Genomic DNA, 116,763 nt, shown 5'->3' with positions numbered 1-116,763 from the left:
ACTGCCACTATAAAACCTGAAGCAGTAAAGGTAAAAAGTGCAGTTCATGGAGATTTTCTTCAGTATTTTAGCCACTAGATGGCGCTAGCTGCATCTTGAATCATTTCTTGTGGAATTTGAGTGAATTCTACAATGTGTTGTTTTTAGAGAGCTTTCTGATCAGGATATTCAATTTGATTCACATAATGACCCTCTTAAATCCACACCGTAATGTCAGAGCCACTAACTGTGTCCGTGCTCAGCTCTGTTGGACAGGGAGACCAGAGGGAAGCTGAGGGGTCAGCCAGTTTCCTTCCATTCCAGATCTATCTGAAAACAGGAAGCTACTGGGCAGTGGGAAGCTTCCGGCCCTTTGGCCCCGGTCGCCCGTATCCTCTCAGCTTTTATGAGCCAGCTGCTCTGAACATTAATAGGATAAGTCTGCAGACCCGGACTCCTTATACACTGAGGACAGTCCATTAATGTGAACACATTCAAACCCAAACATCTGTCCAGGCTGCTGCTAGAATGCAGTTGTTTCTGGTCTCCCGTGAAAACAAGGATCATTTAAAGATAAGGTGCTCAAAGAATACTTGTGTTGATCAAGATGCAAACGCCAACACACTATACAGTAAATATGGTTGCATCTATCTGTAGTGAGACCCTACCAAACAGAAAATTAAACCTGGTTAAACCAGTATCTTTAATTCGCAGAGACACCTCACCATCTGCATGTCAGGTTCTTATGCAGTCTTGAAAAGTATGGAATTATATTTGATCATTTATTCTCTTAGTTATTGTCCAACTCATTGATCAAATGGATTTACTTAAAGCTACACACTCACAGGGACACATAGGACAATCATACGCACACTCATAAGGGCAATTTAGAGAGACAAATTAACCCAACAGTCGTGTATTGACCTGGTGAGAACCCATACATGCACGGGAGCGCTTGCAAACTCCATGCAGAAAGACCCCAGGACAGGATTTGAACAAATGACCTTCTTGCTGCAAGGCATCAATGCTTACAACCGTTGCACCATGCAGCCCATTTATAACATGCTCAGTATTTTGGGTTATCATGGGTTTTAAAACTGAGCCCAAGGTCCTTCAACTGACTTTGATATAGATGCCAAAGAAAGCATTAAACTTCCTTTTATTGCTAATTTTGTGAAACAAAGACATAACTGATTAAAAGCTGTGATTTAAAGTATCTATATATAATCCAATTGTATAAAAGTATTATTATTTCAACTGATCTAAGTTTCTCCAGATCCCAAAGACAAAGTGCAACAGCCATCTTGAAAACCAGCTGTGTTTTATGATTTGCGAGGGGGAAAAAATACACTAAACTATATTAGATAATAAAAGCCAAGTATGTGGATGTTTTGCACTGAGATGTCAACAATAATAATAAAAACAAAAACAGACAGTAAAAAAAATCTGAGAATTCAATTGGGAAAAGTTTGGAACCTTAAAATGGAAATAATGTAGGAATATAAATGTTAAAGAAAAATCCACCTTTTATGAAAAAATGAAGAGTGTTTGGAACTAAAACGGAGGAAGAGCCAGTAGATATTTGTTTAAATATTAGACATGTCAAATCACAGGTCTGCTGTGACATATTGTCTGGAAGTTTGGACACATCAAGTAGACGTAAGGCTCTAAATGTCCTCTATTTTTCAGTCTTAGCCCAGGGTAATCACCACTCAGTCTTTTGGGGGAAGCCTCAGCCATTTCCTCCTTTTCTTACTCTGCCCAGATAAATCTCACTCCAGATAAGGAAAGTGTTTGTTTTTGGTCATCCTGAACCCTGAGGTGAAGGAAAAATCCTCTCCGAGGTCTTGGTCAAACACTCTGCAGATGCCTGCAGATTGTGGTGCTGTTGCCTCTGTACCAGTGTTTCAGCTGGACCCATGCAGCTGTAGAACAACTCTCTGTTTTAAACTATTGCTCCTCTACTTCAGCCTAATGAGACAGCTGATGAAGGTGTGGCCTCCTACACATCCTCCTGTTTAAAATCACCTCCTTGGTTTAATCAGCGAGTCATAGCTACATTCTCCAGGAAGTCAATGTGTCTGGCAGCAAAGTCATTAGCTTACAGCATTAAAAGGAGACAAAAGAGCATCTCAAGAGGACGTCTTCCAATTTTATAGAGCAGATAAATATATGCAGACAACAGCATTAGTCTCCATACAGTACTGACCACACAATTCTTCATGACAAGTTAGGTTCGTGGCATAACTGTGCCTGATTGGCGGCTTAGATTCCAACTTAAACCCTAGAGCATCTATGGAGTAATGTCACGAGCTGAAGGCTGCTACTAAAGTAACCTGGGCTTTCTGAGCACCTCAGAAGAACCACAAGCTGATCTCCTCCATGTCACGCCGCACTGATGCGGCGTGACATGGAGGATTTAAAGGTAAATCTAAAATGATCCGTACAACACCAATTTAATTACTAAGCAGCTCAGCTGTCCTGAAAATTAAATGTTGCTCTGATCATAAATGAGGAGCCGCACAACAGCTCCACCAGCACGTAATTTGAAAATTGGAAGCAAATGTTTACCCTGTAAACAAGCTCCCGAGCTCGGCGGTCTCCTCGCAGCTATTTCAGGCCCCTGGATCCCAGTCAGACCAGACACACATGATTCAGACAGATCCTCCCTCACAGGGTAATGTCATAAACCCTGCTCCACAGCCACAGCTAATATTTGACCTCTGTTTAAGCAAATATAAGTACAGGGATGCTCATGCAAAGCAGGGGAGGAATCACCACAGAAGTGGACTCATCTTCACTGGAGTGACTGAGCTGCTGAGGAGAAGGCCGGCCAGGGTGGCATCAGAGGCTGAGCTGTTTGAGCCCAAATTAGATGTTTCCTTCAAGAGGCATCAAGCAAGCCCAGTGTGGGTGTTAACTTATGTAATGTGTTTTCCAGGTCCTGTTTGTATGTGTATGTTTGTTTTGGGGTTAAGGGTGTGATGGAGCATTAGAGTAAAACGCCAGTAAAAGCAAAGTGGTACTTTTCCTTCCTCTCTACTGCAGAGTGACTGCTGAAGGAAGAGGACTTCAGAAGTATTTCTGCCTTAAAGATTTATTTTGCATTTCCAGTGGAGGAGGTACAAAGCCTATTTTCAAGAGCAGGAATAAAACATCAGAACTACTAAAGGTAACAGGTCCAAAAAGGAAACCCAAACATTTCTTTCTCCTGCTCCTTCTGCATTCTGTACCTAATCTGTCTGACTCCTGCTTCATCCTGCCATCACTTGTAGCAGCGCCTGCCCCCTGACCCGGAGGGAGGAGCCCACCTTTTTCCAGTCCAGAACCATGGCCTCATACTTAAAGAAGAGCTGACTCCCATCCCTGGCTGCTTGACAATTGACTATGAAATGCTGCGGTTTACACTGGATGTCATGGCCTAAAGATGCTGATATGTTTAAAAAGCAAAGATGGCACTTTAAAGTTCCCAAACCAGACCCCCTTCTTCTCCTCATGTTCATGAACACCAAAAACAGATCAGGGACATGGGCAAGTCCTGGATAAATAAAACCTGCACTGAGAAAGAGCTTCACTTTGTGCTAAGAATGTGGACACTGGTCTGTTTTTGGGTAAACAAGGATAGAATAGCCTTAAAATAATTGCTGGCACCCCATGCTCTTGCAGCATTCTGTAGAAAATGCCTTTGAGGCGGCTTGCGACTATTAGTCTAAGACACACCAGGACTGGACAGCCAAACTCCTATGACTTAACTCAGGATCTCTGAAGGTAACAATCTGGTCCTGTTCTATGGCCAGGATGAACACCACACTGCTCCCCTTCAGTTTAAGGTTCTCCAGTGACCTCCACCGATACCATGGGTCAAAACAACAAAGACGCTAATTGCTATTTAATACATGAGAAAGACGGTTTTTATCTGACCTTTGGAAGCTCTTTAGGACATCTAGCAGTACGTTTATCTGAGAAAACCCCAAAGAGATCCTGTTTTACAGATCAGTGACCTCCACCTATACCAGTGGATTTACAATATGAAAGATTTTAGTCTCCAACCGTAGAGGCTGAATGAATCCATGGCCAGGTCTTAGCTACTGCCGACTCCTAAGGTTAAGATGTTTTTATGCACATTTTACGGACCGAGACAAGCAAAAAACAAAGCACATCCATAAAAAGTCTTTTAAAGGGATCAGAGCAAACCGTCAGCAGATTTTGTTCTGACTTTGCCCTTTTCCCATTCTAAAAGCATAACTCATTTAAAATATGAATCTGAGTAGCAAACCACCAGTCGGCTTGGTTTCTAAGTGTTCTGTGCCAGAGCGTCTTCTCCGTGTAATTAAAGCCGGCTGCCGCAGCAGGCCTGTAAGTGCAGAGCATTTCTGTCAGTAGATGTAATGAGACTCTCAGCGTAGGGATGTTGTTCTCATCCATCTACTCATGTCTCCTTGGTGAAGGTTTCATTCGATCCTCTAATACTGGCTCTGTGAAATAAAATGCTGTAAATGGATTTAGACTTGGGTCCTCCAGAAACCAAGATCAATAACATAAATGGTTCTAAAATAAAATGGTATTGTTTAGATGGCTTAGAACAGGTCTGCATAAGAAGGTATCTCAGTTTAAAACCAAGCACTGCACTAAAGTGGGACACAACCATGAGCCTGAAAGGCATCAGCTGTCATTAGACAATGAAACAGCCGTTATTCATCCTAACTCTTCACTGTGAGGATGTTACTTTCTAGGAATACAAACAGCAACAGGACAATGGTGGTAGGAGAAAGCATTTTAATCACATGGTGCAGCTTTTATCTGAGGCATGTGGAGACTTGGGCAAACTGAGAACACAACAGAAGCTCCTAGAAATACAAAAGGTGACACATAACGTTAAGCAGCTGGTTAAATACGGCACACTGTTGATGAGGTCGAGGTGATCATCAACAGAATGTGATAAGTGCACATACAGTGCGTTGCAAAGGTATTTATTCTCTTAGATTTTGTTTTGTCATGTTTTAACCACAAACACCAATCTATTTTATCGGGATTTTATGTGATGAATCAAAACAAAGGAGAACCTAGTTGTAAAATGATCTGACGAGGATTCTGTTCAATCCATCATCTGAAAAATGGAAACATTAGAACACAACTGCAAACCTACCAAGGAAGACTAAGCAGAGAAGCAGTCAACAGGCTCATGGTAACTCTGTGGCACCTGCAGAGATCAACAGCTCATGTGAGAAAATTTGTTGACAGGACGACTATTAGCAGTGCACTCCACAAATCTGACATTTAGGCAAGCCATACGAAAGCAGTTTGCCTCAAGTTGTGTAGGGGACACAGCAAACATGGAACTTTCTGGCCTATATGCAAAACATTGCCTGAGAGAAAACCTGTCAGAGGCTGCATAAGACGTACGACTGGGGCTGAGGTTCACCTTCAAATAGGGCAACAAAACTAAACATAGAGACAGATGTATGAAGATAGTGGTTTAGATCCAAGCATGTTCGTTAGTTAGAAAGGCCTAGTGAAAGTCCAGACTTAAGTCCAATTAAGAGTCTGTGACAAGACTTAAAAATGCATGTTAAAAGATGCTACATCCAATCTGAACTTGAGCTATTCTGCAAGAATGCTGGCAGCTATGATTACAGCAAAAACCTAGCTCTACAAAGTATTGACTTTAGGCGGGTTGAATACAGATGCACGCCACACTTCTATTTGTAGAAACTGTTGAATAAAAATGTATTATTTCCCTCCCACTTTACAATTATGCACTACAGTGTTGGTGTATCCCATAAAATATACATGGACATTTGTGGCTGTGATGTGACCAAATGTGGAAAAGATTTGGGGGGGTGTGAATAGTTTTGCAAGACACTGCGGTTCAGACACTGTGGGGTGTAGTGGTGGTGCAAATGGCTGCTGCAGTAGTAATGTGGGCACTTTAAAGAGCAGAAGTTAATGAAGGTTTCTGTGTGAAAACATGGGAATTCTTATACATGACACTTCCATGTTCCACTGGAAACATTAAATACATAATCTGGCATGTGGAAAAGTACAAAACAATGAACAGATTTCATAGTTCAGCTGGTATTTGGTGAAAAACTCACCCAGCACCTAGTATGATTGCACAGAAACATGTCATTTTTGAGTTCTTTGCTGTTTGTGTGGAGCTGCTTTTAAACATACATCAGCATAAGCTTTCTGAGGAGGGCTGAGGGTTCACGGCAGCAGGTGGCACGCTGGCTTCAGTTTTTGGCACGTTAAACTCTGAAGCTGAATTGCACTTCACTTTCAATGTCCTGTTGAAACAGTAGAGTTTCTTTGGGGAGGCGGAGGACGTCCGCTCTCTTTTTGAGTTCCGTTTGCACCTTTGCACACTTTCAGGCCTTTCCCGGTTGCCTGCGATTTTACCACAGTCACTAAATTCTGTGATTGTGTCTGTAATAATGGTAGATGCAGGATTTTTATCACAGCAGGGTTCACTTTCCTTCATCACCTGTTTTTGGTGACAGACAGTTTGTGCAGAGGGGCTGGGACACTGGCCATTGGGTCGTGTCAGGTCTTGGGGGCTCTCATTTTGGCCACTGTCTGGATTTAAATGTTTCATTTTTTTGTCTGCAGTCTGTGGAGCAGAGATTGATCCTGAAGCTTGGTCAATGTCCTGGTTTGAGGCTGGTTGGACACAGAACTTCCTGAGATGGCAGGTATGGACAGGTCCCTGCCTGGAGGCCGCTGCTCTTCCCTGTGAGCAGTGATGGAAATGAGTGAGGGGGCAGTGGATGTAGTGAACACAGCAGTCCACGTGTGAATAGACTGGGTCCACATTTGGAGCTAACAGGGCGGTGTTCTGTGTGATCCTGGCATTGCCCGAGAGCTGGAGAAGGTGTGGGGTGGGAGGGCAGGAAAGGGAGTCCTGGGAAGGCAGAGTACAGGAATGTGGGGCCCACTGCTGTAGAAGCTGGGGTGGAGGATCTAAACATATACAGTTGTTGGAAGTGTACTGACACCTGGATGGTGTACTGAGTGAGGTTATTAGCCCATTTTCTGGGTGTGTTTTGCTTGTATCAGAGCTGTGAACATGTGGAGAAGGTGTGGTGTGGTTGGGATGAGGAGGGACTTCATTACAGAGCTGAGAGCAAAGCTCCTCCTCTTCCTCTACTGGTTTAACCCCAGTTTTCTGGCAGGAGGTCAGTGGCTCCAGTTCATAGTGCTCTGCCTCCCCGCCCCTGCTCTCCAGCTGATACTTCTCCTCAGGAGGTGGGCTTGAGGGCGTGTCTTCACTGAAGGCTTGGCACTGCAGCTTCTTGGGAAGGGGGATCTGACCGCAGGTGCCCTGGGGTCCCAGGCAGCAGCACATACACTGAAAGAAGAAGGTGGCAAAAGCCCAACTTATGCACATGATGAGCATCATGAAAGTGCCCAGCTGGGTGTAGGCTAGAACCGTTGATGGCATCATCATCGCCCCTGCAACAAAGGTGGTCACTGCTGCCATGGCGATGGCCGAGCCCATCCGGCTGAGGGAGAAGATCACCTTCTCCTCCCGGCCGGGTTCTGGAGCAAGTCTATAGGCAACACCATAGTGGACAGCGAAGTCCACAGACAGCCCCACAGCAACCGAGATGGTGACTGACTCCAGGACGTTCAGCTCCCAGCCCAAAAGCACCAGAGAGCCTACAGTCACAAATATCGTCCCGGCAATAGACAAGATGGCGTACAGGCTGATGATGACATTCCAGGTGGTTAGCAGCATGACGCTGAACGCCACCGCCACAGACAGCGCCATAGCAACCAGAGTACCACCTGACAGACTGTCTTGGAGGTCGTAGAATTCCAGGTTGCTGACAAACCAGCCATGGCTAAGACCTTCTGGGGCGTAGAGTAGCTCCTCTGTGATCCAGGCATCCACCTAAAACAAGAGGCACAAGTTTAGTCCAAGTATAAAGTATTATTACACATATGCAAGTGAAATATTGATACTACAGGCACTACCTCACGGTAGAACTGGTACATCTTCTCATACGCCAGAGTGAAGAGGTAGGTACTCTGAAACTCCAAAACGATGGCTCTGATGGTGTCATTGATGTCAAATCGAGGTCCGGGGGTCTTACTGTCCAGATGGTAGCTTGTACTTCGATCGAGCTCCATAATGGCTCTCTTGATGCACAACTGAAACACATCCTTCTTATAGGGAAAGGTAGACTGACTGCAGCAGGGGTAGACAGCGGTCTCTTCACAGTCCTGGTTCTCCATCCACTGTTACACAGAGCAGAACACAGTGATGGGTCTGTACAAACAGTGCCTTGCAAAGCAGCGATATGCTTTTAAACCTTTTGCAAGGATACAAGAACAAACTGTATTTTATTGGAATTTTAAGTGATAGACCAAAACAAAGTAGTACATAACTGCTCGTGGAATGAAACTGATACATTTCTTTCCTTTTATACACAATAAAAATCTGTAAAGCTTTTTTATTCAGCCTCCCTGTGTCAATACTTTGTAGAACCACCTTTCACTAAAATGACTCCTCCAAGTCTTTTGGGTTTGTCTCCATAGCTTTGCACATCTAAAGATTACAGTTTTGGTTTTTCTTCTTTGCAACACAGCTCCAGTTCAGTCATAATGGATGGAGAGCATCTGCCAACCGTGATTCTTCAGGTCTTCAGATATTCTCAATTGGATTCAGGTTTAGACTTTGACTGGGCCATTCTAACATGCGACTATGCTTTGATCTAAACCATTCAATTATAGCTCTGGCTCTATGTCTAAGGTTGCTGTTCTTCTGGAATGTGAACCTCTGCTCCAGACTCAGGTTGCTTGGAGAGTCTGATGGGTTTTCTTCCAGAATTGTTCTGTACTTAGCTCCTTCAATCCTGCCATAAACTCTGATCTGCTGAAATGCCGCTACCGAAGAACAGTGTCCACACATGCCGCTGCCACCAATGTTTATTGTGGCTTTCTTTCAACAAAGGTTTCTTCTAGACTCTCTTCTGTAAAGGACAGATTTGTGGAATACAATACTAATAGTTGGCCTATTTACAGATTATTTGATCTGAACTGTGGATCTTTGCGGATCCCCCAGAATCACCATGGTTCTGTCTGTTCAGGTGGAGACATGTTCAAAGCTTGAGGTATTGTTTAATAACCCAACTTTGCTTTAAACATCTCCACAAGTTCCTCCTTGACCTGTCTGCTGTGCTCTTTGGTCTTCATGATGCTTTTTATTCTCTGATGTTCTCTAACAAACCTCTGAGACCTTCACAGGAGAGCTGAATTTATGCTGAGATGAGATTACTCACTCAGTTGATTCACAATCATGCATTATTTTGTGTTGGTATATTACATCAAATTCAGTTAGAATACATTGAAGTTTCAAGGGGCATGCAAGGAACTGTACAGGAAATGTGGTATCGACCTGTTTGAATGTCTCAATGAAGCAGCTGGTGAAGTCCTGATCCTCTGACTGAAAGACAAAGCTTTGGTTCCTCAGCTTCTGGCAGAAGTTAAGGATCCACAGTTGAGATGCTGGACTGGCTATGTTGAAGCTGCTGTCTAACATCAGCTTCCCCTTGTTTTTGGGGTTAAGGGGATCTCCATTATCCTCAGGCGTGACACCCCAGATGATTGTGATAGGCATGTGGAGGTCCTCGCCATGATTCACTCTCTCAAACATGAAAAGCTTTTTGTACTCGGCGTCGTAGCGCTCAAAAGGGTGAGAAGACCGAAACACCTGAAACTCTGCCAGCTCAAGGGACGGGAGTTTCATCTTAGGGTTCACGCAAACCACGTAAGCACCACCAACCGTGATGGCGAGGAACCAGAAGAGCCAGAGGTAGCGCAGCTTGATGATGACGCACGGCAGCACCTTCTCGAAGAAGATCCGTGACGCCTCAGAGACGGCGAACAGACATCTGTGGATCTTGTGGCAAAGAGCAGCCCAGAACCAACGCGTGCAGCAGTTCCCCTGCTGCTGTGCAGGCTTGGCACAGGTAAGCAGGTTAGGCAGGTAGCGCTCATGCAGCACTACTACAGCAGGCAGCCATGTCACCATCAGGATGTAGTTGACTAAAATGGCGGTGCCAGCGTAGACGCCGAAGCAGCGTATGGCAGTGATGTTGCTGACGTAGTTGGCATAAAAAGCAGCAGCAGTGGTGAAGCTGGTGACAAACATGGAGAGGGCTGCGTGGTGCAGGGTCACGCTGACAGTCTCTGATAGCTCGGCGTGCGGTTTATCAAACTTGGTGTAGTTCCACACGTCACAAAGCACAAACGCATCATCTGCCCCGATCCCTACCAGGATGATGAGGGCAGTGAGGTTCATGAACGGGAAGAACTCAAAGTTAAAGACCATTCGATAAAGAAAGTAGGACACAATCAGTGAACTGATGATGGCAATTATTGTCATTAGAGTGATGAAAACTGAGCGAGTGTACACGCACATGACCAGCAGAACTATAACTATGGCTATAGCGGGATACAATGTATCCGTGAGGAGGTAGTCCTGAAAGAGGTCGTGCTTGATTCCAAACTCGATCCCTGTTACCGTGGTGATGCCATCGGATGAGTTCCAGTTCTCAAAATTGTCCAGATAAATGTTCATCATAGACTCTCCTTTCTCTGTGGGAGAGAACAACATGCTGTACCTGAGCACAGGCGGATGCTCCAGGCCCTTTGGAATGAGGAAATCCTTGTCCACCAGGAAATGAAGGATCTGGTACACTGCGTTGTACTTGGTGCACTTCCGGGGCACGCTGGCACATTTTAGCTGATCTTTGCGCCGCAGTCCCATGTCCCAGCAATCCGGTCCAAGCGTGCCATTATGGTAGTACTTGGCACACGATCGCAGGGTCTTGAGAGTGTGGGATACATCCCGTTCTGTGATCTTCTGGCAGGAGGACTTGTTGGTGAGGACAGCTATGTAGTTACCCAGGGTCCAGCTTGGACAACAGGAGACGTTATTGGTGCGCTGACAGAGATTCAGGTAATCACGGTGGGAGCGCACCTGAGAAACATGAAGAATAAAAACACAGACAGAAGGACAGTTAGATAACACTAACAGCATAAACGTGGCAGTGAAGGGTTCCACTGCTTAGTGGACTTACTCTTGTGTTGTCCTGATTGCACATTGATTTGATGGCCTGAATATTCCACAGACTTTTCCCTTCAGCCGATGCAAACACCAGTCTGGAATAACTGTCGCCTGCATTAAGGTAGAAAACGGTTTTAATTCAAAGAGGAAAACAGACCAAAATTATTCCTCCTCTCACTCAGACCTACAATTTCTCCCACAGTCCCATAGTTCAACAGCTTGTAGTTTTAGCCCATAGTGCTGGGTTAGGGTACAAACACAACCAGGACAACATCTGTCGGAGATTGTCCAGAATCATTATGTGGTCTGAGGAGGAGGAGAGCATATACATACAGTGGCTTGCAAAATCACAAGCTTCAGTATTTTTTTATTGGACAGACAAACACAAAGTAGTGAATAATTGTGAAGTGGAAGGAAAATGATACAACTCCAGTTCCAATAAGGTTTAGATGTTGAGTGAAATGTAAAAAAATAAAATAAACCAGAATACAGTGGTTTGCAAATCCTGATCAACCTATATGCAATTATATATTACACAACAAAGACCATATATTTAATGTTTAAACTGATAAGGTTTATTGTTTTTTTGTAGGGAATATTCACTCATTTGAATTTGATGTTTGCATCAGGTTCCAAACAAGCTGGGACAGGAGCAACAAAAGCCTGAGAAAGTTGAGGAAAGCTCCAAAAGACCTGTTTGGATCATTCCACAGGTGAACAGGTTAATTGGCAACAGATGAGTGTCTTGATTGGGTACAAAAGGAGCATCTCCATAAGGCTCAGCTGCAAATAGTGCAACAGTTTAGTAACAAAGTTTCTCAAATGTACAATTGCAAGGAATTTAGGGATGCAGTGGCTCAGGAAGCACTGCATTAAAAACCAACATCATTCTGTAGCAGATATTACCACGGGAGCTCAGGAACACCTCAGAAAACCATCGTCAGGCAGCACAGGTCGTCGCTACATCCACAAGTGTAAGTTAAAACTCTATCATGCAAAGTGAAAGCCGTAAATCAACAACACTAAGAAACGCCGCCGGCTTCGCTGGATCCGATCTTATCTGAGATGGTCTGATGCAAAGTGGAAAGGTGTGCTGTGGTCTGAGGGGTCCACATTTCAAATTGTTTTTGGAAATCATGGACTTCGTGTCCTCCTATCTGGGTTGTTCTCAGCGCAAAGTTCAAAAGCCAGCATCTGTGATGGTATGGGGGTGTGTTGGTGGCCATGACATGGGTAACGTCCACATCTGTCAAGGTGCCATTAATGCTGAAAGGTTCATACAGGTTTTGGAGAAACATATGCTGTCATCCAAACAATGTATTTTTCAGAGAAGTCCCTACTTATTTCAGCAAAACAATGGCAAGCCACATTCTGCATGTGTTACAACAGTGTGGCTTCATAGTAAAAGAGCGCAGATACTAGACTGGCCTGCCTGCAGTCCAGACCTGTCTCCCATTAATAATGTGTGGGGCATTATGAAGTGCAAAATATGACAACAGAGACCTCCGACTGTTGAGTAACTAAAGTTGTACATCAGGGAAAAATGGGAAAAAAGTCCACCTACAAAACTTCAACAATTAGTAACTCAGTTCCCAAACGCTTATTAAGTGTTTTTAAAAAGAAAGGTGATGAAACACCAGTGGTAAACATGCTCCTGTACCAGTGATGTTGGAACGTGTAGCTAGCATCGAATTTAAATGAGTGAATACTTGCAACAAACTAATCATAATAAAACAATACAGTTTATCAGTTCGAACATTAAACATCTTGTCTTTGTAGTGTATTCAACTGCATTTAGGTTAAACAAGATTTGCAAATCATTGTATTCAGTTTTGATTTACGTTTTACACAACATTCCAACTTTGTTGGAATTGGGGTTGGTCTTTACCAATCACAGCTGCAGGTCTTTGGAGCCATGTCTCTACCAGCGTTGTAAATCTACACGCTGAATTCATTTCCCTTTCTTCTTTGCAAAATAACACCGTTCAGTCAGATTGGATAAACATCTGTGCCCTTTTCAAGTTTTGAAGCTCGCAAATCTTCACCTGGTTTTAGTTCTTTACTTTGAGTGGGCCGTTTCAACACATGAACATACTTAGACAACGCTTTCAATTTAGCTCTGGCTGGAGTTGTTGTCCTGCTGATGAGGTGATGAAAAAAAAATGGGGTTTTGCATGTGGGCCCAAAAGTAACATTTTGGTCACATCTAATGAGAGCACCTTTTGTGTCCACTATTTGGCTTGGGGCCAATTCCAAATGAAAACTGTTGGCTTTCTTCAAACAATGACTAATAGTTGTTCTGTCAGCTCAGCTTTGGATCTGGGTTACTCTGTTATCCTCAAATGCCTGTTCACTGACTCTTAAGGCGTCACAGATGGCCTTCAAGAAGGTGCTGCCATGGATTGTCATCAAACTGTGCCAACTTTGGCTCTTCTGGTTCTTCACCATCATGGTTAGAGGAGCTTATGTGGTTTGTGTGAAGCCCATAGTCACCACTGGCCTCTTGGCTCTTCTCTTAATAATGCTCTCCTTGTCCCTCCTGACAGTTTAGAAGGACGTTCATGTCTTGTTAGGTTTGAGTTGTTCCATAATCTGTCCATGTTCAGAAAATGAAATGAACAGACCGCTGTGAGATGTTCAAACATTGGGATACTGTTTAGTACCTAACATTGCTTTAATCTTCTTCACAACTTTATACCTGACCTGTCTGCTGTGCTCCTTGGTCTCCATGATGATGTTTGTTCTCTAACAAACCATCTTCTGACCATAAACAGAACCCATGCATACATTTCCTTCCACTTCAAAATCATGAATTACTTTGTGTCCATCTACTACACAGCTCCAAAATAAAAGTTTATGTTTGTAATCTGACAAAATGTGATTAAGGTGAAGGGGTGTGAAAACTTTTGTACAGCACTGTACCTAACTTCCCTCTTGTCTGTACTACTAATCTTACCTGGTACATCACAGAAGAACTCTTTACTGAAGTCCCACTCAACCTCCCGTTTGTCTCTTTCAAAGTGGTCCTCTGGCCATCGAGGTTCTTGGTGGCTGGATCACAATGACAGGAGGTTCAGGTTAGGCTGCAGGTGCTGAGAAATGTTCTGGGCACTTTTATAAATGATGAAGGTGAAACAAAAAGGAAATGGAATAGAATCCTCCAGCAAGAAGGTCATTCCAGACAAATATTTCCCATCAGTTTGATTTAAAATGTGGAAGGAAAAGGCACAGAGACACATGTAGATTAAGGCGGACAGACAACCAAAGAGGAGAGAGCTTGACCACAGGTAAGACACAAGAAAAAAAAAAAAAACAATCACAAGGAAAACGTTGTGAAGATGGGATTTAAGTAAAGGAAGATAATTTGTAGTCTCACTTAATGTTGACTTAAACTGAAAATTCTGTGAATTCGGCTGATCGGACAACCGTTCAGTGGAACCTGGTGCATATTTCTTTCCTTATTATGGAGTTAAATTTGTCTCAATATTATTCAATCAAACAAAAAACTAATCTCAATCAAAAAAAACTAATCTCAATAAAAAATATTAAGTTGTGATCAAAACTTCCAGAGTTTTTTCTCACAAAGAGAAAAAAGTTATTTGCAAAACATAAACTTTTATTTGCGCATGTCAAAAATCTTTGGTTACGAGTCTCGCTTTTTTGGTTTTGACGTTCTCCGTTTTTGGTTGAACTCAACGAATTTTGAGTTCTGGAAACATGAACATTCTGGGCGGGGCCTAAAGACGAACGCTGTAAGACGTTTCCCTATTGGTTAGCGCTGACTAAAGCAGCAGACTCTGATCCCCCGCATCTCTGAACTTCTGCTCGAACTGCAGGGCTTGCAGCGTCTCTACAGAAGAAAACTGCGGTCAAGTGAGCCGACAGTCAGAAATACGCGGTGACGCCAGCCGACACCAGCTCTCTCTTAAAGATTAGCGTCGCGCATACAAGGTGCTTTACGGTAATGGAGCAGAAGGGACCCGATCCTGGCAACGGTTGAGAAAATAAGAGGAAAACAGAAAAGTAACCTTCAGAACATTTATATTAATTACATTTTTACAACTTTCACATTCATGTTTTATGTAAAATAATAAATATTTAATATTTTACTGAACAGTTTTGGAGAAATATCTTGTCAAAATACCTCAAAATGCTCAACCATTATATGCATTTGTCCCACTTTCAGGAATTTATTTCTCCAAAACCATGAGAGGTGACAACACAATCTCTTCAGATTATATTAGAGGGTCATCTATATTATAACCAGAATTAGTATTTCATAATTTCACTGTAGGTTTCTGGAGAAATACACAACTACCCCATGTGTAGTATATACAATGCACCTTGTATGCCCGACGCTAATCTTTAAGAGAGAGCTAGTGTCGGCTGGCGTGACCGCGTATTTCTGACTGTCGGCTCACTTGACCGCAGTTTTCTTCTGTACAGTTGATGTCTCCTCACTGAAGCGACGCTGCAAGCCCTGCAGTTCGAGCAGAAGTTCAGAGATGCAGGGGATCAGAGTCTGCTGCTTTAGTCAGCGCTAACCAATAGGGAAACGTCTTACATCGTTCGTCTTTAGGCCCCGCCCAGGATGTTCATGTTTCCAGAACTCAAAATTTGTTGAGTTCAACCAAAAACAGAGAGCGTCAAAACCAAAAAAGCGAGACTCGTAACCAAAGATTTTTGACCTGCGCAAATAAAAGTTTATGTTTTGCAAATAACTTTTTTCTCTTTGTGAGAAAAAACTCTGAAAGTTTTGATCACAACTTAATATTTTTTGATTGAGATTAGTTTTTTTTGATTGAGATTAGTTTTTTGTTTGATTGAATAATATTGAGACAAATTTAACTCCATACCTTATCTCCTCATTTAGTTTGAAAAGAAAAACTGCAAAAGCTGAACTGTTAAGTTGTTAACATCCACCAGAAGTTTGGATTTGACCATTGTTGCCAGAGGTTCATCATCCTGTTTAAATGTAGAACCTTGGCATCATGGAACATGAAAGGCGGTCGAAGTTAAAGTCAGCAATCAGAAGTAGAACACTGCTGTCATTATAATAAGAATAATTACCCTGACTGAGCTGGGGCCATGAGAGGTGCAGACAGGTTATTTGAGACTGTGCACATATTAGGTATCTATGTGCTCTGAGGAAAAATAGCATGACAACATGTCGTCATAAAGTTTATGGACCAGACTGTTCTTTTAGGGGCTAGAAACAGAAGAACAGAGAGATCAAGAGGAGGACACACAGACACAGGCGATGGTCAAGAGAAGACTGCAGAAGGCTCCTGTACACTGGATGAACATCTGGAAACTGAAACAGTCAGTCAGTCAGTCAGCCAGTCAGGCAGAGGTAGCTGCAGGCAGAGTGGGAGCTAGAAGAGTCATTATTTTATCAGCACATCACAGCCACAGTAGACTTTAGATATTCTCTGGTCCTCTGCTGATAGTCAGAAGCTGTTGACAGAGCTACCACAGCCAGCTATGTGTTCACCAGAAGCTACAGAAGCCACCACTGACATTTTGTTGAGACACTGCAGGACCTCCAAGTAACCAGGTGTGGGAATTAGTTTTTGGTATCCATGACGTTAGGTCATTAAAATATTCCACTATATATATATATATATATAAACAAAACATTATTTATATGTATATAGATGCTAGTCAGAAAAAGGAATCTGATGTCAGCAGGAGTTCAGAGGTAATCCTCACCATGTGGAAACAGAGTCATAACCTGAAGATGCTTTGTTCCTCTTTTCTTATACAAGCGGCTCTTTATCACATCTATCAACAGTAGCCTGCAAGATTTTCTCCACCCCCACCCAGAATTCATCACTTCATCAGTGTCCAGCCCCTCTGTGAGCCTCTGAGACTCTGGTTGGCCCGTTAGACAAGAAGCCTGCTATAAACACAGTAGCTACATCTCTGGATCAATAATCATGACAGCAGGAAAAAGGTATACATCATTAAAAATTATTTTACATTATAAACTCTTACTAAGTAATAAACAAGCACGTCACAAATAATTGTTCACAAATTTCATTGTGTTCACTTAGTCCAACGTTGTATAATTAAATAAATGGTGTTACTAGCAACTAGAGCTGTACCAATCGTTTTAATCTTCAATGTCTTTCTAACCTTCCTGCCATGATCGGTCATGAGTTAATTTTTTTTAGGAACAGAGGTGAAGTCACACTGCTGATTATGGAGTTGACATTTTAAAATGTTTTCAACATCTTGTATAAATAATTGCAGTGGTTAGTGCAGCTGGCGTTCTGGATAATGCAGATCCTAACCTTAAAGGCCCATCTACGATCCCTTCATGCACGTAAATCGGTCTGCCCACATCTAACCCTGTCAAGCCTCGCTGCCCTCCTGCTTAAACCTTTCTAGTCAAGTTGGCATGGTTGTTAGGCAACATAAACCAGGTCTGAGTTAGCTTCTGAATGCAGAGGTAAATTTCAGACAACAACAAACACAGCGGCGTGGAAAGTCTTGGTATAGTGAATTGTCAGAAATACAGCACGTTTCATGACAGACATGTTGAAACCTCAAAGGTAGAAATCAGAGCGCCTTCGCTGTACTTGGTTCAGCTTTTCTGATACCTGCTCAAAGTCTTGCTCTCTCTTACAGCCTAAAAGGACAATAGTCTTTTTCCATTTAAACACCTCACTGATGCTAAAAATAGCTAAATCTGAGTTTTCCTTCACTAACAACTTCCACACTGAAGAGTGTTGTCAGCAAGATCAGGCAGCTCTCATACATGGTAGGTTACCTTTTGGCTTGCTCATCCGCATATTTGAAAGGGTAGTTGGCCAGTGTGGCTTTGTAGCCTGTATTCTTCACCATATTGTTCCATGTGACCAGTCGCTGGCCAATAGCAGTTCCCCGAGGCTCAAAACCCTTTAGGGCAAAGAAAAAACTATTAGCAAAACAACCTTTGAAAATCAAAGAACGCTGATTCTTGAAATACTGAAATAACATCAACAGAGATGAGCAGACAGAAAAATTCCCAGAAAAATTCCAAACCATTTTTTATTTTGACCATATCAACTGAATCCCAAAAAAATACAGCCAACATACTTTCTAAAAAGGAGAACATCATGAGTCTGTACTCACCAGCAGTGGGTCAGAGAAATCAGGCAGGTCAGGCACCAGAACTCCCACCAGGGCACAAATAACGATAAGCACCGTACACACTCCGAGCACAACCACTGGCCAATCAGCTATCAGCTCAGAGTAGCTGGAAACATGACAGAAATCTGAATCAGAGAGCATCCAGCCTACTGTGGAGCTTAGATGAGACAAAGGAACAGAAGCTTAGATGGAGGTAGCCCATAAAAATAAATGGATCTTATATATTTAAAAGTCATTTTATGATTTTTATACTCAGGTAAAGAGATGAGAAGAGAATTCAGTCAAAAACCTCTGCCTTGGCTTTATTTGAAGCACTATTTTTTAGAAAAAGAATCCAAATTTTTGGAAAGTCTCCACCCATTCCTCTCAACCGCCAGTAAAACACGAGTTGTCTCTTCTAAACTCTCTTCATGTTATGCATGTGATCCAAGCTGCTGGTTAGTGGAGGCCAGGTAAAGGGAGAAATACTACTCCCTTCTCCAACTCTCATGAGTCACTGCTGAGGAATGATGGCTCCAGAACAGCAGTGATGGATGGATGACAGGACCAAAGGAGAGAAGGGTAGGGGAGAGAAGGGGAGGAGGAGAGTTTCGCAAACCAGAACATTGACCGAGAAGAAACAGTTTTTGGCAGGTCTTACCTTTTGGGGAATCGAAAGGGCCTTGCAGGGCTGAAAAACAGAAAGACAGAGATAAATCAAGTTTACATCCTGAAGTCAAAGCAACAGCCAATCAAAAGCAGACCTGTGGAGACTTCATAAACGAAAGTGGACAGATTGTCCTCAGCATCTGAAGTCTGTTTCAGCACACGGCTTGGGTTCTGGACAACATTAGAGCAACGTTAGAGCTGACACTGCCCCGTTCAGCTGATGTTACCAATATACAGACACCTCACATGAAGACACTTAGGTTACAGACATTTACGCTATGAACTGATATGCAGGTAAGCCCAGAATTATTCAAAACCCCCTGCAGATTTATATTTACAGTAAAGTCTCTGATTGTCTCTCTGTAATCAGCAGGAAAATATTTCTTGACATTACAGCAATCAGGCCCTCCTAAGAATTGGCAACCAGCTTTCTGCATGTTTCCACTGGTGTTTTGACTATTTATCTTCGGTGATGAGCTCCAAGTCTGATGCTGGAAGACCTCCTAGGCATCACTGTAATCTTTGGCTCCCTCAACAGATTCTCCATCAGATTTAAGTCGACACTCTGGCTAGGCACCTCTAAATAGCTGTAGATCTAAAAAACTTTGCCTTGCTCAAACTAAATTGTGTCTGAACCCAACACAGACCTAAATGTCAAACTGAATCTACAAGGACATATGCATCATCCCCTCATATATAGTGTAAAAACTATTTCCCAAACTAGTCATTCACACCGCAAAGATGTGGAAGAAAGTTCTCTAGACAGATTAGATCAATTAGAAGATTTGAGGTGAAGATGAAAACCTGTTTATCGCTGCAGAACACCTGAGACTGGGACTCGAGGTTGACCTTCCAGCAGGACAACGACCCTAAACATACAGCATTAACCACAGTGGAATGGTTTACATTGAAGCATATTCATATGTTAGAATGACCCAGTCAAAGCCCAGCACTAAATCCCATTGAGAATCTGTGTCAAGACGTGGAAAACTGATTCTCCCTAATGCTCTTCATCCAATTGGATTGGATCGGGCCTCAGCCATTTTAGAAAGAACAATAAGGAAAACCTTCAGTCTCTACATCTGCAAAACAGGTAGAGACTTACCCTGAAAGACTGGCAGATAGAACTACAGCGTAATATGCGTTTACAGGGTATTGTATTAATACTGAGACTAAATAACACACAGACGGATTCTATTTACTAAATACACTTTTGATGACAATTGGTTGCAATGGATTTTGCTTTGGGGCATCAGAGTTAAGACAGCTGATTTCCATTTTGGAAACCATTTTCCTTTTACTTAATTATGCACCACTTCATATACTTTGGTCTACTGCATAAAATCTCAACATTTATGTTTGTGGTTATGATGAAATAAATTCTGAAAAAGTTTCAGAGGTACAAATACTCTTGTAAGGTACAATAAACCTTCCAATTCAATCAACACAGAGCATATACTCCCAATGTACAGCATTAGTGAAACCTTATTATCTACTACTGTCTCTAATAGCCCTTCATGACGTAGGATTTATCTGGACTTCTCGTCAACGGAAGGCATGTGTGTGTGCGTCCGGTATGCTGGCAGCAGGGTGGAAAAGGGGTGTGTATGTGTGTGTGGTAGAGGAAGTGGGAAAATCCGATTTGACCTGATCATAGTGGGCCACCAGGAGATAAGGGATCTGGGATAAAACATTTTCTTTGTCCACCACATAAAACATCAGCCTTTATACTGTTGGGTAACTGACATTACCTTAAAGCTCTCATGATAAAGGTCTAAGAGTCCAGATGTCAGCCAGTTTGGGCAACAACACAGTGAATGGACATCCATGTTGGGATTTATGTAAAAAGACATACATCAAGCAGTGTGGCATTACAGACAGATGTCAAGTGCCTCAAACCACAATCTACGAACACGATAACACCAAGACACAAACGGCTCACTCTTTACAAATCTTCTATGTTTACCTTCAGGTTCATGAACATTCAGCCAATAACCTCTTGTAAACATGTCCAACCTTCTTCCAGAGTGACAAGATGATTTTAACCAACAATAAAACTAATTTGGCTTTTCCTGGTAGAATCTGGTGTCTGGTTTTCTTTGAGGTCTGACCTGCTGATTCCAATTAGACCACCACCATTTTTTCTCCAATGATAATAAAACATAATAATATGCTGCAGGATCATTGATAGCACAGAAAACAAAGAAGTTACAAGACCATCTCTATTTTTACATCCAAACATATGCTCCTAACCTCAACACTAGAAAAAAGTGCATCACAACACAGGCTGTTAGAGGAAAAATTTGATTTTTCTGTATTTGACCTGCTGATCGCTGGAAAGAGCCGACTAAGGAAAAGATGTCTGATTCCAATTCCTAGTCTGTTAATGGGCGCATCTCTGAATAAGATCCCTAGAGCCTTGCTTGCCTTTGAACTGATGGCTATGCATAAAGTCTGTTGCGAATGTAATCTTTTCATTGTGCACAGTTGTTTGACTTCCTTGTATGGCCTTGAACTGCAGACCTCAGAACACAGATATGGCCCAACAGGGAGGAGAAAAAATACCTGGAATGGATTCAGAGCAGCACTGTCAGGCCTATCTATTTCTCTGCTTAAGGTCTGTTTTGAATTTCGATGTGTAACACTCCCAATGTCAACTTGTTTCAGCCAACTGGAAAAACGTATAGACTGATCAAGAAACCTTTGAGTCGACAGCAATGTGCCGTATTTGATTTAATTTTGTATGTGTGCGGTTTGTGGAGTAATATGTGATAAAATGAAACATACAGTATGGTACTTGGCATAGCTAAAAAACAAAGAAAAGGTGTAAAAAAGGAGAAGGTAGGTAATGGGGGAGGATGGTGGTGAGAAACAAAGAGCTGGTGTTGACTGATGAGGCTCTGAAATCTGAAGGACGACAAGCCACCGTGTCGGATTTGCTCTGAGACGCTCTGACCTTCACTCGCAACGCCTCTAAAGCAGACCTTAACTCTAGACTCTGCCCCTCCGTCCAGACTTCCTCTTCCTCTCTCCTTTCACTGTCATTCTGTTTACCAGGAGGAGAGTGTTTCTGGATCACTGGGCTAATTAATAAGGTAAACACAGACCACCAGCTGCTCACTCAGCACTGCGCTGACAGAGCGGAGAAACAGAGGAGCGAATGGGAGCAAAGGAGACCGAGCTGCTGCTTCACGATGCTCAACTCTATGATCCTGAGCTACAGTCAGCATCTGAGTAATACTGACATTCTTATCACTCTGTGAATAACAGGAAGGCATCTTCAAGTCACATAACAAACATTATATAGATATTTTAACCAAAAATACTGTTTGACCAATATATGTCCAGGAAAAACTGATTTGCAAGAAGGTGCTCTTCCATAAGCAAGTCTTAAGGTGTGTCTTTATCTAAGGAGCTGTGGTTAAAGCTGGTCAGGGAGAGGCTGGATGAAACATTAGATGACAATAAAATGACAGTGAAATCCAATCTGACGCTCATAAATTCATTATGGGCATCAGTGTCATATTAATCTGAGCTGTTAATAATTTATCTGAACAGTTCTTTGACCAGGGTGGGGTTATTATACACCACATAAATTCATTTAGTTAATTTGAAAAACAAGAATTTGGCACACAGGTTGAAGTGTATTATGGATTATCTCAAATCCACACAGCCTCAGAATTATACATACCCACTCAAACATCTACAGAGCCTTGTGAAAGTACTCGGCCCCCTTGAACTTTTCAACTTCTTGCCACATTTCAGGCTTCAAACATAAAGATATAAAATTCTAATATTTTGTGAAGAATCAACAACAAGTGGAACACAATCATGAAGTGGAATGAAATTTATTGGATTTGTCAAACTTTTTTAACAAATAAAAAACTGAAAAGTGGGGCGTGCAATATTATTCGGCCCCTTTACTTTCAGTGCAGCAAACTCACTCCAGAAGTTCAGTGAGGATCTCTGAATGATCCAATGTTGTCCCAAATGACTGATGATGATAAATAGAATCCAGCTGTGTGTAATCAAGTCTCCGTATAAATGCACCTGCTCTGTGATAGTCTCAGGGTTCTGTTCAAAGCGCAGAGAGCATCATGAAGACCAAGGAACACACCAGGCAGGTCCGAGATACTGTTGTGGAGACGTTTAAAGCCGGATTTGGATACAAAAAAATTTCCCAAGCTTTAAACATCCCAAGGAGCAATGTGCAAGCAATCATATTGAAATGGAAGGAGTATCAGACCACTGCAAATCTACCAAGACCTGGCCGTCCCTCTAAACTTTCATCTCGAACAAGGAGAAGACTGATCAGAGATGCAGCCAAGAGGCCCATGATCACTCTGGATGAACTGCAGAGATCTAGAGCTGAGGTGGGAGAGTCTGTTCATAGGACAACAATCAGTCATACACTGCACAAATCTGGCCTTTATGGAAGAGTGGCAAGAAGAAAGCCATTTCTCAAAGATATCCATAAAAAGTCTCGTTTAAAGTTTGCCACAAGCCACCTGGGAGACACACCAAACATGTGGAAGAAGGTGCTCTGGTCAGATGAAACCTAAATCAAACTGTTTGGCCACAACGCAAAACGATATGTTTGGTGTAAAAGCAACACAGCTTATCACCCTGAACACACCATCCCCACTGTCAAACATGGTGGTGGCAGCATCATGGTTTGGGCCTGCTTTTCGTCAGCAGGGACAGGGAAGATGGTCAAAATTGATGGGAAGATGGATGGGGCCAAATACAGGACCATTCTGGAAGACAACCTGTTGGGAGTCTGCAAGAGACCTGAGACTGGGATGGAGATTTATCTTCCAACAAGACAATGATCCAAAACATAAAGCCAAATCTACAATGGAATGGTTCACAAATAAACATATCCTGGTGTTGGAATGGCCAAGTCAAAGTCCAGACCTGAATCCAATTGAGAATCTGTGGAAAGAGCTGAAGACTGCTGTTCATGAACGCTCTCCATCCAACCTCACTGAGCTCCAGCTGTTTTGCAAGAATAATGGGCAAGAATTTCAGTCTCTCGATGTGCAAAACTGATAGAGACAAACCCCAAGCGACTTGCAGCTGTAATTGCAGCAAAGGGTGGCGCTACAAAGTATTAACGCAAGAGGGCCGAATAATATTGGATGCCCCACTTTTCAGTTTTTTATTTGTTAAAAAAGTTTGACACATCCAATAAATTTCATTCCACTTCATGAATGTGTCCCACTTGTTGTTGATTCTTCACAAAAAAATAGAATTTTATATCTTTATGTTTGAAGCCTGAAATGTGGCACGAGGTTGAAATGTTCAAGGGGACCGAATAGTTCCGCAAGGCACTGTACATACACCTACAGTAAGATTTGCATACATGTCCCTCAGCAAGCTGAAAATACACTGCGACCAACTGACAGGTGTTGACCCAGGAAACCAACCAACCCGTTTATTTGTTGGTTCCCTGGAAGACATCTGGTTTTAAGTTGAACTTACAGATGTTTTCCTGCTTTATCCATTCCAAATTCAGTTTTGATGTGTTTGGGATCATTGTCCTGTTGGAACTTCCAGTATTAACCATCTGATCCAAGCTGGAGCCTTCTATCATCCACTTTGCCTCCATCAGGTGATGAGGTCTTCACCAAGGTGACAATGACAGCCACCACGGAGGAGAATTAGTTAGGATGATCCAGAGCAACCACAAACCACCAAGGCTATACTGGGTCATAAGCTGCAGGTGCACCAGTGAATTAAGTTTTAAATTTAAAACAGTAGCGTACCAATCTCCATAATCAACACTTTCAAGCTTGACTGAAGTTTGCTGCCGCCATCACAGACATGTCAAATGAATTGGACACATACCCAACTTTAGTCCTGTTGAAAATGTATGGACAATTCTGGGGCAATGCTGGACCTGTGCCAGAAAACCACACAGCGTTATACCTCTCCCAGTATCCTCCTATCTGCATCAGGAGTGGTCAACTATTAAGCCAGGATAATGCTACGAGTTTATTGAAGACTACTAAGTGTTTGTTTTTTCTGCAACCTTCTAAGGGACTTTTAACTGAATTTTAGTGGATGTGCTTGTATATACGTATTTAGGCCTGTGTTGATTAGACAACATCAACAGTAAATTACAACATGTGACTGACCCTAAAAAAGGCATAGAAATGCCTCACTAATAGCACAAAATTAGACATTTATCCCAATGAGTGAATGTGATCCCCTCATTTCAACTGTACATTACAGTTACAGTTCTTTGTTACAGTAAAGCAAAAAAGTTCCAATAGACCTTTAAACCCAGTTTTTCACAGGCTGAACTACATATAAAATAACCTCAGCTGTATATTAGTACAGAAAATGGTGGAAAGATTTACGCTTCAACATCATTTATTCAAATATGACCAATAAGAGTTGTTGATTTCCTGAATGCCCATTAAATCTAAAACTAGTTCAATAGTGTTTTAATAGATTTAAACTAAAGGTTAAGGTGCAAAACCTGGTCAGTAGTCTCAACAGCAACAGTGATTCATAGGGTGTCACGTTTCTAACAGGCCTCTAATAAAACACAACGGGTCTGAGCTCTTTAAACACTCAGGCGAACCCCTCATCTCATCATCCCACTGAGGAAACCCACCAAATGTAGAAAGCAACGGCATCAGAAACTCTGCTTCAACTAGTAGGCTTGTGCTTCTGACAAATGTCGGCCATCTTTGAATTTTGTGTAATTTAACGACCTCTGCAGGCAGTTTCCTACAGCCACTAAATGCTGAAAAAGCTCATAGCAGCATAGTTTCCATGTTGGTGTGTGTGTGTGTGTGTGTGTGTGTGTGTTCCTGTCTTGGCATCACAGTGAGAACCATTTTCCCGATTTCACCATCAAATTGAGGACCGTTTGTACCAAAGTGAGGACATTTTGCTGGTCCTCACGACCTATTTTGCTAACGGTTAGGTTTAGGACAAAGATGTGAATTGAGTTTAGGTTAAGGTTAGGGTTAGGCATGAACTGGTAATGGTTAGGTTTAGGGTTATTGTCAGGGTTAGGGCATAGAAAGGGTTGAAAATGACTGAAAATCAATGGAAGTCAATGGGAGTCAACAGATGGTCCTCACTACATATAGCAAAACAAGAGTGTGTGTGTGTGTGTGTGTTTATGGACTCCTCTGGGACGACTGAAGCCACTGATGAGCCTGGACGTTTCTGTCTGCACCTGCCACTGCCTTGAATTCCTGGAGGTGAAATACTGGCGCTCACAGATTCCAGTCAGGATTTGAGGACTGTAGCCAATGGCTGCAGGCTGTCATTCTGTGTGACATCTTCATCGGGGCTCCTTCCCCCCTTATATCTCTCCATCATAGATTCAAACTATAACTGTGCCTCCATGGACACTAACATTTTAAACTTTTCCATATTTTGTGTTCTCTTCGCTATGAACCTCACATCATGAACCTACATAAGGATGTGTGTACCGTGACCTCACATACAAGGCCTTGCAAAAGTATTCATATACACATCAAACAAGTGGAAGAAGTCTGGTCTGGTCAGATGAGACCAAAATGTAACTTTTGGCCAACATGTAAAACTGTGTGTGGCAGAATATTATCGTCTGCACATCAGTGGCAATGAAGCTGGTCTGACTTGATGGGAAGATGGGTGGATCTGTCACATATAATCCCCAATTAAATACAGTGAGTTTTTTGGTTTAAATGTGGGAAAAATAGAGAAACGCTTGAGGGGTGTGAATACTTTTGGAAGTCACTATATAAACTGTGTGGGTAATTCCTATGTGAGAGATGTGTGTTTTTTTTGTGTTGTCTTCTGTCATATGGAGTTGATTTCTACAGCTTCTTTGTTCATGACCAAACGAGGTCACTGTTAAACAAACTTACACTGAAGAGCTGCTTTAAAGAACGGCATTACACACCCTCAGAAACAAAGGTTGTTGTATTACAATGCATTTCTGTGAATTCCCCCTTTTAAAGCCCAAACCATTTCAAAGCTCCATGAGTCATTTATCATTACACAGGCAGGTTTCTGTAAACCAAGAGCTAGGCGCAAGTCTAGGCAAAGGTAACGTTTTCTTCTGACAGACAATTTAGCTACTGATGGGTTTCTCATGTGTGGCTAATAAATCTTTATCCTACATGAATTTGCCAGCACACATAAAAAAAGATAGACCTTGTAGAAACAAGCTCCTTCCAGACCCAAGTTAAGTAAGATGATCTCTGGACTCACTCATTTATGAGGTAGAAAAAGGTTAAAAGTTTTCTCTCAGCACACATTAAGGCTACGTTCGCACTATCTTAATGATCAATTCCGATTGTTTGCTGAAATATGATTTATTTGGCGTGGCGGTTCACACTAATATTTAACTGCGACTGCCATCAGACATCAGTCTGAAAGGTTCGCAACCCCAAAGCGACCTGCATGCACAGATGGAAAATATAGACGTCACACAGCAGCTTACTGTTTATGAAAGTAAAAATGTTATTATTAAGTTGTTGAGCAATGGGAGCCGACAATATTACAACCACATCATAACAAGACAAAGAAAGGTAAGAAAGAAGAGAGCCCAACTCTTAACAATGGCCTTTTGTGGAGCAGTGACTGCTACTTCTGTAGAGAAGTGTGTGTGGATGTGTAGTCGGAGCCAGGATAACGCTGTGAACATGGGATGAAATGCGGATACGTATCCCATTTAGTACCACATATGGAAGTGGCACAATTCAGATTTTTTGGAGGTGAAAAAAAATAAAAGAAAAAATCTGATTTGGACTGCATTTGCCTGCAGTGTGAACGTAGCCTTAGAACACGATCAGTGTGTTTCCCCCTGGGGTTCTCATGTTGGTTCTTCCTGTCGGACTCTGGGTCTTCTGAGGACAAGATACTGAGCGATTTAAGACCTTGGAGCACCACTGTGATAGTGGTGAAATGCAGAAACCCAAAGGAATTGATGGATGCTTTGGCTTCATTCACACTTAATCAATAATAATTTATTTAACAAAACAAAGAAGATGGCAGCTAATACTTTAGTAAAAATGACTTTAGGAAGCCTCGCCACAGCCAAAGCTGACCAACAGGTGTGGAGGATGAAATCTATTTTTTGGCGCATCACGATGTAGAGATAGAAGATTCTATCTTAATGAACCCGAAACTCAATTATCCAAATGTTATTTTATGACCTGCTTTAAAAAACTACTTTTTAGCGTGTAAGTGTGACACCCGGACCATTTCTGGTACACACGGCATCCTGCACCCTCTACATTAAAGCAAGATTTATTTGGACAAGAGCCACTCCACGTTCCCTCTGTGTTAAACTAAAAGGGTATAATTTAAAACATGATGCACACGAGGAACCATATTACAGGTTCCACCCAAAGGCGGAAGTCAAGAAGCAGATGTTACCAGCTGTAAACCGGACGACTACAGAGCTACACCAAAGCTCCACCTAAGAGACGGAAAAGCTTCTTACAAAGTTCACTGCGACTGTCAGCCTGACGTATCTGCGACCATTAAGTCTTTGGAAACCAGGGTTTTGTTCTATGGAGCTTTCCTACTTGTCTCTTCCTTAAACAAACATAAAGATACATTCACATGTATCCCTGGCTAACCTTGTAGTTCTCCTACAGAACAGAGAGGAAGGGAGGAGGAAACCTGCAGGATGTCTGTACATCTCCTCCCTATCCACCACAGAGGCCTTCGACTTGCCCCTGGTGTCTCAAAATATACACATAAATACACTCACAACGGTTTTATCAGATGGGGTCCTCTTGTTTCAGCTGACTTTTACAACATGTGAGTCAGGCAATAAACCCATTCCTTGTGAAAAGAAGCAAACAAAACAGGTAAGGAGGCAGACACACCAGACTTTTCCTTTAAATGAACTCAAGAGAAGGGGAATGGAACCAGACCACTGTTCAGCATGATCAGCCCTGACTGCTGATCGAAACTAGACAAAACAAAAACAAAATGAAATACATATCTTTTTCTTATCAATGAACAGACTTTGTTAAGCACTACTACGACTCAAAGTTAGCCACTCACAGCATCAGTGAGGAATTTAAAAATAAAGCTAGAGGAAGCACAGGAACACAAGAAGCTAATTAAAAGGAAACTGTATTTTATATGGCATGTTGAGACGCATCTGTGGTTCGTTCGGGCTGTGAGAGAGCAATACTTTTAGCAGATAACAGGAAGGCTTAATGGAGTACTTTGATCCTTTTGAGCTTTCAAGCTTTGTCAAGGAAGGAGAATATGAACAGAAATAGCTGAGCACACTAATTATGCTAATCACTCATTTCAGATGGTAACCCTATTTAACAATTTAACGCACTCATTATTTAGTTTGTTTTAAAATTAGGAGTAAAACCTGGCATGGCAGCTCATTATTTCGTTCCACGATCTCTACGTGTTTATTATTTCCTGCAATCGACTGGCAGGTGCTGACCCAGAATGGGAGGACGGATTGAAACTGACCCACGGGTGGAGTGCCCAGCAGCATATTATCTGACACATATAGTAACATGCAGAGGACACTGCGCAACAACTTTGCTTGTATTTAAAACACTGAAATCATTTGGACAGCAAATTTGATTCCATCAGCAGAGTAACATACGCTGAAAGCTCAAAAGGCCCGTGATCTCAGTGGATCGTCCACACTGATGTGAAAGGGCAAAGTGATCAGTAATGGTGGGATTTGAAGCGGTCTGTTCATTGTAGCACTAAAGGGAAAAGGGGCTCTGCCCCTCGAACGTGGGGTGATGTCACCCCCGCCCCTAATATGATGAATTAATGACCATTCACAGCAGTAAAGCAGGAAAAACATATTCCAATATCTTCTTATGTCATAGTTCTTAAACAGAAATCAGAGAGTTGTTTCTTAACAGAGGCTAAACAGCTCGTAGAGATGTTAAACTGGTCTTATATGACAAACTGGCCCCCAAATAACTGTCACATAATTTACATAATTGCAAAATAGCACATAAATGGCAGAGCTCATGGGTGTGCTCTTGAATGTATGCAGTTTAGTAATATTATGGCAACCAAAGCCAAAACTTCAAAATTCAAACATAGTCAACATAATAAAACAGACATTTTCCTGAGAAGGTGCCAGCAGGGAGGGAGAAATGTTTGTTTTGTTTTTTTGCTTTTGAGAAGGCATGAATTTCAACTAGAACTCCTGGCCTGCCATAAACGGGAATAGGTCAAACACTATTTCCATTATAGGAGAAGAAGTGGAGGTGGTGGAGGAGTATAAATACCACGGTGTTCACCTGGACAACAGACTACAGTGGAGGTGCAACTGTGAAGCCATTTACAACAAGGGACAGAGCAGAAGCTCAGGGCCTTCAGTGTTTTCAACAAGATGCTGCATATCTTCTATAAGTCTGTTGTGGAAAGTGTGATCTCTTATCTGCCATCATCTGCTGGGGAAGCAGCATCAGAGCCAGGGACTTTAAAAAGCTAATCAAGGCTGGTTCTGTTCTGGAGACTCCTCTGGAACCTCTGGAGATCATTGTGGAAAGACGGATTCTTAATAAAATGAAGAACATTATGGAGAACCCTGAGCATCCTCTTCATGAGACTGTTGTACAACAACAGAGTGTCTTCAGTCAGAGGCTTCTTCAGATCTGCTGTAAGACGGAGCGCTACAGGAGATCCTTCCTGCCCACAGCCATCAGCATCTACAACGGCTCTTTGAAGAAAACTTCAACAACATTTAATTTCCCTTTGGGTTTAATAAAGTATTTTTGAATTGAATTGAAAATAACAGGAGTGCTGCGGGAGGCGTGGGTGAACAGGACATAAACATTTACCCCCAGGAGAGCGAAGTCCGAATGGGAAAGGTTAAATACTCAGTGTGACCCCTCCTGGGTGTCAGGGAGCACAGAGGCAACTCAGGCAGGGTCATCAGTGCAGGTATGCACAGGTTCATTTAACTTCAGATGGCCTGAGGCTACACATCATTAGTTTTATATTTCTTCTTTAGTTACACAGCTCAGGCTCAGGTTCTGTTTTTCTATGTGCAAGCCACGACCCTTAGAGTGAAGCTGAGGCTGAGGCTTGCATTCTTACCTCCAGGTTGACACTTGGACTGCATCCTTGGGGCATTTGTTCAACTGCAGCAAATGATTGATTGCCTCCCAAAAGCTAATTCTTATTGACCATTAATGAGGTGCTAATTACCAACTTTTACCAGCTGCTTGCTCCAGCCGAGACAGCGGCTTAAGAGCTCCTCAGCTAACAGAGAAGTGGAACCATTTCTCCACTACTCTGGCTAACATCTTTAAACCTGCTGGGTCCACAGTGAACTGTCTGCATCCAAACAGCTCTTAACATCCCAAGGACACCCTGGTTCTGTGTGCTCATAAATAACAAGGTCCACATAAATTGCCTGTGTTAGATAATCTCACAATAGCAACAAAAATACTCTTAATGTTTTCAACAGACATCCAGAAACAGAGGGGCAAAAAAAACTGAAATCATTCACCTGAGCTGCTGAGTTGGGCTTAAACCTTTCCAAAGATTTGGGTTACTCCATGCATGGATAAAGACCCTTCTGATCACTCTCAAAATAGAAACATTAGGAAAACAAGCATAGGCTAATCTTGTTAAATGGATTACTGCTTTGTGATGCTGTGAGCAGGCGCATAACACACATTAAAAGGTCTCCCTAAAAGCTAATGTTACAAGTCATCCCTCTAAGGGTGTATCAGAGGCACAGGAGAGCAGTGATCATACACGTAATCCTTCCACTAATCTGGCAGATCAAACTGATACCTATGACTGTTCACTCAACAATTATCAAGAAGAGAATAAACGTATGTATTATTGGTTTGCATGCCTGTGTAGGATTATATTTAACCTCCAAAGAGCTCTTTAAAGATGCAAATGTGTGTGTTAAGATCTGGTTTCTGGATTAAACTGCCCTACTGAGACAGGGTCAGTGCCTTGTGAAGCTTGGACGAGAGCAGGAACAAATGGGAGACTGACAGCAAAAGCAGTAAACAAAGACAGAGTTAGTGTTAGTAGAGAGAAAGAAAAACTGGGCAAAAATGGAAATGAGAAAGTAAAGAGTAGGAGAAACCACAGAGGCCAAAGGATGAATCTGAATGGAAGCACCACTTTTCATTTGTCTGCCCACCCAGGCTTTAATGTGAGCACACCAGGTTCTGGGGCATGTGCCCGCTGTGGCTACACAAACCTCGTTTCTTAGCACCACCCACAATGCCCCTCTCTCTAATAAAATTTGTGGTGTGTGTGTGAGGAGGGGTGGGGGGACATTAAGATGTAAGAAGAAATGTTCTCAGGCAACGATAAAGGTCTGTTACCGTACTACTGCCTATCATCCAATATGCAGATGGGAAACACAGGAATTATTAAAATAATTAGGGGTTAATATGGGACGGGGGCCTGTGGTTCAGGCGCAAATGGAAAGAACCGATGCACTAAAACAGGATCAGCAGGGCAGGGGTTTACCAAACAAATGTATTCAAACTCCTACCTCAGACCAGGAAGACATGCTCACCACATGTCTATCTGCAGTTCATATGTGGGTTTCCATTTAATTAACAAGAAAGTGTAAACTATTTGTTATTACTTTGTTGGGCCTGTTGAATACACAAGCTTTGTATAACTCAAAGAAGACCATCATGATCGCTAGAGTCAACAAAGCCAAAATATTAAATATGAAGCACTCATGATGTCTAATAAGTTTCTCTATGATGCGCTTGGGGGGCTTCCTAATGATTGTAACCACTTCCTTCAGTAATCCTGACTGAAAGAAACTCCACATGGGATGGGTTACAAGAGACATGGTCATCAGGAGGTGTTTAACTGGAAATTGAGTATTAGGGCTCAGCAGCCCAGTCTGGAATATGTTTAATGGTTTGTTATTAGGGTTCCTACACCTTTGTCACATCAACAGCTAAATTCACTCTGAATATACTGCATTTCTAGAGCTGTCAGGCCTTCAGTACACAATCAGCAACATCAACTCATTGTAAGGAGATGGATGGATATTGGACTGGCGAACTGGCGGGGAGGCAAAAGGACAGATGGATGGAGAAAAGACAAACAGAATACTTGTTGGACAACTAGATGACAAACAAATGGATGGAAGGAAGATCAACAAACAGGGGAATGGATGGACAAACAGAATGGTGCAAGATGGATGGATGCACGAGTAGGTAGAAAATTTGGACAATAGGACAGTGAATACAGATATTTTTCACACAGTTTTTCCTCCATATGTATCTAAGTCTTAAAAAGACTAAAATCATATACCAGCCTTCTCCAGACTGCATTCAATAAACAGCAAATAAAACAAGATAAACTTAAAAAGCACCAACCTGATCCCAGGAGCATGTATCTGGCTCTGGAGGTGCTCCTGCCAGCACTGGTGATGAAGAGACGTTGGGGAGGCTTGGTGATGAGGAAGCGGGTGAGAGTATGTGCAGGTGGAGATGCAGCAAGGGCAGGATAAAGCGGTACCTGCGTGCGGACCAGAGCAGGGCACTGGGCCGCTGGCAGGGCTCTGGAAGGGCGGGCAATCTGGCTGTCCACAGGGGCAGCACATGGTGGAGTGAAAGTGGCAGTGGGGGCAGCAGAGTGGAGAGGAAGATGTCGGTGACAGGGTGGAGGTCAGGTGAAGTCTGTTTGGCTTCTGGGAGTCCGTGATGGCAGAGGATGGAGCAGCACCTAGTGATGGGGGAAGGTTCTTCAAAGAGCCATTCAGTTTGATCATTCCACCATTCTGGACCGGCCTGTTTGCTCTCTGGACGTGTGATCCCTGCTGCAGCTTCAAGGCTCCATTCCTAACCTCCACATCTCCATCTCTCTCAGCTGGGAGGCAGTCACAACTAGAAGCAGCAGAGAGAGGGTCCTGGCTGCTGCTGTCCTCTGTACTGTTGCTTGAAGGGACATTTCCACTGGCACTTAAAGGATGGTGTCCTCCGTTGCTGAGGGACAGCGGGTCTCCACTTGAGTCAGTCAGGGCCATGATCCTTTCCCAGCAGGTCTGGCACCCACACCGTCACTTCTCTGAGAACGCAGAGAAAACATTCAGAACACAAACATTAATCTCAAAGAAAAAACTGAGTGGAACCATGGAAACCGTTGGAGTATATTTGTGAGCAGCAACTTTCTGAAGTCAAAAACAAACCCGACTACTTGCAGAGAAAATAAAAATCTATGGCAAGTTTAGCCCACAAATATAGGACAAACAATCCTTGTTAAAGTGTTTGCAGAGTTTACAGAGACAACCATCACACTGGGGCTCATCTTTATCTAGGACATGGGCAGAAAAAGTGAAAACTATTTTCTTATCTTTCTTAAGAAAACATATTTGACTGAGAAAGAGAAAGCAGCAGCTCCTCCAGCCAGCTTGTTTCAGCCTTCTAGTGCCAGATGCCAAAAAAGACCTCCCCAACTAACTATTAAGATGATTCCATATTTTGGCTGCAGAACAAAAACCCATTAATATTATACATTGGTTCGTACTGGACCCTTTGGTTCCTCAATTAGACGCAATTCACTTTTGACTCTACATGACTTGAGACTCGAATCAAATCATTTTCTACAGATGGTTCTATGCTGATACACACAATGGAAACAAAATTACTGAGAAAACCATAAAATTAACTTTGCATCACCAGCTTTGTAAAAATAGTTTGAATAAATTACAAGTAACTTGGGTCCCAATACAGAACTTGTGGAACACCCCAATTTATTCTATTAAACTGTGATGTGGTTATTGATTTTTTAAGACATTTGTAATATTATACCTCAAGTTTCTCTAATATTTAAGAAGCAGTGAATGATGATGATGAAGCTTTTAAATCAATAAACACTCCTACAGGAATTCCTATTACAATCAACTAATAGATATTGTAAAACAAACTATTTGTGTATTATCAGACTGGTTGCCTTTTTAAAATGATGGGACTGTACTGATCAAACTGCTGCTATGTAACATTTAATGTACCTTACAACTTGGTTTCGTTCCATTCAGCCTTGCCCGCCATGTCTTATTAAGCAGAAATGTGGCCACTGTCTCTCTGCCTGTCTATTTGTAGAGTCTTTGTTCTGCTGAACTCCTGACTGGTGGTGACTTGGCATTTGGACTTCATTTGCTCTACATATTGCAAAGTCTGAAGCACATATGGCCTCTTACAGTTGTTCTATTTTCAGAGTGGAAAATTGTAAGATAAACAGTAGAAAATATATTTATTATTCATTTTTATTTCCCTGCTTATTGTCATGTCCTACTGTCTCTCTAAATATTAGAGAGTGGATCTAATGAAAACAAAATTGACTTCAAAAGTCCTAGAATAAAAAATAATGTTCATTCTGACCTTTTTTATTTACAATGGCATTTCCAGTCTTGCAATTTTTACAAGTAGGTTACAAACAAAATGAAAATGAAATGAAATGAGCAAAGCTGTTCAATGTAATCGTAGAAGATAGCAGCTGTGGTGGCTTGTGTGGTTTAAAGCACACCTGATTTTAATTTCCACAGAGAAGTCATGTCAGCATTTCATACTGGATTTTACATCATGGCGTGATGTGAAAAACTCTTCATGCATGAAAAAGAAGGGCAGACCTATCTATCATGCCATCAGATGATAAAAGCCATAACTGGAAGCTAATGACCTGGAAAAGGCTTCAGATGATGCTGATTGTAGCTGATAGCTATGGTGCCTTCTTAATGTGTTCATTCAGAAATATGACTTTCTTCTCCTGATCTTTGTCATTTACAATTTGTTTATTGTATCTCCTTGTATCATTTTAGAGCATCTTTGAGAGTTTTCTTGTTATAACCATGTCAAATCCTACCATTTGCAGGTTTACTAGAACCGTCCGAGCTGTGTGCACACACTGCTTTTCATTTCCCCAAACCCTTGACCTGCAGAAACATTTTGCGATAAAACAGATAAAACTTGCATCAGAGCGGCAACGATACGTCGCATATGTCTGCCGTCCTCATCCGACACGCAGCGCATGCAAGCCATGAGATCTGCGACACCTCAATGTGACCGAGTGGCGAAATATAAGAAAGGGAGCCTGGTGGGGTCAGAGGTGGGCTGGAGGGTGAGGTTTGGAAAAGAGGTGGAGACGGGGGAAAACTTGGGAGTCCGGAGAGCTACAAATGGTGGAGCTCTGATGGAAATCCAGATGAGGTCATTAGTTTTTAATCTTTTGCTATAAAAAGCTTGAACTGATTTTAAAAAAGCTAGACTGTAGCATACATTGGACATTTGGGTATGGTGAGAGTAAATATATTTTAGCAGCAATTGTTGTAACATTGTAACAAAGTCTGCTTTCAACCTTGTACCATGTGCCAGTACGAAGCGCTGACCAGCAGGTGAGACGCCTTGGACCGGCTGTGGACACAGTCAGATTCTTGTGTCTCTATTCAAAATGAAAACTAAACAGCTGAGCCAATAAATCATAAATCACTCAAGGTTTGGCCTCAAAGACAGCACAGAGGGATTTCTAATCGCTTTATGAGACAGCTTTGTACTCTTCTTTTAGTGGATTTAAAATCATTGCAAATTTTGCCCTCATTAATTATCGCTTGGTTGGAAACTTAAAATCCCAGCTTTTTCCCAGTCAGTGAACACAACATATCCAAGCGCCAACGGGTTGCAATGCAAACACTCTTTGGTATGGAAGTTAATACTGCAGGAAGAGGACTAAAAGTTTTCATTATTACTGAGTTTTACAGAAAACAGGAGTTTTATTTACCATAAAAATTTTGTGAATAAAATAACATCTTTATTTTACATATAATATTGAATGTAATTTCTAGCACTTAAAGAGAAATAAGAATATGTATCAGCGGGTATTTTTAAGTTTAAAAAAATGTTTGATCAGGAATGTACCATAAAATCTCTGATTGGTGCAACTCTAGATTTATTGTGTTTAAATGCATGGAAATATAATCTGTATTTATGACTGACAAAAAGAGCAAAAAGAGATGAACTAAAACCCTAACCTCTACTTCATCAAATTAATCAAAATCCGATAAAAGGTTGTTTACCGCCATGTTTTCCATAGACCTGCAGTTTCTAAATCCCTACTCCTATCAAAATACACAAGTCCTCAGTCAGAACATTTATTTTACTACATTAAACAAAACCAAAATAACAATTTGTAACATGATTCCTGTTGCAAGTCAGTTTGGAACAATGAAGGTAATAAAGTGCTCCTTCTGCTGTCTTTCATGTCAACATTATGATTATGGGGTGTGTGACAGAAATGCTGAGACCTTGGGCGACAGCATAACGGCAAAGCATCCTTCTTCCCTTTAATTAAAACTAATAGGCAGCAATTACCAGGAATCAGTCAAGAGACTGTTAATAACAACATTGCTCCTCACAATAATAACATCAACAGCAGGCACTTGCCCCCTTCGAAGTACACACATGGCTTTGGGATACAGCTTTCTCTGACAGCTTTCTGTTCGTCAGGAGGGATTTTAGTCATATATGATCCCCTCAGGGCACTTACTCACAGCTGGGTTGTTAAACATACCAAGTGGAGCGAGTGGCTCAAGGGTACGAGTCGAGTCTCAAAGTAAAACAGCCTGTTTTATGATTACAACCAAGACAAAAAAAAAATGCTTAAAATGTTCACCCGATTACAAATCAATACGAATATTAAACTTTAACTTAAAATGTATGTATTTTGTCCAATGTCTGCTATTTCTATTTTGGTAAACAACAGCATATGCGCATACCATGCTCAAACTCCCCACAAGTCTTTCAATAGAAGTAGGACAGTATGCTTAAGATATAATAGCAGAGTAAATTTATACAAAATAAGTTAAATAAATGTACATTAAGGTTGGATTATCCTGCTAAGTGTGAGATCAAACCCCACAGGACCTTCAGTAACAAACTCAAGGGAGGTAATATGCTGTGAAAACTAAATACAATAAAAAGTGTTCAGCTATTTCTGGTACTATGAGCCAAGTCTTTTGGACAGACATAGTGACGCTCAATGAGAGGGACGCGTGGACCCAAAAGGGACCAAACTGAACACGTTCTTGGGTTAAGCTCAGTACTCTTCGGGAGGAAAGACAGAGGTCTGAAAAAAGCAAATGCAATTTGTAATGAGTGACCCGGGTTTACTCCGACCCTACCGTGTTTTTGTGCCTCCTGGAGCTGTGGGCTGCTTATCTCCAGTGGGCTCCGTAGCGGGAGTCGTTCGCAAACACCGGAGATAAAACCGAAAAATAACAAAAGAGGTCCGGTGGATTTAAAATGTCTGCAAACAGAGTAAAACAAACAAATAACCCGACACGGCAGCAACAAGTACCGAGCAGAGAGGTCTGTTTCGCATTGGAGTGTGTCCTTCCAGAATGACAACAGCCGCACACACACACACACTGTAGCTCCGGCTCTGTGCTCTCCCTCTGCGCGGAGGGACAGAGGCAGGAGGAGGTGGGCTGGGACTGCTCCGAGCAGCACTGATAGGACCGTCACGCCGTCTGCTTTAACCCACTCACTGCCGCGGCACGAGCCGACACACACAGAACGCGCACGCGCCTCGTCACACACATTCTTGAACACTTGAACGGTTGCTAGGAGCCCAGAGGTGGTGTCACCGAAAAATACCAGAAAACAAGCACCTGTGACAGGAAAAATGGAAGACGTCCTACAGCTAATGAACAGATGAATCATTAAGAATGCTAACATCCAGGCGAGCATCTTTTTGGATGAAAACACGGTTAAACAATGATGAAAAGGCCCACTGTTGCCTGGGCAAAAATATACATTTGGTTTAAAACTGAACGATTTTTTCAACTTGTTTTAGACCTTTATATCATTTATTCTCTAGACAAAACGTAGACCGGTTTAGCCCACATTAACAAGCACAAAAAACGTTTCAAGAAGCTGGGCTTGGAGTCACATCTGAATTACTGACAGTGTCTTTACTTGAGAAGCTACACAACCACACACTCCTAAATACTTAGTGGACTCCCATTTCCCTTCTGTCTCGCCTGTTCTGTGTTGTAACAGCTGCAGTATGTCGCTGTAGAGCCTGCGGTTGGAAATTCTAATTCTTTCTCAAAAAACGACATTTTTCTTTTGTTAAACTCAGCGTCATCTCTGGTGATGAGAAGTTGTCTTGTTAATGCACACCTCGACTGTTTAATGGCTTTAAATGAGTGTTGTTTCCATCTGCCATTACAGTCTAAATATGTAAATATATCCTTATATTAACCAGGGTTCTCTCACTTTTTAGCTCCCAAATAAACAAAACAAGGCATTTTTTGCACATTTATAATATTACCACAGTGTCACAGCTGAAGAAATGTTGAAATTTATTTATATTCAATCAAACTAGACTGTCTTTAAGTTTTGATTTTTTCATTTGGGTGTTTCCTGCCTGATTTACGGACGTTTTTGCAGTCTATGCTTCTTCAGTCTAAGACTATCTTTAGACCAGGCAGTTTAGCCATAATATCTATATCTAAATCAGGGGAACACACATTATAGCCATATCATTGAGTCATGCTTTAATGAGGTGTAAATGTGGCCTAAACCTTAAAATCATATCCATTAATCAGAGGGAAAAATAAAACATCTCAGTAGCTAAAGAAATGACCAGTAACCTACGTTGAAGAGGTGAAAAGATCTTAATTCAGGTTCAGAACATATTCATTAACCCCAGATGGCACATCATAGTTAACATATTTAAAAAAGCTACCATCTACACCAGAGGCAGAATTAAAACACGATCGGCCCCCTGAGAACTGATATTTAGGGATCTAATTATTGTTACATGCACAGGCCACAGCTAGACATGGGTTGGTGACTGGTATCAAGGCATACCTGGGATTCCCACCTACCATTTTTGTTCCACTTTAAATGGATAGTCTGCCATACTGGAGCCCGTTTAAAAGCTCATCCTAATTCTGGTATGGATTAAACAAGGGAACCCTGGTACATCCCATCTTGGGTCCCTTGGAAGTAGAAAATGCAAACAGACCAGCTAACCTAAGAGAGGAAGTGATGGCTCTTCCATATGTGTTACTAAATCGGATACGTATCTGATATTTTTCAAAGCGGCTGCAGTCTGATCGGTCATGTTGCAATTCATCTGACTTTTACATCATTGTCCAGGCTCCACATCCACAGACTTTCTACAGACGTAGCAGTCACTGCTCCACAAAAGGCCATTGTTAATAGTTGTGCTCTTTGTTTTTTTTGTACCTTTCTTTCTCTTGTTATGATGTGGTCATAACATTGCTGGCTCCCTTTGCTCAACAACTTAAAAAATGATTATTTCTGTCAACCGTGTGCTGCAGTGTGACATCTATGTTCTCTTTCTAAACATGTGGGTCGCGGATTGTGAGCCATTCAGACTAAAATCTGATTCCGCTCGCAGTTAAATAGTAGTTTGAATCAAAGGACCAAAAAAAATAAATGGTTTCTGTAAAAAATTGGAATGAGCGTCAAGTAAGGTTGCACCGATTGGAGTTTTCTGGTTCTCTGATTTTGGCCGAATTTGTTATAACTTACATTGTTATGTACTACAAGATCACAAAACACATTCTATGTTCCTGTTACGGCTTGCGAGATATAGGACCCCAGAATGCAGACTAGAAGGCAGCATGTTGGTAAGTAAAAAAGGTTTAATAACAAAAACTCGCTCACAGCAGGAGGCAGGAACAAAACAACAAACGGGCAGGCGAGACAGGCATGGCATGATCAAAAAACAAGACTTGGTTTGAGAACAATCTGAGAAATGTTTCCGCCATGTGTAAACAGAACAGGTGTGTATAAATGGAGTGTGAACCAGGTGAAGCAAGACAGATTAACTAGGTGCAGGTGAACCGAATAAAGTTGATTAACAGAGAACACAATGTGACAGGAGCAAAACATGGCTTGAACAGAATGCAAATCCAAGGAAAGAAACTAATAGAATTATGACTAGAAAAACATGAAACAAAAACAGGAAAATAATAAACAGAAGCATGATTCAAAACTTGAGCTGTGAAGAACATATAAAGAAAAAACCCAAAACCCAAAACCAAACAACCCCAAATCATAACAGTTCCAATCTTATTTTATTGAGAAACGCTGAACAATACCCGTGAAACAGTACTAACTTGTTTTAGAGGTGGTGCTCTCAGATACAAATGAAAAGTTTAGAGCACTGCAGTTCCTCTAGTCTTTCACTTTTCACATTTTAAAACAAACAAAACGTGCACAAGTTAGACAAGTAGATCGATTTCACATGTAAGTATTAACCGATCAGAGCTCCATGACAAATTGAAAGCTTGAGACATTGATTCATAACCTAACCCTGCTTTAACCTTCTCCACAACTTTAGCCCTGACCTGTCTGCTGAAACATTACACATTAAGGTAAAAGTTATATTCATTAACTACATTACTGTCATTCAAATGCAACATATGTCTGCTCCAAGTTCCTTGGAGCCCGAAGAAAGCATGCGCGAGAAGTACACCGGGTTGACCCGGCCGGAGCAAGACGACCGGATTGGAACAGAATATTGGAGTTGTTCCGTAATTTGACGGAGAGCGGGTCCGTCAACGGTGACGTTCGGAGTAGTCACGAAGAATGAGGAACTGTTCTCATTAATTAACATAACAACGGAGTTGCTCCGTCGGTCGGAACGGAACAGAGCAGGAACGGAGGATGTGGAAATCTTCCTCCACTGTAGCAGCTTCACAGGCAGGAAGGAGCCGGCGGTGTTGGTTTTAAAAATAAAGTACATTTTAAGGTTTCATTATATTTAAATTTCAAACTCTCTGATTATGATTAGTATAAGTGCGTAAATAAAAATTAACAAAACAACGCATATATATATCTATCTATTCACATACCATTCATATATGTATTAAAAAAAACTTTATTCTGAAGGTGTGGCGATTTTTGTGGCGGCTTTTATTTTGCTGTGGCGGTACGCCACAATAAATTACATATAACCCTGACCAGTTACATATAGTACTTTTAAAATAAAATAAAAATGTCCATATTTGGCTTTCACGAACTTTTCTTAAAAAGACAGTTATGAGCCTTTAATTATCTGACACTCGACCACATAATTTCTTGAAAGGGACGCACCCAGTCTTGACACATCAGTTTTCTGTAATTATAGATGACTGACTATATATGTTGGCTGCTCCTCTCTATTCAGTTTAATCGCTACTTTAAAACGCTCTCTATTCTCCCCTAACTCTCCATCCAGGACTACAGTGCTGGGTAAAGATTGTAACACTGAAATCTCACAGTAAAAGGAAACTGTCCAATCACCTTAGGAAGGTTTTTTAAGGTTATATCAACATGTTTGATAACAGTTAAGCACATAGTCTTTTTAAAGTTTTTTACCAATAGAAAGGTTTGTGTTTGTACTTTGGTGTACTCTATTAACATCTCACAGAGCTCAGTTCAATCAATCATCTGAAAGTGGAAGGATTATGGAACAACTGCAAAACTACCAAAAACCTTCTCATCCACTTAAACTGAAAGGCTGGGAAGGAGAAAATTGATCAGAGAAGTAGCCAAGAGGTCCATTGTTACTTCAGAGGAGCTGTAGAGACCTAGAGCTTAGGTGGGAGAATGTGTTGACAGGGCAACTATTTGATGTGCACAACACAAATCTGGCCTTTATGGAACAGATTCAAAAATAAAGTTTTGTTTTTAGTTTACCACAAGGTATTTATGATACATAGCAAACATCTGGAAGAAGGTGTTTAAAATTAAAAATGCAAAGCACTATGTGTGGCACAAAAAAAAAAAAGTCTGCACATCATAGTGAACACACTGTGTCTCCCTGGTAATACAAAGTGGGGCATCAGGCTGCGGGGCTGCGTATGTTCAGTTTTAACATGAAAGATGGTTGGAGTTGATTAGAAGATGGATGGAGTTAAATACATGACAATCCTGCCTTTTCCTAACTAACTCTAATGGCCCCAAGTCCAAGAAAACAAGCAACACTTTTAGTCTCTACACGTGCAAAGCTGGTAAAGACACCGCTGCAATCGCAGTAAAAGGTGATTCTACAAAGTAATGGCTCAAGGGGGTGGAATACAATTGTATGCCACATTCTTCAGATTGTTCAATTCTTAAAAAAAAAACTGGAAACCCATATAGGCAAGGCAAGTTTATTTGTATAGCACATTTCAGCAACGTGACAATTCAAAGTGCTTTACATATATTACTTTTACAAGGCACTGTACTGTACTATAATCCAGTCTTTTGAAGGAACTGGGTCAGGTTGACAATAAAACAAACGCACAAAACATTATTACATGTCTTTATGTGTAATTTTCCATAACTCCTCAGTTCTAGAGCCTTTCATTACAGTTCAAGGTTAAGATGTTATATAGATGTTATATAGAAACAATTGTAAACATTAATCTTTAAAAATAAGCAACAAACAAAAAGAAACAACTTGGAATGAAGTCCTTGGTTAACTGAGCTAATATGCCAAAGATGCTGAGTACAACGGCTGGCTTTAGGTTCATCTTGGGCACCTCACAGAAATCAAAGCACAATAATTCAGAGCATGGAATCCACACAGAAAAAACGTTGAGCCATAGTTTAAAAATGCATTCAGGTTGTGCTCAGCGGGGGTGGAGGTTTATCTCAGGGAATGCTGGGAAGGCGGAGGGCACTACCTGGTTTTAATTTTAGCTGTCCACCACGATTAGGACACAGTTCATATAGCAAGTTTAATCATCTGCAGTAGTGAGACGCTTGTTCACAGCTGGCCCTGAGGCCAGTTAAAGCCTAAGCCGCCCAGCGCTTTGTAGTTGACTCGAATAATAATAACCTGGTAGTAATGGGTTGTGTAGGGTTCAATGTGTTGGATTACATGTCTATCTCATTTGAAAGCAAACACAATACAAACGCACCTCTACATTTAGTACAAAAGTGGTGTTAAAATGTACTACAGTAGAAAAGTTTAACTTTAGTCGAGCAAGGCCGAGGTCTACCCCACGTGGAACTAAAGGAGGGACTACATCAAAGGCCACGCACTGTACAGGGAAGGATGGAGGCCCTGGTGAAAGCAGAACGGCCCCTGAGAAGATTGCACACAACTCATCAAAGTGACAGGTTTAGCAGACAGAAAAAAATAAAGAGCAAAGGGGAGGGGTTAAAGGCGGGAGCGAGGGCAGAGGAGGGCAGAATGTTTCTAAACCATTTAAGGCTTTAGCAGGACATGTCAGAAATAATCTAATGTCTTTCCAAGTTTGCTTTCAGATAATTTTTCCAATAACAATCATTCCTATTCACTGTCAGCCTTTGAACTGAAGCACACAGAGCACATATATAGACCCTAAACTCAAAACTGTCATTTTCACTAAGGACAGAGGGGAAGAGAAATGGCCATAAAACCTCAAACAGCTGCAAGAAGAAAAACAGGAGAGGAATATTAAGAAAAAACGTCTGGAAGGCTTTGTCCTGTACGTTTAGGCATGATCTGACTTGTTAGATTTGCAATAACACGAGCAATCACCTAATACAGCATTGAGATACTGGGCCTTAATGTGCATAGACATATATGCAGAAAGGGGGAAGGCAATGCTAGAAGCCCCTTAAGCATTGCAGCTACCCCTAAGTGCAATACTGTCTGGTTCCTGGGACAGAGGCAAGTAGCGGAAGGAATATTAAAGGGGAAGGGGTGCGCTAATAAAATAATAATGCATAAAGAAAAATGGTGTGTCTGAGTGAGAAAAAAGACAAAGCATGGATCTCTCACTTCACACAGGCTTCTGAGTGTCTGAGTTTTTGAAACCCTATCCTGTCGACACCTCGGCTGTGAGGATGGATATCTCTCACCTGATTAGCGCTGCGGTGCGGCCTCTGACTATGTCCGGAAGGAGCCAAAGAGCCTGAAGAGTGACTGAAAGCCAAGTGAGCTGAGTTATATTTCCTCTACCAGCCAGGACAACATTAGGTTTTACTTCATTTAATCCCATCCTTCTTCCTATACGCTGTCAGGCGTAACGTTTCACTGCACATAAAATGCAGAGTGAAAGACTAATTTAGCACAAGAACCATCTGGCTCAAACATCTGTACATGTCTGGTTAGCTGACAGGTGATGGTCTTCCTGGGAAGCTCCACTTTCTTTGGAATGTGTCCAAATAAAGCAGGCGCTCCGGTTTACCATGCATGTGTGTAAAGTCTGACTCTTTGGATAAAGATGTTCTCTAAAGGTTAACGGTGATGGTCTTTAAAGCAGTTACATATAGGCATTTTAGTTTAAAATCTTGTCTCAGTTTGTACCTTTAGAGTCGCATTGGAGTCCAGCCTGCCCTTGGTCCTACATCTGGTTCCTTCTCACTTTTTCCCATTTCTCTGATAAAATACGAGAAAAAAATCAAGTGGTTATGATCAAAAGAAAAGACCCACATTGGGATATTAAGAACAAGTTATTAGCATTTTACCTCCATGTAGACCTCTCAATTGTGCCATTTCTTTGGCTTTAGCCCTCAATGTTTGTTTCTGTAATGAACAAAAAAGACAAGAACTTATACACTAGAAATAAATAGAGATTTAAAGAGAAATTGTATGGCTACTGGAATCAAATGATTTTACACTGATCCAGACAGGCCAGCCAGAAATTAATAACACCTCATAAAACGACACTCTGGAAGGAGCCAAGAGGTACTACCAGGTAGCACCGAGAGCAACACTCTTCACTATAGCAGTTGTTACTGAGGGAAGAGACACAGTTAGTTTTTTTCAGGATCAGGGAAATGTTAATTGTTAAATGATGTGGAAGGAAACAGAAAGGGGTAGATTTCTTTAAAGGAGACTACTTCCTATGAGGCATGTTGACTGTTCATTCAGGCTGCTGCAACAGGGAGTTAGACATCAGGAGACGTCAAGTAGCCAAATGTACAGCATAGTGCTTCTGTTTCATCCTTTTTTGTTCAACTCAGTCAGTCATGGAACATGCTGAATTAGGGAATGCTGGCAGCCTTTTGGAAATCTTACAGTTAAGGGACGGGTCTATTAACTCTTGAGGAAAGACAGACACAGACTGATGGTAGTGTGGCATTACTAACAATCCTGTCCATGAACGCATTCATGAGAGCAAAATACATTTTTGAGAACTTAGAACTGAACAATGCTGATTTTACAAAATGAATTTGAGGTGAGCGCAGCTTTATCCTGACGTCATTTAGCCAGGTTCAATTCAGGGGTCAATTAAATAGTTACACTTTGTTTTTTAAGGGGCAAACTTTTCATGCAGAAAAAAAACTGGACCACATGCCTTTAAGGTGAGCTGGCTGACTGCAAAGTGCCTTTTGCCTATTTTCCATTGGTACCTACTTTACTAGACTGTGTAGGGTTGGGTCTACACGGTTTGGTTGATTGAGTACCATTTCAATGTGGGCGGGATCATCAATAGCAAGGAGGACCCACAGTCTGAAAAACTAACGTGATTTGATTTGTAGTGACACAAACACAGCAACAATGGAGGACCCGCTGCTCAGTCAATGGCTGTTGTCAGAGAAGGCTGCAGGTGGCAAGATGAAACACTCTGGATAAGTACAGCAGAGAGAGGGAATCCATGGAATGGTATCAAACTAAAGCTAGATGATGTATGAGGGTAAGCTAACGCAACCTATTGTTAGCTTGCTATAGTGGTCATATACACAAAAGCCCAATGTACATAATGTAACGGTTGAAGATTAGTTAATAAAACATACTGTGACCAGTGACGCCGCCCCCTACCCAATCAGTGATCGATAGTCTTCTGACGTCGTGTTTTCAGCACGACTCGGCTTGCTTGCAATCCACAAGCAACGATCTGTTTCTGACTGGCTCTGTAGCTACATGTCTGACTCCAGTGATGTATTTGCAGTACTGGCAGCCAACATCCTTTCATCCAGACAACAAAGTTAGGGATTTCGCTTTGAAATATCCTAATGCTGCGGTAAATGTCCAATTTAAATTGTAATGCATTATGGTTACCATGGATACTGAATGCAGAATGGTTGATAGGCATAATTGCTGAACAAGGATCTCCACCGACATCTAAAACACAAAGCAAAAAATACACCCTTATTTAATACCTATAAATTAAAAAACACTGCGTCTGGTCAGGGAGACGTTCCGAGGCGTAGTGCCCGGCAATTATTTTCCAGACTGTGTTCTTCAGTATCATCAATGCTTTAAATAAACTAGATAAGGATGACGTCTAGTATTCTGTTCAATGTATGCTAAAGGAAAAGAACATCTTGTCAATTTTTAAACACACAGACACGCTGTGCTAAAGGGAGTCTTTAAAATCAAAAGCATCCATGCTTCTGAATATAAAAAGGTTCTAAAAGAATTACTAGAGGCCATGCTTTGGAGGGTCCAATGGCAACCGGAATATGCCAGGTGGGGTTTGTTTGAAAGAATATAATAGGGTCATATGTTTCAACACTATTTGCTGCCAAAGTGTTTTCCCCTTTAAGAAACTGCCACTGGTGAATGGGTGTCAAGAGTTGTGACGGATGTTACTACTCTAAAAAATCCTGTTTGATCTCCTGACATCTTAAGGAAAACGATGCTTCGTTGGTAGTCCCTAGAAAAAAGTTGTATGTTTTAATGTATATGTAATAATGACAAATTACTTCTCTTAATTATTCCTTCAGTCTACAGACTACTTTACCAGAAGTTTACGGCATCAATCAATCATTACTTTGGCATTAAGCTCTAAATTTATTTAACTTAGGTTATTACTAATAAAAAATATGTAGGGAAATGGCACAAGAAGGAAAAAATCCTTAATATTGTGTTTTGTTAGCTCTCAAGACAGAATTTGCTTAAGCAACATCTCAGAACTGATCCGAAGAGGCAACCATTTCCAAACCAGAGAAGTCCTGTTTGAAATGTGTTTTTAACTTTTCTTTCGACTGATCCATGTTTTCCTCAGGCTTTTGTTTTTTTTCCTTTTTTTTTTATTGTACCCATCAAAAAATAAGGTAACATGTGATTCCACACACATTCTTGGCTCAGGTTTTTACTTGACAACCAAACATGCATGTGATGTAATTCGCACCTCTGAGCTGTCAGTCAACACCAGGGAGAAGAATGTTGACAGTAAGGTGCAGCTAAAATTCCTGCCAATCTCTTTTAGTTCAGGTCAGTTGCTTTCACTTGAGCCTACAGTAAAGAACAGGACCGCTGGTGCCTGTACAATATGATGAAGATAAATTTTACCTGCCTCATGACTCTTATTTTGTTAACCAACCACTCACTGTACCCAGATGAAGAAGTGGAAATCAAATGAAACTGGTGGTGTTAAACTGTAAGTAACAGACTTAATTGTACCAGTGAACAATGCTGGTCTGAAGTCAACAAGGTTTGGTTCCCCCTTTGTATGAATGTATGTAGCGATAGAGGTGCAAAACAGAGTCATAAAGCTATTATACCCTCTTCTGCCGAGATTGGTCCGACAAGGGCTTTACCTAGACCTCGAGATCTGGCAGATCGTCTCAGGGTCGGAGTTAAAATTCGAGCCAGACACAGTTAAAAGCAGGGGACAAGGCTGACAATGTGAGGACCTGTACACAAAACAGGTAGTCCAAAGACCCATGTACCATTTTTGCTTTTGGCATTGTGTTGCTGAATGACTACTAGTGTACCATCTCAGGTAGATTAAGACATGTGGATGTTGAATGTCAGGGATGTGGGGCCCCTGAATAACTATGAGGCAACCTGAAAGAACATCCTATGGATTGGCACACCAGGATTAGTAATATGAGTATGTTCCTCAGTTACACTGGCAAGACTGGTCTTCTCCGTAACCATTTGCAATGGTCATCTTTGGGTTTGAAGAGCCTAGATTCATTGTTAAAAAGGATATGACGCTATTCGTCATCAGTTTGTTGCTCCTGGTTACAGCAGCCCTCCAGACACAACCAACCTTGCTTTTGTCTTAATGGCAGCCCGCATTGTAAGATGATGAACGAGTAGTTCGGCTTATGTCAGTCATCAAGATATAACACAGGATGTGACAAGCTGTTGCTCAGACTCAAATACCTGGGTTCTGGAGAGCAATCATATATACCATGGAGTTTGTAATGTTTTATGCTTAATAGGAAGAGCTTCCTTTATTGGTCCTGTTTGGGTAAACAAAGTCTTCATTATGTATGCAGATATCCTTATGTACCCATTAGTACTAATGTCATGCCACTGTGATATCTGTATACCCCACACACCAGGCAGATGCATGACTCCAACTTTGCATTACTCGCATCACTAATTTAAACATCATGAAGTGCTGGTTAGTGCTTTGTGAAGTGTCTAAGAAACATCGTCTGCCCTTTGATGACCTTTACTAACTTTGGTGACTGCTGTGGAAATTGTCTGTACTTGTCTGTATTGTCTAATTGTCTGTATTTCTCCACCTATAATGCCCCTACTTATGCTCCCAGTGGCTGTTCTAGACCAGCCAGTTTCTTGCAAAACCAATCGTCTGCAGGTGTACCAAATTACCCCACCAATTCCACCACTCCTTCTGAGTACCTAGATATTTTGTCAGTGAAAGTACGTAAAATGCAAATGGAGAAATAAAAGGATCCTAAAAATATATGAAACATGATTTTTTGTTTTCAGGTGATACCTGTGCCAAACAGAAATATGTCTATTTGTATTAAATTGTAAGGTTTTTTAGGGAAGTTCCTGTGGTGGCTGTTTTTGATGTGGGTTATTGGGCTAAGTGCCCAGGGCAACATTGTGCCAGTGGGTGGCAAAAACAAACCCGAAAAACCTTACCTGTCAGCTGTGCCCTAAAATATTTTTTTATTTTCTATGGAGGAGGACCCTCCCGTATTGTGCACAGAGTAACCACTTTAAGAAAACATCTTGCTACACTGTGGTTTGGTTAATGAAAAGGGTGTCTGTCAACATCCATAAAGGACTAGCTCCTTGTTTTTCAAGAAATCAGGACTGTGATCAGCTTTAGGATCAAAATATTAATACTTTGGTCAAACTTGATCCAAATATTTCTACAGTGATTACTGATTCTTTAAAATATTGCTGGGATTTTAGAAACCTGTTTGCGACAAAGACACGACTCTCCACAACCGTAGACGATTGCTTTAGCCAGAGAATGACCCCTCTGCTTTGTATAAAATTGACCATCTGTGTATAGTTCAAGGCATATAGCAATTAAAAAAAATATAAACCTACATTATAGCCAGGCTCAGAGTCCCGTAGGGTTTGGCAAATGCATGCAGAATCAATACTTGCCAAGCACTTCTTGGCACACCAACAAGCCAGCATTTGGAAATTAAAAACAGAGGCCAGCTGTTTCACCCCTGTTGCTTTAGCACATTAAAATATGTACACTTCTGGCTCGGTTCAGTCTTCTAATTATGTCTGTTTTTCTTTAGGATTTCACATGGTGTTAGAAGATTTAGAGGCTCTTTTGTCCTTCTTTAACACAGATCATTATTGATGATCCTCTCGACCTCTCACTCTTCTCTTCTTACCAAATACTGAGGAACTCCTTGTCTGGGAAAATACACAGCTCAATCAAAATTCTTATGTCAGAAGGAGAAGAGCGGAGAGGGTGAGGATGGGACTGAGTAAGATTTAGGGAAGGGGTGTACACCAATACAAAGTTCTTCTGAGGTACAAGGGAAGCAGAAGAAGAAGTAGCCTGTAAATGAGCAGGGTCTTCAGAATGGAAAAAGTAAACTTAATGTGCTGGAAAAGACTTGGTTTGATCTGAAAGAGGAAAAAAGTAAGGCCGAGACACAAATGTAGGTGGAATTTAGCAGACAGATGTTTGTGCGTGTGAAATAGTTAGCGTTTGCTCTTCAGGAAGAGAGCGACCTTTGAGGAATGGAACTTCACAAGAGTCGCTCCCCTTCAAAGTCCATTCCTAACACACACTGTGTACAAGTGTGTGTTTGTCCACATCCTCTTTCATCTACTTGCAGAGCATTTATTAGTGAGCTATGCACTAATCTAAATGTGCGTTATGTAAAGGCAGGAAACAAACATTTAATGCTGAACACCTAACAGCGAGGATCTAAAGCAAATATGGGTTAACGTAACGCTGAAAGAAAATTGTGATAAAACCTAAAAGATAGCAACCGTGTGTTGAATTTCTCCAGGGGGCCTCTGAGGGAAATCTGGACTTTTTTTTTCCATCATTGAAAATACTGGAGGTGTGTGATAACATCTCGAAGCCAAAAAGCTTTTGGCTGTCAGAAATACAGATGCGGGGGAAAGAGGGAGTGATGGTGCGAGAAAGAAGGATGGAACATGTTTCAGGATGAGGGTGGGGAAGGAAAAGGGGAAAAGAAGAAAATTGTTCTCCTTTGATTTTAGAAATGCAAACTAACGACTCTGTAGACTGAAATGTCACTTGAGTGTCGCCAAAGCAAGGAGCTAGAAGACCTGTCCACAAACTTTCTTAAACTCAGGCCCCCCTGTGGTACTTTCCCAATCTCAGAGGATCTTTATGATCCAGACTTTATCTCAGACAGATAAAATTCATTTTGACTAAACAGAATGTTCCACTGTTAGCATTTCTGGGTTTTCCATCACATCTTTATTTATTATCAACAGCAGGGATATACAGTAGTAGGGACTAGTTATTAGCTTTGTCTCATCCCAAAAACATCACAGAGCTGTGCCACAGAACACATTTCTAATATCAACCGTCTGTTTTCATTCCTGCTGGTATCTTATTTAGCGCAGATGGAAGCACACTAAGCAACTAAAGAACATAATGTGGAATAATTGCAAACAAATCTCTGCAAAGATCATTTCAACTATACGCCATTTATTAGGTAAGCCTTGCTAATGACTGCCTCATTCATTATCTGTTAACATGGAATCTGGACGGTGTGTATAAATACTAGTTTCAGATATATGCAGAACAGTACAAGTTTCAGGATAATTAAAAGGTTATTTAGCTATCTGTTAAAGATGGCTATCTGTTATCTTGTTTCCCAAAACAGTTAATAAATAGTGACAAAACTAAAATAGATATGTTCTTTGGAGCCCGATTCAGTTTGCCTACACCATTGAAACTAAGTTTTACAGCCTGGACCCTCCCACTGAGCAATGGGCAGAGCGCTGCGCTATGAGAACAAGGGCCTTGGCAAATCAGCCCAGTGGTGGAAAACAAAGATGCTAGCGCCAAGGCAAACAGAGTGACTTCATCCTGTGTCATCTCAATGAAGGACAAGTGGGCTCTTGTAGGGTCCCTGTGGGGACTGAGAGGGTGGCAGAGCTGGATGACTCTGAAAGACCTGTCCTGCTCCACATCAGTGGGATGTGTTCAGGAAACAAGGGGGGAAAAAAAAGAGACGCTCTCAAAAAACACACGTCACAGTTTCCCCCATACTGTCGCCTTTTTCTGGGCCAAAACAGAACGGTGAGTACTAATAAACTAAATGACTCAATTGGTCTAAATAATGAGGAGACAAGAAGGCAATATGGTCCTTTTGTGTATAATGCACGAATCCATATAATCTCGGTTATGCATGTGTGGGAGAAAGGGATGTCTCTGTTTCTGGGGGTGTTGAGCTTAGGGCACTTGGAGCCCTTCCTGCTCCCTGCTGAGAGGTCTGCACCAGAGGGGTGAGAGCCAGGCCTCTGCAGCTGCTTTTGTCTTTCCATGTCTCACACTCAAACACACATGCACACTTGACACTTTATCACAGTACTCCTTTCAAGTCTCTTTCATAGGATCTGTATCCCATCTTGCGCCTTACGTTCTTTTAATGTCTTGAATTTTCAAAGACCGAGCTATTGCGATGACCCAAAGAAAAAACAAGCAGGGCAAACTTTGAATACCATGTATCATTTTCCTACAACTTTACAACTATGCACTACTTTGTGTTGGTCTATCAGGTAAAATCCCAAAAATGTACATGGAAGTTGGTAGTTTTAGCACGCCAACGCTTAAGGATACTTTTGCAAACGCTGTGACACACACAGCTGACGAATAGGTTCTTTTTACTAATCTTCATGGACAGCATATTATTATTTTTACCCAGAAATGCTCTGGCTAAGCAGATGGTGCTGTTAGGGAAGCCAGAGCCCAATTCCTCTGGTTAATAAGTGGCTCCATGATGCTGTCCAAATTTCCTGATTTGTGCTTTATGAAAAATAGAAGAACCAGCATGTTAGTTGTAAGAAAAATTAGGGATGCACTGATTTGAATATTTGGGCCGATATGTATATTATATATTTCCCTACCCTTTCGACAACTTAAAAATGACCACACTGCTGACATTGCTTATCTGTTCCAGTTAAGCACCACACAATCCTGTGCTGCATCACTATCACTGTCACATGACCAAAGAAACACCACTTGGCCAGCCCCCTCCCAAAACATCTGTTATCAATATCTGCCCAGTTTTACCTATTGGACCGATACCAATGTTACTGAGCATCCCTTAGAAAAACAATATGTAATCCAGACTCATTGCTGAAACTCACAATATGAACAAAGTACCAATAAGCCTGCAGAACATTCAGGGCCTTTTAAGCACACTGCTAAATCCAACATCCAAGGACCTTCTGCTAACTTTCAAGGTGGAGCTGAGCTGTCTGCTTGTCTCAGGATCACTTTCTTGTATTCATTTATCTTTTGTCAGAGTACCGCGTACAGTAGAGCTCAGAGTTTTGTTCATGCACATTATTCATGAGTGTGTAAATGTCCGTCGGGTCTGGTGTTGTGTGTCTGTTAGAGTACCAGCAGCCTGTAATAGAGACATGGTGGGAAAGCAGCAGGTCTGACACCAGTGGGGCGCCAAGATAAATGTACGCTTTGACAAATGGACCCCAGAAATAATCCCATATATGCACCACTGCCTCTTTCCGACACACAAAGACGCACATTGTGTTTGCTCTAATGCAGCAGATAGATGCAAGGCTGTGAATGAGGGTGAATAAAGGAGGTGAAGAGCAGCGGGAGTTTTCTCCATCTTCCACTCTGCTGGGGGAAATTCTTCTGATCAAAGGTGCCAGCTTTAAGAAAAAAAGCAAACTGTAGTGAAACAATAGCGGTGCCCCTTTCTCTCTTTGACAGCTCATCCAATTTACCCAACATCTGACCCCCTCTGCAGCCACTGAGCCTCGACGACCAAAAACAAACTCTGCATCAAAAGGAAAACTGATACAGTATCATAGGGGGGAGAAAGGGCCTACAGGTGGTTCTCTCTCTCTTTGTGTGTGTGTGTGTGAAGCTGTGCAGGTGTGTGTTTGTCCGCAAGACATCCCCAGCCCCATGCCACCACATGCAGAACAGAAATGAGCTGCAGAAAAATCAGGGTATGTTTATCCCTGATGCTCTGACCTAATGGCTGAAATAAGCCTTTTTCCCCTATCTTCTCTCCCTTATGTGTGAAAAGTTGTTATTGTAACAGGTTTAATGGTGGGTTTAGCCTTTTGGCTCTACATAGGACAGATTATAGTGAAATAGTGAAAATAAGGGCAAAGGTTGTACAGTTTCTTCCACCTGTGCAGACTTTATTAGCAGCCTCTATATGTCCATAAATATTAATAAAAAGTGCAAAATTGTTCTAAAACCAAATGAGAGAAAAAAAATAAAAAATCCACGCCCTGTAAATGTCGGAGGCCCATCGCTGGTCTGGCATTAATCTCTGAGTCATTAAAAATGAAAAGGAAATTACTAGAGACAGGCTTATGGAATTACATCATGCACTGGGTCAACGGGACCCAAACGTCATAATAATGGGTGGACAAGAGGTACCACAGTTATATCTACAGCGTGGGGATTGTTGCTAATCCAGGCTCTGCGAAGTCTCACAGTTGGTGAACAGTGAAATGCAAACAGGATGTTCATACTCAGGTTTAATCCTGAATAAATTATTTCCACATTGAATATACGGAGCAATTATAATAGAAACACATCCGCTGAATCAAACTGTAGAACACTAAACTATCTGCTCAGGCTGTTTTAGTTCAAGATTTCCACATTTACCTGCTTATATTTCATTCAACACATGCCAAGAACATGACGCTAATATACATGCCAATTGTTGGGCTAAAACTGCACTTAATATGTATAATCCTTTCCCGAGCATACCAATAAACTTTCTAATAGAAAAATACCTGAGGTTTTGACTTTTTTAGTCCCTCTAACTGTGGCTGGAAGGTGATTTACTATTTTTAATCATGTCCAAAGATAAATCCAATACCAACAAAAAGAAAACTGTTGTTTATAGTCAAGTCAAAAACTACGAAACATATTATTTTAATGAACATATTCTAGTTTTAGGGGTGTTTAACCTTCTGCAGGATTTTTGACCACTGGTAGAGCTCTTTGAAATGTGTCGGTTTCAAGCCAGAAATCCCACTTTAAAGCATAGTCCACACATTCTCAATATGGTTGAGGTCAGGCCATTGCTGAGGTTTAATGTAAGCGTGCTTTATCCATCCCAAAACCAGTGTTAAAGTATATTATGCCTGCTTTACACGGCAGGATTTCTATGCCGATTTTTGACCCGATCTTCCCCTTACGACATGCCCCAATCATCAGGATGGCTCTTAAGATGATCTTATGAGTTATTCCTGCTGTGTGTGGTGTGTTAAGAGTGATCTAGTCTTAAAAAAAAAAAAGGAAAAATCTAAAAGATTGTACATTCAAATCTGATTTACACATTTTAAAATGAAATGATAATCAATATCACAGAATAATTTAAACACACACAGAACACCAGTTAATTATGTATTGGTGGGAAGTTTTATTTTATCTTAAATTTTCTCCCAGAGGTTATTTCTCTGATATAACCTCTTGTGTTTAAATGAGTTTAAATAAATACAAAATGAGTCAGTCTTTTATAAGAGTCTTGAATGGAATGGATCCACGTGGTTCAATGTTATCAAAAGATGAAGAGATTGTGGAACACCAGAGTCACTGTCCACAGAGAAGCCAGTTTTACATCAACAGGGAGTAAGATAGCCACAACAAAGAAAGACATCTCTAATCCAAAATATAAAAACATTCACCTTGAAACGTAACTGAAATTTGCCACTACCCACATGGACAAACCAAGGAGGTCAAACTGGACAAAAAGTTGAGGAGAGGCTTTCAAACTTAATAACACTATAATAACAGTCAATTATGGTTTTTGCAGCAGCATGGAGATGATTTGTTTCAATGTCAGCAGCTTTGATGAGCTGCACAAAATAGCTGGGATAATAAAGTTAAAATTAACAGTATAATAAATAAATATACCCGGATAAAATTGAGTTCCAACTGGACAATGCTCCCAACAAAAAAACACCCAACAAAACAGGTTGTGGAACAACTTTGGGTTAAAACTGTCCAAGAACACATGTCTTAGTTTGCTTTTTACTAGAATAGGTCATTTTAAATTAACAATGTGCTCAAACAAAAATCAACGACATTTTAAAAATCTGATTCTGTTAGACATGTGTCTCATTACTCCTATCCATTTCAAGCCTTTACCAGCTTTTTCACACCATATCTGACTTATTAGAGCTTCACTATGGAGCTCAGCCAAAACAAATCTGATTGGGCCAATTAACATGCCTGTGGAGAAGATCAGCAAAGCAGCAAGCAAATTGACAAAGATTTGATTTGGTTGCTGCATCGGTAATATGTGCTGACTCAGTGGCTGTGTGCTCTTCTCAGTAAGGAAAAATAAGTTGGGAGCAAGATAATATGGCAAAAAATGGGAAAAACACACAACCTATGTCCTATAGAAAGGAGAGAAAGCTGCACTTCATAGATGAATGTCACAAAAATGACATTAACCTGTGTTCAAACTGCAGCGTTTACCAAAACTCTTCAACTTGTGTAATATTACCATTTTAACACGTTCTGAAATTCTATTTTTTTTTTTTTTTTGCTTACAAAGCATTTTACCTCAGCTGCCTCCTGCAAATCCAGCATTTCTACATGAAAGTACAGGAACTGTTTAACTGGTACATAATCCCTCCAAAGGAACCTGCATGGAACCACCTGCTTGTAATTCACTGTGTTTCCGTTATTCGGCAGGTGGTTCCTTCCCTGTTTAGAGGATGACATGTCTATGCTTCATTACCGTACAGCTGCAGTAATGGTGATTCTTTGTTGCTCTGCAAACACATGTAAAAAGCTCACCAGGGCTATTTGACATTTTATTGAATGTTAGGTTTTAGGATGTTTTCTCTTTCCACAAATCAGATCAGTTTGTCAGTTCATTGCACAAAACAAAACGAGACAGCGTTTCTTCAGCAGAGTAGTGAGAAAATCTACTCATTGGATAAAAACATAAAAGGAGAGGATAGTCTTGACGGGGGTCTAGTATTTTAACAACATGAGGTGGAAAGCTGTGTAATAGTGTGATGGATTTCTGTGGGACGCAGTTAAACAAAGTTAAAGAAGTGTGAGGAGTCTCTGACAGTCCTGTTCCTGCAGTAGTTCTGATGCAGGTCCTGGGCAAAAGGGTAGGGACACTCAAACGACCTTCTTAGCTCCCCTCAATATCCTTTGCAGGGCCCCAATGTCTGCCAGATCACAGAATAAAACCTTTTGAAGATCTTTAATCTTAATTATTTCACAAAGGATGATTTCTAAGTCCATCTGTAAGTCTGTAACGGCTCGACGTACTAGGAGTTGACAATAAAACATCTGTTTCTATACAGACGGTGCGTCACTTGTATACGTAGTAGGGTCAATACATCCAGCTAATGAGATGAGGCAAAACATAAAAATAGGTTCAGGAGAAAGGTTGAGATGGGATGAGATGTTAGCAGTATTTTTGGGAAAACTAGTTTTCACAAAATTAGAATGAAGGTTTCATAAGCAACAAACTGTGTTTTATAGAATCTGTAGGCAGTATAGGGTTAGCTCTTCAATATGTTTTGCTTTTAATGCTTGTCTCGATATTGTCCTTATGCCGAAAATCTGAGAAAATTGTCAATTATTGTGTTTTTACAAATGCAGCATAGTTGTCATAAATATATAACAATGAAATAGCCCTTTAGTTCAGCATTAAATGAAATTTCTGAAGCTGGTGTAACATTAGCCTTGGTTGTAGTTAATGAGTTATCCTCCCAGTATTTACAAATCTCTCATATCTTGTCTATCACCATTTCCTTTTTAATGAGTGCCCAAAATTCTGAGTCTGTCAACGCAAGCGAGCAACTCCTAAACTACTTCCTTTCATACTTCAAAATAAAAGTCTCACATATAGATATCTGATAAAAGCACTTATCTTTGCATCCAGGGTTCTCGAAAATAGTTTAGACCATCTCCACCAGATGAAGTCATACTGACAGGAAACAACATAGAGATTTGAAATACAGATTTCCTTTTCACAAGAAATATTGTCATTTTAGTATCGCGCGATAATGTGCCACAAGATCTTGTTAAATGCCAAAAAAGTAGTCATAAAATTTAGCAAAACTAAAAATGAGTACCTTTGGTCTGAAAGAACACTATAACTACACATACTCATCTGCTTTGTGGTCTTGGTTAAAAACAAATTACTATCTTGACAGCATCATTATTTTTTATAAAATGTAATTCTGTATTGCATTCCAAGGCTCCATCCCAACTTCCCTACGACCCTTCCTGACTAACATCAGCCTTGCCAAGGGACTTGCCTGAGCTCCAGTCCAAGGCTTTCTCCCCCAAGCTGGCTCATTGTCATGGGGGCTGATAAATATTTACTCTTCCCAGCTTGGCAGGGAAACGAGTGGGAGGAGAGCAAGAGATCCATTGTGACAGAGGTGTCAGAGACGCTGACAAGCCAGCAGGGTCCTTCCTTGCCTACAGACACCTAAAAACGCAATAAGCGATTAGCTCTGCGATGGGACAGAGCTCAGTCTGTGTGTGCATGTGGGTGCGTGATGAAGACAAGAGGGGCTGCATGAAAGGCGGAGAAACACGCAGACAGTCAAGAGGTCGACCACAGAAAGAAACGCAGGGATGGAGGAAGGAGCACTTTAGAAAGGGATTCCTCCTCAAGAGCCGTTTACGCCGGAGACCACCAGCGGAACTCACAGGACAATGGAGCAAAGACAATTCTCGACATCAGACAATGCCGCCGAAAAGAAAGACGCATTGGAGTTGTGAATACACATGTCCCTCCAGGCTACATCTCCCAGCTAATCCAATTCTACACAAAAGAAACCCAATTGCCATTTTCTAAGGGAAAATAAGACATGGGTTTCTAGATGCAGCCGAAGAAGCCACAATTTTAACTAGGAAAATATAGTTTAGTTTTGCAGTGCCTTGACGAAGTATTCATATGGCTTTTATATGGTATTTGGTCACATTATAAACAAGCCGAAATGGGTTTTATTAAGATTTTATGTTATTGACCAACCCAAAGAACTGCCTAAAAGTGAAGTGGGGGGAAATTATAAAACCTGCATTCGCATTCAGTCACACTGAGTCAATACTTTGTAAAACTACCTTCTGAAGTCTTTTGGGTTACATCTTTATCACTTTTACTCATATTGAGACTGGAATATTTACCCATACTTTTTTTCAAACTCATTCAGACTAGATGGAGTACACCTGTAAAGATCAATTTTCGCCACGGATTCTCAGTTGATTTTAGGCTGAGTCTTTGACTAGGCCATTCTAACATATGAATATGATTTGATCTAAACCATTTTCCTGTAGCTCTGGTTGCATATTTAGGATTCTTTTCCTGTTAGAAGGTGAACCTCTGTCTGAGTCTCAAGTCTTCTGCAGCCTCTAGCAGGTTTTCTTGTTAATGTGACGCGTGGCAAACTTTAAATCGGCTTTCTTCGAACAATGCATTTCGTCTTGCCGCTCTTTCATTAAAGTCAAATTTGTGGAATGCTGCTAATGTTGGCATACTAAATTGAGCCCTGAATCTCTGCAGCTCCTCTAGAGTTGCCATGAGCATCTTCGCTGCATCTCTGATTAATGCTCTGTTACCCTGGCCAGTTCGGGCAGATGACACATCTTGGTAAGCTTGTTGTGGGGACCTGTGACACTACAAAAAGGGGAAGTTGCAATATGCGAGAAAAGGAAAGATTATCTGCATAACACATCTAAGTAACAAGACAATTCAAGGTGCTTTACAAGATGAAAACATAAGAAAAGACAGGAAATAAGTACATAGCATTGGCATATTTAAGGAAAGTAAAGAAAGGTTGGACAGATTGAATTAATAATGTTTTAATTAATAGTTTAAATAGAATAATCAAAGGCAAATCTAAACAAATTAGAAATAGATTAGTGGAGCATAAGAATTGAATGCTGCTTCTCCTTGTTGGGTTGTGATTCTGGGGATGCAGACTGGAACCAGAAGACCCGGATTGTCTGGGAGGTGGATACAACAGCAATAAATCTTGAATGTATTTTGGTGCTAAGCTATTCAGCGACCTTTAGACTAACTATTCTTTAAGATACTGGGAGCCAGTGTAAGGACTTTAGGCACAGCCAGGCATTAATGAGGTCTACGCATCTACCCAATGCTTGAATGGGTTCATAGTCATCTGGTGACATTGCAATCCAGAGCTTTGAGTCATCTGTGTAGTTATGGTAACTTATCTTGTTATTTGTCATAATCGGAGCTAATATTGCTGTTGAGTATTGTAGTGAGAATACAGATTGTCATTAACCAACATTTTTCTTACTCTGTGCATTTTTTCCATCATCACAAGGACCCCATTATTTCCCTTGAGCTTTAACATCTTGGTTACTAAGATCTATGGAGGTACGATAAGGTACAATAAGTCTGTTTTAATGGCCTGATATATTATTAGCAATCGGGGTATTGCACTTGTACAGTGCTTTATTAAGGCCCCACAGACCCCAAAGCGCTTTACACTACAATCAGACATCCACCCATTTAATGCGTGACACATAAAACATAATAGCTGACCAATAACTGCAACCATCAGTGCTTAGAAAAATAGCAAACACTTAAATGACAGTAAGGATCTATATTGTGAAGCGCTAGTTTGCAGTTGTGCCATACTGCTATTTTCAGATAATGAATTGAACAGATTGAATTAATAATGTGAGATTTTCAAAGCTTGGCATATTGTTTTAAAACCCAACTCTGCTTTAAAAGTCTCCACAATGTTCTCTCTGACCTGTCTGCTGTGGTACTTAGCCTCCCTGATGCTGTTTGTTCTCTTATGTTCTCTAACAAACCTCTGAACAGCTGGATTTAAAATTTAAATATATAGATTACAATACACAAATAAAGACTCCGTTTTTTAATTGTGTGACTTGTAAAGGAAATCTGTTTTGCTGGATTTTTTTAGGGGTAAAAGCACAAAGGGGAGTAATGAGTGCATACCACACAATTCAGACTTTTATTTGTCAAATAAATGAGTCAAATGTTCAAGGTGTGTGAACACTTTTGGAAAGCACTGTGGCTATTTCATTTATGTTGGGAGATGTGAGTGGGAAATGAGAAGAGATCAAAAATGTGGTAATCTGAACGTTCAGGTTAAAGGCTTCAGCCTCCAGCTGCTCCACCCACACACCACCTCTCACTCTAACCTTTCAGCAGGAGAAAAGGCTTGGATACCTGTTACTGTGAAAATACAGGGGTTGGACAATGAAACTGAAACACCTGGTTTTAGACCACAATAATTTATTAGTATGGTGTAGGGCCTCCTTTACAGCGTCAATTCGTCTTGGGAATGACATATACAAGTCCTGCACCGTGGTCACAGGGATTTTAAGCCATTCTTCTTGCAGGGTAGTGGCCAGGTCACTACGTGATACAGGTGGAGGAAAACATTTCCTGACTCGCTCCTCCAAAACACCCCAAAGTGGCTCAATAATATTTAGATCTGGTGACTGTGCAGGCCATGGGAGATGTTCAACTTCACTTTCATGTTCATCAAACCAATCTTTCACCAGTCTTGCTGTGTGTATTGGTGCGTTGTCATCATGATACACGGCACTGCCTTCAGGATACAATGTTTGAACCATTGGATGCACATGGTCCTCAAGAATGGTTCGGTAGTCCTTGGCAGTGACGCGCCCATCTAGCACAAGTATTGGGCCAAGGGAATGCCATGATATGGTAGCCCAAGCCATCACTGATCCACCCCCATGCTTCACTCTGGGCATGCAACAGTCTGGGTGGTACGCGTCTTTGGGGCTTCTCCACACCGTAACTCTCCCGGATGTGGGAAAAACAGTAAAGGTGGACTCATCAGAGAATACAATGTTTCACATTGTCTACAGCCCAAGATTTGCGCTCCTTGCACCATTGAAACCGACGTTTGGCATTGGCATGAGTGACCAAAGGTTTGGCTATAGCAGCCCGGCCGTGTATATTGACCCTGTGGAGCTCCCAACGGACAGTTCTGGTGGAAACAGGAGTTGAGGTGCACATTTAATTCTGCCGTGATTTGGGCAGCCGTGGTTTTATGTTTTTTGGATACAATCCGGGTTAGCACCCGAACATCCCTTTCAGACAGCTTCCTCTTGCGTCCACAGTTAATCTTGTTGGATGTGGTTCGTCTTTCTTGGTGGAATGCTGACAGATACCGTGGCTCTTGATACATCACAAAGACTTGCTGTCTTGGTCACAGATGCGCCAGCAAGACGTGCACCAACAATTTGTCCTCTTTTGAACTCTGGTATGTCACCCATAATGTTGTGTGCATTTCAATATTTTGAGCAAAACTGTGCTCTTACCCTGCTAATTTAACCTTCACACTCTGCTCTTACTGGTGCAATGTGCAATCAATGAAGACTGGCTACCAGGCTGGTCCAATTTAGCCATGAAACCTCCCACACTAAAATGACAGGTGTTTCAGTTTCATTGTCCAACCCCTGTAAGTGTTCACGTATACACTCAGACACGAGGCAGGTCGGCCAAGTGTCAGACACAGATGTATGGGTCAAGCTTCCAACCAGCGGGAAAATATAGAAAAAGAAATCTCAGCTGCTATAAGAACAACTGTGCCGTTCCTTCATCTGCAGCCTCCCCCTCTCAGTTTGTGGGATGTGCTTTCTTGCTCCGAAAGAGATTTGGAGCCCAACCGGTTGCAAATTCAAAGCAAACATTTCTCTTACTATGGGCTGAATAGTACATGACACTACAAAACTACACCTTACTGATCTACGAGCCAAAGAACCCGGTCAAACCATATCAAACAGAGCCATGGTGAGAGCCTGCATGGTCTGCAAGCAGAAGACATTAAAAAAGGCAAACATGTAGACTAAATACAAAAAAATATCAAATGTCACAGATTATACATTTTTCCCATTTCATAAAAAGACCATGTTTCAACCCATCATGCTCTTAGATTGTATTTTAAGTATTTTAAGAGGTAGGGATGCACCATATTAGAAAAGCCTTAGTCCTTTGCAATATGAACGCTGCACACACTGATATTGCTATGACGATATATTGGTGATGTACAGTATTTCTGCAGCTTTAGTAAGAGTACCTTCTATTTTGTTTTGAGGACATTGTTTTTAGTAACACACTATGGGATTTACATCTAACATTATTTGTCAGAACCCTGATACCAATCAAATCAAAATGGTGGTTGCTTACTTGTAGCAAAATATATATATTTTTTTGAGCTCCAAGATGGAGGGAAACCTTTACTGTCCCAAGGGAACAGATAACACTGGGTATTGGTTATCTGATCAATACCCAGTTAGATAAAGCCAAAGGGGCTCTCAAAAAACACCTAGCAGGTGACTGAATGAACCATGTGCATATCAAAGTCACATGCACTAATGGTGTGAACTGTTGGGTTTTAGCCAGTGACACATAGCCTATAGCACCATCAAACTATTGTAAGTCTGCCTTGCGTTTCAATGCTGTACCAAGACATGCCGTGTTAAGTAAATTAAGAAAAGTTTGGAACCTAATTTATTTAATTTGTTTATTGTTTGCCTGTCATGTTAAATGTAGACATGGCTTCTTTCACTCTCCCATAAAACCGCCTGTATTCCCGGTCCAAAATGTGTACATTACTGGCCTAAAGAGTTTTCCTGATCTTTGAGATCTAATGGTTCAAACATTCCTCGCTAAACTGGAATACATATACCAAAACTCTGAGCTTGTGCTTGGGAGTTTTATTCTTCATCCCATCGACTGAGTACAGAAAACAAACTCTCAACGGTTTCTGGTTAGATGTATAGTTTAGGGGTACAGCTGGAAATGTATGACAGGTGTCTAAACTTGCGTCAGATTGTTGGGACGTCGCATGTCCGCCAGCCAGGTGAATCCGTAGATCTCTCACAGTCCAGAATACTGTGGCTAGGCCATTACAAAACTTTATATTTCCTCCTATGAAGTCATTCTTTTGTTGAATATGTTTAGACTCCCTGGGATGCTGCTTTATAAAATCAGTTTGCATCTTTCTGCTATCTAGCAGACACCTGAATGTTTTGGGCCAAAGCTGTCTGGTATTTAGTTCTCAACTTCATCCAACTTGACAAAAACCTAATTTCTATCTGAAGAAAAACAACAACACAGCATGACATTTTGACCACCGTGTTTCACAATGGGTATTGTGTTCTTTTGGTAATATTCTGTTATTTTTGTGTCAGAAGTAGCATTTTGAATCATGGCCCAGCCTATAATGGTTTTAGCCAGGTCTGAATGTTTTGTTTGGAAGAAGAGGCTTCTGTTTTACTAGCCTCCTCCTCAGGCCAGTAATATGGAAAGAAAAATGAGATTATTGTTGGAAATTCCTGCAGTTCCTTTAGTGTCGGAGACAGACATACTGCTGAAGCTCTGGCTGTTTCTTGACAACTTCCCTGACCCGTTTCAGTCTCATCTGTTCATCCATTTTGGAGAAAGGTCCAGTTTGTGTAACCCTTCTGTTATCTTATACTCTCTCTAATTATTGATGACTGTCTTCACTGTGCCAGGGTCTATATAATGCTTTGTATATTTTGTACTCTTTTTCTGAATTGTGCAGTCTATGCGTCACATTTAAACTTGAGTCTTGTTACCCTAAATAATAAAAACCTTGCAAATTAACAGGGTGTGTATACTTTTGAGAGGTACTGTAATGGTGTAGAGTACTGGCACTTCTGGATATTTTGGGAACGAACCAGATGCAGATTTAGATTTACCAGGCAGCACACATGCAGTGACCAATCTAGTTGCATAAATCCAGCAGGTGCATGACCACATAAAGCACCAAAACACACCAAACAGCATGACTGCAGACCTGGGACCAAACAATGTCTAGAAGCTTGAGAATGACCTTAAGTAACCATAACTACCCCTGCTATGTTCAACTATGTACGTTTTTAAATGTGACGGATAGTCGTTAGCGAAATGCTGAGGTGAGGTGCAGTGTGAGTGGAATATAGATGTCAGTAAACCTTTTGATACCTCTCATCAACTGAAATGAAACTAGCACAGAAAAATTATTTATTACAATGATTATATTTATCACTTTCCATAATACCACACAAACCTAACCAGACACCCCATGCGGTACAAGTAAACCCTGTACAGACTTCCTCTGCTTAATTAAAAAGGACCAGTTAACATGAATACTGTATAATTTTCCTCTCATAACATCATGAAGCTAAAGGTCTGGAGGATAACTTCGGCAATGTTCCGTTTTATTATAAAACATGCAGGAAATGCTCAGATATGCCTGTAATACAGCGCTGGTAATGAGGGTTCGGTCATTTTCCTCTGGGAAACATCAACACTCCACTGCTGACGCCACACAGTTTCTACCTCTAAAAGCTAACCTGCATATCACAGGCAAAAACACATTCAACTTTCTTCTCAATATTTCAACTGGCTGAGAGGCTCAATGCCAACGCAAGTGTTTATTAAGCTCTGATGCCAATAAAGCATCCAATTCAAGCATCTGTTATTGAACATTTGCAGTTTTTCATCGTATATTATTATATGTTTGCACTGCAAGGTTAAGTTAGTGATTCAGCAACTTCCAACTGAGCTCAAACACTGTTGTCATTTTAGGACACCTGTATCCTATTAGCTGAAGGAGTGGTGTTTCTCTAATGCTCTCCAAACAATCACATCAAGCAACACAAGAGATTATTAAAATCAGCAAATCATAAACTTTAATGAATGGATCATCTACGGCCATCGCAGCTGAGGCTTTTAATGAAGCACAGAGTGGACAACGGTCTGCCAGCGTGAGCTTATTGGACACGAGCTGGCTGCCAGAGGCATCTTCAGACGGACCAGTTCCAGCACAGATAAGTATTGCCGAACCATTCATTAGGCCAATAAAGGCTGGTGGATGACCTGAGGCGTCAGGTGATGGAGCAGCAGTCATTTACTACGTGCTGTGATCAAAGGGAAGAAATCAGTCTTGTGTGCGTACCGGCTGAGGGAAGAGCGGTGAGCTGGCAGCCCAAATGTACAGTCATCACCATCATTGAGGGTTCCCAGGCACGGGACGGCCTACACAACTGCCAGGGAGGAGAGTGTGTGTGTGTGTGTGTGTGTGGTTGGGGGGTTAATCAATTAATGTTAACAGACACAATGTTTCAGCGAGCAGACCAAGTGTCTCTAGTACTAATCATTACAACCCTACCCTGAATGTTTGGAGCTTCTATATATTGTCATTTCTAATATTTTTTAACAAATTTAACTTTGTGTGAGAATCAGTTTACTGGAGGTTCTGGTTACTGATCTGCTAGTAACGAAATCAGACGTTTGTCAGCTTCATTGGCCATGACCTTTGACCCACTAGTTGGAAATTCAAAAATCCAATCTTTCTCCAGACTACAAATCCAGCAAACCATAAGGGTACCAGGCTGCTCTGACAACACTCTTCAACTTGGAAGTTGTTACGATGAATGTTTGAGCCGTCTAAAATACAGTCAGAGGAAGTACAGAGATCTAAGAAGCTATTTGAAAGGAATACGTTGTGTTTATTGTATCCAATATATTTACATGTAATTGTAATTTATGAAATTGTAAACCAAGACATGCCTGCAATTCATTCCGGTCGTCATTGATCATGCTGTCTTTGGAAACATTTGCAGCCCTTTGGAAATGTCGTAGATAAAGTAAGGATCTACATTCTCCCGTGAACACACACAGAGACTGCGGCTTTTGTAATGCAAGATGCACCGACGGTGCTATCTGCCAATATAAGATGGTAAGTACATTAAAAATGTCAACTCTCATTATTGCTCATGCAGTGGTATGACATAGCCTCTGTTCCTAAAACACAATTAAGCCCAAAAATATTCAGACTAGACTTAGTAAATATTTTTTTTTAACTCAACTAAGAAGTTTGATTCTAAAAGGAAAAACACCAGGCATCTCTCACAAAATACCAAAGCAATGTAAAAGTATCAATTTTGGAAATTACTTATACCCTTCAAAATAACTATGAAAAACATCTTTATTGGCATTACAGCAATCAAACCCTTCTCATAATTACTCAGCAGCTTTTTGCCTGATTCCACTGACATTTTTAACAACTTATCTTTATGAGCTAAGTTGGAAGGTTTCCTTTCCATCACCCTAATCTTTAGCTCCCTAACGGGACTCAATCAGATTTAAGTCAGACTCTGCCTGGACCACTCCAAAATGTAAATGTTTTCAGTTTTAAATATTTTTTTCTGCTTTTCTGGGGAATGCTTTCTGCTTTCTTCGGCTTCAAATTTATTTTTCAAATTTTTATTATTTTTTCAAACAAACTTTATGGCCCCAATTTAGCTCCACCGTATCTGGCAGGAGCTGCAACATTTGCTGTTTTCTGGTTGCTCTCAAAATGCAACCCTAATCACTACAAACGTGACAAGAGTTATCACGCCCTGGTAAAATGCTGTGTATTTTAATGCCAAGGCAATCTGAAGGCATGAGGTGGGCTGAAAAATGTCCGATTTAAACCTGCTGTTACACCGAGTGTACTGAGCTTTTACTGTTACTAAAGACCAGGACAGGATCAACAAGAAAAACACATGTAATGTGTGTGTATGTGTGTGTGTGTGTATATGTCACAAAAGCTAAGCAAGAAAGATTTTGAGGAAAAAGTGCATGTCTGTGTGTGTTTGTGCTGGTGATTCCATGAGCATCCGATTCGGTAGTATTTTCCTTGCTAGGGAAAATTTGTGAATGATCATACACCCCAACATTGCCGTAGCCACACATCACCTAACATGTTTTCCAAGGAGAATTACCCACAATTTACACATCAGGGCTGCCAGAAGCTAACCAAAGCCGAGGAGGGGAGATTTTTCCCCCCCCGAGCTTGAGATGGTCTATTCAGACAGAGTTGGAGGTAAATATCTTTACCTGGTGGAGTGACCCAGCTGTTGCTGGGTGAAAGACAAACATCCTCACCTTTTTACTGCAGGGCATGTCTGGACCTGACAGACAGAAGCATGGTGAATGGAGGAAGGCCAGCAGCGGCTGCTTTACAGCATGGCTCTTGACTCTTGGCATGTTTTCTTTATTAGGCTGCTTGTGATTAAAGGACATTGATGAAAGAGGACAGACTTTTCCAGCACATAAAGAGGAGGTGGGTGGACTTTACATCAGGATCGTAATAATGGGCTTTTAAAGAGCTATTCACAAGATGATGTCAAGACAAGCCAGTCAGTTTGTCTTCTTAAGGAATGAGTTTACTGAACAGTGAAAGCGAAACCTTATTTAAACATGGATTTTCTTTATTGTGGATATTGTTCAAAGACATTTAGAAAAGACAGGAAAGCCATCCAACACAGCAGCCTTATATTCTATTATTTCATTTTATTTCTCAGCTCATATAATGTTCATCATCTGATCCATCAAGCCAATGACACAAAACATTCAACCTCCTAATAATAAACTGTATAAGTGATTAACTGCTGAGTATAGTAAAACTATTTAATTCTGTAAAACTGATTAGTTAACAAGCAGATTAAGAAAAGCAAATGTAAACCCTTTATGTAACAAATAAAGAAGCAAGTCTAGAAATAAAAAAGATTCAGAACATTGCAGAACCAGAGATTTAACGTAGAAGGAGGGGGGTTGTAAATTACATAATCTCTACAATAACCAATCAGCACTGCTTCTGTTCCTCCTTCAGTGGTGTGACCTTCCCCTCCAGATTTTCTTTTTGTTGTTGTTTGTTTTAACTGAAAAAGACCACTCAAAAGCAAATATTTTCTTCCATTTTTAGGTTCTTCAGCTTTGTTCTACTCCTCAGCCTCCACTCTGATGGAAACGGTGAATGAAAGGTTGTGATAATGGTAAATGCATGTTCTTGTGTTTCTGGTATTTTTAGGGGTATTGCTTTTACAGAAACTTTTAGGTCATCTAACTGGGCTTTTAAATGAACTTGTTAGGGCTAGAACATTGTCATCCATTTGGGATCATCTTAGAAAGTTGTGATGTTGGTACAGCAGCAGTGATTTTTTGACACCATATTTGAATCTATTTTTAGTCATATCTTTTGACTTAAATGTAGTTTTAGCCACAATGTAATCCTTTGTAGTTTTAGTCAACTAAATATTACTATGTCATCATTCATCAGTCATTCATTTTCTACCGCTTATTCCATAGTGGGTTGCGGGGGAGCTGGTGCCTATCTCCAGCAGTCTATAGGCGAGAGGCAGGGTACACCCTGGACAGGTCGCCAGTCCATCGCAGGGCAACACACAAACACTCATTCATACACCTAAGGGCAATTTTAGAGTTGCCAATTAACATAACAGGCATGTCTTTGGACTGTGGGAGGAAGCCAGAGTACTCGGTGAGAACCCACGCATGCACGGGGAGAACATGCAAACTCCATGCAGAAAGACCCCAGGCTGGGAATTGAACCCAGGACCTTCTTGCTGCAAGGCAACAGTGCTACCAACTGCGCCACCATGCACCAGACCTTACTATGTTTTAGTTGAAATAATTTATTGTAAATTTTGCTGATTAGAAATATGATTTCAAAAGAATGTATTTTTAGGGTCTCTTACAACTTTAGGGAAAATCATCTCTTTATGTCTTGATGAAATATTTATTCTAGAAAATGGAATTAAACTTCTATTTTGCAATACACAGAACACAACTTTAGATTAAGTCTCATTAGCTGGTTTTCCAACTTTCCTACCTTTCCACAAAACTAGAATTCTACTCCCTCCAATATTTAGGCCCGAGCAGGAAAACTGCAAGGGCCTATTGTAATCGCTCGAATTCTTATTATTATTCTTTTTTCCGGGGACTTTTGGCGGGGCAATATGGGGACTTTGCCAAGCCCCTAGATGCACACGCTTTTACCCAAAATTGTACCCCGCGTGAAAATTTATTTATTTAATGTCGTCATCAGTGGGCGTGGTCAAACCACTTAGCCACGCCCCCAAACGTGAGATAGCCCAAACCGTAAGTCGTAGAGATCTGAAAATCGGCACAATGCTACAACTCCTCAAAACAAGAAAAAAAGTCTCTTGAGGGTATGCCCTAAAATGCACAGGAAGTCGGCCATTTTGGGTAAAAGGCCGATTTTTGCCCGTTTTTCACTTTTACTCACCTCGAACTTTAACGAACTCCTCCTAGGGATTTTGAACTATCGGGTTCATATTTGGTCAACATGCAGTTAAGGGATGGGGGATTAAAAGTTATCAAAATCTTGAGTTTTTGAGCATGTTTAGGGGGCGTGGCCGGGGCACAAACTTGGCGTTCGCGCCAAAAGTGAAAAATTGCAATAACTTTCCAAAACAAAATACAAATCACACCAAAGTTGGCATGAAGGAGGGCCTTCGGCTTCCCAACGATCCTATGGGGTCATATGCTGACATCATCAAAGCCACGCCCCCTCAGAACCGGAAGTCACTTTTTTCACTTGGAAAGGTGCCTCTCTGACCCTCTTCACCCAATCAACTTGAAAGTGTGTCAGAAGACAGATAACTAGTGGGTCTAACTTCGTTTGTGGCACAGTGTCTTTTCATAGAAGGGCGTGGCCGTGGCGGCGCCGCGAAGTCAGACGTCACGCCTTGGCCGTACGTTTGCCTCTAATTTCCACATAGATCATCTGATCTGCACCAAATTCAATGTGATTGATCCTTGTCCAGTCCCCAACAGAGATCTGATGACATATTCGGTGGGCGTGGCCTAATTCGTCCACAGCGCCCCCTACAAAATTAGAAGAAATCAGCCCCAAGCCATGCTTTGACCGAGGAATCTGAAATTTGGTACACATATGTAACTTCTCAGGACCTACAAAAAACTCTATTGGAGCATTGGTCCAAACCCAACAGGAAGTTGGCCATTTTGGATTGAAGTTGCCATTTTGACCCAGTTTTGACCGTTTCTAGCACGCATATCTGAGCGAACTCCTCCTACAGCTTTTGACTTACAGACATCAAAATCACTCAGTATACTCTTAAGGGATTGGGGATTAAAAGTTATCAAAAGCTTTTTGATACATGAAAGCGTGTGGGAGTGGCCACGCCTCAAAATATGACTTCTCGCCATAAAAGACTAAATTGACATAGCTCCTACAAGGAGAGTCACAGACACATGAAACCTTCTGGGATTGATCTGCCTCTATGCCTGAACAATGTTCACTGATCAGATGCTGACATCATTGATGCCCCGCCCCCTCAGAACAGGAAGTATCACGTTTTCCTTTACAGACTCAATGTTTGATGTTCTTCACCTAATCAATGTGAAACTGTTCCAAGTAACAGATAACATCATGGTCTTAGACAGTCGCCAGTACTTACTGCTTTAGCTGGCGAGTGTGAATATGATGGCATGGCGTATTATGATGTCACGCCACGGCCATACGTTTGCCTCTAAATTAGACATGCATGGTCTGATTCACTCCAAACTGAATATTCTTGATCTTTGTCAGCCCCCAAACAGCTCTATTGGATTACATTTAAATTTGGATCAATAGCGCCCCCTAGGACACTTCAAGGGCTATATCTCCCTCATACATCATCGGATCCACTTGAAATGTAGTATACATGATCATGACTTAATGATGGACATGTTGACACAGTCAATTGATGATGTCTTTTTAGCCCCACCCAAAACAAACAAGTGAGTGCAGCTTCCATCTGGAAGGTCAGATTTACTCGAAATTTTGAATGCTTTTTGCCAGACTGAAACTCTGCATGACCAAAGATCATATGACATGTTGCTCACAGTACCACTTAGTGACGACGTGTTGAAGTGAAGCGGTGTCATCGTCGGTGGCGTGTATGAGGCGATGCCAGGCTCCTGCGGTCGCTCGACAGCCCGAGTTGCGCTGAGGGGTGCGAGGGCCTTCAAAGCTGCTTGCAGGTTTCTAGTTTCATTTTGTTTTCAATCGTTTAAGAAAAACGAATCTTTTTCATAATGGTTTTGGTCTTTCTGCATGGGGTTTTTAGCCTAGAAATAATGTGGATTAAATATTTCATTACATAAAGATGAATACTGTATATGAGAACTGCCTTTAATGCCAACGGGTGGATTCCCTACTCTGAATGTACTTGTACAACACAAACGTATCTACACAGTTTCTGCTAAAACTGCATCTTTGCCTTTGGTAACCAAAGGGCATAGCAACTTAAAACCTTCATGGAAGACGCAACAAAGAACATCCGATTTTTTCATACGCCAACATTGCTGACTAGGCATTGTCAGATTACCTGTATTTCAAGGTATATAATGGTTTTAAAACGTTACATTTCAAAAACCACTCAAGGGGTTTAAAGCCATTGAATGTTTCAAAATGAACAGTTTCCTCTGGTTGCCTGGAAATGAGTCTGTCCACAAAAACCGTCTATTTGGAAGTCATGGTATGGAAACTAAACTGGTGGTGCCTATTAGCATAATTAAAGTAATGCTTTTTCGAAAGAGTCAAGAGTGGCATGTCTCATAAGCATCAGGCTGCAGGCTGGCAAACTGATCCCTTAGCCTAGCTAATTAACCTGCTAATGTTAGCTTGTTAAACTTCCAGTGCTACTCAATAAAAAAATGAGAGAAAAGAAGCAGTAACATTGTACACAACAAGGATAATTACTTAGTCCTACTAAGTTTAGCAGGTGTTTTTCCATACTTTGCTTTAGTCTTCAACTCTGAACAAGTGTTTAAAGGTGACTCTCATTTCAAACAGTGACTGTCAGAAAAAATACAACAACATATAAACTGTAGAGGAATGTTCATGACCGATTGGTCTATTTTCTTGCCATGTGGCAACTATTTAGGCAGGGAGTTGTCATGATGAGTGCGCTCTGCAGTTTTCAAAATGATTGTTGCTAAGGACGTTGCAATACTGATACTAACAGCCAAAGATGAATTGCCACCATAAAAATCTCCAACAATGATTTATATGGGACCAACATTTGTGCAGAAGACCATGAACAACTAGAACACCAGGACTGCTGCTATTTGTAGATAGGATACGGAAAATGTTGTTCCTTTGTGGAACATATATTAGTTTTTTTCTTGTTTTGATAAATAATGCATTGAAGAAATAGCTGAGTAGATGTATTGATATATCTGGTATAAGTTGAAATGCATTTTGTTTTGGATAAAAAAAATACATGTCCTACCTGTGGGATAACACTGGAACATGCTCTGCATGTATTCATGTGTCCAGACCAGCCAAGGCTTTTACAGCTAGATCTGTGGAGAAACAAAGAGAATATTATGTATCTTTATTTAAGACTGAGATGTTTGGTTTTTTTTCCACGTTACAACGTAAGCAGAAAGCAGTGAGAATGCTGAGCTTTATGAAAAATAAGCATCTATCACATAAACAAAGGAAAGAAACCCGCCAAAATCTTTATATTAGATTTCCTAACCATAAACGGAAAGATGCAGCATGCTGCTAGGGGTGCACCAATCAATTGGCCCCAATTTGCTTAATTTTGAGAGATCGTGATAAGCGGATAATTACATGTGAAACCGATCTTATCCACTGATCTTATCTACATACGCAAAGGTCTGAAAATTACACACTGTCCCTTTTTGCTCTGCCGTGAGAGAGGGATGACTGACAGAATCGTGCAACAGGTCAGGTCTGCACGTGCGCGGTTTACAACTATTGACAACATAAGATTGGAACATTGAAGGTGTGTTGTGCCCTTATGATCCCACAGGGTCAGTTCTAAAGAAAATCGGTATCGGTCAAACTCGGAATCGGCAGGTCAGGCTTTTTAAAGATGGGTATTTTGTGATCGACCACAAACCTGCAATTGGTGCACCCCTACATACTGCCTTAGCAACAAGCAACTGTTAGAGAATACAGGAGAAAAGTTGTGATCTCAAAGCTTGTTGGCAGCCCTTTTCGTATCCAGGCTTTGTCTTTTTGTCACTTCCTACTTACATTCCGTACCTGTGAACAACCTGTTTTGTACCCGTTTCCCTATTGTGTGTAGGTCAGTTTTGCACTGTAGTTATTGGCGTCAATTCGTTTTAGTTAGTTAATTTGCATGAATCAGAGAGATAAAGTCAAAAAAATGCTTTATTTTAAATAAAGCTATTTTTAGAGACTTCATATTATGATCAATTTCCATAGATTTGGGGTCTGAACCCCATTTGGGCCAATTGAGTCTTATGAAACATTAAAGCCTATAATCCTGATCAAACCAGAACAGCTGAGTGATCTGCTGGTAGATATTTTTAAGGAGGATACAAAACGTCTCTATGGTGGGTATGAATTAATGTATGATCGGTACTAGACTCTGTGGCAGAAATTTCAATATTAGACTCAAAAACGTTGGGTGACCAAGGCATGAGTGACATGACCACCACCCGATGGCAGCAAACAAAGTCAACAACCAAAACTCTGACCCCATAAAACACACAAAAGTTCCCTAAATGTGCAAGTGTTTCTATACTAACTCCTTCAAGCTGAGAGATCATACGCCTGCCTTATCCCCCTGCTTTGCTAAAAAGGTCAAAGCTGGAAGATTACCCACAATGACAGATCTACATCCATTGTGTCTTGAAGCAATAAGTTTGATTTGACAGATTCACCATATGAGAAGGCCTGAAAAACGGAAACAGGACTGGAAGGCTTAACCTCTCTGCCTGTGATGGCCATCCAGGCAGGGCCAGATAGCCCAATAACAAGGTTATAATATGTCGTTGACTACGTCTAATGGCTTTACAGAACAGAAGGCCATTCAAGCCAAACATATGGTCCACATCACCAATTACCGAGGTGTGTGTTGATGTGCAGAGGAGAAACCTAGCCACAGTTTAAGAATCCAATATGGACAACAAGAAAAAAGGAGGGATTTTTAACCAAGTTAGAGTAATGACCTCAGGTCAAAGGGACATTTTTAACCCAGAAAATTGAGTTAAATTTCAACTAACCCTCTCCGTCTGAGAATAAGGGAAAATGTATTCAAACCAGAAAAGAAGAAGCATTGAAAATTAAGGTTGTAGACAGTTAAGGGCTCAAGATGGAAAAACTCTGTTTGTGAAGATCAGAGCATTCGGTTAACAAAATAGGTTCCATAAGAATAGTTTTGGATGTTGTATATCAAGATGTACAACTTGTTTTTTTTATAGCAATTTTCTGGTTTAAAAAAAGCTCCTTAACTCCAACCTTTTTCAGAACTAAAAAAAAATATCTTTTTGACCTGAGAAGATACAATCTGTTGATTTAGTGGCAGAATCCTTCCCCCTGAGCCATTATTTGCTTTAGTGGCGATGACACAAGGGGAAGAATTTGAGCAATGCCTGTGTATCATAGACTCATTTCCTCTGAGTAAAAGCCATTTCCAGACAGATAAGACAGCTCTGAAATCTGGTTTAATGCTGCTGTTTGCAGGTTAGACTGTGTAACAGAGAGGACATATTGCTCTTTCAAAGTCAGGCTCTACTAAAAAAAAGAATAGATTGATCTGAAAAGAAACTTTCTAATATACTCTCTGACAAAAAGAAAACAAGATGCAATGTTCTCTGCTCAGTGGCAGCACCATTCTAAGCACGATCAGCGTACACTGACAACACTGATCAAAATACTGTTACTAAGATAAGAAATAACATCAGATTATTTTCAGCATCGACGCAGCCAAGGGCCGGAGGGGGTCTGGTTTGGGGACCAGTGGATTTCGTCTCTTCTTTTTGCAGATGACGTGGTCCGGCTGGCCCCCTATAGCCAAGACCTACAGCATGCGCTGTGGTGGTTCGCAGCCGAGTGTGAAGCGGCTGGGATAAGGATCAGCTCCTCCAAGTCCGAGGCCATGGTACTTGACCGGAAAAGGGTGGCTTGTCCTCTTCAGGTTGGAGGGGAGTTCCTGCCTCAAGTGGAGGAGTTTAAGTATCTCGGGGTCTTGTTCACGAGTGAGGGAAGAATGGAGCGGGAGATCGACAGACGGATCAGTGCGGCTGCCACAATAATGGGGGCGCTGTGCCGGTCCGTTGTGGTGAAGAGAGAGCTGAGCCGAAAAGCGAAGCTCTCAATTTACCGGTCGGTCTACGTTCCTACCCTCACCTATGGCCATGGACTTTGGGTCATGACCGAAAGAACGAGATCCCGGATACAAGCGGCTGAAATGAGCTCCCTCCGTAGGGTGGCCGGGCACTCCCTTAGAGATAGGGTGAGGAGCTCGGCCATCCGGGAGGGGCTCGGAGTAGAGCCGCTACTCCTCCACATCGAGAGGAGCCAGTTGAGGTGGCTCGGGCATCTATACCGGATGCCTCCTGGACGCCTTCCTCGGGAGGTGTTCCAGGCACGTCCCACCGGGAGGAGTCCCAGGGGACGGCCCAGGACACGCTGGAGGGACTATGTCTCTTGGCTGGCCTGGGAACGCCTTGGGCTCCCCCTGGAGGAACTGGAGGAGGTGTCTGGAGAGAGGGACGTCTGGGCGTCTCTGCTGAGTCTGCTGCTCCCGCGACCCGGTCCCGGATAAGCGGAAGACGACGAGTACAACGAGTATTTTCAGCATTAGCAAGGTTTTTACAAATCAGTGGAAGTACATGTCTAGATGTGTCTACAATTCATTCAGACTGTGATGGAAAACAAGAATTTTGGCATCTAACAGGAAGGCTCAACGGAGAACTGCAAAGCTGCCCTGTTTAATCCTTATAAGCTTTTGACTTCTGTCTATGATGGAACATGCCGGATATGAAAATGTTAGCAGCCTTTTGGAAAGCCCAGAGTTAAGGTATTTATCTACATTCTGTAGGGAATGACCACAGAGATGGCTGGTTTAGTGATGCTAGCTGCACTGCCCTTGCTAATCAATAATTTAAGATGTTAAAGGCAACATAAGACATCAACTCTGTTATCATTTAGTCTTTGTTTTAAAATGCTAAAACAATGTTTTACGGTGACTACTCATTCACATACCTGACAGTACCTCTGCTCCCAATCTAAATATCTTTTGTCCTGACAAGGTGGAAAAGTTGGAAAAAAAACATTTTAATGCTGTTCTTATATTGTCTTGTAGTTGTAATCCGTTCAAAATCAGTATTGGTAGGTTGAAAAGCTGCAAAAAACTGCAGATCAGGATTCACCAACAAAACGGTGATGGGCATTGAAATGATTCAGTCCGCAAGGAGCTAGCATGTCTAAAAGAATGACCATGCAACAGGAGGCAAAACAGGGAATGGAGGTCAACGGACACAGAAGATGCCTCGCCAAAGGTTTGGAGGGAATGTTTTTAGACTGTTGCGGTCATCAGCCTCGGACACTAGCCCTTTTATCATTTTTTGCAATATCTCTCTTTTCTGCATTCCCGCAGGTAACCATCACATACAGGCATGGCAGTGCCAAGACAGAGGGCCAATCCTGCCAATGTTATTCTGACACACATGAGGATCACAACTTCTACTACTGTATGGGGAGCTGAGGGGTATGATTTCACACCACTTCTGATAGAGACCCTGAACCTGACATCACAGCAGTATATCATTGAATCTGCATGACGGGTCAGTCTTTGAAAGTGGCACCCGTCCACAGTTAGCATGTGGGTCTTTGAACTGCCTGCATCAATTTGAGGTCCTCCTATTGCCAAATAAATCCCACTGTCTTTTCCCAATTCAGCATGTGTGGAATCAGCTTTTAGTTGAAGAACACCCCAGTGGTGATTTGCCGGATCTGGAGGCCCAGAAACAACAGCTGTGGACCATCCTGCTGTAGGAGGAATACAACAGCTGCTTGTATCCAGGCCCTAAGGGGAGCTACATCCTAAAGACATGAAACCATCAGCGTTTTCCATCACTCCACTATCCATTTGATCTGATATTTTAGTCACACGAGGTTTCAACACATCCCTTTTTCTTTCATTTTCACCACTCTGTGTGGGTACTTAACTTTGTCAGTGCTGTATATTTTACACCCTGAAAAGGAGTAGCATTTAAGGGTATGGGCAATGCATATATGCACAAAACTAAAATAAAACTGGAGCCTATTTTACAATAAACTCATCAGAATAAAAATAATTATCTAAACATCAACTCGGATGGAATCATTTGCTACAGAGATAATAAATTAGCAGTACCCTGAGCTTGTTTGGCAGAAACCAGAGTTTTTAAAAAAGGCCTACTTCTGGTTTTGATTGTGTGATTTTTATATAAAGACAAAAGACAAAGAATGATGGGGGAACAGAGAAATATCTGCAATGGGATCATTTCAAAGCAATATTGAGAAAGCTGCTTGTCCAGCTAGAAGCCAGTGCCAATGATCATTGTGGCTCTTGGCTCTTCCTGATATATTCCACTGGTAGACTATGCTATAAATTTACATTAAAACATTAAGCAGTTTAACAAAAACAACAGGTAGTCCATTTTTCTCAAGTGCTCAGGTTAAAGAAAAGAGCAGCACAGCACACTACAAAGGTAGGTTAGCCTTTTTTGTAAAGCACGGATAACAAGAAGCCTAAACCCTCTCCTGTCTCCACTTGTGTCTTTTTTTAGCTGTGTTTCCTTGCTAGATATGTAAATTGCAATGGGACAAGTCGGATTTTAAAAGAGAGGGGGAGAAAAAGATTAAGCCTGTATTGAATTACACGTGCATATCGACATAAAAGATCTCCAGTGATGAAACCAGCAGCGTATGGAGACACTCCAAAAAAGCTTTGGAATCACATCAAGGTTTAGTTTTTAAAACGATATAAACTGTTGAAGCTGTCTAGTTTAACCCACTTAAAACAGACTTTCTCGCTCGGGATAAAATAAATCCCAGCAGCGCATTCGTCCACGCAAATATACACCTCTCCCCTGAGTCATGTAGGTGGATCACCGTGGAGAAACCATGCAGAACACAAAATTTTATGATCACAGATGTGCTACAGGTCAACAAGGACTGGATCCATGCTTTATCTGCAACCAAGTGGTTCTGAAGATGTATCTGATAAAAAAGAGATGTGGACTCTGAGGTGTGGTGTGCGTCTATGTGCTGCCCTCTTCACTCTGATATGCCCGAATAAATCTAATCCAACAAACTGAGTCCACCTGTGTGTAATTTAATCTCAGTGTAAATCCAGCTGTTCTGTAAATGTCTCAAAGGTTTGTTAGAGAACAAGCAGACAGGTGAAGGAGAAAGTTGTAGAGAAGCTCAAAGCTTCTACAATGGATAGAGCAGACTATTTCTGGAGGAAGCTTAGGTTCCTTCAGTGTTGGCAGCAAGATGTTGCAGATCTTCTACAAGTCTGCTGTGCAATCTCCTCTGCCATCATCTGTTGGGGTAGCAGCACCAGAGCCAGTGACTGATGATAACCCTCATAATCCTCTTCAAGGGACTGCCATGGCATTACGTGGCTATCCACCTAAACTAACAGGCTGGACAAGGAGATTATTTATCAGAGAAGCAGCTAAGAGGCCCACGGTAACTCTGGAGGAACTGCACTGATCGACAGCTCAGGAGGGAAAATCTGCCCCGTCTCCACTGGCGGTGTCCTGGACAAAATTGACCCATATGGTGAATTGGCAGAAGGAAAGTGATAAAAACTCTGGTTTGCAGTCTGCCTGAAGTCATGTACGGGACACAGCAAATATGTGAAAGCGGGAAATTTGAACTTTCTGACGTTCATGCAAAATGCTTTATGTGGCGACAGTTTCATGCTGTAGGAAGGCTCTTCTTCAGCAGGCACAGGGATCAACTCTGGTCAGAGTTGATGGTAAGACGGATGGAGCTAAATACAAGAAAAGCCTGGAAGGAGGCTGCTGAACACTCAGGACTGAGGCTCACCTTCCAGCAGAACAATGACTCTAAACAGTCAGACCTACAATGGAGATCTTTAGATGAAAGCTTATTAAATCCAACTGAGAATCTGTGGCAAGAATTGAAAATTGATGTTCACAGATGCTCTCTAATCTGACTGAGCTTGAGCTATTTCACAAAAAATGGGCAGATATTCCAGTCTCTAGATGTATACAAAGCTGGTAGACATACCAAAAAGACTTGCAGCTGTAACTTCAGTGAAATGTGGTTCTACAAAGTATTGACAAATGAATGTGCCACTTTCACATATTTATTTGGAAAAAATGTTTAAAACCATGAATCATTTTCCTTCCACTTTACAACTACTTACATATTACTATAAAATACATTGGAATTAGAGGTCAGAACATCACCAAAATGTAGGAGAAATTCAATGGGTTTGCATAGCTTTGTAAGCCAGTGTAGATGATCATAATGTATTGCCATGATGCCTAAGAGGCATCACTCACGGGGATGTGGCTAGTGTTTATATTCCTGTTATTTCCAGACAAATGTGGGTAAGAGCAGATTGGAGCACATAACTCTGCAGCTGTTGCTGTGTGCCTTTGTATGTTCACTGTTTGGGTTCCCAGGAGATGGGGAAAAAGTGCTTCCAGGTCGCCTGTTAACCTACATTCTCATTACCAGAGGTCGTCCCGCAGGAACACAACACTGACCTCTCATGCCAAAGGTTACTTATAGAAGAGGAGACAGTGGGGGCTTAGAGGGGAGAAGAGGAGTGAGGAAGGTGAACAAATGGTAAAACTAATTCCAGTCCCGATTTAACCCGCCTAATTTGACTTAACCTCTTCATCAGCATCAGTGCTGGTGCTTCCTGCTTTCACACAGTTGTGTGTGGCAGCGTTCCTGACTTCTCTTTGGCATTTCTTGGACCAATCAGGCCTCTTCAGGGAATCTAATGGGAAGTGTGTCCCCTCCACCCCCAGCTCTAGGTATCCCAGCGTATGGCATTTGGCACAGGATAGGGGGAAAGCCCATACATGGCATTACTCACAGAGAGCTCATTAGCCCTGACCTGTTGTGTTCACTCAAACCAGTCCGAAGCAGTTATCGGGTAGAAATTTGAAAAGGCTAAAGGAAAATAGGAGGATTAAAGGAACAGATAGATTTCCCTGGATTAAGCAGGCACGAATGAGGAGTTCTTGTTTTCATCTAAAAAAAAAAAAAAGGATAAATAAATAAGATATAGCCTTCTTCCACATCAGTTACACTAAGCAGTGCAATTATACCAACAGTGGAAAATATACTGCACAATGCAAAAGAAGCTATATCAACCATGCTGTCAGTGTTTGGGGCTTGCAAACATCAATTAGAGTTAACAACTATCACCATGAATTACAATTTTTATTAGGAAATCTTTTTTGTACCCCCAGAACAAAAAACAATAAAGTCCACTATGTAAATTGGTGGTGGCAGCATCATGCTGGGGGTGATGTGCTTTTCTACAGGTCCTTCTCAAAATATTAGCATATTGTGATAAAGTTCATTATTTTCCATAATGTCATGATGAAAATTTGACATTCATATATTTTAGATTCATTGCACACTAACTGAAATATTTCAGGTCTTTTATTGTCTTAATACGGATGATTTTGGCATACAGCTCATGAAAACCCAAAATTCCTATCTCACAAAATTAGCATATTTCATCCGACCAATAAAAGAAAAGTGTTTTTAATACGAAAAAACGTCAACCTTCAAATAATCATGTACAGTTATGCACTCAATACTTGGTCGGGAATCCTTTTGCAGAAATGACTGCTTCAATGCGGCGTGGCATGGATGCAATCAACCTGTGGCACTGCTGAGGTCTTATGGAGGCCCAGGATGCTTCAATAGCGGCCTTTAGCTCATCCAGAGTGTTGGGTCTTGAGTCTCTCAACGTTCTCTTCACAATATCCCACAGATTCTCTATGGGGTTCAGGTCAGGAGAGTTGGCAGGCCAATTGAGCACAGTGATACCATGGTCAGTAAATCATTTACCAGTGGTTTTGGCACTGTGAGCAGGTGCCAGGTCGTGCTGAAAAATGAAATCTTCATCTCCATAAAGCTTTTCAGCAGATGGAAGCATGAAGTGCTCCAAAATCTTCTGATATCTAGCTGCATTGACCCTGCCCTTGATAAAACACAGTGGACTAACACCAGCAGCTGACACGGCACCCCAGACCATCACTGACTGTGGGTACTTGACACTGGACTTCTGGCATTTTGGCATTTCCTTCTCCCCAGTCTTCCTCCAGACTCTGGCACCTTCCTCCAGACTCTGGCACCTTGATTTCCGAATGACATGCAGAATTTGCTTTCATCCGAAAAAAGTACTTTGGACCACTGAGCAACAGTCCAGTGCTGCTTCTCTGTAGTCCAGGTCAGGCGCTTCTGCCGCTGTTTCTGGTTCAAAAGTGGCTTGACCTGGGGAATGCGGCACCTGTAGCCCATTTCCTGCACACGCCTGTGTACGGTGGCTCTGGATGTTTCTACTCCAGACTCAGTCCACTGCTTCCGCAGGTCCCCCAAGGTCTGGAATCGGCCCTTCTCCACAATCTTCCTCAGGGTCCGGTCACCTCTTCTCGTTGTGCAGCGTTTTCTGCCACACTTTTTCCTTCCCACAGACTTCCCACTGAGGTGCCTTGATACAGCACTCTGGGAACAGCCTATTCATTCAGAAATTTCTTTCTGTCTTACCCTCCTGCTTGAGGGTGTCAATAGTGGCCTTCTGGACAGCAGTCAGGTCGGCAGTCTTACCCATGATTGGGGTTTTGAGTGATGAACCAGGCTGGGAGTTTTAAAGGCCTCAGGAATCTTTTGCAGGTGTTTAGAGTTAACTCGTTGATTCAGATGATTAGGTTCATAGCTCGTTTAGAGACCCTTTTAATGATATGCTAATTTTGTGAAATAGGAATTTTGGGTTTTCATGAGCTGTATGCCAAAATCATCCGTATTAAGACAATAAAAGACCTGAAATATTTCAGTTAGTGTGCAATGAATCTAAAATATATGAATGTTAAATTTTCATCATGACATTATGGAAAATAATGAACTTTATCACAATATGCTAATATTTTGAGAAGGACCTGTGTGTAAGGGATTAGAATTATGGTGAACACAAGGTAAGGGCAAAACATAGTCGCACGTACTCGATTTCGTGGACGTACGCACGGACATGTCTGTAGTTTTACATGAAAAAGGGTAGTTATAACACACATCCTCCACAATGAAACATAGGGGAGGCAGCACCGTGGTGTGGGAATAATCTTCAATGCATTTTAAGATGTTTTTTGTTACACACATTATTTTCCTTCCACTCCAACATCATGCACTACTTTGTGTTGGTCTATCATAAAAAATCCCCCCAAAAATACATTGACGTTTGTGACTGAATCTGTGACTGCTTTACTTGCACAATGATCACCTGCACTGTTGTATTGCTCTTGCATCTTATACTGCTCTATATTTACTCTCACTCACTTAAAACTGTGCACATATATTTATATTATATTGTAGATATGTTTATACTGTTTAATTTGTACTGTATTGCACCGACTACGCCAAAACAAATTCCTTGTATGTCCAAAAACGTACTTGGCAATAAAGCCTTTCTGATTCTGATTCTGATGAAAAGGTTCAAGGGGGGCTGATACTGCTGCAAGGCACTGAACAGCAGGAGGATGATGGGTGGGTGTACCGGGGGAAAGGAGTTAGAACATCTGGATCTCATCTGCTTACCATCCATACTCCATTCTTCCACACAGTTTTTGCTTTGTTCTCCATACCCCATTCTTTACCTCTCTCCTTCAGAACCTGGTGAAAACTCCCAATCACCAGAAACATTAGAAGTGCTACGGGCTGGATATGAACCTGGAATTCGGCAAAACACAGCACCCCTGCACAAGAGCCATGCTGGACTGTGATTGAATGTGTCAGCAGGTCATAAAGGGTCTCCTCAAGATCATTGTAATTCTAAAAGCTTTATGTTCAGGACTTTTTTTCCAGACTGGGGAGTGATCGACAACAGCAGGAGGAAGAAAAAAAGGACTTGGGGCCGTAGTACGTTCCACTAAAAGAACCTCTTTTGGAGCCGACAAATGGAGAACAAGGACTGTTTTCACAAGCTGCCATCAGTCGGAAGCCTAACAGAAGATGGAATAGAAAGCTCAGACAAAAGAACAGAGGGTTTGTAACACTTGCAGCAGGGTGCCAGCAAACGCTCTCTGGTCCGCTGCCCTCTTGGTGATACACTTCATAAATCCTTGTGATTAGCTACAGTAGCGGCCATAAGTGCCACTTAAACAGAACCCAAAAGGGCAAGTTGTTGTGACCTCTAAGCTTGAGAAACGTGGTTTCGGCCCAAATGATCATTACAAAAACAAAGCATGCTCTCTTTCCTTAACAAGAGGGGATGTAGGGAATTTGGGAACTGGAGATGTATACGGGAAGCAGAAATCAGCATAACAGCAGTTCTCTAATAGTGAACCATTCTTTGAAGAATTCATGGGAATCAGGAGAAATAACTGAGTTATTAAGGCATTAGGCAACCTTCAGCTAAGAGTAAGTCCATTGTGCTTTAGTTTTCTGGGAAGGGTATGGACCAAAACGAGATGCAGATGTTAATATAGGAGCTAGGCCAATGTTTTTATAGAGATCGTTTTGAAACTTGTTGTTCATCTTGTCCGACTTTGCTCTGAAATTTAATGGAGCACTGAACCACTGATCATGTTTTAGAGCATCTTCCACTGGACATTATCTTCTAAAAAGGTGACAAGGAAAATGGGAAAAGGTCTCAAATGTAAATCCGACTCACAGCGTCACAGAAATATCCACCGCTATCAAAGTGATAACAACATTAGCCCCACCGACAGTTGGTCAATAAAAGATAACGCGGCTGACCCCAAAGGCATTAAGTCCACAAATCACAATTAGGTCCAGGAAATGACGAAGCAGCCTAGGCTGTAGTACAGAGCCCCCAGAGGTCTATAAACATGCTGTGATTATGGCGAGAGAGCCGATGGCACAGCTCACACCAGGTCTGCACGAGGATCGCTGACAGCTGACAAAGAACCGACCCGAGTGCTCTCCAGGAGGACCTCATGAAGGAGTAAACTGTACAGGAATCCTACATACAGTCTGACTATTAGACTAAACTTCATCATTAATTACAACTATTACTTTGTGAAGGACATTTTGCAACAATTATTCTTTCCTTATGATTATACATTTAAAAGCAGGGGATGGTAATAAAGCAGCGGGTATCTTTAAACCTTTTACAATGACATTTCCACCAACAGCGCCATGCAAGGTATTTATACCTCTAGATCTTTACCATTTTTTCATGTTAAAAACCACAAACTTTCATGTATTTATTTTGGATTTTATGTGAAAAGACTCAAACTAGTAGACAATTGTGAAGTAGATAATTCATGGTTATTAACATTCAGCTGCAACTCTGTTGCTGTATTTTTCTGCCAGCCTTGAACACTCCAGTCCTCTAGGGACGGTATCCAGCAAAATTTCCCTGAACCATGCACCTGAATCAGTGTGCAATGAAGTTCTACAGAACCCCGCTAATAATTTGATTTCGGTGTATAGAAGCAGAGACGAAGGAGGACAGGACTTTGACACACCTGAACGGAACCATTCTGGTGCAGCTCTGACCGCGTGGCCTTATTGGACCAGAGCACCCTCTTTCACATGTTTACAGTGTCCCCCTGCATACCTTGCAGCAAACTGGACCACTTACAAATTTCTGTCTTTTAACTACAACCGTTTCTTACAACTCTTCCATAAAGGCCATATTTGAAGAGTGCTACTAATAGTTGTCCTATCAACAGATTCTCCCACCTGAGCTGCAGATCACTGCAGCTCCTGTAGAGTTACCATGGAACTCTTGGCTACTTCTCTTATTAATGCCCGGCCTGTCAGTTGGGCATGTCTCGGTGGGTTTGTAGTTGGGTCATGCTCTTTCCATTTATGAATCATGGATTGAACAGTGCACTCTGAGATGTTCTAAGATATTGTTTTATCCACTTAACCCAGCCCCACAGAGCAGCTGCATTTATGGTGAGAATCAATTACACATAGGATAACTCTAATGAGATCATTTAATTTTAAGCACAGTTTTTCAATTCTAAGTAATCTTGGTTAGTGATTGAATAAATAAATAGACACAAAATGTATAGTATGATGATGTACAGCAATTTCTGTCTGGTTTAGTATAAACCACAATGTTGAGGCTTTGCTTTCATGCAGCGGTTCATCCAGATGTAGTTATATTCAAGATGTCTTAGAGCTATTAAACCAGCGGCTTTACAATTCAGGCTCTTCTAAATCATGCAGCTATGTTGGGAAAAAAGTTAAAAATTTCCATATTTTACAGAACACCGTTTCTGTCATTTAGTTTATATTCAGAAGTGTTTAACCTCCCTCTTTGTCACTCTTTACAGTCACTGCATTCTAGCAAAATAATATTTTTTAATCCCTTTAAATGAAATGTATTTTTCTCAAGATCTCAGCCTCATGTTTGAAAGCAGCATAATTAACCAAAAGGCATTAAATTATAAGCAGAAACACTTTCCGGATTAAAAGCATGCTGGCAGAGCATCACCAACATATGTTCAACTGTTTCTCTGCCCTCTCGCCTCATCAGGATGTCTCATTCCACCACAGTGTTGGGCCTCCATACTGACACTCATTTGTTAAGTTTACTCTTCAACGCAGTTTTCATCGTCCTGTTACCCATGTTATGCAGCACTGTTTCATCACATTACACATTAAATGGTGAAGCCCTCTGTGATAAGCCCACCACCGAGCACTGCATAGCTCGCAGATCATTATTCGCTACATTCACTTGCAGTCAGACAACTGATATTGCCTTCATTTAAACCCTAGGTCAGATGCCATATGGGTTTACATTCCACAGTACAACAAATTTTTTTGTAATAAACTAATTTATAAACTTAGACTTATTTAGGGTTATCAGAATGAAAGGGGCTGAGATGCACTCAGGTTTTTCATAGTAAAAAAAATGTGAAAAACCATTTCCTTCCAACTTACAATTATGAACTATTTTTTAAGGTAAAAAACAACCAATTTATTCCATTTGGATGATGAAGGCCTTAGGGTTAGGGTCTTAGCTAATGTGCCTACCACACTTAATGAGAGTTGTAGTGAAAGTCAACAGGATAAAATATAACAAATGTCAGCAGGTAGGGACATCGCTGTGATTATAACTAACAGCACTGACCTGCAATTACATCTTGAAAGTGTGCTTCAGTGAATCTTCTTCTGTTTTACCAATTCCTTGCTTCCACTTCAAATGTATATATTGACTCAGCTAAAACCTGGTCGAAAAGACAAACAAGTCGGGTTTGAGGAAAGACTGAGATTACCGACGTGTGTGTGGACTTTAACTTATCATAAGGAATAAAGAAACCCGTGCTATGCCATGATGCTTTTACTCCAACATACCAAACCTCACATTTATAAAGGACACACACACACACACAAACCTCTAGTTAAAGATTGTGCAGGAAAATGCTTTGAAGCTGACCTTGACAGCTGCAGACATGTTGTGTGAGAAGGCTCATGTCTGCGCTTGGCAGCCGGGGGCTATCAGGAGTCCAGTCCAACAGGCTGACGTAAGACTTGGACAAGCTCACCAGGCTTGTGTGCATCTATCTGCCAGTGCTTTATTGCTTATGCCTTCAGAGAGGAAGCTACCTGTTCCTAAGAAAGTCTGAAGAACTGATATAAGCAGAGAAATCATCAGGAAAGACCTTAGTGGTCGTGTGCCACCTACAGAAAACATCAAGACTGCCAAAGCAGAATAAGGAAATGCAGCTAAATGCACCACTATAGTCAAAACCTAAAATGAATAAACAAATGGCAGATAATATTTAGTTTATGGTGTATGACCTGTGTCTGTCATAGCTCGAACACGATTATTATTTTATTTTTCCAGCTGACGGACATGTTTAACAGTTTTCAGTAGTAAACAGTTAAAGCTGTGTGGTTATGTGTTTCCTAAAAAAAATTACATTGTACATTTATATGCAGCATTATAAATAAGTCATTTTACACTTTCAATCACTTATTTGTTTCCCTATAACCATAAAACAAAATCAACCAGGCAGGGGAGTGTGGACTTGGAGAATGACTTTCCATACTTCACATTCTGCTCCAGGTAGGGCTTGTTTACTGTTATTTTTAAAGCTAGCTGACTGTGGGACGCTTGTAACCTCTGTTTCTGGGACAGTCCTCAGTTTTATCCTGCTGCTCAGTTAAACGTTTGACAGCTGTGTCTGTTTGCTGATGGTCAGACCTGATGATGTCACATTATTTGCTATGCAGGGGTTTCTACTGAGATACAGTTTTCTTCAGCAGTAGACCTTGTTGTTCACATTAGAACCATTTCCTGCTTCCTTCATGCATTCATGAATTTTTTTAAGTTATATTACAGACTTTTTTTGAACTGTAATAGAGCAACAAAACGCAGGTCTGTAAGTTAGATACACTATGACCTATCAAATGTTTTTCCAACATCATGCAGCCCTAATTAACAATGGAATGTATTGTCACAATATCCTGATTATGTAACATCTTAAGCAGTTTATAAAGTAAAGTATGGCTTGGGGCCACAGCTATGAAGTAGCTTAGCAATCACATATTCTCCTAAGTAATTCATCAATTATTGAACATGTTAGGAAAGAAAAATATTAAAGAACAGAAGCTGGCATGTCTAGAACAGCCACCAGGGGGGCGACACCTGAAGCGGTCCAAATACTGGGATCAAAACGATACATGCCATATCCTTTAGGCATCCCAATACTTTGTGGTGGCCTTGCTGTGTGCACTGGATGCGCAAGCTGCTGTCTGGTAACACGCTGAGTTATTGACCAGGCTGTGCTGGTATTATGGCCCAATTCTGCCACTGATTTGCATTAAAAGGTATTTAATCCTCTGTTTCAGCACCGCTTAAATACACTAACTGGCCACTTTATTAGGTACTTTTTTTTTTTTTTTTTACACAAAGAGCAAGTCAGCCAATCATATATAAGCATTTCAGTGCCTTTAGGACTAGAGGTTTTTATTTCAACTGAGACATTCAGATGGTGGAGTCAGAACATGCTAAAACAACAGGAAAGCAAGGATCCATTCTGCTTGCATCAATAGGTTACCCCGATGGTACCTGAGTCTCGTTACTGATCATGCCCATCACTTCATGACCAGAGTGGGCCATCTTAAGATGGCTACATCCATCAGGATATTGCATTATGCCGGTGGAACGGGAGATTTGTATCACGGACGAGCAACCAACAGATCTGCAGTGCATGAATGATGTTACCATGTAAATATGGACCAAAGTCTCTGAGGAATGTTTCTGACACCTTAATGGATGTATGCCATGAACAATTAAGACTGTTCTGAGACCAAAACAGGGTCCAAACTAGATTTAACAGGATGTACCTAATATAGCAGTAGGCGTTTGCATGAGCTAAAGTTCTTCAGGAAAATAGTAAAATAAATACTGTGAAGTGGCTTGTGCAATAAAAACTGCAACAAAAAACAAGAAAGCTGTATTTAAAGCACTTCGTTCATCCTGCCTTTACTCAACATGGTTATCCAGCAGGGACCACAGAAACCGTCCAGCAGCCAACTGCTGCCAACAACCACCAAATGCCATCAGCTGAGCACAGAAAGAATGCAGGGAACTCTGTTAAGACCCTGGGCTCCAACAGCTCAGAGTCACACTCCGTGTGTCCTACAGGACTCCAAAATAAAAGAAGGATTAATAAAAAAAGTATTCTTAAAACAAAGAACTTTATAGTACTCCTTTGCTCATGAGTCCCCATGCAATTGCCCCCCCAACCCTCTGCAGAAGAAGCTGCTATGGAAATGCACGCCAAATGTTGCTGTATTTCGCTCATGCTGATATGTATGGGTGTGTATGTACAGCCATGCCTGTACATGCACCATATGGGATTATTCGAATGCAGGTGTGTCTGAATAACTTCATCATCCCGGCGTGCCGTGCAGTGAATGTGCTTTTCGTCAACTTAAATCCCCACGGAGAAAAAGAAAACTCCCTGGCTGAGAGAGAGAGGACAATCGAGAACTTCAGCAGTAAGCTAAACAAACACTGAGAGAAAACATCATGCTAATGAGATCGGAGAGGATTAGAGCTTGATTAAAACCAATTGTGCACCAACAATGTCTGTCAAACTGTTTCACAGAACTCAGTCAGAACTCAGAATCAGAAATGACAGAAGGACAAAGAGATTACGACATGAGACCATTCAGGACCGAGGAAGAAATGCAATACTGTCACGTCTTATAAGGCGTCAGACTGAAAAGACGGCAGGAAACATTCAAGAAAGGGATGAACAGAAAGGCGCAACAATATAAAGATGAAAAAAGGATTGGAGCACGAACAGCGCCTTGCCACAGGTACTCATATTCCTTGAACATTTTCATGGTTTTTCCCGTTACAACCACAAAGCTCAATGCACATTGTTTCATGTGGTAGACCAACACAGAGTGGTGCATAGTTATGAGCTGAAAGAAAATTCCCCTTTTGATTTGATACCACAAAATAAACACATAGGCAACTAATTATCTTCAGAAGTCACATAATTAGTAAAAAGAGTTCACCTATGTATAGTGTGTGTGTGCAAACTGTGTAGAGCCACATGATGACCAAGAAACACCGTGGATAGGTCAGGGATAAGGTTGTAGAGGCGTTTCAAGCAGGGTTAGGCTATAAAACAACACCCCAAGCTTTGAACATCTCATGGAGCAATGTTCAATCCACCATCTGGTCTACAGAATTGGCCAGGAGAAGCTCAGATCCACAGCTAAGGTGGGAGAATCAGCTATCAGTGGCTCACTCTAGAATCCTGGACTTATGGAACAGTGGCAAGATGAAACCCATTGTTGAAAACAAGCCATAAAAAGTTGCCAACACTGCAAATCACTATAAATGAAAGTACAGTCCCCTTATGAAACAGGGTGGGGGCAGTGTCATGCTGTGGGGAGACTTTTCTTTAGCAGAGGAAGGGAAGCAGGTCTGAGTTGATGGAAAACAGATGGAACTGAATACAGGACAATTCTGGAAGAAAGCCTGTTTAAGGCTGCAAAAGAGTTGAGACTGCAATGGGCTAGTCAAAGTCCACACCTAAATCTGACAGAGAATCTGTGCCAAGACTTGAAAATTGATGTCCATAGATAGAATAAGCAAAAATGTCAGTGTCTACATCAGGGGTCACCAACACCAGGTCTTCCCCATTGACCATATGAGTCCCCCACAAGCCTGTTCTAAAAACTAGCCAAACCCACCAGTCAGTGGCATCTAAAATTTTATTTTATGTCGTTGCTCTCCTTTTCTAATCACACTTGCATTTATACAGATTAGAAAATGACAATATCTTAAAAAGCACAAAAAATATGTATAGTTTATGTGAACTCAAAGGTCAGTTCTGCACACATTACAAAATTTCAGGTTTTATGGAGAGTAAGCTAGGAGGCGCAGGACAGATGGGGATCTGAATGCCGTTTCTTACCCCAAAAACATGTCAGAAAAGAGAAAGAAAACATCCATTTTTACAGTGAATCGAGGGAAGAGGCGCAAGTGTAGCAACAACAAAGCAGCACAATGTGGAGAGACACTTCACTACGTGTCAAACCAGCTTCTATGCTAAATAGCCGCTGGGAAGCGTGCTGCTGGCAGGAAAAGCTGGCGAGTTAAAGGCAGCTTCGGGTAAGCAGCAGTCTTTTTTAGCAAGGCCGGCAAAATACTTCCAAAAAGCTACCAAAAGCTCATTTTGAGCACATTTTCTGATATAGAAGAAAATGACATTTTCAGATGGAGAAGTTTTCAAAGAAGTAATTATGATAATTGCTAACATGCATATAAAGACAAGAAAAACGGAACTGATCAAATATCCACTCTTTCCGATGTCCAGCTGGCTAGAGTGTTGGCTATGTCCAGTAACGTGGCAGATCAGCTGGACCAGGATTTAGCATACAGTGTGACAAGTCCATGAACAGCAGCAGTACAGCACAGCGGTTGGTCTTTATCTGGATGGCGTTTGATGATTTCTCCACAAAAGAAGAACTCCTGACACTCCTGCCCCTAAAGACAACTACAAGGGGAGTTGACATTTGGTGTGATCAAGGAGTCACACTGTAAGGGTGACCCTGAGTTCCTAAAAGTTCTGCATTACCACTGCTTCATTCACCAGCAGGTTATATGTGCAACAGTGGTCAGCTTTGGGCATGTGAGGACTTGTGACTTGTGAAAATCATAAACAGAATCCGCTACAAAGCAAAGCAGCACAGGATATTCAGGCTGCTATTGGAGATGTCAGCTGAAAATGGTGACCTGCTGCTACACACAGAATCCGATGGCTCAGCAGAGGACGAGCTTTACTTTTTGTCTCACTTTTAGGTGAAATCAAAGAGTTCATGCAGTCCAAAGGCGAAGTCGTCTCCCTGCTAGAGAACACAGGGTGGACACTTGACCTTGCATTTTTAACAGCCATTACTGGAAGACTAAACCATTTGAACCGTTTGATATAAATGCTTTATATGCATTTAATGCCAGACTGACCAGTTTCTATGTGCACTGGCAAATTTCTCTCTACGGTCAGTGGTGAAAGACAAAGTTTCAGCCTCTGAGACATTTGACTAAGTTGCAGAAAAGTAGTCAAGTCATGAACAGTCTCGGACAAATGTTGAAAATAGGTTTTCATGACCTTAATCAGCTTCAGACACGTGTCTCATTCATTTTATGAATGTGGACATAACTAGCACTGCTGAGCAACTAACTGCAATGTTCATCATCATCGTCATCAAGTTTAATAATAAAGTGCTTTAACACCAGCCACAGCTGAAACAAAGTGCTGAGCATCAGAAGCAATAAAATAACAATAAGGAATAAAATAGGAAAACTAAGCACACAATAATAAATTAAGAAACTTTCTACAAAACACAATAAAACAATGCAAAAACAGATAAAAACAATACCAGTACAAAATTAAGTGAAATCAAATCTCAGTTCGGTTGAAAGCCACTGAGTAAAAGTAAGTTTTCAAACGAGTTTTTAAAATGGGCCGTGAAGGGGCCTGTTGAATGTGTGAGGGTAGAGCGTTCTATAACTTCAGGGCCCCAATGGAGAAGGCAGTGTCTCCTCTAAGCTTCCGCTTTGAGCTGGGAACCACCTGGAGCAACTGATCAGCGGACCTAAGGAACCGATTGGGGGTGTAATGATGGAGAAGCTCTACCAAGTAGGGTGGTGCCAAGTTATTTAAGACCTTAAAAGCTAACAGAAGGATTTTAAAATGAACTCTAACATGCAGTGGGCGCCAACGAAGAGAAGCCAGGACCGGAGTAATATGCTCCCTTTTACGTGTTCCTGTTAAAAGACGTGCTGCAGCATATTGCACCAGCTGCAGACGAGCAAGTAAGGACTGGCTGAGATAAAATGAATTACAGTAATCCAATCATGATGAAACGAAAGTGTGGATTACTGTTTCCAACTGTTGCCTTGAAAAGATAGCTTTTATTTTTGCTATTTTTCTCAAATGATAAAAAACAGACTTCAATGCAGCCCTTATTTGCTTGTCGAGTTTAAAATCATTGTCCGTCTTAAAACCAAGATTTGTTACAGTGGGCCTAACATACATTGTTAGGGAGTCAAGATCAATCGGATGCCTCTGACATCTTCCACTAGGGCCATCCAAGCTTTAATATCCTCAATACATGATAAAAGAGGTGTAATGAAGAGCTCTAGGGGACCCCACAAGAGAACGGAGCAGAAAAGGATTCACACCCTGCAATTTTTTCACAGAAAACGTTCTCTCTGTCAAAAAGGACCTAAGCCACTCCAGAGCAGTCCCACCAATGCTGACTTGGTACTGCAGCCGTGACAATAAAATGCTGTGGTTCACTGTATCAAAATCAGCCGTTAAGTCTAGCAAAACAAGAACCACATAATCACCACAATCACATGCCAGGAGAATGTCATTATAAACTCTCAGCAGGGCTGACTCTGTGCTGTGAAAAGTTTTAAAACCAGACCGAAACACATCTATGATGTTATTTTCATCAAGGAAAGATTTTAACTGAGGAAAATCTATTTTTTTTCAAGATCTTTAGAGGAAGCTTGGCGATTGGCCTAATGTTCCCCAACACATTATGATCAGACCAGGTTTCTTCATCAGGGGCTGCACCACAGCATGTGTAAAATTTGCACAAACTACTCCAGATGACAGACCGCTATTAAAAAGGGCAAGAACCAAATGCCTGAAACATGGGAAAACCTTTTTGCGTTTTCCCATGTGTCAGGCATGGGAACTTAGGTGGACAGGTGGAGACTGAAAACAAAACATTGCAAAATGATTTTCTCCTCAAAGCCTACCAGTCTGCAACAAACCTTTGGTGCCTTGTTGACACAGATCAGTACAGTAGTGAATGCACAGCAGCAATGAAGGTGGTCAGCCTGATGGTTCAGACCTCTGTGAATCAGCGTTTTCTGACATGAACATCATCAGGAACAAACACAGAACACACCTCACTGATGCACATTTGCAAGACTCACTCAGAGTTGCAAGTTACACACCCGATTACAGCACACTGGTGAACAGCATGCAATGCCAGTCTTCCCACTGACAAAGGAACAGATACCACATGTTGTTGGTGGCAACATGGCAGTGTCATGTCAAAGATTAATTCAAATATTGAAAAGTTGTGTTCAATTCAAAAGTTAAAAGGTCTGTTTATGAAATGTAACAGATATAATAACTGCTGCAGATTTGGTCTTTAGCTCAAAATGTGATTATTTAAAAATCTAAAACTAGATTTTTGTTAAACATTACATAACTGATAACTTGTTTAAACATGGTCCAAAATAATTCATGATATGTTAAAAGGATTTGTCAGTGGCTGGTGTAGATGGGACATGGTGATTTCCTAAGAAATGCTTTAGAAGTAATAATCTTAAAACTTGAAAAATGGCTGAGAATAATAGAAATTAAGTGTTGAATATTGATATCTGTTTCCCACCTTGTTAAAGTGGAACTAAATCCAAAATCAACTTTGTTTTTGCAAATAAACTTTATAAATTAGGCCTTCCTTTATGTTACCGTGCAACTTTTCACATTTTCATTTAAACGTGTTTTATTCTGTAATATTTATCCTAAAACTGTCTTAGTGCTGCCCTCTTTGGGCTGAACGGTGGCTACAGTAGTTGAATTTTCCAACATGTCTACAGCACAGCCCTCGCGTCCGAGTATAAAACCATCTCACTCAAACACACGTCCCCATAGCGAGTCAGGAGGTGGAGTTGCGAGCATTGATCATAGTGTTTTAGGCTTTATACCTTCGATCATATGCTTCACTTGAGATAATATAAATTTACATGTAAATGAGAATTTTCTGAAAGTTTGTCCTCTGTTTTGAACGTTGTTAGCCCATGTTAGCAATGATGCTGCTAACATCACTTACATCATTTACCAGTCAGAAACAGGACTCATTTAGTCTACTGGCTTAGCAGCGCCGGCTTCAAGCATCGCTGCATCAGCGCCTTGAGCCACCTCAATAGATGAGTGGCAAAACTACCAGCGTTGCTCTGCTCACTCTACATGTTTCAATATGTCGAATTAAGCTAGTCGCTTATCTCCACACTTGGCCGTGCCCCTCAGTGTCTCTTGGCACTGCCCCTTTTGGTGGCAGTTTGTCTGGAGACGGGGTTATGCTTTTACATGGTGTTTCGTTCCACTTTCAGGCATTGTTCATAATTATTGTGAGAAATCAATAATTATCAGTGTCTTCACATAGATGATCTTGTTGTACAAAGCTGACAGAGAAACACCCCCAAAAAAAATTTCCAGCTATAATTGCAAGCATTGACTGAGCGGTGCTGAATATGCCCCACTTTCAGCTGAAAACCATGAATCACTTTCCTTCCACTGTACAACTACAAACTATTTTGTTTTGATCCATCACATAAAATCCCAAAAAAAGAGAATGAAATTTGGGATGGTGAAGGTTCTCAGTCCTCCAGGACAAAGCAAATCCCAAACTACGTTAAGTAACACAGTAATTGGACTTCAGTTCTTGTTGAAGATGTTTCGGTCTTCATCCAAAGGGCTTTCTCCATTCAAAGCTATAGAGGGAGAAGTTTGTTAGGGATGTGCTGTTCTGCACATCCACATTCACATGCAGATTAGACGACTATAACAATGGCGCGTTGCTAGTGCCGTTGTTAGCAACAAAGCAAGAACACTGTCTCCCCATCATTGCTGGAACATCTGAGAAAGTCTGAATTTTCTGCAAACACCCTTCCAGACCTAACTGACCTCTATTATAATGCAACGGTGAGTGTTCATTTTATTTTGCACATCACAGCAGGTTTTCGTGCTGAGTAGAGAGAGATGGAGCAGAGTGAAGCTGTGCGAGCCTGGAACCGTGAATGGAAAAGAGGCATTTGTTCTTTAATTGTTTTCGAATTGAAATTTGTGGATACAATGTGAAAACATATGACAAGGTTTAAAGCTTATGAATAGTTTGTAAGGAAGTGAACACCATGCTGTGTGGTAGCAGCTCTACAATCAGTCTTTCAGTGTCATTTTTAGCAGAAATAAAACAAAAGGATTGAGCTGACTCTCTTCTCTTTCAGCCTTTCTATTCTTTAATTATTATTTCTACATGTGTCCATCTCTTACTCTCCCTCCTTCCTAGCTTACAATATGTTGTTAGAATTGCCCTTTAACCTTTATGGTACACCTTGCCATCACGTCAATTCACTTTGCTTTCTCTCAGTTTAAAGAACAGTTAAGTAATTACTAGTAAAACTGTAGCTAAAATGCCTAAAGGTTTGGATTAGGGGGAAAGGAAAGCGGGCAACTGAAACACATTTGTAAAATAGTTTTCTGTCCAGCAAGTCTTAAATATGCCTTACATTTGCACATTTTTTCCTCTTATTTTACTGAGGCTTCAGACTCATGGACGCCATTCAGGGAAAAAAAATGAAAGCAGGGATAAAGAAGAAAAAATATCACAAGAAAAGCTTAATCAATGCTTTCCTAAACTGGGTAAACCAAAAACACTTGATATTTAAATAAGGTGTATACAAGGTTAGTATAAAGTTAAACTTCCAGTGAGACTTTCAAGTTTCTTGTGTAGATGATCAGATCTTAACCTCTTCAGAATATAAACTTTGCCCTGACCACACTTTGTCCCTTTTGCCACAGAACAATCCTGGCAGAGGGAAAAATAAATTTTTGAGAAGACAGAGAAAACCATTAATTTGGGATGTTGCTTGTTTCACAGAAAGCATTTTTTAGCTTTATCTAGAAGTCCTCTTTGGAGACTAGTAGACCTGTATTCTGAGATGGATCTCATCGGCCAAATATTTTCAACTGATTTATATGTTTACTAGTAATTTTGTTCCTTTGCTTAGTTATGTCTACAACATTCCTTAACTCTATAGGAGATGTGTACAGCTTCTAGTCAAAACAATTTAAAGTGATAAAAATCTCTGACATGTTTTAGTAAAAATACAAGACAGATGCACAAGTCAGGCTTTTAATGGGACAACGTCAAGGGTTTCTCTTAGCGATCTCCTGATGTTTGCTGATTAAACACAATGAGTTTCAAGTTTTGATGCATGTTAGGATCAGAAAAATAATGTAGTAACCAGTATTTGACCTGCTAATAACCAGTCAAGGCTCCCAAAGAAGGTGTCCGAACACCAGAACCATTCTAGAGCAGAGAAGAATGGAATGTTTTATATGTCTCCTTTAAAAGAGCAGCAAACAACTAGTTGATGTGTGGAGATGAAGGAGTTTATTGATGTTCTTATCAGAGCATGCAGACTCTCTTCCTGTATGTCCATTCTACTTCCTGCTCAGCTGACGCTCACTAGACCAGCCACCTTTGAAAACTCCATACGTTTTTTTTCCCCCTGGCAGTGATGCAGAGGAGGAAAAAGATCATCTGAATCAACCAGTTTACCAGCTGTGATCATTAAGGTCCACATTTCCAACAATGCGGCTGCTTTCTTCTCTAACAGGGCACACTCTGAGGCATTATGGGTCCCTACGGAGACTGTGCAAAAGGTCCAGGCACTAAATGCAGACATTGTCTGAGAAACAATGACTAAACGGAAGGCTCATAAATCTGACATTTTCTTCTTAGGAAAGAAAAGCTTTAATGTTTAAAAATTTCAGAAAGTGGACTTTGACATCTCACACTGTTGAACTTTGCTGTATTAAACTGGATGATGCGGGACTGATTTCAACTGTATGTAACTGGATTTGATTGGAACTCATATAGTTTTCTGTTAGAAGACATTATACAGCAGATCTGGTTGTTGACTGGAAGCACACGATTAAAAATAATCTAGCATTAGTAATGAATAGCAGTCCAGAATGACCTCAGGGTTCCTCACGCTTATCCCCTACATGGACATAATATGTTGATAATTAGCTACGAGGTGAATGGACTGAGCTTTGCCATGCATAAAAATGATTCAGGTAAGCTGGAGCAATTGGGTTGTTTCTAAAAAAAACGTTTTAAAAACAGACTTAAAGGACTATAAAGAAGCTGTTTTTTGTAGAAAACGTACCTGTATGCTGGGTTTGTGTCATAAAACATTTTTTTCTACATGGATGCTGGAGGTTCGACAGCTCCATCAGGATTCAGAACAACCAAGTCCACAAAAGAAACTATGTGTTAAAAAGTGGAATGGCTCAGGGAAAAAACACTGAACATGCTTATGAACATTTTTTCAGTAGATGTTCAAAAAAGCATGTTGCATCCATTGCTCGGGTGTGACTTTGAGCCACTCTTCCACACAAACCATCGTCAACCTTGAGGATCCTCAGGTCTTTTCAAAAATTTTCAATTAGATTTAAGTCAAGTGACTGACTGGGCCCTTTCTAGCACCCTTATTTTCCTATCTGTGAAATAAACTAAGTTTGCCTGGCTGTGTTCCTGTTTGTCTGGCTAAAAAAAATAACTACCCTCATTTTATCTTCTTCTCAAGAATACACCGGCGTGGCAGTGGCGCATGGGAATGCGCGACCCATGTACAGAGGCTTCAATCCTCAAATGCAGCCTGTGACCTGGTTCGACTCCCGGTCCAAGTATGTTTGCTGCAAGTCTTCCCCCTCTCTTCACCCCCTTTCCTACACCAGCACATTTCTCCATTCATCCTTTTTACAGCTATATAAAAAGGTCTGCCAGTGACTTATACAGACACACAGTCCCACACCATGATGTCCTCACCTCCAAACCTCCCAGCTGGTATGGTGTCTTTGGTGGTTATGTGTAGGTCCATTTCTCCCCCAATCATAGAATGTTTAAAAAAGTTGAATTTTGGTCTCATCTGGCCAGACTATGTTCTCTGAGTATTTCTTTAGCTTGTTTAAATATTTTGGAACAAACTAAACAAGCTACAAAATAGTTTTACTTCAGTAGTGGAGTCTTGTAAAGTGAGTGGTCATAGAAGCCATCGTTGTGGGTGCGGTAAAAACTGTATCCGCTAGGGATACACTGAAATAAAAACTATGGGCTGGATCTTCCGGAAGCAAATGGAGTAGACGGGTGCGTCAGAGCCTCTCTCCCACCTTAATGTCAAAATATCCCGTTCAAAACTCGTTAATCTGCTCACTGTTTCGACAACTTATGAAGGGGAGGAAACACATGTCGAGCCATAAAAAATCGATAAAGATGCCCAAAGCTTCTTCTGCATCGAACAACAGAGGAAAACACAGCTTAAAGTGCTTGATTTAGAGTCCCGTTCCAGAAGAAACAACGTACGTATCTTTGGGGTGCCAGAAGGTCAGGATGGGAACTCTACTACACAGTATATTGAAACGCTTTTGAGAAACCAGCTACAACTACCGGAGGACCTTGACCTGAAAATACAGCGCGCACATCGCACTCTGGCAAGTAAACCCCCGCCCGACTCACCACCGAGGGCTATTATTGTCAACTTTTTGGAATTTTACACAAAAGAAAAGAGAAGTGTGGAAAAAAGGCAAGATCCAGGTGAGCTCCTCAAATATTCACTTCGACCACGATTATGCACCTGAGATAGTGAAGAAGCGCAGAGAATATAACGCTATCAAGAAAGGGCTCAAGGTAAAAGGCATATGCTTTCAAACACCTTTTACCAACATAAGGATTCACTGGGAATCGGGAATTCGCACATATTCCAGCGCTCGGGAAATCTACAGCGAGCTGAAGAGACGTGGAATCCAGGTGGAGGAACCGGCGACAGCTGACGGTGGTTCCACAGTGGAGTCGTGTCTTCGGGAACTACTGGGCTGGCAGTCAGCGAATAACAGCGGTGCTGCTGTGGCGCTGAGAGCGAAGAACAAACTGCATGGTTTCCAGCGGAGCATGGCCGAGTGAAAATAGACAGAACAACGTGACATAACGCAGTATTATTTTGACTGGGTTCTGACCTACTATTTCGTGGGAGAGGACACTGTTTTTTTTTTTCTACGTTGGACTAAAAGGATGGACGCGTTTTTTCCTAAAGGCGCTTCTACGGCCTTTTTCGGGCCCCCTCAGTTTGAGAGGTTTAACCCTCGACTTTCCAACGGGGTCACGCACGAGTGAGAAGAGGGAGCTTCTTCTCACCTTGGAAGTCAGTTTGATATTGTTTTGTTCTGTTACAGTTCGTGTTCTGGATTTAGGGGCCAAATCAATCAAGGTATTTCTGTACATTACTGTCATATAATTTAAAAATCGCTTCCTTGAATGTAAACGGATTGAGTTGTCCAGTGAAATGAAAAAGGGTCTTAGCCAAACTGAAAAAAGACGGGATACAAATTGCTCTTTTACAAGAGACACATATATCTAAACAAGAACATGACAAGTTTAAGTCATTTGGTTACTCAAATATGTTTTATAGCTCTTGTAGAAATAGTAGAAAGAGAGGGGTAGCCACCCTAATTGCTAATTCACTGAACTTTGAATTGCTATCTGAGAAGGGAGACAAAGAGGGCAGATTTGTTATTATAAAGGGGAGAATTGATAATGTTGTTGTCACGATAGCTAATATATATGTACTGCCAGAGAGTGACAGGATTTATCATTACAGCTAAGAATCTGAAGCTTTTCTTGCCCACATGTGGTCTCAAGTTTATTAATGATGGTTAGGGGGCTTTCACTGCAAATGTGGCACGAGCTCATTTGTGCTCTAAAATCCATTCATTTGTATTGCATACTTTGTGAAAAAATGGTCTGGAGCTGCACCGAGCAAAGTACAAGTGGCTCGCAGTTCCCACCTCAGCATGGAGGTGTGGCCAGTAAACATAGGATGTGAAAACAGCCGGTCATTGAGTAGAAAGAGCATATTCACAAGTTCCACCCTGCTCTCTGAATCATGGGGTCTCATCATAAATTTCTCCCTTGCAGACTGAAAGCTACAAGCGCTGTAGTCAGTGTGAACGCCTCATACAGCTGTCTGCTGAAATTTTGCTGATGTCACCCTGTAAAGTTAATGAAAATCAGTTACTGCAGAGGATGTTTGCTTCTCTCTTTTTTTTGATATATTTTATTGCAGCACTCCAGGCCTTTATTTTTCATTTTTCGACAGTAAGGGGCAAAGAGATGGGGGAGAGATTTGGCAAAGGTCACCGGGTCTGGGACTCGAACCCTACACCACCAGCGCTGCTTCTCTCCGTTTTGATAGAGACCTAAACTTACAATCGTTCTGTCTTTTTCCTGAAATTTTCCACTCACCATCTTCTGTCTCTCTCGATCACAGTTGATGTAAACAGAAACATGTTGTGCAACCGTAATAACAATCCCTTGTGAAACACATGACCGTGTGGAAAAACGTTAGGTGGTTGAACAGTATGAAGTAATATAAACTTAACGTAGAATCAGGGCAAGAGAATTTTCATCAAGGCCTGTTCTATAACCAAGCTAACCCTTGAATGACTTGGCAAAAAAATTATTACTTGACCCTAAAGGAAGGGTGTGGGGTATGCCGTTGGGGGAGGGCTCCTCCTAATGGTGGGGGAAGCAGAGTGGTGCTTTGCATTGTCACATTGTCAAGATGGGATCTCAACATTTGCATCTAGCACATCAAAATTGGAACCATTTATATCATACTGACAGGATGGAAGTAAAGTTAAGACACCCTACACCAAGGGTGGCCAGGTCCAGTCCTAGAGAATTACTATCATGCAACATTTGGTCACATCCCTTCTCCGACAAACCTGAATCTAATGGCTGAATTACCTCATCAGAACCTCTGCAAAGGCAGTTGTTGTCCGGTTGTTGCAGCAAACCAGTCAGTTGCCAAAAAAAAGGCTCCTACACCTTTTCTTTGCGTACAAGAAAGACCATTGTGGCAATATGGAAATATTTCCACTTGCAAAAAACAAAAATGAGTGCCACCCATCACTCTTATAAAGATAATGCCATTTTGAAACTACAGTTGGCAGGCTACGAGCTAGAGCTTCTACAGAAACCTCTAGAATCAACATTTCTTTAACGACTATTGAACTTAATTTCTGCTCGGTTACACAAAATGATAATAATGAATAAACACCATATCTATTGTGACTTATACGTACATATATGGAGCCAAATTGTGAGGAACTGAAAATAACTATGTTAAAATGTATATTTATGTTAAACATTAGTTACTTATCAGTTTCATGAAATAAAATGGAGAGGTTTTGTATTTATCAAACATTTAACCTGAAGCATAAATTATTTTCTGTAAATGGAGCCGTCCTACTGCATAAATTACAGAGGAATAAATTTTATTAATACATCATTAAAACTAAATGATGTATTAATCAATTAACTTGTTGCAACTAATTGTTAAAACAAGTTGATCAGGCTTCATCTTGGCTCTGGACATTCATCAATTTACCCAAGACTCTACTCTTGAGTCATTAAAAGACAGATCGCAGACATTAACCACTGTTGTGTCATCAGATGGTGATCACCCCCCAGAGCAATTTATGTACAAAGGACAAAATCTACTTTTTTTTTTTTTTTAAACCCTGTTTCAGTTTTAAAGAAGATGCGGTTCCAGAACACTATAGAGCAATGCCTTTCTAGATGGCGGGGTTGGTCCTTGAAGGTCTGAGACAATTATTTAAAGTACATAACCCCAACTAAAAGAATTACTGGATCATTTCAAAAGGCTACAAAGTTCTCAACTAGCAGAAGAAGATCATTCGCTTTAAGAAATACTTCAGTGTGCATCTAAATACGCAGCTTCAGCATCATAAACATAGCCTCTGTTAAAGATCTCAGGAACATCCTATGAATTTCAGCTCAATCTAATCTAATTACGCAGACCTTTTGCTAAAGTCTTGTCAGACAACGGGTGAAAGAAAACTCTGATATCTGAGAGCCTATATCATTACAATGTGCTAGAGATAACATTATTATAACTGTGATAGCCAACATGTTGCGTAATTTTTGGAACACAAGGAATAATTGTTCCTCTTCTGTTTAAATATCTACGTTTGACCGGTACTAAGGTGCAGTACCGGTCCATGTCCAACTCGTCCAACTCGCTCAAGGTGGCAGTAGGTTGGGGTAGCTCTGTTACTTTTGATTCTGATTTATTCTTTTTTGGGAACTATTCATCTTGTGGTGGATACAGTTGATTTTTTTTTGGACGACTGTCCTCTCCGGTGTCAGATGCTGTGCAGCTTGGAGGATTTTTCCTAATACTTTTCTATTTTTGGACATTTGTTATGATGCATTGCCATGGCAACGGGGTTGTTTCTTACAACCGGGAGCAGCTGATTAATATCTCAAAAGCTCAAATAATACTTCAACTACAACCCCAAATCCCTGATGAGTTGAAAAGGAGACGCTGTGGATGCAGAGCAGGAGCTAAGAGAAGAGAGAGAAGGAGGAAGTTCAAACCATCTCTTCCGTCGATTATGATGGGCAATGTGAGATCGTTGGGAAACAAGTTGGATGAACTCCAAGACCTACAAAGGACCCAGCCAGAGTACCCGGCATGCAGTATTATGTGTTTTACTGAGACATGGCTGCAGGATCATATCCCCGACTCCAGCGTCTCTCTGCCGGGCTTTTTAACCATACGAGCAGACAGAGATTTAAAGAGGAGCGGCAAATGTAAAGGAGGTGGACTGGCAGTACTTGTGAACAACAGATGGTGTAATCCAGGACATGTTACTGTGAAGTGTTATCTCTGCAGTCCAGATATTGAACGGTTGGCAGTAAGTTTTCGTCCATATTATTTACCCAGAGAGTTCACCAGTGTTATTTTGACAACAGTTTACGTTCCACCTTCCGCTGTTGCCGACACTGCATGTGATGCCATCAGCTCAGTTGTTGCTAAGCTACAGACACAAAACCCCAATGCTTTTGTGGCAATTTCTGGTGATTTTAACCATGCTTCACTCTCTGCTACAATTCCAACGTTTCAACAGTTTGTCAGCTGCTCTACCAGAGAAAACAAAACATTGGATTTGTTTTATGCAAATGTCAAGGACTCATACATCTCTACAGCAAGACCTCCTCTAGGCAAATCAGATCACAATCTTGTTTTTCTCTGCTCGAAATATAAGCCCCTTGTTCAGAGGCAACCTGTAATAAAGAGGACTGTGAGAAAATGGTCACAGGAAGCTGAAGAAGCTCTGCAAGGTTGCTTTGAGGCTACAGACTGGGACGCACTGTGCCAGCCACATGGAGAGGACATCAATGCCATGACTGAGTGTGTAACCGACTATATAAACTTCTGTGTGGATAACATCATCCCCACCAGAATCATGAGATGCTTCCCCAATAACAAACCCTGGATCACCAATGACCTGAAGGACCTGTTTAACAAGAAAAAGAGAGCCTTCAGAGAGGGAGACAGAGAATTATTGAGGAGTATACAGAAGCCACTTAAAGTCAATATAAGAGACAGCAAGGAGGTGTACAAGAAGAAGCTGAAGAGCAAGCTCCAGCAAAACAATATCAGAGATGTGTGGACAGGGATGAAGAAGATCACAGGCTTCAAGCAGAAGGATGATCAGACCGATGGAGGTCTGGACAGAGCCAATGAACTGAACACATTCTTCAATAGGTTCAGTTCAGAAACACACTTTGCATCCTCCTCTCCTGCTCACAGCCAAACAGACATTCCATCTTCCTTTGACCCACAGGACCCACAGCTGTCCAGTAACACCTCACATTCTGCCCACAGCCATCAGCATCTACAACGGCTCTTTGAAGAAACCCTCCTAATGAGCTACAACAACATTTAATTTCCCTTTGGGATTAATAAAGTATTTTTGAATTGAATTGAATTGTACATGTGTTTACTCACATTCTTGGTAGATTTGTTTGAACTGAAATTCATCGCTGTGTTTATAATAAAACACTCGGATCCTAATATTTACATTTTCTCCAAAAAGAACAAAAAGAGGATAAAATCTCCTTCGGCTGAACGCACTATTCAAAGAAAACTGCATTCCAGTAAACGGGTGAGCAATCTTGACTTCGATTACAGAAGGGTTGCTGGATTTAACGAGAATATCTGAGTTAATGTGTAAAATTAGAGTGAAGCTGAGTCCCATTTAATTTCAGCACATGAAAAAGCAAGACTGGGCTGTATTTTCAGAGTTTGAAGAACCGCCTTTAGCAGAGATAACTTAAAGTAATCATCTTTTGTTTGACCTTATCAATCTCTCGTAGAGGAATGTGAAGGAATTTTGGCCTGCTCTTCATCACAGCATGTCTCAAGTTCACTGAGGTTTTGCTGGCACTAGTTTATCCACAGTTTTCTCTTCAGGTTCCTCTGCTGAATTCCAATTGAGCTGAGGTCTGGACTAAGACTGGGCCATTGCAACATGCCGATTCTCTTTTTTCACCCATTTTAATGTTGAATAGCCGATGTGTTTACCCTGTGGCAAAAACTTCAGATGCCCAGCATATGGCTTCACATTTATCAGGAACCCCAGAACAGGAGGTTAGGGTACATGTTGGTGCAGCTCGTGATAGTAATATGGACCTTCTTTGTTTTCTCAACAAGCTTTCACCATTTATCAAAACCTTGAGTCATTTTTTTGCATGACCGCCTCAGTGAGACTGGTTCAGAGTTAACAGAGCCCATGACTAGAAGGCACTTGAGCCGAATATGATTTGACAAGACCCACAGCGCCAGGGTCAGGCCTCGGTAAGAAACATGTTCTCTGGGAGAGTGGGCTGAGCTGTTCCTTCTGCCTGACAACATTCTCCAGTTTGGGCAACAAACCCTAATGAGGCCGCACTCTGCGGGGGAGAACCAGGACCGTCTGTGGGGATTTGTTTTGAAGAGCTACACAACCAAGGACAGATGCAGTGAGGCAAAAAATGTGGAGATGCTATGCTTACCACAGTACAGGGCATAGCATGGAACTTGAATGTATTTTATCTGGTTAAATGGATAGACTAATACTAAGTAGTGTAGAATTATCAAGGGAAAGCAAATTTAAACATTTTGACACACACCCTTGACAAAAGTTTGTTGTGCATTTTCATTCAGCCTCCCTGAGTCAATACTTTGTAGAACAACCTGCTGATGCGATTACAGCCACACAACTTTATGTCCACCAGCTTCACACACAAAGAGACTAAAATCTTTACCTATTTTTGTTTGCATTAAATCCTCAAGCTCAATCAAACTGGATGGGGAGCAGCTGTGAGTGTTACTTTACTGGTCTTACCACAGATTCTCAACTGGATTTAGTCATCAGAATCAGAAAAAAAATGTATTGCCATGTAATGTTTCACATGTACGAGGAATTTGCTTTGGTGGTAAGATGCTACACATAGACAAACTGACATAAATACATTTGGAAATATGTAGTTAAAAACAAAAACAAGTTGTGCAGGAATGTTATGAGATAATAGAACACCGTGGCAAATATTTAAAATGTACAATAACAACAACATAGAATTAAATAAAATAGTATTAACGTGCTGACATGGACTTTGACTGGGCCATTCTAACACATGGAATATGTGTGGATTGAAAGCATCCTGTTGCTGGTTTGGCTGTATGTTCAGGGTTGTTAACCACTGGAAAGTGGGCCTCTGCCCCAGTTTCAAGCTTTTTTGCAGCCTTTAACTGGTTTTCTTCCAACTCCCCATCAACTGTGACCAGCCTTCCTGTCAGTTTAGGTGGACGGTCATGTTTTGGTAGGTTTGCAGTTGTACCATACTATTTGCATTTTGATATAGTTAAAAGATAGAACCTGAAACTGCCTTACATTTCTCCAGAACTTTCTCCCTGACCCGTCTTCTGTGTTCATGATGCTGTCTGCTAACCAGTGTTTGCCTACAAATCTCTCAGACCTACTGCACAGCTCTAATTACAATGAGAAAAAATTACACACAGGTGAACATCTGAAGGAAGTGTTTTGCAGTGGATTGTATTCAAAGGACTCAGATTTCTTTTGTAAAATTCCTCCTTTTACTTGTACTCCTCAGATATGTCTTGGTTATATTTTAACCACTGCAATAAAGAGAAAGACAAAATAAAAATAAAAACCAATAAGGACTGTGGCACATCTTTTGTCATCCGTGGTTAATATTGTCAAGGTCACTGAAGTCCAGCAGGACTTACTGAGAAGAAACAGAAAATGTCAATGTTCAAAGAGAGTCCCATGTTTCTGATCCATCTCTTGGATTATTCCACCTGAACCGCATTAATTCACTCCCCCCCCCCCCCCCCCCCCCCCCGTCTGTTACGTCTCCTCAAGAAAAATGGATACTCCTAAAAACCATATATGACAATGATCCACTCTGACAACTCTATTGACCACAACTCCCCCCTCGCCCCTTTGTCGGAGGGGGGCAGAGGCCCTAATACGCAACACCTGTTGGTTTTTTTGTATCCGTCAGAATATCTAACATATGAACAGTGACAGCTGTAGTGCCAGCAGTGATACGGCCCAGATCTTTGCAGGGGCGATGTAAAACAGAGATAAGTGGTTCATTACTCAGAGCACGTCTTCCCTCACAGGGTCCTCTTTCAGTCAAATAGCTGAAAGCACAGCGTCCAGAGCCAGTAATATTTCACATCTGGTATTCAGGGATCACCAGGGATCAATCGATTTCTTTAATCTCAAGCCCAGGATCTGGATGGAAAAAGAGCCTATCGGTCCGCCTGCTTTCCATTAGGGGCTCTATTAAAACGTTGAGTTAGGAGCTGCTGTGACGGATGGTCTGTGGTAGGATCCATGCTTCTGTCTGCAGAGGCTCAAGTTAGTGCGATGTCATGTCTATAATCAGTCAGAAAGCTGGGGATTAAACGGCCTTACTTATATCATATTAATTATATATTTACTTTCTATAAAAGGAACCGAGACCAAAACAACAAGTTGACATTTCTGTTAAATACAGGCCAAAAAAGGGCGAAACGTTTCAAGAGCCCTGTGATGGACTGGCGACCTGTCCAGGGTGACCCCGCCTCTCGCCCATAGACTGCTGGAGATAGGCACCAGCTCCCCCGCGACCCACTATGGAATAAGCGGTAGAAAATGACTGACGTTTCAAGAGTTGACTTCTAGTCTGGCTAAACTTGACAGTTTAAAAAAGATAGCACTTTATTTATAGGCCACAAAATATCATGCCAGAAAATTTTTAAACAGCTGTGATAATAACGTCAGACTAACACCAGTGGCATCCGAAACGTGTCTGAACATCAGGGACATCAGAGATCTACTGAGGTCTTACTGGTGTAGAGGTCGTGCTCTTGGATTTCTGAAGAGCCCCGGGAAAAACATACATCATGGCAGCCAACGAAAGTTTTAACTGGATTAAATAGACCAACACAAAGTAGCACATAATTGTAGAGTGGAGGGAAAAATGATGCATAGATTCAAATAACAATCTGTAAATCCTGATGTGCATTGCTATTTAATCCCCTTTACTCTAAAACCTCTAAATACAATCTAGTTCTCCATGTTCTCTAGGGAGAACATGGAGAATCTAAAAGCAGATTTAAGTTCTACAAAATATCTCAAGAATTTAACAGAGCTCTCTTCAATCCATCGTCTGAACATGGAAAGAGTGGCTCAACCACAAACCTGCCAAGACATGGCCGTCCACGTAAACTGACAGGCCAGGCCAGGCCAGGAGAGCAATAATCACAGAGGAGTAACTCTGGAGGGGCTGCAGAGATCTACCGCTCAGTGAGGAGAATCTGTCAACAGGACAACTATTACCCATGCACTGCACAAATCTGACATTCATGGAAGAGGGAAAGAAAGCTATAAGAAGTCCTGTTTCTCATTAATCACCATGTAGGGAACACACCAAACATGTGGAGGAAGGTGCTCTGGTCAGATGAGACTCAGTGAATGTTTTGGTCTCTATACAAAACGCAACGTGTGGTGTTGTTAAAGCTCCACATCACCCAGAACACGCCATCACCATAGAGAAACATGGTGTTTGCAGCATCATGCTGTGGGATGCCAGGTGTGATAGTAAATCTTTTGGAACTCATGTTGTATCTTCCTTGAACAAGGTAAGTTACCATGTAAGCTCTGTATAGTTTGGCATTTTAACACTGGGCCAGCAAACAAGCATCATTAAACCCATTTCCACAGAAACCTACAGGATTTAGCAGTCCACACTTGTCCTAAAGCCGTAGGAGAACACTGGAGATCCAGCAGAAGCCTGTGAGGGTCCAGGGAGCTGATCTTGTCAAACTTCTCCCTCTACTTTGTTTGGTTTTGGCTTTCTGACCTATTTAATTTGGCCAGATTAAAATTCTAGGTGTTTATGTCCAAGTTGAAGACGCAACATTTGACCAACATAAACTGATGACCTTTATCTGTTTATGTTGTCTTTAGTTAATTTGGGGTGTGAAAACATTTCAAGCTTAACCGGCTTATTTAAAGACCTTTCAGAACAGTCTAAGGATGTTTTGTTTACCAAAACTGACGCAAAATGAACCAAGACGGCATTTTTTTGAGGACGAAAGCAGCACGTTTCATACCATCACATAACGTTCTACTTCATTCTCAAACCTGAGCTTTTAGGCTGAGAGGCTCAGCTTTCCTCTCTACTGTCCCAGTATCTCTGCTGATGCATGTTATACTTGAAGCTGGTGTTATAATTAAACCATAACATCACACGGGCCACACAGGAAGCCTATTCACCAACGCTGTCAGCTCATTCAGCCAGTTAGCCACCTGGCAATGGGAGAATTCTCCCCAACAATGTTTGGCACACTCTTACTAGTCTTATTATTATCCTAACAATTCTGATCTCCTTTTGTGACACGACAAAATAAGAAATATGTTGCATATTTTACTGGCTGACACAGGTTTTTATGATCTTGATAAAGAGAAGACAGCCTGCTATTCTCAGGACAAAACTGATACTTCGAAATCTGAATCCTGGGTTGCATTTCATCCTTAGTGAAAGCAAAAATGTTTGACTCTTATAAATCCAAATCCCAGTCCCTGACAGGCCTGATAGCGAGAGGCTTTGTCCCCTCCCTCCTCCCCTAACCCGTCAGAAATTTTCCGGGGCCGTCCAGGCAAGCTGTCAGCACCGGACGACACAAATCCATGCTTTGTAGCAGTTTTTTGTCTCCACAAAGACAGACGGAGATTAGTAATGCTGGTGCCATGGGGGTCCACAGGATCTACCGGTGTCTGTGTCCTTTTGCTCCACATCAAAGAAAGCAGCCCTGCAGTTTGAATTATAGACAGCAAGTGTGCAGTCATGCTTCTTGTGGCACCCAGCTCCCAACACGATTAACCCTGTGCCGCCAGGAGCAGGGCAGGATAAATTACAAAACCAACAACTAAGATGTCAACAACGGAACAAGAGGTCACTCACGTCGTCATGGTTTCTGAGAGCTCAATCTGTCTACCGCAACTCCAGGGTGTGGAAACATACAGTAAAAAACCCAAAGGGTTTAACCCAGATTGTTACAATGATACCAACTTGCATTGGAAAATAAACCTTTCTTCAGCAAGGTTTCCCAGGCTGTCCCACACTTTATAACAATAATGCAATAAATCGGTATATTTACACACACACACGGAGAGATTGGCCTACTAAAAGTGTGTCAAACAATACTCTAGTTGCCATGGCAGTAAAGAGGGCCCTGTAGAGGATAGTGAGGGGAGCAGAGGTCACTAAAATGTCCCTATCATCTGTCCTGCTTCAAAGCCTCTGCAGCGATGAGAACATTGTCAGAGACTCCTCATACAGTCTCTATGAACTTCTGAACTGCTGCCATCAGTCAAACAGTACCACAGCACCAGAAGCAGAACCAACAGACCAGGGCTGCAGAATAAACATAAACCTTAGATAATGAGTATTCATTATTTTCATCCCGACATTACGGTTTTATTGGGAAATAAAATTGCTTCTGGACAACATCAGCTATTTTGCCAACGAACAACTTAGAGTTTCTTAATGACCTTAGCTCCTCTTTACTTCCTAAACATTTAATGTTGCATTAAACAACAGGTGTCACCAAATATATAACAGGAATAGAGAGCCTAAACGCCTGGTACTTAAATAATTACTTACCATTAAATGCAGTCCAAACAAGACTATTATCCTGTTAAGATTTAGATGAATTCCAAAAAAATAACTTAACTTAAAGGCTTTCTATGTTATATTTACCTGACTTAGTAACTTAAGCAAGTTAAATATGACTGTGTTGACTTGAGCTGATGTTTATCGACACAGGTATTTGAGTCCAGTGATTTTCACGTCTAGTTTCCCTTCAGAATGAAAGTAAGCTTTCCAACGATTACTTTGCTTTCTTGAAACTGGAAAAGGCACCTCAGACGTCAAAGAAAACCGGAACTCACTTCACCAGGAAAAGTCTGAATAGTGCATTTCTTATTAGGCTCAAGAGGGCGGGGGCAAGTATACTTGTGTCCAGATTTACATCATAATTCTCAGAGATGCACCGAGTTATCAGCAAGACATAGGAATCAACCCATTTTCCCTTGATCGGCTCTGATCCGCGATCGGCGGGTTTAATACAATTAAATATGCTTAATTAATAAATAGATTTAAATTCAGCACTCCCACCATCTTTAAATGCATCAACCAGCAGCATTTACTTTGATGTACTTTTTCTGAGTGTAATGGAAAACCAGAAAGGTTAGGGACTTTCGTTCTAGTGCATAAATGGGGATAATCTCGTAATCCCTTAACTGTCTGTTGGGTTCAAAATGACTATGACTATCAAAGAACCTGCAGCACATCCGTCCTGTCTTACATTATCATTATTTTTTCTCTTATGTGTGTGGTGGTCCTTAGAAATCGGTCAAATCGGAGTCAATAGGTCGGCCTAAAAGAAAACAGCGAAGAAATGCCTGATCTGTGCATCTCTTTTTCATTTATCTGTGTTTTCTTTAACCCATTTCATGATTTCTCACGCTGATCTGTTCTAGGTCTCAGACACACACCATACTGTTATGTTGTGCAACATTAAATAATGAAGTGACAATGAATTCACTTGATTTCAACTGAGCTGATTTAAAAATCTTCAGAGATAAGGCGACTTGCTACCTTTTTTCATGATCTCATCTTCCCTCACCTTTTAGTTTTTCAGTGCAATCATTTCCTTTATCGTCACAACTCAGACATTTCTTCCTCCAACTACAAGCCAGAAGGAAGAATCTGGAAGGAATGCTGCTTATTATCAGAATATCAGATAAGTACGTATTCAGGGCAAGTTATTAAAGATCAGAAGACATATGGGATGAATTTCGTGACAATGAGAACAAATACCAGAGTTCTGAGCTAAAGAGAACAGCAGGGTTTTACCCCGAACATCAAAAATACAAGATAAAACGAACAAGAATGCACATACACACTAGATCAGGTGCACAATTTGCTAAAACAGCGACAGAAATAGCATCAAGGCCAGTTTACAAACAGAAAGATTGCCTTGTAGAAGGTCAGCGCCATGGAGGAAACTTGCCCAGATGTAGACAGAAGCCAGAATGAGATAGCAAGCAGCTGTTACAGACAGCTGTCCTGCCCAGTTGTTTGTGAGGACTGGGAGGCCAGCATGAGGAATTCAAACACGTTTTGAGGGGGGGGGGGAGTGGGAAAGGTTTCAGAATGGGACAGGCCTGGCTCTCTTCAAGATAACGCTTCCTTTCTAAATTGCAGAGAATTAAAAGCAAACTGCTTTGAGATCATGAGCTTTTTACTTTGCTGAACAGCTTTGAATAATAACTGCGGGAAGAAATTAGGCAAAGCACAATGCAGATGTACCGTTTCTGGAACAACACTTCCACACCAGCTTAAAGACCACACACACACACACACACACATGTCTCAACCACAGAAATCATCTCAAGCTAAAACAGGAGTCTCTTCCCTCACATCATCACTCAGTTATTATCAGCGCTGTAAATGATGTTTACGTGTTGATGGACATGTTTGGTTCAATATCAATAAATCCCACGAGGGAGCACTGCAGGGCCTGTGGGCTGCTGAGTGGAGAGGAGGGAATAACAGGCGTAAGAGCGGCCCCTAGTGGCTTCTTCCGAAACGCACAAGCATGAGGCAGAGGATTGCTGAGGATAGAAAAGCATATCTTCAGGCTATTGTTTGCACATCTAATGCCTTCAACTTTTAAAATCCTCTCACGGCAACCAGGGGTTTATGCTCTGCATCTGTTACCTGCTCACACTGTAGTCTAGGTTTACATTTAACACTCAGTGTGTTTTGCATGCTTAGAGTAAATACTTGCAGTAGGATGAGCTCCCCTGGCAGCATCTAACAGAATGTTTCTTCTGATAAGTGAAAAAAAGAAATCATAAAAACCAAATAACATAGAGAAATATGGCAAACTCATGAAAAAAGATTTTTTTTTAAAGTTTCCAATGTAGCAGTTGAAGATGCACCAATCAATTCTTTGAGTTTAATCAAAACAATCTGACAAAATTTAGGGGCCTGGGCTTTGATACATAAAAAGGGACACCACTGTTATTTTGCTAATTTAATAAAAGAAGCTCATCCCATGTATATCATCTTAAGTTGTCATCTTAAGCCTTTTACTTATTTTGACAAAAAACGACACAGCCTAATCCGTGAAAATTGGAATTGGTAGATGAGACCACAAAGAAAAAAAACAATTGGTAAAGACCCAGAAAACCTTATTTGTATATCCCTTCTCACAGGGTCAAGAGGCCATGGAACTTGGAAATGTGTCCAGATTCATATAATACCGTCTATCTGAGCCCGTTAGAATAACCCACCAAAATACTTCGTTTTTCATTTTCTAGCTGGCCTTTGAGCTTCTGGTCATGTTCTTGTGATGTTATGAGGATCAGCTGGTTCCACCACAAACAAATGCCACAAAAACTCAATGAAAAAGAAATCCAGTCTGAGCTGTTAAAATGTGGAAGATAATTATGAAATAATGAATTGATTTGTGATAATCCCAGTTAATATTGAGAACAGACTTAAGTTTTTCAGGAAATACCTCCTGCTCCCTCAAGCAGGTGTTCAGATAATGCAGTCTATGCTCATAGTGTTGTGTCTGCAGCTCCAGCCTTGTTACAGCCACTCTGGTTAACACTGCTCAGAATAAATACATGCAAACAGTGGGCTTTACCTTCAAAAAGTTAGCTCTTAGTTGTGTGTTGTTGTTTTTTTTTTTTACCCTGGAGCTTATTTTATCTAATTTGTGCCCGTTATGATGTTATCTTTGTAGCTTCGGCCTTATGTCAAATCCCAGCTGACCCAGTCGAAGCTAGCCTGCTGGCTTGTTTCCAATGAAACTCACAGGAACTCGGGACACCTCACATTCAGAAACATTCTCCTGCCACCCAACTCTGAATATTAGCGCCATTTCAGCTTTAAACCAGCCCGGAGCTTGTGTTTACCCCGCACGTCGCTAGCTGCGTTTATGTTAGCTGAGTGACGCTGCTAGCCAGCTAACCGCTGACCAAAACAGCTGGCTGCAGGCAGAGCAGCAGCGGCTTTTCTGCGGCGCCTTTCACCGCCCAGCTGCATACTCACACGGACAGCTGCAGGCTCTGAAAGCCGAACACAGAGACGGTCCCAGAACTGAGATAGGGAACGTATTCCTGGTCGTCCAGTTGGAGTTTTTACCGGATGTTTAAGTTCCCACCGTTTAAGCATCAAACAATGTTGGGAGGGCAGCTGCGCACTGGTCTGGTCGGCACTGGAAGCCGAACTGGGAGGTTTCTGGAGGGCTATAGGCAACTGGGAAGGGCACTAGAAAGGGGACACTTTAACTTCTTATCTCCTAGTGAGCAATAAAGTGGTTCCATGAAGAAAATACTTTTGACAGGAGGACATATTTGATATGTATCTTATAGTTAATATTGAATAAAAACTGTAAATGGATGAAAGTTGTTAAAAAAAAGACAAAGTTCAGAAAAGCAACCCTGTCAGTTTCCTCCAGCTTTTAGAGAGCCTAGCTTTAAATACTTTCACTTTAGAGGTAAATATGTCCCAACTCAAAAAGGAAATGCTTTATTTTTCAAAATCACATAAATGCTCAAATCAAAGTCATCACATTTAAATTTAAATGTACTGTACTGTACATGCTTGGCAACCGAACAGTTGTCACATGAGGGCAGTATGACTACAGGACTGCAAATTATTAACACATTACCAAGATAAAGTGTCAAGATTGTTTTTGCCCCCTAACAGATTTCTTCTGTATTTGCCTTTTAGTCACACTTCACATGATTCAGATCATCAAGCATATTATAATATCACAGAAAGATAACCCGAGTAAATACATAGCACAGTTTTCAAATGATTTTTTTATTGAAGGGAAAAGGTTTCCAAACCACCCTCACCCTATGTAAAAACTTGACATAATAAACCTAATAACTGGTTGGGCAGCAACTACTGTCATCAAGTATTGGTGATAACTGGCTATACGTTTACATCAAAGCAGATTAATTTTGGTCCACTTACCTAAAAAAGCTTAAAAGAAAGCATTTAATTCAGCTATATTGGAGAGTTTTGAAGCACAAACAGCTTAGATTGATTTTCCTCCAAACTTTAAGGAAGCCACTCTAAATCTTTAAACCAAGACCTTAACCCAAGTGCCCTTCAGCTTTAGGTCACACACGGATGGCTGGAAATTTGTCATCAGTGTTTTTTTCTGGTAAAGAGCAGAATTCCTGGCTGCATTAGTTAGGGCAAGTCACCCAGGTCCTGGAACAGCAAAGGAGTCCCAGACCATTACACTACCACCACCATGTTTGACTGTGTTATGATGTTCTGTTTGTAAAAGAAGATTTCTAGGGTTTTTAGACAAGTGTGAGAAGGGCCTTTCTGTTCTTTTTGTCAGCAGAGGTTTTCCCCTTAGAACTCACCCGTTGTTGCCCAGTCTCTTGTTTTTAAATCATGAACACCAACTGAGGAAAGTGAGGCCTGCAGTGCTTCGGATGTTGATCTGGGTTCTTTTGTGACCTCCTAGAAGTCATTAATAGGCTCTTGGAGTAATCTTGGTAGGCAGACCCCTCCTGAGAAGGTTCATCACTGTTCAATGTTTTCTCCATTTGTGCATAATAGCTCTTACTGTGGTTCACTGAAAGTTCTAAAAAAGGTTTGTAACCCTTTGAAGACTGAAAGATGACATAGAAAATGTTTCTCGTTTGTATATGATTTTGTTTAGATCAGGACATATTGTGGTGGTTTTTGTGATATTTCAGCCTTCTTCATGCTGTCAGGCAAATTCTGTTTAAGGGATTTCTTGATTCCACAGTACAGGCTCTAATCTGTGTGGCTAGTGAAATTTAATCAACAAATGTGTTTTTTACAGTTCGTTCATTCATGATTTAAGGTGGCTGTAAGTATGACAAAACAGGCAAGAAGATAAAAAAGTTTAAGGGAGCAAATACTTTTTC

At 41.3% G+C, this 116,763-nt stretch overlaps 1 protein-coding gene across 3 annotated transcripts; it reads right to left on the bottom strand.

Annotated features, from left to right (window-relative positions):
* Positions 1–4,738: 4,738 nt before the first annotated feature.
* On the bottom strand, positions 4,739–115,070 carry disp1 (dispatched homolog 1 (Drosophila)). 3 transcript variants are annotated; one of them, XM_047388912.1, is made up of 14 exons: positions 114,893–115,070; positions 73,260–73,332; positions 46,796–46,858; positions 45,259–45,316; positions 45,098–45,169; positions 33,178–33,868; positions 18,831–18,860; positions 18,173–18,296; positions 17,829–17,956; positions 14,010–14,104; positions 11,067–11,164; positions 9,380–10,966; positions 7,957–8,220; positions 4,739–7,873 (listed from the first exon to the last, which is right to left on the bottom strand). In XM_047388912.1, exons 6-14 carry the CDS (start codon positions 33,825–33,827, stop codon positions 6,155–6,157), a joined length of 4,695 nt encoding a protein of 1,564 aa, XP_047244868.1. In that variant the 5' UTR covers positions 33,828–33,868; positions 45,098–45,169; positions 45,259–45,316; positions 46,796–46,858; positions 73,260–73,332; positions 114,893–115,070; the 3' UTR covers positions 4,739–6,154. The 3 variants fall into 3 exon arrangements, with proteins under 3 accessions (XP_047244868.1, XP_047244867.1, XP_047244870.1); XM_047388911.1 differs by lacking the exon at positions 46,796–46,858; XM_047388914.1 differs by lacking the exons at positions 45,098–45,169; positions 45,259–45,316; positions 46,796–46,858; positions 73,260–73,332; positions 114,893–115,070 and adding an exon at positions 37,974–38,345.
* Positions 115,071–116,763: the final 1,693 nt, after the last annotated feature.

Source organism: Girardinichthys multiradiatus, chromosome 15 (assembly GCF_021462225.1).
Source record: "Girardinichthys multiradiatus isolate DD_20200921_A chromosome 15, DD_fGirMul_XY1, whole genome shotgun sequence".
NCBI classification, from domain to species: Eukaryota; Metazoa; Chordata; class Actinopteri; order Cyprinodontiformes; family Goodeidae; genus Girardinichthys; species Girardinichthys multiradiatus.
The sequence above is the reverse complement of the archived record's forward strand: the minus strand, read 5'-3'. Positions and strand labels throughout refer to the sequence as shown.

What these genes read in the sequence shown, in the direction of transcription:
- disp1 (XM_047388912.1), bottom strand. Translation starts at nt 33,827, where the DNA reads ATGGCCCTGACTGACTCAAGTGGAGACCCGCTGTCCCTCAGCAACGGA. An exon ending in ATACATGCTCCTGGGATCAG is followed by an intron (nt 18,861 to 33,177) that starts GTTGGTGCTTTT and finishes TCTGTTTTTCAG; the next exon opens with CCCTGCAAGGCCCTTTCGAT. An exon ending in TCATTGAGACATTCAAACAG is followed by an intron (nt 8,221 to 9,379) that starts GTCGATACCACA and finishes TCTGTGTAACAG; the next exon opens with TGGATGGAGAACCAGGACTG.